This window comes from Polypterus senegalus, chromosome 10 (assembly GCF_016835505.1).
Source record: "Polypterus senegalus isolate Bchr_013 chromosome 10, ASM1683550v1, whole genome shotgun sequence".
Lineage (NCBI taxonomy): Eukaryota > Metazoa > Chordata > Cladistia > Polypteriformes > Polypteridae > Polypterus > Polypterus senegalus.
Window position 1 is genome coordinate 142,949,778 of NC_053163.1, and position 144,179 is coordinate 143,093,956.

General features: G+C 38.5%; 1 protein-coding gene across 2 annotated transcripts; it reads right to left on the bottom strand.

Annotated features, from left to right (window-relative positions):
* Window positions 1-32,799: 32,799 nt before the first annotated feature.
* On the bottom strand, window positions 32,800-109,759 carry LOC120537754 (nuclear factor interleukin-3-regulated protein-like). Of its 2 annotated transcripts, XM_039766923.1 has the most exons (4): window positions 109,642-109,759; window positions 105,832-105,895; window positions 97,010-97,087; window positions 32,800-34,563 (listed from the first exon to the last, which is right to left on the bottom strand). In XM_039766923.1, the coding sequence occupies exon 4, from the start codon at window positions 34,232-34,234 to the stop codon at window positions 33,320-33,322; it is 915 nt and encodes a 304-aa protein (XP_039622857.1). In that variant the 5' UTR covers window positions 34,235-34,563; window positions 97,010-97,087; window positions 105,832-105,895; window positions 109,642-109,759; the 3' UTR covers window positions 32,800-33,319. The 2 variants fall into 2 exon arrangements, with proteins under 2 accessions (XP_039622857.1, XP_039622858.1); XM_039766924.1 differs by lacking the exon at window positions 105,832-105,895.
* Between the last annotated feature and the right edge of the window lie 34,420 nt (window positions 109,760-144,179).

Consider the following 144,179-nt stretch of genomic DNA (forward strand, 5'->3'; position numbering starts at 1 on the left):
GGAGTGACGGATAATTGAGGTTTTACTGTATTTACAAAATATCCCCCCCCTCTGCTCCATTATTTAAAATTACAACCCCCCCCCCATTTCAGGGAAAATTGGCATCACAGGTGTTTGTGTTTCCTCAGGTGGGCTTCATTGCTTCATAAGATACCTCAACTTGCTTCTACGCTTTGGAATCTGTAATTGTTATTGTTCAACATGAGGACAAGAGCTGTGCTAATGAAAGTCAAAGAAGCCATTAGAGACATCAATAAAACTTTAGGATGACCAAAATCAACTGTCTGGAATATAATTAAGAAAAAAGAACACACAAAGAGACTGGTGGGCCAAGGAAGGCTTCCACTGCTTAGGAGAGAAGAATCCTCACTGTGTATGGTAAAGAAAAAGCCCCACACGCCTGTCCAATAGATCAGACACAGCATTTAGGAGGCAGAAATGAATTTGTCAGAGATGACTATCTGTAGAAGACTTTATGAACAGAAATACAGAGACCACACCACAAGATGCAAACCACTAGTTAGCCACAAAAGCTTGAAGACCAGATCACAGTTTGTGAAAATATATTTAAAAGAGCCTGCAGAATTCTGGGAAAAGGTCTTGTGGAAGACAAGACAAAGATGAACCTTATCAGAGTGTCGTCAACAGCAAAGTGTTGAGACATAAAAGAATTGCTGAAGATCCAAAGCAGACCACCTCATCTGTTACACACGGTGCTGGGGGTGTTATGGCTTGGGCATGTCTGGCTGCCACAGGTCCTGGCACACTTCTCTTCATTGATGATGGAACTACAGATGGCAGTGGCACAAGGGATCCTGAGATGTGTAGAAACATCTGAACTGCTCAAGTTCTAGTAAATGCCTCCAAATTCACGGGACAGCACTTCATCGTACAATAAGAGAATGATCCGAACATAATGCTAAGGCAACACAACAAAGCTAAAAAATGGAAAATTGTTGAATGGCCAAGCCAGTCACCCGATTTAAATCCAACTGAGCAGGCCTTGCATATGCTGAAGAGAAAGCCCCCCAAAATAAGCAGGTAGCTGCAGATGGCTGCATTAGGGGCTTTGCAGAGCATAAGCAGCACCTTCAAAGCAGTCACTGCATGCAAGTGATATACGACAAGGTACAAAATATGACAGCTTTAATAGACCTGCCATTGCTGTCTCCCAAATATAATGGTGCCCTGAAATGGGGGGACCATGTAAAGAAAGTGCTGTCATTTCAACATACTGTGACTGAAAGGCAGCGCAAATCCCCTTAAATGAAAGTCTGCAATGTGTACTGTAATCACAATGTCTGAATTGTTTGACTTGTAATTTTAAACTGTGGAGCAGAGGAGGAAATCAGGAAAAATGTGTCCTTATATATTTTACTTGAGGACAACCATTCTTGAGTGCCAGAATACGCACACACGGATTTCAAAAGGGGCAGGTGGCAGTTGTGTCAAGTATACTCAGGTACTTGTAGACATGCTGGTCCTAGTTTGCTGGCTTTTCTCTTTGCCCGTTTCTCTTTTTTATTGGCTGAAAAGTGTTATCTGAGCTGCCACTAAACCCATCATCAGATAAACCTTAAACCTTAATTGTATCTGTTTACAAAATGCAAGATTTGCAAAATGAAAGCATGATAAAAGATTGAAAGATTAAATAAAAGTCATTCCTCCAACAGTGATGAAGCATCAAATTTCATTTAAATGTCTGCATAATTGTAAGTTATAAAAAAAAAAGCTAAATTTGCAAAACGGAAGGATGTTAAATGATTAAATAAACGTAACTCATCAATGTCAAAAAGCACAGCCACTTCCTTCTGGTCTTTTGAGCAAATACCATGGGATCAAACAGAAAGCCAACACTCCTGCAGCTGCATTGAAACTGGCACATTTAACTTGGCAAAGTGTTAAACACCCACACCCAACTCCAGCAGTGCAACTTGAAGACGTGTTTTCATTTGGGTTTAAGTGGACTACAAAGGTGGACTTTCCTGTCTGCCAAAGGTGCATAAAGAAGTAGACTACATCTTCCAGAATTTGTTTTCAGCTTTGCAGGATGTTACATGTTAAATTAGACAATAGAATCAAGAGTGTTCAGAAGCCAAGTACTTGACTGAGGACATGAAAGGAACTATAACAGGTATCAGCTTAAACAAGAAAGGCTCTGGCCCAAACAGCATGAGTAGACATCTGCTTAACTCTTGTGTAGAGCAACCTTCTCCAATATTCCACTCCAGGGTCTCTAGACTTACAGCAGGTGCCCACACTCTATAAACGGGCAAATGTTAGTCCAGCAGCAAAAGCATTAAGTGACTTCAGATTGCTGACATTGGAACATTCAAAACAATCGAGCTGAGAACAGGCCATTCAGCTCAACAAAGCTCCCCAGTCCTATCCACTTATTTCTTCCAAAAAAACATAAACTCGAGTTTGAAAATCTCTAAAGTCCTACTGTCTACCACACTACTTGGTTGCTTATTCTAAGTGTCTATTGTTCGTTGTGTAAAGAAAAACTTCCTAATGTTTGTGCGAAATTTACCCTTAACAAGTTTCTAACTGCGTCCCCGTGTTCTTGATGAACTCATTTTGAAGTCACCATCTTGATCCACTGGACTAATTCCCTTCATAATTTTAAACACTTCAGTCAGGTCTCCTCTTAATCTCCTTTTTCTTAAACTGTAAAGACTCAGCTCTTTTAATCTTTCCTCATAACTCATCCCCTGTAGACCTGGACTCAGCCCTGTCGCTCTTCTCTGGACCTTTTCTTGTGCTGCTATGTCCTTTTTGTGGCCTGGAGACCAAAACTGTACACAGGACTCCAGAGGAGGCCTCACCAGTGTGGTATAAAGCTTGAGCAGAACCTCCTGTGACTTGTACTCCACACATCCAGGCACTATATAACCTAACATTCTGTTTGTCTTCTTAATGGTTTCTCCACACTGTCTGGAAGTCGATAGCTTAGAGTCCACTAAGACTCCTAAATCCTTCTCATAAGGTGTACTATCAATTTTCCAACCACTCACTGTGTATTCGAACCTCACATTTTTACTTCCTATGTGTAATACTTTACATTTACTGACATTACATTTTATCAGCCGCAAATCTGCCCAAGCCTGTATGCTATCCAAGTCCTTCTATAATTATGTAATGGATTCCAAACACCTTTAAATATTACCAAGTCCTTTAAGAACTGTATTCCATTTCGTATACAGAGTGAAGAGGGGAGAGTGGAGGATGCAATGGCAAAACTTCTCAGTTTACTATATTAGCACTTGGAAGGACCAGAAAACCATGCAAGATTGATTTCTCGTCAGCCCAACATTTTAGCTGACAAACTGATTGATAAGATTTGTTTGAACTCTTATTTGGTGGGGTGGATTCTGGACTTTGTAACTAGCAGAACACAAAGAATGAGCATTAATGGCTGTTTTTCTGACAGTCTTAACACATCCGCTGGATCACTTCATGGCTGCCATTTGCCTTCTGTTCTGTTTATGGTGCTCAAAAATGACTGCAGGAGTCTTCTGCAAGATAAGGATGATGACCATGGACCATGGGCTTATAAGTTTGTTCTGTGGTGTGATTGTTCTTTTTTACAGATAAATATCTCTTTTGGTGTGTGATGCCCTGTGCAATGGCATACTTGCAGTGGCTCAAACTCTTGGCATCTGAAGTCATAACTGAACGGATCAGAGAATTGAGACACAGACCATAAATAAAAGTGTAATTATTTAATTAAAAAGTGCAACCAATGAAAAATCAAAATGAAAAGTCAAGTGCAATGTCAAGAAATCAAAGTCCATTATCAATGACACACACTGAGAAATTGGTTGCATAGAAAAATATTTTCCCATAAAACCGAAAATCAAGAAATGAACAAAGCTCTTCAATAAAAATTATTCAACAAAAATAAAGAAATTGATAGTGCACCGGTATCTGTGCATTTACTGTAATTCATTTCTAGTGCTTTTAATCCCCTTCCACTGCACTTCCGTCTCTCATTAAGTAGCTCAGAAGGTTTCATCACAATTAGGCCGACATCCCGGTTAAACAAATACCTCCAGTTTTATATGGAAATGCAAATCTCTTTGTTGAATTTCCAGTGACGTGCTTCCCGTCTCCTCCAACGATGCTGGCTACGCAACGCATTTCCTCCACCAGGAACTCCACAGTCCAGTATGTTCACCCTTGTGTTTGCAACTGCTCATATGTGCATGAGCTTCTATCTCTCTTCTCACTCAGCTAAGTACTTTATAGTTTTTGTTTAGGCCTTTTTAACTCTAATATGAGTGGATTCCCTAAACTGCTCTTCTCACTTTGCAGTTGTAAGGTAAAGGATGAAATGGCAGTGGGTTTCTTATTTGGGATATGTGTGGCACTGTATGCCCACTGTATGCCCATGGCCCACAGAGTGCCACTCCTCCTGTATAGTGCCTTTACACACCATGTCATGAATGTGTGATTGGAGATCCTTTTCCGAGCTTGACTGAGGTAAGCGATAGCACTTCAGAACGAGAGGGGGCACTGCCTCTAACAGTATGTTGTGGCGTACAAAATCTGTAGATTTTGGTCTATATTTTCATTATATTTTGCTCAAGTCAACAGCAGATGAACTAAATTTAGGACACATCAAAGCATATGCACTTCCCGAATGCACCTAACTTTTAAAACAGCTGTTCCAACAAAGAAAGGAAGAAATGCTGGTGCCTGAGGCTGTCGATTAGTTTATAACCTCGGCATCTAGGGCAATAAGTTGCTAAATTGGTTTACAGCCTGGGAAAGGAAGACAAGCCAGTAGTACTAAGCAACATCAGAAAGTTTTATTGTTTGGGAAAATGGATGAGTGAATTCATCCATCATATTGACAGCCAGCCAATCGGAATATCTAATAATCACATCTTGCAAAACCCCCTGGCAGAATTTTATAATAAATATGCCTCATCTAAAGAGCGACATCAGAAGCAGATGAAGACGTCAGGAGAAGAGAACAGAGCGATGTCAGTGTGCAGCGGTTTCCATCTGATCGTCAGAAAAGCATCTAATGTACTGCTACGACCACTAGATCATGAGCCACCTGTAACATTAATCCTTGTCATCTTTTAACGTTTCATAATTTCTTTCTAAAGACTATATATAGCCAGACTTTGCTATCCACATTTTCTTTTATGCTTTTTCCTACTAGTATTATTATTTGCCATTACCTCTGTGCTGTGAGGTTTATCGAGCTGCGGACAAAGAACTCTGTTCAGTAATGAACAGTGCATTAAAGTAAAACATTCACTGGTTGATAAATGGCCTATAGCCAAGGATCTTGAGTTTTTGTATGTTTGAGTATGGTCTTGGAGACCAAAGGTAATATTTAGGTCTGAGATATACATAAGACATAACACATTATACAAGCCTATGATAAGTAAGTCTCTTGGAGTACTAGGGAAAGTGCATGTGTTATTCATACGGTAGTTGTGCGGGTTAAAGTGCTAGGGAACAATGTGCATGTGTATATGTCTTTCATACGGTACTTTTGTGGTTAGGATCTGTGTGTATGTGTACAGTGATCCCTCGCTATATCACGCTTCGACTTTCGCGGCTTCACTCTATCGCGATTTTTTCTCATACACACTTATGTCACTACGCATGCGCTTTCTGAGAACTTTTATCTAAGCCCCACGATGGCTCCTAAACGTGCTGCTTTTCTAAGCCTTCTGACAAAAAAACTAAGCGCCGGAGGAAGATGCTTACTACCCAGGAGAAGGTGAAACTCTTGGATATGATTAAAGATGGCAATACCCTACAAAAGCCTCCTCACGCTTATGAAAAGACAGAGCCAATAACTGCCTATCAAGATGTTCTTCAGCCGCACACCCACTGCCTACTCCTAGTACTCCTTCAGTGGTAGATGACAATGACGCACCAGGGGCCTCATGTATAAATGGTGCGTACGCACAGAAATGTTGCGTAAACTTTTCCACGTTCAAATCGCGATGTATAAAACCTACACTTGGCGTAAAGCCACACACTTTTCCACGGTACCTCATGCCTTGTCTTACGCAAGTTCTCCGCTCGGTTTTGCAGACTGGCGGCACCCAGCATCAAAGCAATGGTACTGTTCCTGTGTGGTTACTCATTATTTTCCTGACACGGCTTTATAAATACACTGAAACTAACCGCATATTGTTTATTAGTGTAATGCATCTGATTGTAATTAACTTGTAACAATATAATGGTCCAGGGAACAGCCATAGTATTCCAAATACCATAACTGCTTTAGCGTTGTTACTCTCACTTCTCCTTCTTCTTCTTTCAGCTCCTCCTTAGGAGTTGCCACAGCGGATCATCTTTTTCCATATTACTCTCACTGCACGACTCGGAGTATTTATATCACTGTATCTGAGTGTGAATCACAGCAGCAGCTGATCGGAAAGAGAATTATTGGTATACAGCTTCAAGAAAACGCTGTCTCAGCCACTGCAAAACGCTTTAAAGCCTTTCCTGTACAGACCTTGCGGTTCAGAAACGGTTTCATCCCAAGAACTTTAAATGCACTCAATTAATTTCTCCTTGTAGAACTGTTTGTACTTATAAGTACAATCACTCCACTGTAAACTTGCACTACAGTTATAATATCGCACAACCTGAGCCACTTTATAAAGCGTGTATTTACATATGATAACAATATCATTTTTAAGGTGAAATGCAGCAAAATATGTTTATTAAATTATACAGATAAAACTTTAACTTCATTTAAATAATCTATATTCTTCACTAGGAGTGTCGTTAAGGATAGAATATTTAAACATGTACTACGAAGATATTTCAATGTTCCTTAAACGTTTTGAAGAATTGGCTCTAAGCTTACAGATGGCTTAACTTCTATTACAGAGCTGATTGTGGTGATCGGTTACTTGGTGAAAGAAAAGCACTGATGCCAATATATATTGAATATAACACAGAGAGAGAAAATAACAACACAGCTAAATACGCAGCAACAAATTTCGGCAAAAGTTAAATGTTTGTGTCATGAGCACGAGGCGGCTATGCAGTGCTGCAACGGACAAGGCCATCCACCGTGCATAAGCTACTTTACTGACATTGGCGGGCGAAGGAGCCACTGATTCTTCCTCTGCCCAATGCCACCACAAGCCTAGAGCCGTCCCTGAGTACTGCTGCAATAAATTATTTCATCAAAGTGATACACATGTTTAATAACGTGCTTTATCTCTTATCATCATGAAAATGATATCACATATACATCTCAGTATTTTAGTTATTCAGAGAGCTGTAATATCATGAATATAATGGATTCTGTGTCCAGTTGGAGGAAGAGAGCCGGTTTAAGAAGCAAGTAGTGATTCACACTCATAGAGCACATAGAAGATCACATACAAAACAAAGCATTTAACATGCTACTTTAATTATGATGTGATTTGAGAAACTGGTTAATTAAACAATTATAACATGAAGTTTATGATGTTCTACTTTAATGACAAAATAAACTACATGATTAAAGTGGAAATTTCGAGATTGAAGTTGACATTTCGTGCTTTATCCCCACTGTGTGCCTTTTATTCTCTGTACCCTAATAAGCTTTCATATGACACTCAGACAGTGGGCTACAACTCGGCTTTTCATGGCGACTTTGATATGTGACTTCTTTTTTATTTTCGGCACTGTGCGATTTGTGAACATGACCTTTCAAGTTTCTCCAACACGCTATGTCACTCGATCAACTTCCTTTTGTTGATTATACCACGGCTTATTTGAACAAATAGTATGTTTTTCCTTTGCCTCCACTTGGTATTCGCTGAAATTCTTATATTTTCCCCCGTGCTTTTCCCATTGTCTTTTCACAGAAGGCTAAGTTTAAGGGCGATTTATATTCATTTGCATATTCAAAGAGGCATAATTCTGGGAGGAGTTGGGCCGTTACATAAAGCGCGTGCACGAGCATTAGTTTTCACGCTGATCGGGATTTATGTAGCGGAAGAACGTGAAAGTTGGAGTACGCACAGATTCCTGCATCTGGATTTTTCTGTGCGTAAGCACATTTTGGCTTTTGTGCTTACGCCATGTTATAGTGCGAGTTCTACGCACGGCGTTATACATGAGGCCCCTGCTGAAGATACTGCACCACCTGAAGACTCTCCTACTGAGGTCGTGCCTTCATAGGTTAGTTGTTGTGTGTAAGAACTGTGTGTGTGTAATTAAATGTACAGTACAATAGTCTACTATATAAAAGCGGTCGAGATTGTCCTTCTGTCCCGTGAGTGCAAAGCGTAGCGGTATTACGCTAATCACAGACTTACTACTAGAAGCGACGCGATGTGAGCAGAATTCTGGTGCTCCCATCTTCCCTTGCTTTTGTGCGTGATGCGCTGGAAAAATAGACAAAATTATGTCTCTGGAAATAATTAATGTTGATGGAGTACAAATGCCTCACCGTGTAGTAAATATCAGGGGAGATGGTGCTTGCTTATTCTCATCTATAGCTTATTTAGTACATGAAACTCCTTCTTTAGCGGTACAGATTCAGGCTGACATTGTACGACTTTGGACAGGCACTCGAGGGGATAAAAAAAAAACGTCGGTTTTCGGGAGATGTTATGAATGGGCACTTTGATGTTCTCATTCCCTACACTTACATGCCTGATGTACACATGGAGCGCATACAAATTGAGGATAAAAGTCGGTCGTGAGCCTAGTAATAATGATATTTGTAACATTTAATATGTCTTATTTACTCTTTTTTTGCCTAATATATTGGGTAATACAAGTGTAATGGTGACTAAAGGGTGTTATTTCATGTGTAGAGAGCTCTAATAATGTTAAAAAACATATTTAGAAGGTCGTAAACAGGTTTTCTATACTCTAACTGCGAAAATATTTGATTTATAAATAAAGAATCCTACTTCGCGAAAATTAATTTATCACGGTAGAGTCTGGAACGGATTAACCGTGATAAATGAGGGTTCACTGTATATCTATTTATCTGTGGGCTAATCTTACAGTGCAACAGTAGACCAACCTGGTAACAAGCTTGACGAGTACACTTACCCTTAAAGAAAATAGGTAAAGGGTAAGTAGAGGGAACTATCAAAATAATACACAGTATCTTCTCTTTCTCCCAAGATGCCCAATGAGTTCACCCAACCCCATCCATGGCACTATGAGCAGGCCACACTCCTTCTGTTCTGGATGCCATAAAAAGTTGGTGGCCCCAGAAAGTGGTGCTTTATTTGTGACCAGGACTCGAGATGGAACGATCCCCCAAGCAAAAATGAAATACAATACAGTATTGACAGAGAACTCTATAATGGCAGATTTTCTGGTCTGCAGCTTTTTTGTTGTGCCACTACACATTCTTTTTGCTTTTTCATTTGCTGAGATTAAATGAGGATTACTGGGTTGGTACCCCAAATATTCTCCTTGTTTTCCTATCTGATTCCCTACCTATCACCGGTCACAACCTGAACTGCCATTTTTTTTTATCAGAGCCTCATGGCTCTTCCTCATAAATAATACAATACAATTTATTTTTGTATAGCCCAAAAATCACACAAGGTGTGCAGCAAGGTCCTTTAACAGGCCCTTCCTTTTGACATCTCCCAAAAAACCCTTGTAGGGAAAAATGGAAGAAACCTTGGGAAAGGCATTTCAAAGAGAGACCCCTTTCTAGGTAGGTTGGGCATGCAGTGGGTGTCAAAAAAGGGGGTCAATACAACACAATACACACAACAGAACACAAGTAATCCTAGTACAATACAATAGTGCAATAATAATATTACAAGTACAGAGCAGAATTCAACAGTAGATAATATTATATAAAATGATTTGGATTTGCTCAGAGTCCTGGAGACCTCGACCATCAAGCAGCTTCCCCCTATTGGCCATTCCACAGCTGAAACAGTGCTGGGCCAGCCAATCTGATCCCTCTATCCAGTGATTCCTGAAATCCTCCATCAGAGATGACTTTACCTTAGGCAGGCAGAACAACTTGGCAGGTGGGCAGTGGCACCAAGTGCCTCATATGTAACTATTTAGAAAAGGAAAGGTAAAGCCATAAATAGTTATAAGTTTATAAACTAAGCTTGTGACATGGCCTGTCACAAGTATTTCCATTCTCTCCAACGTTAATAAAAGGGGAACATAGTGGAACACTACAAATATCTAGGGACAGGGTAACATCTAATCTTAACACAGAACAAATTTGGAAGAAGGGTCAGACATAGCTAATCTCTTTTAGGAAACTCAACTATTTTAAAGTGGACCAAATCATGATGACACTGTTTTACAAGTCCTTTAATGGATATGTTGTTACATTTGCTTTAATATGTTGGTTTTGCATCCTCAGCATCAGGAAGATAAACCATCTTAACAACACTCTAAAAAATTAGCAGCAAAGTTATCTGTTTGCAGCAGACCCCTGTCACTGAGCTGCATTACAAACAGGTTTGAAGGAAGAAGACGTCTGACTTAATTCTTCACACAGCAGCCATTGACATTTTTCCTAAATTTCTGATGTTGCCATCAGGCTGCAGATTTAGGTTTTGAGGATTAAGGGCAACAGATTTAAGAACTTTCTTATTCCCAGAGCTATAAGCATTTAGAATTGTGTTTCTGGTAGGGATGCTGTTGAATTCTGAATTATTATTATTATTGTGAGCTGATAAAAGTAGAAATCTCAAGTGTGTTTATGTATGAGAACACAGGTTATCAGTTGTTGTGTCTTGGCTTATTTTCTTGTATCTATGCACCAGTGTGTTATGGTTTGTACTTTTCTGCTGTAACCAAATTTTCCAGATTTACATTGAGATAATAAAGTGTACAAATCCTATCCCATCCTATCCTAAATATCTATCAGTCCAAACCAACTCAGCAGCCATACCAGATGCACTTCAGAAGAGGTCATCCAAGTGAAGCTAAGCATGTTTGGGCTGCTGGAAGAGGTGTTGGTGAGGTCAGTAGGGGGCACTTACCCTATGGTCTTTTTGTGATTCTCAATGCCCTAGTGCAGTGACAGGAACACTGTGCTGTCAAAATGAGACTGTACGTGAGATGAGACATGAAACCGAGGTCCTGACTCTGTGATTGTTAAAGATCTCTGGGCATCCTTTGTAAAGAGCAGAGTGTATCCCGATGTCTAGGCTAAAGTATCTACCATGGCCTGGTCATTTTGGCCCCTAATCATCCCCTGTCTCTGATTGGCTATCTATCTCTCACTACCTCACCATCTAACAGCTAATGTGTGGTGAGTGTACTGGCACAAAAATGGCTGCTGCTGCATCATCCTGGTTGATGTTCCACCTTAGTGTTGGTTGAAGTAGCTCCCCATTCACTGAAGTGCTTTGAGTAGTGAGAAAAGTGCTACATAAATGTAGTTAATTATTATTATTATTAATGGCTTTTGGTAAACTATGCTGCATTCAAAGTCTCTGTAGAAGTTATGCAACATGGATGATCAGAAGACTTTGTGTTTCAGATAAAATGGAGATTGCACAGTCAGCTAGACTTTTATTATCAGCAATATGTAATCCTGTGCTGTGGTATGCTGAGTGAATTCATGAGCAGTTTGTCTCCTCACGAATGCTGCCTCTGTTAAAGAATTCTGCAGTGCTTTGCAATGAACGACTGAGCTGATTACAAACAGTCATCACGCCATGTTGGATTGTCATTTAAGATAACAGGAACATTCAAATGTTGACACTTAAAATGTTGAATAGAAGGAAATTCTTGTTTCTGATTAACACAGAGCATGGCTTTTCACTCAGACAGGAACTGCCAGCTCACCAAATCTGAATATGGGGAATGGAAATGGAATCTGCCCTACGAGGGTAGATCAAAAAGTAAAGACAATTTGAAAAATACGTGGTAAACACAATGGAGAGAAACTGACACAATACAGCGTGTTCTCAAGGACTGATGGGTAGTTTGAACACACACAGCACAATGCTTAGCCATTAATCTAGTTGAAGTCAAGGTCAAATAAACATGGACACAACACTGCACCATTGTTGAACAACTGGCAGTGGTTTTCTTTGGGCAGAGGGAGTGAAACCTGCTGAAAGTCACAGAAGGATGTTGGCTTGTGAGGATCAGTAAGCTGTTTGGGTACCCATCCTTTGCAACTTTTATTGTACTTCAAGTCATTGTGCACTGTATCATGTGCAGATCCATGGTTGATATCCAAAAGTGGAGCGGACAGCATATTCTTGGTTCTCTGATGAAGGAAGTCACCATGTTGATGTGGGCATGTTTGCGTGATGCTGATAATGAGCCAAGCTGAACAGAAATGGGGTGCCGAATAGATGGGTGTGGTGGTATAAAAAGAGGGTCCATCTTTGCAGGCTGAGCTGGAGATATTGCTCCAGACTGCAATATCTGTGTGACATGTAAGGATGATACCATTTGGTCATTTGAAGGAATGACAGGTACAGCTAGGTATCGTCAGCATAGCACTTATAAGAGAAACCATGGAACAGGATGATAGGAGCCAGTGAGGAGGCTGTCATGCATGGGTGCCTGAGAATCTCCTTCCTGGCTTAGACAAGGTATGCAATACCTGCCAAAGTAACAATACCAGCTCTTTTCTCCTCTGTAGCTCAGAGATATCACCCAGTGAGGCCACCTCAGTCCACCCCCTGGTCATCTAAACCACACCTCTTCGGGTTGGGACAACATAAATTCGATGGCTCCTGGAAGATGTTGTCTCAGTCTGAGGACGGAGCTATCTGGTCATTTTAGACTAAAGAGAGATCTGTCATGCCTGATTTCAGTTGCACCACCCCACACTTATTTTTTTTTTCATTGTTTTGGCAGTAAAGGGGGTGGCCTGGTTAGCACCCTTGCTTTTCTGTGGTTTCTCCTGTCTTTCATTTGCATTTCACAAGGTGTATACAGAAAAGTGGAGAGGGCCCAGCACTGATCCTTGGGACACCCACCCCATGCATTTATGGTTCTGTTTAGCTGTTTGGTTTGCTTACTTTAGCATCCTGAACAGATTTGTTAAATGCCATTTCCTTAATCTACAGGACAGGGGCAGGCCCAATTATCTCAGTGGCGTAGCTTGAGTTCGTGCCGCTCAGGGAGGGGTGGAGCTTCAGTTTGCCACCCTCCAACATATCTGAATATCTTAAACTATTTAAATCGAAAATTAAAATGATGTATAAAGAAAAATCAAGATACATTTTGTATAGATTTATTCATATATAGAGAAACAGCAATAATTTTTCACATATAATTATTTATACGCATCACTGAGACAAGAATATAGTATAGGTGCACTGATAAGCCGTGTTCTGATTATTAGTTTAATATATAGTAACTACGCTGCGAAAACCAGAACCAGTGTAGTGTACAAGTTATAGGTAGGAATGTTTTCTGCGCAGAGCAAGAACGCATTCAGATTGATAACGAAACGAAATTATAAATTGTAAATTAGCTGTTTATCCTCCTAGAAATTATTATTGGTGTAATGTTAATGTTTATTTTTGTTATTGCCTCATAAATTTCAACTGCTGTGTCTGATGCCGTCACAGAAGGACAGTCTGAAAATTATTTTTGAAGCATTTCTGGATACAAATCACAGAATTTAACTTTTTTTCATTCATGAGTGATATTTTTACGAACCCTGCTGCTTACACTCGAATCATACTGAGCCTTTTGGCCAATAATGCCACCCCCAAAAATGTGCCATCTGGGTTGGACCGCCCCCTCCTAGCTAAGCCACTGAATTTTCTCACTCTTAAAGGTCCAAACCAAAAAAAAAAGAAAAGGCATGTTAAGTTGTCATAGATATCTGTTTATTATAATGAAGTTGTAGCTATTGTCACTTAGTTCTCCAGTGGTAGACAGTGTTGCCAGTCTAATTCCACGTGCCAACTTTATAACCCCCACAGTCTCCTGAGCCTCTCTTCTGGCATTGATTGTAGTATTGATGATATGTGCTACACTTTCATCTGAACATGATTACTTTGGGGCATTCTTTGTTACAGTGAATTAAAAATTAAATCAAAACAGTCTTGATCTGAGTAATCTTGGGGAGGAGTACAGAGAGCTGAAATGAGTGGAAAATGTCACCTTACAAGAGTCTTCAAAAGCAGAAGGTGCCAAGCAGGCCTGCCCCATATCTTTCTAGGGACTTGGCTTTGACTCATGCTGCTGTTAAACTTGACTCTGTGCTTTTTAATATCTCAGCTCAGAGCTGGTTTCACATTCAAAGTGACGCTGGCATTCCCAATACGTCATAACAAAGCAAGAGATGCTACTGGTGAGAGGTGGAGAATTGTTTTACACTTAAAATGAATCATCCCCTGCATGTCATGTAGAATTTCACAGAATGTGTCATGGTTTGAATGTTTGCTGCTTTCTTTTACTTTTTCACTTGGTGACAGTGACATAAAAGATTAATATTAAATGAAAAGGAAAACACTTCTTTGTTAGATTTCCTGTTTTCTTCACTAAGCACATTTTGATGTCTTCTTATTTTGTTTCTTTCACTTAATCCTTCACTTGAAATTGATATTTCCTATATTTTCATCACTTCCCTTCCCAGTGTTGCCAGGTCAGCGGTTTTCTCACCGAATCGGTCTGTTTTTGATTGTCATCTGTGGTGCGACATTTTTAAAAAGAATGCGTTTTTTGGGTTTATCTTTCAACCCCGTCTATCCCCTTTATATTATATTTTTTATCCATCTGAAACCCTTTCCACCACTATTTGCACTTGTATATGTTCTTTATCATTGTGAAATCTCCAAGGACCTGCCGCCACTTCATTGTGTGATGATACATACTCATTCTATCACTCTGGAATATGTCTGGGGGGACACAGCTGGGCTTTGATGGGGTGTACTTAATCCTCTCACTCTGACTGCCCCCTGCTTTCTGGTGTGTCAAATTGTCTACCTCAGGTATTGGGCAACTTTCTTGGGCTATTAAAGCTTCTTTGGAAGGCTTCAATTCCTTTTTGGGCCTGCAGGCCGGATGTGGGCCAGTGAAGTTGGGATTAAGTCCCATTGTGGTGAGACTTTTCCAGCCAAGGAGTCCTGGCCTGGCCAGTAAAATCTTCAAGGAGAGATTTTCATAGGCCTCTCATGCATTTTGCTGTGTTGGGACTCCACTATCTTTTGGAACTCTGTGTTCAAAAATATTCAACCAACTCCAAGAAATCAAAATTACCAGAAAATAGTGTTTAAGTTTGTGCATGAAATATATATATATATATATATATATATATATATATATATATATATATATATATTGTGACCAGGGTCACTGCTGATTAGCTGCCCATAATGGCAGCGACTGTCACTCGTGTACAGTTCAGTAGTTCTCCTGCTCCGTTTTTTTCTTCCTCATAGCTCCTCCTGCTGCACGCTCTTCTCTCTCAGCTGCAAGCTATCTCTCTGTTAAACAGTAAACCTATGGCAAAGAAACATAGCTGCCCTTCACAAACTCCCACTTAAACAGTATTTCAATGAGAAACAAATACACTCTTACACGTCCCCTTTGTGGGATCCGCTACAGGCTTGCAGGCTGATTGTGCAATGTGCTTCTCGCACGACGTTTAGAACAAAGCTCACTCTCCTGTCCTCTCTCCCTCAGACTGCATCTGCTCCAGTCTCTGCTTCTGAGCAGCTGAACCCGCTTGATGAAAAAGACGTTGTGCTCTTTTAATCTGGAAAGGGGAGCTGAACATTTGACAGTTGCAATCTGTATACTAACCTGCTGAAGATAATCCCCTTTTCAAATAAAGTCTTGTGTCTGTACCTGCCTGTTCAGCAATAAAGATTTTGTACCTAGGAAACCTGATCCCTTTTTACAGTTTCCTGTGCAGTTCAATGACCCAAGCTTGACAAGGGCAAAAGTAGGTTTACAGTTGCGAATACATGAAATACAGAATTTATTCTTGCATTATTATTTATTTATTATTATTGTACTATTTATTTGTCTTCTTCTTATTATTATTAAAGTGTGCTTGAGTAGAGCAATCATAACCTGCATGTCTTTTTTCCATACGAACAATTGTAAACCTAGTTTTGCCCATTCCTGTATATATATATATATATATATATTGTGACAGTGAGGCTCTTCTCCACCTCTCCAACCCTCAGGTACGACTCCAGACACTGGATAAAAGTCCAAGACTTTTTTATTAATTAACAATAATGTGCACAAAGCACCCTGCGCACTACTCATAGATTAAATAAACAACACAATAATATTCTCTCTCCTCCTCACCCAGACACTTTCGCCCCTCTGCCTCCCAGTTCAGCTCACTGTCCAGGTTTTCCCAGAGTCCTTTATTACACCCTGACCCGGAGGGGTTCCTGCCCAACCAGTCCACAGTTCCTCATTCCTTCCGGGTCAGGGTAAACAGTCTTTTTCTTCAACCCGGGAGCACGTCGTTTCTTCCTGTCACGTGACCGTGACGTACTCCTGAGTTATAGGGCACATATGAGCCCACGAGCCCCCCTACAGCAACTCCCAGCAGTCCCCAAGGTATCCAGCAGGGCTGTGTATAAACTCTACAAGGTCCATGATGCCCTGCTGGAACTCGGGGCACGATCCTGCTGTCTGGAGAGCTCCTCCTGGCGGCCTGGGGTTGAGGACCGGAGTAAGAAGCCGGCAGTCCCCCACAATCCCCTTAGCGACGACCTCTTGGGCGGAGCGTCCAGCCCGTGAGGGACGTCCTTCTCCAGGAGGACGTGTTAGCCGGACCCTAGCTGCATTGTCCCTGTCCCCCAGCGAACCTTGGGGGAACGGTGTATCTGCTGTCCTCCCGGAATCAATGGCGCCACTCGTGACCTGGCCGACGGCAGTTGTAACACCGGCGATGTCCTCCTGGTTGTTTCCCTCTGCGAGACCTGAAACACCTTGGGAATTCCGTCAGTGTCATCTCCGCCCCTTTCTCTGCCAAGGGGGGCATTATGGCCGCTTGGCTGCTCTCAGCCCTTCTCTCTGTTGTGTCGGGAGACCCACATTTTCTTTTGGGGATCTCCTGCTTAATCTGGGGCTTGTGCTCAGCCTGAGGCTCTCTATGGAAAGAAGAGAGCCTCTTTGCTGTTTGCACACCTGTTACCCTCCGCTTACCAGGAGGTGGCGTCATTAGCACCGCATCGCTCCGATGAACAGCACTGTTCAGCTGCACCGACACAATCGGCGCTTCCCCCTCCTGTACTTCCTCCTCCAGCACTTAAGACTGGTCAGGACCTGGAGATCTGCACTGCTCCAGAAAGCCACGTCACACGCATGCCCCGGGCTGTTTGCTCCGTTCCCCAACCATTCGGTCATCGTGCCACACTCCTCTGTCGGGCACATTGTGCTTTGACAACCACTAGATCGCACTGTGTCCCCTGCACTACCGCATCGATCACCTCTGGAGCTTCCCGGCCCAGCCGCTGCATGAAGTCCCTCAGACCATTCAACGGTGCTGCGGCCGTCGCTCCCAATTCCTCCACACATTTCCTCAGCTCCTGAAACACCTGAAAGAAACGGTGTAGGGGCACGAGGCATCCATCCACAAGGTTAGTTTTTACAGCCGGCGGTACTTGTGCTTCTGCCTTTCCCGTCAATGAGCGCATCCTTCCCTGGAACGTGCTCAGTTGGGGAGCGCAAAGGCTCTCGGGCCTTGTAGTCCTTCGAGGATCGGTTGGCCGACTGCCTCCCTCCCCTCCTACTGTGACGGCGGGCCATCCAGTCATCTCCCGCTCCTCGTGGGCTTTCGGATTCCTTGGCGCTACTTTGCTCACTTTCTTCTCCCCTTCCAGGAGACTCGGTCTCATTGGGGAACGAACGGGCTTGTCAGAGGACTCAGAGTGCCCTCCACCTACCCGGCATCCACCGCGGGTGACCAGGCTGTTGTCCTCATAAGGGGCCGTCACTAGCCATCTCCCATCCTGGCTTGCCTTCTGGGGGCCACGGGCATTTTGCCGGAACGTGAGGCAGGCATCCAAGACGCCGCTGAGATTCTGAATGCAGGCGTCTGCAAAACAGGACAGAAACAATCCCGAAATGTCGGCCGTTTTACCTGCACCTACCTCCGGACTAGGCGGCAGAATCTCTGGTCCATCTAGGGAGTCCGACGCTCTCGATAGCTGTCCGTGTTCCGACTGTTGCGCTGCTCAGGCTCGCTCGGCCCGAATAAGCGCTCGGTCTTCCTCACTCCCACTCAGGTATGTCCAGGACATCTTGGCGTTCGTCATGTCTTGCACCAAGCTTGGAATGACCTTTTTCTTCCTGGACTTCTTCCCCATCGTTCTCCGAGGCAGAATGCGGCTTGTAGATGCAGCGCTCTTCGTAGAGATGTTGTTGCAGCTCCGTGTAACGAGGCGTGACCCTCCTGGGTTGTCTGCCACACAAAATTTAATTTTAATGCGGGTTCCGACCCAAATAGACGGACTGGAATCCTGCCGACAGCGCCAGATGTGGAAATGGCCCGGACACAGACAGGCAGACATGTTGTTTTTTCACCACCACATGTTTATAATACACAATATTTACAATTCAAGTGCCACACACACCCCCAAGTCCCCAAAGTCCTGGCCAAACAACAACTTGCCTTTCTTCGGGCCACCTCCACTCGCTCTCTGCTTCGTTCTTCTTCCACCCAACTCCAGCCTCGAATGAAGGGAGACGGCCCCTTTTATATGGTCCCGGATGAGCTCCAGGTGTTTCCCGGCATTCCCCACTGGACACGCCGCAGTGTGGCGGAAATGCCGGCTGTTCTCCCGGAAGCTCTCCGGGTGTCCCTCTTCTTCCCCCCAGCACTTCCTGGTATGGCGGAAGTGCTGAGGTTCAGGTCCCCAAGGCATTAGGACGCTCCTTGGCGGTGACCACAGGTCCCTACAGGGTTGGGCTTCCAAGCCCTCTACCCGTGGCCCCCAAAACAACCAGGATGGCGGCTCCCACGTGATTCCAGTTGGGCGACGCCACTTCCGGTCCCTGAAGGCGACCTGGCCGGGTTGTTGCCCCTGGCATCCTTGACAATATATATATATATATACATTTTACGCATGACCTTTGGGGGTTAGAGTGTAGGGTCAGCCATTGCATAAATGGGAATAGGATCCCTTCTAGCATTTACATGATTTGAACCAGCATCCTTCCAGATACCAGCGTAGTTCCTTAGCTTCAGAGCCACCATATATCTCCTCTCTAACAGACTATATCATGGAGTGTTCTATGAGTCCTTTTTGTCCATTCTGTCATGGTCTGTGAAATTACTAGGTACCTTTATTCATATTTTCAGGGATTGCCATCAGTTTTTAATTTTCGGGGCAGCCATTTCAAGTTTTATGTACATGTACATGTATTTCTACTCTTAGGTTTTTCCTCTCTGAATCTTACCCTACACCAGAAAAGTCTCTTTTCACTTAGCACAATAACAAGTAAAATGACACTAATATTCCAGTCGGTGAGTACCAATGCTCTGTCCTTTATCCACTGGAAAGCTACCTTTCATAATTTGGCTTTTCTGTAACTTTGGGGTAAAGAATTAACAAGCCATCAAAAAATAACACTAACATTTGACAAGAACTAATATATCGATTACACATGCAGATAACTAGAAATCAATTCTTCCTATAGTTCACTATCCCTTAAAGGTGCGGATGGTGGGGGGTCTCTATTTCTTTCTTTCTCTCTGCTTTTTCCCTAACATACTGTATTAGAAACGTGTGACTGTTTTTTCCCTTCAGTGTGCTTGTTTTGTCTACACTTTCAGTATTTGAAATTTTTGTGAAAACATTGTACATTGTATTGAAGCAGGTCGTGTAGTACTGGGTTTGTTTATGCTTTCAAAATAAAAATTTGATCACAAAAAAATTGCTTTATTTTTTCTTGTTCATGTGTAGCATGACTTGGGGATACTAAGAAGACGGCACCTCTGACTACAAACTGCTGTTTTTATTTTCACTCCATACTCTGCACTTACTGCACTCTTTACTGTACCTTAAACTAGGGACAGTTTTCATTTCACTAAAACTTATAAATAAAATAAAATAAAACTTAAATATCAGCCCCCCATGCTTCTCAGACATTCACAATATTACATATCATCACTTTGATGGTTTTCACTCCTTAATGAGCCTATAACAATAAATGAGTATTTGCAGCTTATCTGTTATATTTTAAGGGTGGGAGGAACTGTGAACCTAATGTTTAAGCTTATGTGTTGGTTGGTTTGCAGACCCCAGAGAGCTGAAAAACAAACCTCAATCAAACCACAAAATCAACACAAAGATGCAGCAAAAGTGCATACAGCTACTGTCTACAAGCACAATTAAAGAGCTGGACCACAGATATTTTTCATTTTTTTCTTTTTTTGTGATCCCTCTCTTCTTGCAAAACAGAAAATAAATAGTTAAAACTATCTGAGGACCCTGGAAAGACTGCACGTTATAGGATCACATCCAATGAATATTTAGATAGGGTGGCAGAAGAAAGTTCCATCTGCAAGACTTTATGAGCAGAATTTGTATTTTCTCCAGCCTTACAATGATTTGTTTAAATTGCTGCTTCACTAAAATCATTCCCTCTGACCACATAATACACGTTACGGCCAAACATTTGTGCACACTTGACTATCATACCTACATGAGCTTGTTGGATATCCCATTCCAAAGCCAAGGACATTAATGTGGAGTTGGTCCCTCTGTAACAGCCTTCACTCTTTTTTCAATATGCTTTTGGAGTATGTCTGTGGGAATTTGTTGCCCACTCGATCAAAAAAGCATTTATGATTTTTGGTGAGAAGACCAGGCCTACAATTGATGTTCTAATTCATCCCAAAATGGATCAGTAGGGCTGAGGTCAGGGCTTTGTGTTGGCCCTTCAAGTCCCGCCATGTCTATATGGACTGACTTTTGTGCACAGGGGACACAGTCATATTGGAACAAATAAGGGTCTTCATGAACTGTGGCCAGAAAGTTGGAAGCACACAATTGTCTAAAAGGTCTTTGTATGTTGTAGCATTAAGAGGACATTTTACTGGAACCAAGGGAACTCATACAAACTCTAAAAAACAACTGATGCTTGGCACGGTACATAGTGATTTTAGGATTGCATTTACCTGCTCAGCCATGGACACCCAATTCATGAAACTCCCAATGCACAAGCTCTTGTGCTGATGTTTCTTCCAGAGGCATTTTGGAACTCTATATTGTGAATGATGCTACAGAGGATGGGCGATTTTTACACAACATGTGCTTCAGCACTCAACGGCACCACACTTAGAGTTTGCATAGTCTACCACTTGATGGCTGAGCTAATGTTTCTTCTCACCTCTTCCACTTCACAATAATGTCACTTACAGTTAACCAGATCAGAAATTTCATGTACTGACTTGTGGCAGAGATGGCTTCCTATGATACTAACATGTTTAAAGTCACTGGGCTCTTAAGTATGACCCAACGTTGCCAGATTGCATTGCTATGTGCTGGTTTGATGCACCTAGAGGGTTGTCCACAAACTTCTAGTCATATGTGTTGTCACACACGTGCACATGGGAGGCAGCTAAAGGGCTCGGGTAAGGACAGTTCTGAGACATACCAGGATGTGGCAGAGTGCACTGACTCTTTTTCTTCCTTGCCTGCAGGCCATTCCCGGGATTCCGCCTGGCTCTCCTGACGTCACTTCCAGGACCGAGCCAATCGAAGGAGACCTTGCCGGCTCCGGCCCCTGTGATGTCACGTCTGGGCTCGAACCAATGGCTGAAGTCCTCAATGAGCCCGACCCCTATGATCTCACTTCCTGTCTTCCCGTTTAAAAACCTCCTCCTTTTCCCTATGCCCTCAGTTCTGTATTGGACTCGGTTTTGTGCACAGCAGTGGTATCATTTGAAAAGAATAATTTGCAGCCAGGAAAACAAATTATACGGGTGGCTGCCCCAAACCTTGCTTTGTGTCATCGTGGCTTTTGTGACAGTGTATATTAACACCTACAGTGAGAGCATAACATGTATATAGTAAGTGAAAGGTTTTTGTGGAACTGGTGCAAAAATGGTATCTTAATAAAGCCTAAAGCAGCGTTTCTCAGTATTTGCGACCCGAGTTTTCATAAGTTTTAATCGCGCCCCCCTAACATTTTTTTGAAATGCAGATGCATATTTTATTATACCTACTTAACTTTTGTCGACATTTATCTAACTCTATATTTATTGTTCTACAGGTTGCAGCAGAAATAACTCCCACATTTCGAAAAATCACTGTGGGGTCCCCAAAGCAGGTAGAGGGGTGCGGTCCATTCTGTTAGGTACGGTACATAATAAAGTTTTCAGTCGTCACCATGACGTGGTCAGGTGAGCATCAAGGCTTTGTAGTGGAGGCTTTTTTCAAAAATGGCGAATCTGTAGCTGCGACGCAAAGGGTGTTTCGCACGCGGTACAGTTTACGTGCTAATGGAAGTGTTCCAGACTGGAAAACGATTTTGCTGTGGGTTCAAAGAGTAAGGGCAACAGGAGGTTTCCAAACATCGTCCTCGGTCCTTGGACCAACTAAAGGAGGCTATTCAAGAAGAAATTGAAGGAATTTCGCCTGACATGCTAGTGAGAGTGATGGAAAACTTCCAAGAACGGCTCCAAATGTGTATCAGCCGTCAAGGCCACCATTTGGACGATATAATCTTTAAAACTTAAAGTAAAAAAACTTTTTTATATTTACATTTGGGAAATAAAAACTTTTTGGTGATACCTCGTAACAATTTTTTTTCAATCCCCATTTGAGTATGTGGGAGTTATTTCTGCCGCACCCTGTAGTATCAGAATGTAGTTTAAGTTAATTTGATTTGGTTTCAACAGATGTTTTTTTCATATTTTTGATTATTGTTTTCTTTTTTTCACATCTTCGTGCCTCCCTTTTTGTTACTTTGTGCCCCCCACAGGTTGAGAACCACTGACACAAGACTCTGAGTATATTGTCGGTCAGAAATGTAGCGTACTCTGTGTACAAATATGAACTTAATTCAGTAACTTAGAGTTAACTCAATATTTACTTCCCCACTTCTGTTTGTGGGCAAAATATGTGTTACTTTTTTGGATTAAGAGACATAGATGAAATAAGCGGAAATATCAAATGCTGAACTCATCTTTGCAGAAACTGCTTTGAAATAGAGTGTTTCATGAATAAAAGTCAGACAGGATTGTCATATTCTTAATAAGAATCTTTATTCAGCATTTATACTCCAAAGCAGCAGTTAGCTAGCCTGTAGGTTTTCAAGGAGCTTTTAAAAAGCAAAATGCAGAAATTCAAGAGACGTTCTGCTTTTCAAGGTAAGATTTTCCCTCTCCAGGCACCAAATTTTATTCATTTCATGAAGTATGGCATCTGACAACCAAAGGAAACAGCAACCTATAAATCTGCGGTTGTATAATGTATTAGCAGCATTGTCACCTGCCTTCCTCTGTTTCATACCTCCCAAGCGTGTGGGTGGCTGTGTGTAGGTGTGAACATTTGCTCACTGGCACCTTTGATTAACATTTCGCCTTTACACAGACCTACATATTTATATATATATATATTTATGTATATATATATATATATACATAACATTTTATCTAGACATAGATACATAGGCCTATATTATTCAAATATCCATCCATCCATTATCCAACCCGCTATATCCTAACTTCAAGGTCATGGGGGTTTGCTGGAGCCAATCCCAGCCAACACAGGGCACAAGGCAGGAAACAAACCCCAGGCAGGGCACCAGCCCACCACAGTTATTCATACATTCATATACTAATAAACTGTACATATAGGGAAATATTTAAATATAAAAAGAGTGGGGCAATGATTAGTCTTGTTATATCACAGCAGGAGAGGCTGAGGTTTACATTCTAAATTAATTTAATATCTGTATGAAGTTTCCATATTCTGTCATCATGTGAATTTCCCCCTGCATTCCAAAGGTACACATATTAGGGTACCTTCCGATTTGCCATGGCAGGGTCCTATGTGGATGTTGTTTATTGACAGAAATACCCATCTCTAGCCCTTCTATGTTTATTCATACCAGCCCACTCACTATCAGGGTTGACTGCTATTGTGGTTATATCATTTCCCCTTTTATTTTACATCTGTAACACCAGATAATAAGAAAAGTGTACCAGGTCAAGCATGAGAGAAAGATGTACTTTGTTAATCATACATAGATTATGTTAACATTTCCAATTGTGCCCAAAATATGAGCAAAGTGAGTATTAGGAAAACAACAGAAACTGTATAATAATCAGTTCATCTTAGTGAGGCTGCCAGGTACCTCTCTGTATTAGTATGTTGACTGGTCTTTGGTCTGCTGTAGTCTGGCAAGGCCCTTGGAGGGAATGGTAGAGACACAACATGGCTGTCTGCACGAATGGAGCAGCACAGAGACGTTTTGCCTTTGTCTTAGCCCTTAAATTAAGACCAGTCCTGTTGTCCTTGACATACGTCTTAAACTAATTGGATTCTTTTCATGTGTTTCACCTTGGCCACCAGTCTTCATTTTATCCCTGGCCTTTCATTTCAACCCTCTGTATTCTCCCAGACTGTCTAGAGGTGCTTATGCTTCTAAAACTTGTCCTCCTTCTGGAGGTTCATAAATCCTAGCAGCCCAACTAAATTCACACGCCTGATATCACAGAGTTTGAAAGAAGAAGCTTTGGTTTATTACAAAACACTCTTGTGCAATCAATTACAACCAGATTGATGCAAAGCCTTCAACCCCTCAGTCCAGTTCCTGCCTGTTCGGACTTGGTATTTGAGCTAAGGACTTAACGCTTGCATGCAGAATTCTTATCTGATCTAATAAGTCATAAATGAGCCCATAGAACTTGCTTATGAAGATTATTGATTGATTTTAATCATCTACATAGCTCTGGCCTTATTGTTAACTATAAATATGTGTTAGGGGATGATAATTCTGCAGTGGCTTCACCCAGATAGATAGATAGATAGATAGATAGATAGATAGATAGATAGATAGATAGATAGATAGATAGATAGATAGATAGATAGATAGATAGATACTTTATTAATCCCAAGGGAAAATTCACATACTCCAGCAGCAGTATACTGATAAAGAACAATATTAAATTAAAAAGTGATAAAAATGCAGTGGATCAGGATGGTGACAGCAGTCTGTCACTGAAGCTGCTCCTCTGTCTGGAGATGATCCAGTTCAGTGGATGCAGTCAATTCTCCATGATTGTCAGGAGCCTGCTTAGCACCCGTCACTCTACCATGGATGTCAAACTGTCCAGCTCCGTGCCTACAATACAGCCTGCCTTCCTCATAAGTTTGTCCAGGCGTGAGGCGTCCCTGTTCTTTATGTTGCCTCCCCAGCATACCAATGCGTAGAAGAGGGCTCTCGCCACAACCGTCCGATAGAACATCTGCAGCATCTTATTGCAGATGTTGAAGGATGCCAACCTTCTAAGGAAGTATAGTCAGCTCTGCCCTTTCTTGGACAGAGCTTCAGTATTGGCAGTACAGTCCAATTTATCATCCAGCTGCACTCCCAGGTATTTATAGGTCTGCACTCTCTACACCCAGTTACCTCTGATGATCACGGGGTCCAGGAGGGGCCTGGGTCTCCTAAAATCCACCACCAGCTCCTTGGTTTTGCTGGTGTTCAGGTGTAGGTGGTTTGAGTCGCACCATTCACCTATAGATGTATACTATATTAGCACTATAGTAATGGACAACAGTCTAACTAAAAGGTATTGACAAAGTGGTATAAACACAAATAAATTAATTACTATTTCAAGATGCGCTAACAGTCCGATAAAGCTTAAATGAGCTTTACTAAATATTAGAATGTTAACCAGTAACATTAAAAATCTCGTCAGTGACAGGAACATAGACTTTCTAACAAAGTGAAATGTGGCTCAGAAATTACGGTGTTGCTGTGTTCATTGAAGCTATGCCTCTAAATTAATTCAGTTTTGGTACTTTTGTGTCTTTTGAGCATCTTGCCATAGTTATTCAAGAAGTGGTACAGTTTCTTGTATTGACCATTTATAGACCTCTAAAATATAATGTGTCCTTTTATTGAGGAATTTGCAGACTTAGTATCTATAATAATAACTAATTATGACAACTTCCAAGTTGTAGGTGATTTCAGTTTACATGCGGATACCTTAAAGCAAGAAAATTTATTAACTTACTGCTTAGGCAACACATCAGCCAGCCTACACAAAAGGGAGAGCTCAATCTGGATTTAGTTATTGCAAAAAGATTACAAGCTGATGTGCGGCAAGTTGTAGACATTAGTATAACTCACCATTTCTGCATTTTATTTGTTGTAGAAATAATGATAACTAGAACTAAAGCGTAGTATATTGTTATAAAAAAAGTTATTTTGATGCATCTGCAGTTCCTAGATTTGCTAATATTCTGAATAGTCAGTCTGAATTTAGTGCTGGTCGAAAATATGTACAACCAGCAATATAACCAGTCAGGTGGAAATTTTAATTCTGAGGTGAGAGCTTTAGCTGACATAATGGCACCTGAAAAATTAGCACAATATTACCGTGGAAATGTCAAAGACTCAGAGAGTTTGATCTTAAGAGAGAATGGCGTAAAGCTAGGCATAAATCTAACCTAACAATATGCTATGAAATATTAAAGACACATATAGCTAAGTACAACAAAGTAGTCACATCTTGAGAGGCAATTCAATATTTTAAAATTATAAATGATTGTGCAGGAAATCCTAGAGCTTCATTTACAACTAGCAAAGTACCCGCGCTTCGCAGCGGAGAAGTAGCGTGTTAAAGAAGTTATGAAAATGAAAAGGAAACATTTTAAAAATAACGTAACGTGATTTTTAATGTAATTGTTTTGTGACTGTTATGAGTGTTGCTGTTATCAAGGATTTGATTATCATTATTTCTTTCAATCAGGTTCGTATTTGGAGGATGTGTTGTGTTCAAATTATATTCCGTGTTTGTCAACCGTTGTAAAGATAACAGGTTTCATTCATCGAGGTGTTCACTACTCAAATCGCTACTCGTGAATCTAAGATGTTTAACAAGCATTCCTGGTATTAAGTTGTGGATTTGCCTGTGAATATTTAGCGGCAGCGTGTCTATGAACTTAATTTAAACTTAAGCTTTACGCCTTGCTTTCCTTTTGATTTGTCTACAAAGGCTTGTTCAGCTTCAGAGGGTTGTTAGTTTCCTACTGCATCAATAAACAGCTCGTCTTCCACTTTATCTGAGACATCACACACTGCATGCACGGGTTTACTTTTCCCAGTCCTGCAAACTTTAGCGAAGTGGCTCAATTTACCACATTTTTTACACTGGCTTCCTTTAGCTGGACATTGACTTTTTCCACCGTGTGCTTTGTTTCCGCAGTAGCTGCACTTATGAATATGCTTGTATGCGTCACTCGCTTCATATTCTTTTTCTGCCTTCTCAATTGTGTAATGCGTTTTTTGTTCAGCGATTTTTGGAGCTCTTGCTTGTTGTCTGCGTACTGCATTGACAGTCAGTTCACGTGAGCTGCTCGGAGTACATGCATCGAAGGTTCTCAGCTGTGCTTGTGCTATCTCGTGCGATGTCCACGGCTTTATTTGATGTTAGCTCAGATCCGACACTTAAAAGTTTCTCTCAAACTTTCGCTGAGTTTGTGCCAAACATTATTCTATACCTGACCATCTTCTCTTCGTTTGCATAAGCACAGTCCTTCACCAGCAATTTTAACTTCGTTACAAAGTGATCAAAAGTCTCGTTTATACCCTGCATCTTCTAATTAAACTTGTATCTCGCGAATATCGTATTCGTCTTAGGCATGACAAACGCCTCAAAACGGTCATAATGAGTTTTCAATACCTTGGCTTCCTCCTGGGTGAGAGTCCATGTGTTAAAAATGTTTCTTCCTTTTTCCCCAGTCTGCAGGAGCAGGTAGCTGCATTTCTCACTCTCGTCTTTGCCTTTTAGCGGGCCAGAAAACATCAGCTCCACGTGCTGTCAGAACTTTTTCCTTTTTCCCGGAAGGTTAAGAGAATCCCAGTCAATTTGTGGCGAGAGAACTCCAACAAAATCCATGACTGTCCTCTATTCTGATGCCATGTCTTGTTTTCACAAATTGTGAAAAATGAAATGATGGTGAGACTTTCTTTTAAAGTATGCAGGGAAACTTTATTTATCATAGCTCTTACATTCACGGCATCTGTGCTCTAAATTAACTTCCATAATAGCAACCTTGAGGTCCCTTTTTCTGGTGCCTTCCTGATGACATAGGTGCCTAAACCATGCCTGATAATAATACATTTCAATGACATATAAATATTACAGTGATTACCTCGATAGACATCGCACCACCCACATCGCTACTCATGAATCTAAGATGTTTAACAGGCATTCCCGGTATTAACTTTTTGATTTGCCTGTGAATATTTAGCGGCAGCGTGTCTATGAACTTAATTTAAACTTAAGCTTTACACCTTGCTTTCCTATTGTCTATTGGATTGCTGCTGATGGACGGCCTTATATGGGCAGGCACTCAATGACGTGGGAGGCGCGGGTATGGGGGACGCAATATAGGCAGGCAGCCAACTACGTGGGAGGTGTGGTGATGGGGGACGCAACTCCACCTCACATGGCGACCGAGCTGCAGGCTATTGCCGTATATATGTACGTAAGTAGGATTCAGTTATGACCGCTACGCGTAGAATTTCGAAATGAAACCTGCTTAACTTTTTGTAAGTAAGCTGTAAGGAATGAGCCTGCCAAATTTCAGCCTTCTACCTACACGGAAAGTTGGGAAATTAGTGATGAGTGAGTGAGTGAGTGAGTGAGTGAGTCAGTCAGTCAGTCAGTCAGTGAGGGCTTTGCCCTTTATTAGTATAGATTATTGATTGTTTCTGAACCCAGGAAAAAAGGGAAAAAGCAGAAGAAAAAAAGGAAACCCTGGAAACATTAACGTTAATAAATGAATCATGTCACTAATTTTCAGAGTAAACCAATTGAATAACTTCCAGAATGTGCTACACAGGTGACCAGATATTCTGTGAAATATTGGTTAAGTTATTATTACTTCCTTTCTGTAGCAAAGGACAAACTGTATGTTTGATTGGAAATTGCTCCAGTGTTGTGTACACTCTTCATTCAGACTTCAATATTGCACATGGATAACCACAAAGCAGCCTTTGGACTTGCAGCTATTGTACTGACAGGACAAAGCTAATGGTGGGTTCCAGACCACCTAAACTGAACCGTGGTCCACCCTAGATTATTGGGCATTCGCTTATTAGACATTGCTGTTATTATCGAGGAAGTCCTGAAAGCCCATATTTGATTTTTTTTTTAAATGTAGTTTAAGTTATTAATTTGTTTTACTGTCTTAAGTGTTCTCCCTCACTGACTCTGCTCAATCTGGTGGATTATTCATTTTAAATTAACACAGTGAGACTGCATAACTGATTCCCAAAGCTAATGTGAAGCAAAGCTTGTTTAGGAAATATTTAGCATGTAGTATATTGTATACTCTATATATATATAATATACTATATAGTAAAGAAAACACAAATTCCAACAAGAAAGCCCTAATGAGATGGTGGATAAAGATGAGTTCTCGTTATTTGCTCATAAACAACTAACAAATGGCAGATGAGAAATATCTGTTCTGGAAATCAGGTCCTTCTGTAGTGGAAGAGCATACTGCTGAAAACGTGAATATATTAAATTCCCAAAATTAACAATATTCAGAAAATTATACCATTTTTTCTATGCATACAAACTATAGATAGTTTCAATATAGGGCAGTTAGAGAGCTAAAACTGCCCAAAAATACACATTGGTGAGCAAGGTATGTTCACGAACTTGAACTATGAAACTCATAGTCTGCAACAGAGATCTTCATCATCTTAGTCTCCCTTCTGACTCCATGTAGATAGATAGATAGATAGATAGATAGATAGATAGATAGATAGATAGATAGATAGATAGATAGATAGATAGATAGATACTTTATTAATCCCAAGGGAAATTCATATCATATCATGTAATGATAGACCTAAACTTTGTCTTATCTTCAGTTATTCTAGCCAACAAAATCCCAGGACTAATAACTAAACACTTGACATGGTTATATCACAGGTGGTATAAAGAAGTCTGGTAATTAACATAGTTTCACCAATTTTGCAATTACACTTTTTTATTCTGTTTTCCTTTTCACTTTATGTTTTCACATTGGAAGCTTATAAATTGTATGATTCTATTGATTGTTCATGTTCTCCTCACTTTGTATAGGCAGTGCAAAAAAACCCCAAAACTTTCTTGTCTCACAGAACAAGCTTGACAAAACCATTCCCGGCTCAGATAACCGAAGAAGTCTTTAACAGTCCTTAGGCTTTCCATGTGGCTGACCTCCACCTGTCTCGCTGTGGCACCTCCAAGTTGCCCCTGTATCCGTATCTCTCTCTTTGGAGACACTTATGCCCCTTATTAGATGGCTTAGTCTTTTGAAACCATCAGGCCTTTTCTGAGGTTCAACTCACCAATTCTGCAACATCGTTCCTCTTAAAAAAGTTAGGGGGCACAACTTTCATGTGTGGCCTTTTACATAGTAAACAATTTTATTCTGAGATAATGATGTAATCCAACAGATAAAAGAAAACCAAAAAAAGTGATTAAACAATACAAAACAATTAGATAGTTTCTAAAGAGAAAAACAAGTCACTGTAATTTAAAAAAGACCTGTGACATTTATCCTAAAGATTAGATTCTCACATGTGGTGTTACAATTTGTACGCTTATACTTTATCATGTTTTCATAGTGGGAAGTTGGTGAAGTGATCTCACTTTATAATCGCATATCATCTACAAGGAGAGTGTCAAAATGTTTCCTCACTTTTTTTAACTCTATTTATTAAGCATTTGAACAACAAATTACGAGCACTTTTCTACATAGTCATATCAACTTTTTCATACCCAATTGCTACTCCTCCTCCTTTCACCATTTACAATAAAAGTATAAAAGTGCGAGAACTGTATGAACATCCTTTGTATTATTGTGTCCATTGTACAAAATGCATACATTATTTATTTGGATATTATGAACTATGTGCTTTACAGATATGCATGGTTTCTGAAACACATACTATAACTTTCTTTAATAAGTTTCCATGTTTGCTAGTGACATTTCTGTGTGACTTTGGCCTACTCAACACTGCTCAGACACAAGAACATTTTCACTGCCCATCTTTTCCCAAAATTGTCTGTCCCAGGTAATTATCTGGCATTGAGCGTTTAAAATTAACTGCTATGACGTGTAAAACAGCCAAAAAGAAGAAAACCAAAAGTTTTTTTCAAAGACTGAAGATAGGATCAAAAATAGCAGAAAGACTTTCGTATGAGTTGTGACTTGTTTTTCAAGCCAGAGGGTTTAACTATAATCGTAATTGGAAAAGAATATTCATTCACCAAAATTCTATTTTACCAGAGTCATAACTCTAAGATGAAAACCAAGTAAAGACAAAAGAGCTGCCAGTCATAAACAAAGCACAGTATCAAAGTCAAGTCCATCAAACCAACTCTCTGGTCAAATCCATATCTCAGACAAAGGGGCAGTTTTAATCCACTGTAATTTGTAAGCGAGTCTTTGTGATGCAAATCAGCAAACAGGCAAGACCACCTAGCAATCCATCACCCAACTGTAGCAGCTTCTGAAATGGTGAAAGGAAAAAAAGCTCTCAAATCAAAGAAATGAAATTCAAAGTCATATATATACAGTCTGTGGTGGGCTGACGCCCTGCCCAGGGTTTGTTTCCTGCCTTGCGCCCTGTGTTGGCTGGGATTGGCTCCAGCAGACCCCTGTGACCCTGTAGTTAGGATATAGCGAGTTGGATAATGGATGGATGGACATGGAGAGAAAATGCAAACTTCACACAGCCAGGGGCTTTCATGCCTAGAATGATTGAAATGGATTTGTGAGGAGGCAACTTTAACCACTGTGCCAGAGTACAGCCATATTAAACAACTTATTGGGAATTTGTATACAATATAATGTTAGACTCTCTAACAATTGTCATGAACAACAAAAAAAAACAGCTAAAATGACACTTTATACCCCTTCTCCTCAAAAACCATTTGAGTTTATAGTACTGATCATCCTTCTATATAAAAGCGGTCGGGATTGTCCTTCCGTCCCGTGAGTGCTACGCAGGCGCGGAGTTTCACACACGCCCGTCCATTTTGCAATGCACGATGGGATTTGTAGTTTCGTTTTTCCAGGTAACAGATGATTTTCTACTCCAGACTGTGCGAGATCTTCTTCTTCTTTCTTACTATATAAAAGCGGTCGGGATTGTCCTTCCGTCCCGTGAGTGGAAAGCGTAGCGGTATTCTGCTTATCACAGACTTACTACTTGAAGCAACATGATGTGAGCAGAGTTCTGGTGCTCCCATCGTTCCCTTGCTTTTGTGCGTGATTCACTGGAAAAATAGACAAAATGATGTCTCTGGAAATAATTAATGTTGATGGAGTATAAATGCCTCACCGCGTAGTAAATATCAGGGGGGTTCAAAAGGGCGACCTCAATATAGAAAAAAAGTTTAAATTTCATCACAAAATAACAGAAACTACGAGTATTAAAGTAATACCGCTCAAATGCAATATAACCAAATTAATGAGTTTGTATAAAATATCAAATTGATCTACATATTGAATTGCCTTAAGAAGTGCCAACTTAAAAGTCGGTCGCCTTAAAAGGCGGGTCAGCCTAGTTATGGAATATTCTCTGAATGTTAAAGGCAGGTTTTTTTATAACAAAATAGAAGGATTCAGTAGCTTTGTTATTTTGTTAAGTCAAAAGTACAAAATAAGATTAAGCGGAAAACAAAGAGACATTTAATGCAAAAAAGGGCTAAAAGACAAGAAAAGAGTTACGCTGAGGAATTTTTCAATTGTTCATACAAAAGAAAGTTCTCGAGAATGACATTATTGCTGTAAATAGTAAGTTGCTCTTTTTCTAGGCCAGATCTCATGCTGAAGGCTCTAAAATGATATCTCAATGATCAAAGTTTTAGTCACCTTTCTTCTTATCCACATCATGAACAGGCCACTTGAAGCAACTTTTGACTGTTGGGATTTGAAACCACGACAGCATGTTGAAAGTACACCGTGCAATTCAAGAGAGTTAAGACAGAGACGAGACAGTACCGCCATAATAAACTTAGCAGCATGGTGGCACAGAGTGACATTTACTGCATTTTCATGGCTCATGTTGCTAGCAAATGTATGATTTGTCATGATGTTGGTTAATATCTGGCCATGAATTGCATTATATAGTACGTCACAATTTTTATGCAGAGCAAAGTCACCATAAGCAATTCAGTCCCGGGAAATCAGTGAGAGGTGCAGTTTCTCTCTGTGCCTTCAGTGGACTGGTGACCCATTCTGTCCATTACCTCCCCATCTGAGTCAGACCTTCCACACAAAGGTCTGACCTTTAGCCTCAGTTTATGGGGCAGAGCAGCCTTGAGATCCAAGCCAGGAGAAATATTATCTCTCAAGACCGGAAGCAAGGGTGCTGCTGGGACTTGCTGCTCACACTCGTCATCCAAGGGCACCTTCCCGTGAGTTTGCCGTCCACTGAAACAAGACGGTAAGGAGGCAGGATATCGAGGATCATAGTACTGGAGCCAAGGACAGTTAGGAAACTTGCTTAGAAAGTTGCAGGTTGGCATGAAAGCTGATCTATTCATGGATGAAGACAGGGAGAGTGAGGAGGGGTGTGACATGGCAATGTATTTTGGCATTATACATGGAGTGCTGTTTCTCACTAAACAGGAAGGCGTACTTCCCATTGAAGGTGCCATGTACCAGTCATCCCTGCAGACAGAGCTAGCTTTTTTGTCCAGTAGGTACTGTGCATCCGTTTCAGACTGCATGCTGTTGTTGAGATGAAGCGACTGCATATGCTTTCCATAGTCAGCTGGGCTTATCACCCCAAAACGCAATTTGAGAGACAGCAGTTCAGATCGCAAGCACAGGTTCTCCTCATTGAGTGCATGTAACTTGGACTCCATCACAAAATCACTGACACGCCTCTTCTCCCTTGAGCGCTTTGCTGCCTCGTTGTTCTTGCGACGTTTCTCCCAGTAGAGAGCATCTTTCTTCTCATCTGGAATGAACTCACGCTTTCTTCGAGAGGCATGAGAGAAACAGGGCTGTATGTCAACATCCAGCTCTTCAATTCGGTTTCTCACATTAAGTGATCTGTTTCTGAGTTTGGTGTGCAACACAACAGATGCCTCCATCGCCCAAGCTGTTAAGGGTGGATCAAATAAACAAATATAGAAAAGTAATGAAAAGGAGTGTTGAGTAACCAGCAAATCAAGATTAAGTCAGAGTCCGAATAACATGCTACAGATGAGTCTTTGTGGAATTGGTCTTTCAGTAAACCAATAAAAGCATCGTAGAGGTGGGTGGGAGACAAGTCTTGCCTTGCTTACTCCTTCTCCTTGCTTTCTCCTTCAGGCTTTTTGGCTTCCTACCAACACCGAGTTCTTAAAGCAGGGTCATCCTGAATCCTTCTTTGAAGCTGCCTCTGAACAGCGGTCCCTGTTAGTGAGCAGCTTTGTATAGTCTAAAAGAAGAATGAAGGCATTTCATTAGAAATCAAATAAAAGTATTTAAATTACAAGGTAGAATATTCAACTGCAATGTCCAAGAAGAGTTCACTAACTGAGTTTGTTTCGCTGGCAAATCCACACCACCCCACCAATTTAGGTCCATTTCTACGGGAGGTGATCTGAAACTGTTTGGATCAGCTCCGAATCTCTTCTCCCTTGCCCATGACACTGGCAGAAAACAGAAGGCATTTTTTCCCTACCAACCAGACTGAATGCCCATGGTTTGAAGTCAATAGATTAGGAAACTGATAATCTTACTGTTCTTGGGAGTCTTCACTGCACTCTTTCTATGAGCCACTTCCTAAGCATTTGCATGTTTCCCTTTGACCTACACTGTTCTCTTTCCAAAGGTGGAAGCATGCTATTCAGCTTACTCTAAAGGATGTGAATTATACTGTTAGGGGTACATTTTAAAAGACATGCTTCTGTTCCAAGTATATTTTATAATAATGGTTTGATAAGCTTTGAAGGGATATTTGCTCATAATGCTGTCAAATGGAACTTCCTGCTATTATTAATATGGAGGATTGCTCATGCTAAAATAATTGAAATACATGTAAAAAGTAAAAAAATAAAGTAACCTCTTGGATGGATTGATTTTAACCTTTACTTACAGATTTATTTTTGTATTCATCCATTATATTTCACTTTGGCCTCTCCATTTCAGTTTGGGCATTTCCAATTTTATATAACACTAGGGTACCCCACAACTGCGCCCACGTAGTCAGGGCCGGATTTAGATGAAAAGAGGCCCTAGGCTATTCCACTTATGAGGCCCTTTCACCTCCCATTTTTAAGTTTGTTCAAATTGCTAACAATTTGAATGTAGGCCCCTCTTGATCTTTAGGCCCTAGGCTGAAGCCTAGATAGCCTATAGGAAAATCCGGCCCTGCACGTAGTACTGAAACAAGACAAACTTTAAAAATCTATTAAAAAAAATGTAATTCTGGCCAAGTGGAAGGAAGGTACGCTCCAACGTCAAAGTTGGCACTGTATCTTTTGATGTTCAGTTCTGACGTGAGAGTGTCCCCATTGTGGGGAGAAGAGCACATGACCGTGATATCTCTGCCAATCAGCAGCTACCCTCTAAAACACACGCAGCTCTGATCTCTCTCTCAAATCCGTCTAACATTACTCCTTAACAATCTGTAGGTGATAATGTCTGCTGAACAAACAGGTATCGTTAGCTAAGGCAAGGTACACTCCAACATGTGGCGAGAGGTAAACCGACTCGAACAGAGGCTGGCACGTGAGCGAGAAGGGCCCAGTTCCCCTCGGCTCGCAGCCTCTCTCTCAGATTAGCGTGAATATATTACTCCTACAAGCAAACTATGATACTTAGAATCAAACAGATTGTTCAAACAAATTATAGAAAAATCCAATCTAAATCCATTAAGCAGTTTTCTTGTGAAAAACATACAGACAGACAGACAGATGTTGGATTTTTATATATTTACTGTTAAAAAAATTAAAGGAACACTTTAATGTAATATTGAAAAGAAAAAACAAATAAATGTGTTTTCATTTTTCAGTGTATAAAGTGCACATTAAAAAAGGAATTACATAATAGTAAGTAAAGCATAACATTGTTAAACTTACATAATCCAATTCAGAATAACAGGGAGACCTCATGCAAATACAGTCATGCAAAAGTTTGGGAACCCCTCTTAATTCTTTGGATTTTTGTTTATCATTGGCTGAGCTTTTAAAGTAGTAATTTCATTTTAATATATGACATGCCTTATGGAAACAGTATTTCAGCAGTGACATTAAGTTTATTGGATTAACAGAAAATACTGTATGCAATATGCATCATAACAAAATTAGACAGGTGCATAAATGTGGGCACCCTAACAGAGATATGACATCAATACTTAGTTGAGCCTCCTTTTGTTAATCTAACAGCCTCTAGACGCTGTCCTCCTATAGCCTGTGATGAGTGGCTGGATTCTGGATGGAGGTATTTTTGACTGTTCTTCCATACAAAATCTCTCCTATTCAGTTAAATTTGATGGCTGCCAAGCATGGACAGCCTGCTTTAAATCATCCCATAGATTTTCGATGATATTCAAGTCAGGGGACTGTGATGGCCATTCCAGAACATTGTACTTCTCCCTCTGCATGAATGGCTTTGTAGATTTCGAACTGTGTTTTGGGTCATTGTCTTGTTGGAATATCCAACATCTGCATAACTTCAACTTTGTGACTGATACCTGAACATTATCCTGAAGAATTTGTTGATATTGGGTTGAATTAATCCGACCCTCGACTTTAACAAGGGCCCCAGTCCCTGAACTAGCCACACAGCCCAATAGCATGATGGAACCTCCACCAAATTTGACAGGAGGTAGCAGGTGTTTTTCCTAGAATGCAAAGTTCTTCTTCCGCCATTCAAAGCACTTTTTGTTATGACCATATAACCCAATTTTTGTCTCATCAGATCAAAGCACTTTGTTCCAAAATGAATCTGACTTGTCTAAATGAGCATTTGCATACAACAAGCGACTCTGTTTGTGGCGTGAGTGCAGAAAGGGCTTCTTTCTCATCACCCTGCCATACAGATGTTCTTTGTACAAATTGCGCTGAATTGTAGAATGATGTACAGATACACCATCTGCAGCGAGATGTTCTTGGAGGTCTTTGGAGGTGATCTGTGTGTTGTTTGTAACTATTCTCACAATCCTGTCATGTGCCACTCCTGCATTTTTCTTGGCCTGCCAGACCTGCTGGGTTTAACAGCAACTGTGCCTGTGGCCTTCCATTTCCTGATTCCATTCCTTCCAGTTGAAACTGACAGTTTAAACCTCTGAGATGGCTTTTTGTAGCCTTCACCTAAACCAGGAGACTCAACAATCTTTGTTTTCAGATCTTTTGAGAGTTGCTTTGAGGATCCCATGCTGTCTGTCACTTTTCAGAGGAGAGTCAAAGGGAAGCACAACTTGCAATTGACCACCTTAAATACCTTTTCTCATGATTGGACACACCTGTCTATGAAGTTCAAGGATTAACAAGCTCATCCAGCCAATTTGGTGTTGCAAGTAATCAGTATTGAGCAGTGACAGGCATTCAAATCAGCACAATGACAAGGGGACCCACATTTTTGCACAGCCAGTTTTCCACATTTCATTTAATTTCATACAACTAAATACTGCGTTACTAAAAATCTTATTTCAGAAAACAACCCTGTACTCCGATGTTACTAGGAAATGAAAGACACACCACTATTATCCTTTTTGTTGAAAGTAGAGTCAATTATTATGCAGGCTGAGAGGGGTTCCCAGACTTGTTCATGTAACTGTAAGAATTTCAATGAGACAATAATGACCCTATACATTTATTAACTTATAAGTGGAGGCAGAAGCAAGCCTCTCTGTGAATCGCCACCTTATTGTGGTAGAGGGGTTTGTGTGTCAATATGATACTAGGAACTAAATTGTTCAAGGCAATTGCTTCATATAGGGTCAACCAAGGAAAAGATGTCCTTATTGAGGAACCAGACTAAGCATGGTTCATATTGACCTCTATGAAAAGTCAAATCAAGGATTCAGTAACCTCACTCAGAATAGGGAAAATGGGGCCCTGTTCTGAAGTTAGGCCTGATGAGGGAGCTTGTCAACAAGTGCCTGGTTATCTGACCTTTAGTCAAGGGGCCCAACCAGGTGTAGTCTGAGGAGGCAACATAGGGCAGTCCTCCAGTGGGCCCACTGCCTGCAAAGGGAGTGAGTGATAAGGGTCTGGTAAATTATGGCTAAGGTGGCAGTCGAAGGCAAGTGCCTTGGCGGACTGATCCCCAGCTACAAAAACTGACTGTTTGGACATAGAATGTGACCTCTATGGCAGGGTAAGGAACACGAGATTGTGCTAGAGGTAGAGAGGTACCATTTAGATATAGTTAGGTTCACCTCAATGCACTACATGGGATCTAGAACTAACCTCCAAGGGAGGGAATAGGCTCTATTCCGCTCTGGAGTTGTCACAGGAGAGAGGTGTCAGGCGAGTGTGGATGCACTGATAGCCCTCCAGCTTGGTGCGTGTATACTGGAGTTTACCCCTGTGGACGTCTCTTCAGCACTGCATGGAGGTCAGGGACAATGCCTTTAGATAGGGAACCTGGGGTGGTAGTCCCTGTATTTTAGAAAGGGGAATGGAGGGTGAGTTGCAGCTTCAGGGTTTCACACTCCTCAGTCTCCCTATGAATGCCTATACCAGGGTTCTAGAAAGGAGGATGCACCTGATAGTTGAGCCTCAGATTCAGGAACAATGCAAATTTCATCCCGGGCCTGAGACACTGGATCAGCTTTTTATTCTCACAAAAATTATGGAGGGTTTGGGGGAGTATGCCCAACTAGTCGATATGTGCTTTGTGGACTTAGAAAAGGCATTTGACCACATCTCTCAGAAAAACTGTTGCTGTCTATTTAATTCCTGCGCAACTGTACTGCATTCACAATTGGAGAGTAAGCTTGGATCTCATTGCCATAAGTATGTCAGACTCGTTTTCAGTGGGTCAGAACTGCTCTCCATCATTCTTCTCCTCTGCAGCAAAAGGAGCCAGTTGATTTGGATGTCTCCTGGACGCCTTCCTTTTCGAGGTGTCACAAGTATATAGAACCTCTTTATCATAAAAGTGCTAAATGTCTGATGGCCAAATGAGATTAAAACCTTTTTAAGTGCCTGCTAAATATTACAGATCAATGTGGTAGATAAGAAAGTATCATGTTTGCCACTGATCAGAGCTGTAAAGTTGTAAAAAAAAAAGGGTCAAATATTCAGTTCAAAATATTAATTGATGATGCTTTGGACTTTATGTGTTGTCACAGGAGGCTGGGGGTCAGACTCAGCCAAGACGCCTGGAAGGACCAGGAGGTGGTCTTTACGTCCCCCAGGCCACGAGGGGGCAACTGCCCTGGATGTTGAGGGGACCACGGGGAAGGAGCAAGAAGGCTCAAGCCCAATGGAGCCCTTGACCACCGCTAGGGGGTGCCCCGAGCGCTGTGGAGCCTGGGAGATCGACACTTCTGCCACACCTGGGAAAATGGGGGAAGATCCCTCCAGCAACAGTGCTTCCGGGTGAAAGGGCAGCACTTCCGCCACACCAGGAAGTGCTGCTGGAAGAGTACCATCAGGCACCTGGAGCACATCCGGGTGGGAATAAAAGGGGCCGCCTCACTCCAATCAAGGAGCTAGAGATGGGAGTGGGAGCAGGACAAAGCCCCCGTGAGGAGAGGAAAGACAGCCCATGGATAGGAAGAGAAAGGTCTGTGGAGGGTAATTGGTGCTGGGGGCACAGTGTGTTGTGTGGGACTTATTTTGTATTTAATAAACTTGTGTTTGGACAAAGTGCTGGTGTTAGCCTGATGGTGTTCGGACCCAAACTCACAGTGTCAAAGTGTCTAAACTGATACAGGTGCAGCTCAGCGTATCTCACATTGGCTCATTCGCCTTGTGATCACCTTCTCTGATACACCATATAGATCTGCAATTTGTCGCACTTTTAAAAGCGTTATATTGACTCAGCTGGAATTTCAACGGGGCGGCGCGGTGGCGCAGTGGGTAACGCTGCTGCTGCCTCGCAGTTTGGAGACCCGGGTTTGCTTCCCGGGTCCTCCCTGCGTGGAGTTTGCATGTTCTCCCCATGTCTGCGTGGGTTTCCTCCGGGTGCTCCGGTTTCCTCCCACAGTCCAAAGACATGAAGGTTAGGTGCATTGGTGATTCTAAATTGTCCCTAGTGTGTGCCTGGTGTGTGTGTGTGTGTGTGTGCCCTGCCCGGGGTTTGTTTCCTGCCTTACGCCCTTCGTTTGCTGGGATTGACTCCAGCAGACCCCCATGACCCTGTAGTTAGGATATAGCGAGTTGGATAATGGATGGATGGAATTTCAACGTATAGACATCCAGTGCAGGTAATAAGTCCATAGCACCAATTCTTCAATGTTTTTACTTTCTCATATACGAAGTATAGGGAATGTGCTGTAATCGTCCAAAGATTCAATGTCGAGATTTTGATGAATCTCAGCATTTAGACCTCTGAATTTCTCGTAAAACAAGTATATGGAAAGTATTGGAATCCTCCAAAAATTCCATTTTGAGATTTTGATTCAACTCCCTGAGTCTGAAAATACCATTTTTTTGGAATTCTGTCTTTGTGTCTGTCTGTGTGTGTGTGTGTGTATATACAATAACTTGAGGATGCTTTCACTTAGGTCAACCAAATTTTGCATACAGTATTAGGTACAAAGCGTAGATTTCTTTCAACTTTTGGGCAATTTCCGTTACCCAGAAGTGATATTTTACCTTTTATTCATGCAGCTGCGCAGTCCGATTTATTCAAATTTACTTTTATAATAATTGTTCAATATATTATTAATTTGATTAGATTTATTTTTGATGGTTATTTAATTTACATAATATAAAAACATAATCATTGTCTTATGGTTTACTATTCAAATATCCATCTCCATATCTGAGTATACGAGAAAGTTGAGGGGAGACCACTCCCGATTTTTTTAAAATAGTTTCATCGATATTATAGTCTAAAAGGGCTTCCAACATTGGAATTTCTTCTGACATCAGGGTTGTCCTGCCTCTTGGAGTTCCATCCACAAAGCACAAGGAAAATAGGAGAACACAGTAGTACAATACATACATACCAAATAATAAACGTACCGATATTAACAAAAATACATAATGACAACAGACACATGAAAAATAATACATTAAAATTAACAAATAAGACACAAAAAGAAAAAAAAAACAACCCCAGTTGTAACATAACAGCCATAGAAGAATAATTTGATTGACTCCACTTACAATCTGGTTTTCATGGAGTGTGTCACAAATGGCTGCATGCTGAGTTGCACAGACCAAGTCACCCTGTGCTCAGAAAAGTTTATAGATTCTGCAGGGAATTAATTCATACATACTTCAGATTCAGTAAAGATATATAATCCCTCCTGTGTGGGTGGGTGGGTGCCTTTCCTGGTACTAACACGGCCCAAGAGGTATTCTTACTAAATGTCAAAACCACCACAACTAACTCAGTCCAAAGAGACATTAGCAAAGTCAAAGTCCTCCCATACTACTGTACTTCTTACTAAGGGTAGATATGGTCTGAACAGAAATGGTGAAATCATTGAGTATTGTGATTTTCCTAACATGCTCCTTCATTGGTCAAAGATATGGAGAGTGCCTTGCGTTTGGAATACTGTGTTGGTGGCTGCCTGTTAAAAATGGAGGCTCAAAGAGGTGTTCTGGTGACTGAGAGATCACGTTTATTAGCCTCACTGGGAAAGTTAATACTGGGGGACTGGAATGCATAATCTGCTTGATTGATGAACATCAGATCCAGCAGAAGCAATGCAGATTCCATTCTGTCAATGAATTTTGCAAATCTCTCTACATCTGCTTTATGGAAGTAGACCACTGGACTGCCATGACATACCATTTGGTTCAATGCACATTTTTAGAATGTGTATTGTGTTTGCATTTCTGGTATTATCTAGAGTCTGATGAAGTGTGGGAAACTGCCAATGTTGAAACTTCTGTTGAAGATATTAATTAATAGGTGACAGTCAAGGTATGGAGAGTGTCTGGATTGGGAATCTATGAGTTACATCTCTGCTTTTGTTTTGTGAATAATGTTGTGCTCCTGGCATCATCAGATTGTGATCTTCAAGGCACACGGGGGGTAATTTACAGCTGAGTATGAAGGCAGTAGGTATGAAACTAGAAAAAATAATTTTTGTAAAAATAAAAAAATTCCTCATCATTAACAATATTCAACATAAATAAAATGGTGTCATCCTTAAAGTTACAAATAGCAATCAGCTATCAGATTAAGCAAGAAACTGGAGAATACTCAAGAGTCTGCTTCACTTTTTATTAAATTAGGATGAGCTGAATTTAGAACCTCAGACACACTAACAAGAGTAGCTGATAAACTTCATAGGTGTAAAACACATTTATTTTTTTAAATAACATTTAGTAACTGACCAATACCAACGTACCTGTAGCCATTTATTAATAACAACTTTGAAAATTATGTTTCAGACTTGTGCTTTTATTTTTGCTTCTAGTTTAAATTAAACTGGATTAAGAATTTCACTGCACTAAAAAGAGAAGTCTATAAACCTGTTCTGTACATATAAAAAGCAGGTACTGTATAAGTAAGACCGACTTGCTCTGTATGGCCCAGTAATAGCAGCTATTCCAGAAGCTTTCAATCAGGTGTATGTTCCGCTACATGTACTGTATATGGTAAATATAAAACTATCCTTACAAAATATGCCTTTCTACATTATATTTTAGGGGCCCAGGCCCCTTATGGACCCCGTGATCATCAGAGGTGACTGTGCAGAGGGTGCAGACCTATAAATACCTGGAAGTGCAGCTGGATGATAAATTGGACTGGACTGCCAATACTGATGCTCTGTGTAAGAAAGGTCAGAGCCGACTATACTTCCTTAGAAGGCTGGTATCCTTCAACATCTGCAATAAGATACTGCAGATGTTCTATCAGATGGTTGTGGCGAGCGCCCTCTTCTACACGGTGGTGTGCTGGAGAGGCAGCATGAAGAAGAGGGACGCCTCACACCTGGACAAACTGGTGAGGAAGGCAGGCTCTATTGCAGGCACGGAGCTGGACAGTTTGACATCTGTGGCAGAGCAACGGGCGCTCAGCAGACTCCTGTCAGTCATGGAGTATCCACTGCATCCACTGAACAGGATCATCTCCAGACAGAGGAGCAGCTTCAGCAACAGACTGCTGTCACCGTCCTGCTCCACTGACAGACTGAGGAGACCCCACACTATGTGACTCTTCAATTCCACCCTGGGGAGTAAATGTTAACGTTATACAAAGTTATTGTCTGTTATACCTTCATTTTTAATTTAATATTGTTCTTTATCAGTATGCTGATGCTGGAGTATGTGAATTTCCCCTTGGGATTAATAAAGTATCTATCTATCTATCTATCTATCTATCTATCTATCTATCTATCTATCTATCTATCTATCTATCTATCTATCTATCTATCTATCTATCTATCTATCTATCTATTATACAATAGGTGATTACAGGTGTGATTGCAATAAATTGATAACCAAATGTGAGTACAACACTTGGAACCCTTAAGCCACGTGGGAGGTGTGTTGTGCTCCTTGCAATATTTTGGACTGATGTTATCCTTTAGCCTGTTTCACACATTTTCCTCTGTATTTCAATATATCACAAATGTTAACTGCTGCCAAAAGAAGAGTTTTGTCTGAAATGAGCATGGGGTATTGAGATTTTTTTCATTTCTGAAAAGGTACAGGTTGGTGTAATAACTCTTATATTTTGCTGCATTGAAAGGCTGTGTCTCGTCAGATATGGAAGGCAGCGTGTGTTCCAAGTATACTGTGCAGGCTGGGTTCAGAATGAGGGCCTGAAGCCATGGTAAGCAGGTAAAAGGCAAGAAGCCCACACTTCTAAAAGGTAAGATGATTAACTGATCGAATCAAAGGAGAAAGAGGCAGGCAGAAAAAGCAAGGGATCAAAACCAAAAAACAGACTAAGTCCATGAACAGTCAAAAAGACAAAACACCGTACACCAAAAATATGAAAACTGAACTAGAGGCTTTCGCAAGAACAGGATGAACTATGAAGACATCTAGACCACATGTTTGAATTTCAGTGCCCTTCCTAGTATGTAACTCAAACATAATTAATATTGTATAGCAAAAGATGATGAGATGGGAATGTCTAAGAAAAACAACAAAAAATAAAATAAAATAAAGCAGTGCCCAAGCTTAATCCTAACAAACAGATATGGCTTTAGAGTCTGATGAACTTGATACTGTTGTGACCATTAGGATTTTTCCTTACAAGTCCTGACAGCGTATTTTTAATAAAGATTAAAAAAAAAATCACTAGAAATGGGAGTCTATTCATTGCCAAAATCAAACAGTAAAGAGATTAGTCAAAAGGGTTAAGAGAGTTTGCTAAATCTGTAGTCAAGAAACAAAACTAAAATCAGAAACAGGATTTTCTCACTAGATGAGTACTCCAAAAAAAAAGTTTTCCATCAAGCTTTTGTTTTCATTTACTCATAAACAAAGTTCAAACTCAACTTCTGCTTCTTCTTATAGTTAATCATCATAAGATGCATTACCATCACCTAGCCAGCAGGAGTATGGAACAAAGATACAAGAAATCTACCTTAATTTTGTCAAAAAGAAAACATCTCAAATAATATCAAATGTCCCAGTGCATTTAAAAATTCAAATAAGCACCTAGAAATACTTTGATGGGAGTTATACAATGGAGGACTCCATCCATCTATTATTCAACCTGCTATTTCCTAACACAGGGTCACGGGGGTCTGCTACCTCCAATCCCAGTCTGTACAGGGCGCAAGGCAGGAAACAAACCCCGGGCAGGGCGCCAGGCCACCACAGGGCACACACACGCGGGACAATTTAGAATTGCCAATGCACCTAACCTGAATGTCTTTGGACTGTGGGAGGAAACCCATGCAGACACAGGGAGGACATGCAAACTCCATGCAGGGAGGACCTGGGAAGCGAACCCGGATCTCCTAACTGCGAGACAGCAGCACTACCCACTACCCACTGTGCCGCCCCTACAATGGAGGATGCCCCAGGGTATAATGGTTCTTGTCCCAAATTCTATCAATCAGATCTTTCCTTTGCACCTCATAAGCCATACATTCAAACAATATACAGAACTGTACACTGTACCATTTCTGTGTAATTTTTTACAGGTAGCTACATTGTGCTTAATAATCCTGAACAAAGAATTATTTCGGCCAGTGTTCTTGGGAAGTAAACGTGCATTTACTACTTCTTCCCCACTGTTATATCCATTTACCAACTGAGCTTCCACCATCTTGTAAATTTTATATAAAGACCTTCCTCTCTTTTTCCATCCTAACTTTGCTGTCACAGTAACTGATGCTTTTAATCATGGCTTTCACATGGGCTATGCACCTCTTTTATGCTGTTAATTCTTAATGTGTTTAGCTGGAAGGTCCACAGCCTCATTTCTTTCATTTTGTACATGGTCAGGGATGCATGAGAAATAATAAGAAATTCATAGAAATGCCTGGACCTTGCAGTCTCAAGAAAAGCTGTCTAGTTTCTAAGACAGCAACTAGCCTAATGTACATTGTTTTAATACCTTTCAAGGCAGAGAAGAAATACACATTCAGTGCTTACAGTTTCTAGAAACTTCTTCTTTTGGCTGCTCCTGTTAGGGATTGCCACAGTGGATCATCTTTTTCCATATCCTTCTGTCCTCTGCATTTTGTTCTGTCACACCCATCACCTGCATGTCTTCTCTCACCACATCCATAAACCTTCTCTTAGGCCTTCCTCTTGTCCTCTTGTCTGGCAGCTCTATCCTTAGCATCCTTCTCCCAATATGCCCAACATCTCTCCTCTGCACATGTCCAAACCAACACAATCTCTCCTCTCTGACTTTGACTCCAAACCTGAGCTGACCCTCTAATGTCCTCATTTCTAATCCTCATCACACTCAATGCAAATCTTGCTACCTCCAGCTCTGTCTCCTGTTTTTTGGTCAGTGCCTCCGTCTCCAAACTAATATAACATAGCTGGTCACATTACCGTCCTGTAGACCTTCCCTTTCACTCTTGCTGATACCCGTCTGTCACAAATCACTCCTGACACTCTTCTCCACACACTCCACCCTGCCTGCACTCTCTTTTTCACCTCACTTCCACAATCCCCATTACTCTGTACTGTTGATCCCAAGTATTTAAACTCATCCACCTTCACCAACTCTGCTCTCTTCATCCTCACCATTCCACTGACCTCCCTCTCATTTATACACATGTATTCTGTCTTGGTCCTGCTCACCTTCTTTCCTCTCTCCTCTAGAGCAGATCTCCACCTCTCCACGGTCTCCTCAACCTGCTCCCTACAGATCACAATGTCATCAGCTAACATCATACTCCACGGGGACTCCTGCCTAGCAACTCCAAAGCAATAATGATGTTTATCATCTCAGAAGTATAAAATGATAAATTAGCTGATAATTGTGTCTCGATATTGACCTGAATATACCCAGAAATGCTTCAATGACTAATCATGGGGTCTTTTCAGCAATGAGAACCATACAGTAGATATATTCTTCTTCTTCTTCCGGCTGCTCCTGTTAGGGATTGCCACAGTGGATCATCTTTTTCCATATCCTCCTGTCCTCTGCATTTTGTTCTGTCACACCCATCACCTGCATGTCCTCTCTCACCACATCCATAAACCTTCTCTTAGGCCTTCCTCTTGTCCTCTTGTCTGGCAGCTCTATCCTTAGCATCCTTCTCCTAATATGCCCAACATCTCTCCTCTGCACATGTCCAAACCAACACAATCTCTCCTCTCTGACTTTGACTCCAAACCTGAGCTGACCCTCTAATGTCCTCATTTCTAATCCTCATCACACTCAATGCAAATCTGGCTACCTCCAGCTCTGTCTCCTGTTTTTTGGTCAGTGCCTCCGTCTCCAACCCATATAACATAGCTGGTCTCACTACCGTCCTGTAGACCTTCCCTTTCACTCTTGCTGATACCCGTCTGTCACAAATCACTCCTGACACTCTTCTCCACCCATTCCACCCTGCCTGCACTCTCTTTTTCACCTCACTTCCACAATCCCCATTACTCTGTACTGTTGATCCCAAGTATTTAAACTCATCCACCTTCACCAACTCTGCTCTCTTCATCCTCACCATTCCACTGACCTCCCTCTCATTTATACACATGTATTCTGTCTTGGTCCTGCTCACCTTCATTCCTCTCCTCTCTAGAGCAGATCTCCACCTCTCCAGGGTCTCCTCAACCTGCTCCCTACAGATCACAATGTCATCAGCTAACATCATACTCCACGGGGACTCCTGCCTAGCAACTCCAAAGCAATAATGATGCTTATCATCTCAGAAGTATAAAATGATAAATTAGCTGATAATTGTGTCTCGATATTGACCTGAATATACCCAGAAATGCTTCAATGACTAATCATGGGGTCTTTTCAGCAATGAGAACCATACAGTAGATATATTCTTCTTCTTCTTCCGGCTGCTCCTGTTAGGGATTGCCACAGTGGATCATCTTTTTCCATATCCTCCTGTCCTCTGCATTTTGTTCTGTCACACCCATCACCTGCATGTCCTCTCTCACCACATCCATAAACCTTCTCTTAGGCCTTTAACTCTCTCCCCTTACTAGTCATACTGCCAACATTCAAAGTTCCTACCCTCAGTTCCACTGTCTTTACCACTGTCTCCCCCCTCTTCTTCTCCTTCTTTGGCATACAGTAGAGTTGCATGACCAATTGTTTCACTAATACACAATCATTCTCCAGCTTGATTTTTTCTTTAAGGCTTAAATTAACTATAACCAAAAGGACAAGCCATAGAGGAGTAGCAATTCCTGGTACACTGGGGCGATAAGGCAATAGTGTCCATTCATTACTCTTCCATTGCCTTTAAGATATCCACATTGATATAAAGCCACTTTTCTATGAAATATGAAAGCCTTACTATAACCATTCTCTCCATGATCTCACATACACATGAAGCCGTAAAAACAAGCTTATAATTGGGAAGATCAGAAAGAATCAAACCAGATTTCAAAAAAGGAATAAATAGCCACTAACTTCCAAACAGAAGAAGGAAGTCACCCTTCAACTCAATACATTAAAAAAAATTCCAAAATTAAAATATGTTTTCAATTCAATAAATATGAAAACATGCTATAAAAAATATAATCTTTCCCAAATGATGTTTGACGTGCATTGTTAAAAGCTCATTTCATTTCAAACAATGTTTTCTCAATAATGTCAGGTTTATTCTGTGATGTGTTCCTTTTTACTTAAATTGGCTAAAATATGTACGCTGACAGATGTTTTTTGCTAATAATTCTGTCTGTCTCTGCATCAATTATTTTTACATTCTCTGCATCATACATGACCAGTACAGCATTAAGCTTTCTAACCACACCTTCCTCCAATCTCTTCCAGTTACTCCATAATTCCCATCTTGGATATCTTCTCCAGTATTAACACAGCACAGTATATTCTACAAAACATTTTCTTAAAACTTCTCACATCCTTTCTTACTAATGCTTGACATCCTTTATATTGTACAAAAGATGAGTAGGAATAACACAGACTATTTTCCACTCCTTAACAGCCCTTTAAAATATCTATCTGTTCATTACAGAGAAGCTTTTCTTTTATTAGTTTTGGAATTTTTTGCCCTGATCTGAGAATAACATTTTTAAGTATTATTACTAATTACAGACCTCAAACTACTACAACTCAACATCCTCCACACCAAAGGATTACAATATTGAAATATATTCCATTTTGCTTTTTTAAATTTTCTGGTAGGGATATCAACACCTTTCCTGTGTTACACTTCAATTCCCATACGTGTAACAGAGAAATGATTCCCCTCCACTCTTGTGTTGTTGCACACTTCATATTCACATAATCTTAACATACCCCGAGATGCTAGTGGGATGTCTATAACAGACACCATGCTGTTATATAAATATATAAAACTACTGTAATTAATGCACCTTAAACATTCATTTTTGAACATCCTTCTCCCATAGTTAAAAATCACATTTGTACCAATACAATCCCACAATATGCTATGAGCTTTAAAATCTCCCCCAACAATGTTTACTGTGTACAAATTGCATTTAGTTTATTTAGTTAGTAAACTTTAATGCATTTCTTACATTTTGGACTATTACTTAACAAACTGCTAGGAGTCCATTGTAGAATTAGAAATACAACCCTACTTGCAAAGCACCCATCCTCGTAAATCATAACTTATAATATCTAGGGTAAAATCTTTTATATGTAGTTGTTTGTTTTATAACTTTTAATGTAACTTAATTGTTTTCTGTCCTAATTTTAGTTTGAGCTGAGCAATTAACCACATCTGTTTAAAGGAAACAGGTTTTATTTAATCTAGAATCAGCTAATCCTTTCTTAAATAATCATGTACTTTACATATTGACTTGGATCTATCAGGATGTTAGTCTACTCCATTGTACTTTCTGAAGAACAGAAGACATACCCATTTCCACACAAGCATGTTTTATGTACAGGAAATACTGAATAAGCAAAGTTACGTCCCCGTTCACGTTTACAACATTTTGGCCTAACGCCTTCTCCACAATTTTCACATTCACATTCTCCACCACATCTGCGACATTGCTTTTTACCATTGCACACACCTGCTGTGTGACCAAACTTCTGATATTTAAAACATTACAAAGGGTGTGGAAAAATAGACTTGAACTGTATGGCGTATAAAACCATAATTTTATCTGTCTATCTGTCTACTTATTTCTGTCAAATGTAATCTTCACTGTTAGGCTATCTGTTCTTACACCACTATGAAACCCTTTCATATGATCAGTATCTACAACTATTTGCTCACTAAATTATTTATTTCTTAAGGCATGGATTCATTTTGAGACACTCTCATAATTACTCCCCAAAGCCAATGTTGATCAGTATGCAGTATTCAGTACTACATTTCTGCCATAAACAGTTTTTAATACGAAAGCTTTTTCAGACTACTTATCTTTACGATACAGCGAGAGTGTCTCACCCTTCTAGCCCCCACAATATCTCCATATTTGTTTTCAAATCTTTAGTCAATCTAATCAAATTAACATTAGAAACATGTCACAATTAAATTCTATCTATGTTCTTCATCACTGAATGATAAACCCCTCAATTTGCCAGTTATGTTTCTCGATACCTGACACTCTCCTTCCTTCAAACAACTCTTATCACTAAATACCATCACCTACCATCGCCCTTCTCTTTATCACCTCTTCCCATTTTTACTCCAATCACAACTCAGTGCTGCTAAACCTCCAGCCCACCCAGTCTCCTGAACCACACCAGCAGTGCTCCTCTTTATCCATCTTACTTCAAGATGGGGCTTCTGCTGCTGAGTAGGCGGAGCTTCCCACATCTTAATTGGTCCAGGCATCGTTTATATCATGGCTTCCATGGTGTCATGAGTCACATGGTATATGTATTATGTGCCTAGCAACCATGTAGCATCACAGCAACCAGACAAACAAACCAAATAGTGGCACCAATGCACAAAATGACAGTGCCTATCAAAACACAAAACATGGCGCTGAAATTACATAAGCTGTGCACTATTTGAAGAATTCTGGCAGCTACAATGGGAAAACACATGCAAGAAGTGTTTCAGTTTTTTAAATAAATATTGTGCTATCCAATAAACTATGAAATGACTTGTGCAATAGACCTGATCTCTAAATGGAAACATGCTGCAAGAATTTGACAAATAAAAAAAACACGGTCATCCTAATGCATGTTTTATTTTTTAGTTCAATTTTTACAGATATTAATCTCCTTCCATTATAAAGGAATTATGATTTAAAGGTAGCAGAGCAGGACAGCATTGTGCTGCATTGTTAGCGCTGCTGCTTCTTCGCAGTACGGAGATCAGGGTTCGTGTCCTGCAGTCTGCATTTGTTTCTTCAGGTTTACTCCCACTGTCCACTTGTAGGTTAGTTGAACTGGTGAACCTAAATTGGCCTCAGTGTGTGTTTGTGTTTGCCCTGTGATGTATGGGCACCCGGTCCAGATTTTGTTTCTGTCTTGTAACCTATGTTAGCTGGTCTGGATTATGTGGTTATAAAATGACATGACAAGTAGCAAAAAAGGAATAAAATAGATCAGACTGACCATACAAAAACAATAGGGACCAGCTGAGGGGCCCTTATTGTAACAGCATACACATACAACAACAACAATAAATAATAAGCCAAAGAAAGAAAAGTAATAGTAAATAAAACAGGAATAACAATGAACAGATTTGATAAAAAGGTATCTTAAGAAAACAAGAAGAAATATACAGGGGAATGCCTGTGTCTTACATTAAAATCTCAATGACCTTCTATGGATTAGTAATTTATGTTGTTGACATCTCCTCACCTTTATCGTTTAACTGCTTCATAAATAGTTCATTTCAAATTAAAAACATAGCTGCTGGGTGGCGGCTACTTTAAAGCTTACATAGGAGTTTATTTTAACTGATTACTGATAATATTTAAACAAGCTCTCTTTACTCATTTGTGGCTTGCTTGTTGTGCTTCCTCTGGTTACTTCTTTTCTGATGTGTTTTTTTATTATTAGCCTCCACATGTACCCAACCTATGGCGCTCGTTTCATGTATTTTACCTTACCCTTGTTCCCATGACCTAACTCGCTAATTGCCGATTTTGGCTCTTTTTGACAACAGTTTGGTTTTCCTGCATGTTTCTAGATTCCCATCTCTGCCTTCTGCCATGAAGAAAGAACTTAGGTGACTAATGTCTGTTCTGTTGCCAGGTTATGTCCAGACCTTCACTGAGCATGTAGAACATGAAGACAAATACAAAGGACATCATTGAAGATTTGCTTAGGGTAGTTTTAAACCAGATATTCTTAAGACTGGTCTGAATCAACCATGCGATTGAATTACAGGCTTAGATACAATACATATGGTCACCTGCACTTCTGATGTATTTTAAAAGTCATTTTTCCCTTAACATCTGTAACCTGTTTTTCATATATTCAAATTGTTACTATAATTAAAGAATGGAGGCATGCATATCAGTTTGGATCTCTCAACCTTTCAAGGTCCTTGTTAGTAGACCATCTACAATCAACCGAAAATATGCTATTTTCTTAAAAACTGCCTGATAAACGGACCACAAAAAGAAAGTCAAGTGGAATCGGCCATCACCTAATAAAGTTATTAATATAAGAAGTCAAGCTGTACCCCGTGGTTGTGCCCACATAGTAAAGAAACAGGACAAACTTTAAAAATCAACAGACGTTGGCACTACATCTGATTGTGTTCACCCCTGACAGGATAGTGTTCCCCGTGTGGGGAGAAAATCACATGGCAGTGATATCTCTGGCCAAGTGAAAGGAAGGTACGCTCCAACGTCAAAGTTGGCACTGTATCTTTTCAGGTTCAGTTCTGAAGGGAGAGTGTCCCCCATGTGGGGAGAAAAGCACATGGCCGTGATATCTCTGGCAATCAGCAGATACCCTCTAAAACACATGAGGCTCTGACCTCTCTCTAAAAAAAGTCAAACGTTACTCCTTAAAAATCTAGATGATAATGTCTGTTGAACAAACAGGTATCTCTAGTTAAGTGGAGGCAAGGTGCATTCCAACACATGGTGAGACGTAGACCGACTCGAACAGAGGCTGGCAAGTGAATGAGGAAGGCCCCGTCCTCCTGCTCTCGGCCCACAGCCACTCTCTTGGATTTGTATAAATACATCAGTACCGCAAGAGAACTATGGTACTTAACACGATGAGAGAAGTCGCAGAATCAACAGGAAAGTTCAAGCAAATTATAGAAAACAACCCGATCTAAACTCGTTAAGTAATTCTCTCGTGAAAAGCGGACAGACATGCAGACAGAACGTGCTTGAACCACAAAATTTTTTAAACCGTTTCTGAGTGAGCACCTATGGGCCAAGGGTAATCTACATTCCAAATTTCAAGTCCCAAGTCCTCATGGTCTTGGAGATTTTGTGATGAGTGAGTCAGTGGTATTTGCCTTTTATTAGTATAGATATAGATAACTAATAAAACTTTACCAGTTTTCATGATGGCAAAGTCTCAGTGCTTAAAAATCACTTTACTCTTTTCATCAATGCCATATAAAAATACACTGTGATTTCATGTTCTCAGAAAAGGTGATTTGAGCTAATCCTATAATAAAAGAAAGACAGTCCCTCTAAATATGTGTGACTCCATACTGATACAAATTGTAGCAATACTTCAAAAGTCTCTTCATTGCACTCATAATCTAATACCTAATATGCATTGTCATTAATACAGTACAGTTATTCTAAATAACCCCACTGCTCTGTGTTTAATCAATACAGTTATTTACATTGACTATACAACTCACTACCCAATTACCACTAAGTTAAATTATGATTTCAGATTCCGCTCTGTCAGTACTTTGTCTCACCAATACCATATCTCTCTCCTACTAGCACAACTACTCCATGTCCTATTGCACTTATTCCACTGTCTCGTTCTGTTTCAGCTCTCTTAATACACTTCTCTAACAAGCATGAAACTCTTGATCCCCAGTAGAATATTCCAATAACTATCTAATCCCAACTCATTATCTATCCACTGCATCCACTGAACAGGATCATCTCCTGACAGAGGAGCAGCTTCAGCGACATACTGCTGTCACCATCCTGCTCCACTGACAGACTGAGGAGATCATTCCTCCCCCACACTATGCGACTCTTCAGTTCTACTGGGGTAGGTATACGTTAACATTATGCAAAGTTATTGTCTGTCTGTTATACCTGCATTTTTATCACGCTTTAATTTAATATTGTAAATTAATATTGTGAATTTCCCCTTGGGATTAATAAAGTATCTATCTATCTATCTATTATATAGTGCCTTTCACATCTATCTATCTATCTATCTATCTATCTATCTATCTATCTATCTATCTATCTATCTATCTATTATATAGTGCCTTTCACATCTATCTATCTATCTATCTATCTATCTATCTATCTATCTATCTATCTATCTATCTATCTATTATATATTGCCTTTCACATCTATCTATCTATCTATCTATCTATCTATCTATTATATAGTGCCTTTCACATCTATCTATCTATCTATCTATCTATCATATAGTGCCTTTCATATCTATCTATCTATCTATCTATTATATAGTGCCTTTCACATCTATCTATCTATCTATCTATCTATCTATCTATCTATCTATTATATATTGCCTTTCATATCTATCTTTCTATTATATAGTGCCTTTCACATCTATCTATCTATCTATCTATCTATCTATCTATCTATCTATTATATAGTGCCTTTCACATCTATCTATCTATCTATCTATCTATCTATCTATCTATCTATCTATCTATCTATCTATTATATAGTGCCTTTCACATCTATCTATCTATCTATCTATTTATCTATCTATCTATCTATCTATTATATAGTGCCTTTCATATCTATCTATCTATCTATCTATCTATCTATCTATCTATCTATCTATCTATCTATCTATCTATCTATCTATTATATAGTGCCTTTCACATCTATCTATCTATCTATCTATCTATCTATCTATCTATCTATCTATCTATCTATCTATCTATCTATCTATCTATCATATAGTGCCTTTCATATCTATCTATCTATCTATCTATCTAATCTATCTATCTATCTATCTATCTATCTATTATATAGTGCCTTTCACATCTATCTATCTATCTATCTATCTATCTATCTATTATATATTGCCTTTCATATCTATCTATCTATCTATCTATCTATCTATCTATCTATCTATCTATCTATCTATCTATCTATCTATCTATCTATCTATCTATCTATCATATAGTGCCTTTCATATCTATCTATCTATCTATCTATCTAGTCCACAAACCAATTCAAAAAGTTGATCTTTGAAATAGAATAATTTCTCCACAAGGCATATTTTTGTCCATTAGGGATGGCTTGCTTACCTGTAAAATTTAAACCTTATTGTGAGACATTTACAGTTCACTCCATTCTGAATATTGTATTCACATTGTTAATATGTATGTACAATTTTGTGGAGTTCCTAACTGGCTACCTAATTAGTAAATTATAAAACAATGAAACAGAGAACATTCTAATGCTAAGGTTGAGTTTCCAGAACATCCTAGTATTAAGCAGAAGTTTCCGTTTTAGCTCTTTTCTGATAATAGTCTCAGCGAAACCAAAGAAAAAATGATTTTGCAAAGCCTGTAGAGCCGCAGTTACCTGACATTCCTTGATGTGTTAAGGTAAGAAATTAATCTGAAAAGCTAAAGTTAGAGGATCTAGTAACAGAAAGAACAACATCCTTCTTTGATGTTCTTATGGAAAAAGGCAAAAAAAGGTCTCAGTTGTTTCTTAAGAAACCACCACAACAGTAGACAGATGAGCAAATCTTCAACAAATTTTGAGAACTATCAGCATGCATGATTGTAGCAAATGACACAGCTGTAAAAGAAATAAGTCTCATCGAAAAGTACTATGACACACTGGCAAAAGATGAGGAACAGAAACAATTTATTCTTCGACTGGTCACAAACCATCATAAGAATTTTCCAGCTTCATCAAAGATATGTGCTAATATTGTTAACCTACAAGTGTGGAACAGTCGTCTTCTGTTCATCTCAGATTAACATAAAAGCTAAAAAAAAATGTGCCCTGCCACACTGCAAAAATTGTCCAGGAATGGTTTGTGGAAAGTTCAATGTGTTGGTGTGGCCTCCAGATTGCTGGAAAAACAAGTCCAATCCATGGAGGTCCCACCTTGCAGCTTATAGGACTCAAATGATCTGCTGTGACCATCTTGGTAGCAGATACCACAGAACAACTTCAGAGGCCTTGTGGAGCCCATGCTTTGATGGGTCAGAGCTATTTTGGTGGCATGAGGGGAACCTATACCATATTAAGCAGGTGGTTTTAATGTATATTATATATTGTATATTCCTACTTATTCCATTTTTGCTGCTTTCCTTTCCTTTTACTTGTTCACAATCAACATTTTGTTCTCTGCCCTTCCATCAACACTGATAACATCCAAGACACTTCTTAAAAAAAACACACAGATGCGTAACAGCTCTTGAAAAATCCCCAATTGTGTTCTCAGTGATAGCAGCACACCTCCGCGTCTAGACAGGTTTGTCAGCACAGAATGAGCTACGGCTCGACATAAGCAGACTTTCCACTAAAAACAACAACAACAAAAAAAAAGCTTAAATTGAAAGCTTATTACACCACTGCCAAATTGCACAATGTTAACCTGATAATAGTAGTACATAGTTTCACAAAGCAATACGAAGCCTTAAATAAGTATCTAATAATAACAGCATAATCATTCAGTTATTCTGAGAAAGAATAATCTTGATAAAGGCTTAATGTCTGCAAATAGTGCCTTCTCTTAATTGCTGGCAGTCCAAATTTGCCTCAGTCAGTGCTGAGCTGGCCTGCAAAATCTTTGTGAGGTTAAACAGGAAGTGCCTTTTCTGTCCTGGAAATTACATTTCCTGTTATACCCAGGTTGACTGGACACAAAGTGAACATTTTGGTGTAATTCAACTTGGTGGTCTATTTTACCCCTCATTTTATTTAAACTACTCAGTCTAAGGTTTGATAGAAGAACGTGTGCTCTGCATCTTAAATCTTCACAGACAACTTATATCCACCCAGTACAAACACTGCACTAGATCAAAATGATCACATAACAGTTTTCTCAAGTAATATACAGTAGCTGAATGGATTTGACTAAATTCCCCTCATCACCACATAACGTTTTCTGCTCAAGACTAAAGCAGTTTACTTCCGTTATGCCTGTCAGAGTCAGCCATGTCCTTTAATCCTATAATGTACTTGGCTGCTCTTTATTGCACAGATTCCAGGGCTGCTATGACTTTTTGTAACATGGTATTCAGAAGCAGAACTCCAGATGCTGCCCTCCTAGCAGATCTGCCCATTTTCTGGTCTTTTTCACAATTCCCTTTGCTTCCTCCTCAGTATTTACTATTCCTCCAAATTTAGTGTATTGTGTCAATTTAGTTTGCCTATTCTTTAAGATTATATGTTATTATGATAAATTAGAAAGACTAAAGCAACAAAGGTAGACTTGTGATGGACTCGCATGAGGTGGAGAATTCTCTCATTTGTACACTTTTTTTGTGGCAGTTCTGAAATTCACTTTTGTTGGTTATCTTAGATGGGAATGGCTTCTAGCTTTAGAATGAATCTACATCAATGTCTTTTTGAAAGTCTAAGTTGCCTATTCTCATGCTGAAAATAAGGAAAAAAAATGTTACAGACATGACTTTCATCCGGTATAGGTATTAAATTTTAAGTGAATTCCTTTAGGGATGACGTTGCATTTTTTTTTTACAGAAAAAACTTGAAGATTAGAGAGGCTTTGGAAAAAAACTACAGTAAAAAGAGGCAATGTTTCAAGAAAGAAAGAAAGAAAAGAGAGGAAGGCATGGTGGGTTGTTAAAAGTTGAATCCAGTGGAGACAGTGAGAGATGTGTCAGCATCTTTCTAAAGAATAAGCAAAAGCAAAGGTTAATGCCATATTGGAAAAAAGATAAGAAGGCTAGAGGCATATTTCAGCTACAGTATGTGGCCTTCATCAATATGTGTTTCTAACTTTATTTCCTTATTTTCAGAGTGGGAATAACCTTTACATTTTCCTCAAACTGTATTTTCTTGGAATTTTTGCAGCGTGTTCTAGTATCTTCTTTAATGTGCTCTGCTTTTCGATTGGCCAACATTTGTTCCCGATTCTCCAGGTCATTGTATTGTATGCAAAGGTTTTGTCCAGGTAATAAATGGACGGATGTTAACAGTGGTTTCAGTCAGTCAGTCAATCTGTCAGTCAGTCATTTTCCAGCCCGCTATATCCTAACACAGGGTCACGGGGGTCTGCTGGAGCCAATCCCAGCCAGCACAGGGCACAAGGCAGGAACAAACCCCGGGCAGGGTGCCAGCCCACCGAAGGGCACACACACACACACTAGGTACAATTTAGGATTGGCAAAGCACCTAACCTGCATGTCTTTGGACTGTGGGAGGTGAACCCAGGTCTCCTTACAGCGAGGCAGCATCGCTACCACTACGCCACCGTGCTGCCCCTAACCCTAATATGTTTAGTGTGTATAGTACTTTGTTTCAATGGCAATATAAATTATTTGCTGCCAGAAAAAAAACATTTGAGTTCAGAATTTTTTTGTAGATTTTAAAGTTTTAAATACTGTCACTATAACCACTGTCTATAAAAGTAAAAAAGTTTATTTCAGCATTTGAAGAAAGGTACAACACAATGATCCAGCTGACATTAGTGGTTGAGTGCTCCATGTTTTGTAACAAGCCTTACTGTTCTATTTAACAATTGTCTGTCTTTTGTGAAAATTAAAAAGAACATAGACCAAAATCATTTTGTCCAGTGTAAATAACAAAATTGTCTCATGTCTAATATTGCAGAAACAAAGTAAAACTGTAATTTGTCAATGCTGTTAGCAATGTTAGCATTAGCTCCCCCTGTCATCCCCCTGATATATAATATAGTACCTGCCTAATAATGCAAAGAGCAGCGATGGTCTGGGATATAGTTTGCATATTTATAGCTAGAAATCCTCAAAGGAAGAATATGAATAAAGTATCTTAAAATAGTCTTTTATTCCTGAGTTTTTGACACCTATCAGGTATCATCCCCCGGAGGAAAATGATTAGATATCAAAGGAAATGTATAACAAATGTTGACGACATTTTCTGTTTTAATGATGGAGTCTCCATAGAGATACGATAAATTAAATGTTTATTTTTTATTGTGTCTTCTATTTTTCTATTCATTTTGTAAAGCACTTTGAGCTACATTTTTTTGTATGAAAATGTGCTATATAAATAAATGTTGATTGATTGATTGATTGATATGTGCAAATCAAGTCACCAGTGAAATAAAAAAATACAACAACAACAGAGAACATCACAAGACACAGAAAACAGCGCACACTTCAAGAAAACTTTTGCAGACATGAATGATCAATGTGGATGTGTGAGAACTACTTCTGACTAGGGCACGGATGCATCTTGCCTCACAGATGGCAGGAAAGAAACTACTTAAGAAATGACTGTGAATTTATAGTAAATGGACAGCAGCAACCCAACCTGAGTAAAAGATCTGAGTAAGACCTCCTTCAGGAGGAATTTAATGAGAACATTCACAGATGAATTATCCAGGTGTGAATTTAAATATTCACAGATCAGGTGGTCAATATGAAGAGAGCAGGGTGCTTTAAAGAATGGCACCAGACTGATTATGATTATGCAATTCGAGACTACTTGTCAACTTATGTGATTCATTTGGTCTGTGTGTCAGCATGTGTTATATAACTTTTCTTTCTCAGTATGTACTCATGAGCAACTAAAGACTTCTAGGAAACTATTACACCTCAGAGGTCACATTTATGATAACTCAGATACCCTACAATGCAGACTGCTCATGAGGCTGTAAGCAATGGACGAAGCTTTAAAGGTGTTACCTTGGGGGTTTCAGAAATCGTGGCTGTCTACACAGAAGAAGAAATCCAGAGTGTCTGCTTGCTTTATCTTGTTTCATTTCTTTCTTTTTGCATTTATGATGAGTACTTGTTATGACTGTATTTGTGAAAAACGTTGTGGTTTTCTTTTGTCCTTTTAATTCTTGGTAATTTTCTTTTCTTTTAAGTTATATAAAAACTAAAATGCAACAGTGGAGAAAAGAAACCAAGACCAGAAACTATAACATATGCTTACAAAGAACATCTATATAGTGTAGAACTAGGCACATGTCTGGCAGTCAAATTCAACTGATGATTTTGCTAACAAAATTATTAAAAAAATATTCATCTATTCATGTCAAGCATCCATCAACATAATGAAGGTCAATGCTTTTGGGTCAGTGGAGAATCCGAGAATGGGCAGCTATTAACAAAACAAACCCTCCAGAATGAGAGGTACTTATCTGTGATCGGGCCTTCTGACAGTCCACACTGTTTGAAAAACGGAGTTCAGGGCAGCAAGGACAGAGAAATTCAGGCTTTGTGACAAACCTCAAAGCTCTTCTTGAGACTCTGACTGCTCTCTGACCCATTGAGGTCAACAATCCCAGAAAAAAACAAGAAAATTACAGAGCAAGCAGAACAGAGAATGACAAACAGTTAGTTGGAAATTTTCTAAGCTTTATTAAAAAAGAACCCTCTACATTTTCTGAACATTTTGTTCTTCATAGTTCTATAGTTTGGTCCAGATCTAATTGGGCAATTTTCATTACACTATAAGTTATTAAGTGTATTACATAGAAAATCACCCGAAAAATCCCGGACCATCGAGAAGTGTGCGAACTGACGACATGAAGAATCGTCTTCGCGCTGAACTGGAATCGTACCCGTATAAATCAAAGTCATCCAGACGATCTGGATCTGCATAATTAGATCTGGACCACCCTGAGGAAACTGCAAAATATCCAAGTTAAATAACACAATTCCTGTGACAGTTATTGTTGGACATAAGTCAAACCATTTTTGAAGAATATGGAAATAAGTGCTGGATATGTTCACTTACAGTATTTCCATATTTCCTGCTCCACTTATTTACACTACGTCCAGGTCCAATGTGTGTCCAAGAAATGGACTAGGACATGCTGACAGCAACACAGATCAGCTGATCCTCTTCATTGCTCAAGTGCATAGACCGTGGAACTGGGAGGACCACCAGGGCCCAGGTCCAGGCTATTTTTAGCCAATAGTGACGAGCCAATGATTCCAGCAGAACTTACTCTGCAGGAAAATTTAGAATTTTGCTTTGCAAAAACAATCACTAAACTATGTAGTTTCTCGACCAGTTAAATTCACACAATTGATTCAGGAAGAAAGGTATTTAATGTACATACACTGCCTTTCCCCATTCCCCATGTATTCATCTCAATGGCAACTTTGTGGCAATACCGACATGGTTACTACAATTCCCATCAGGCATTGTGCTGGACAATTTGATCAGTACCCACAAAAATTTAAATAGCAGCATCGTCAAAAGCGGGATGTCATCGAAGATAATACCTTTTACATATTTTTTTTTTTTCCTCAACCACTTTCAAACAATTCAAACAACCACCTCTAACAATTTCATTGCATAGCCTCACATTACAGATTTCATTTTACAGTATATCTTTTTGTCTCATCCTGAATGGTGTTCAGCATGATTCAGGCTGCCATGATGCACTTGGTCAAGCGTATATTTCATACTGTGTATGCCACACATGATAATAAATCTCAAAAAAATGAATTATTCTCCATCTTTTTTAATCAATACACATACATTTTTGAAAAAGCCAACAGATACTGTCGTCCACCTGCAGGTTGCAATCAACAATCAGCATTATGTGCTTTTTGAAATAAGAAAAATACAAAAAAAAATAAAAAATACACACACAAATAAGTGGTGAACCTCGGCCATGACTCAACAGAATGAACCAGATTTCCCCCCAGTACATGGTGCCCACGTGTTCATAATTTATAATCACCTCGATCATTATGTTGGTGGACTTCACCCCTGTTAATTCCCTTTTATTTCGGGACAGTGGATCCACATGTTTTATTCCAACACACTGCATCAGCACACAACAACAAGAGATTACAGCATGCAATGAATGCATTCTTAATCTGGACGCTAACTAATAAACCTATACATTGTCCAAAGTTAGTTCTTGATTCGTGTTTGCTGCTGCAGGATAGACTCTGGTTACGTATCCAGAGCACTTAAACTCAGATCTGAAGGATGAGTAATTCAAGCTTAGAGGGGGAAGTTCATTAAGTTCAACGGTACTAAGCTGGAAAAGAACACAAATGGTTGCCTAGTATTTCTGTATCAGATTACCACAGTGGCACGATGGATGAATGATTGGAACAGTATTATACCACAATAAACATATTTACGAGCAACATGGATTTCTCCAAAAAACTGTGTGCCTAAACTATCCCATGTTAATGTTTACTACCTTTACACACCTAGTCTATGTGTGTGTGTGTCTAGCAACAGAATTCAAATAATTTCACACAATGTGAAGTTGAGGCAAGCAACTGATATTAACTTTTATCTTGCTAACCACAGCTTTCAAGTTGTAGTGCATGCATCTGAGATATTCTCTCTAAATTGCAAAGAGAGGGGTCATTAAAAACAGTATTTAAAAAATATTTATGCTGAACATAATCCTGCCCATTGACGAGAATCGGTTTATATCGGGGTGTTAAGTGTGTTCTTTAAAGCTATACTACGAGTGTATGCCAATTAACTAATATGACTCTCAGAGTACGTACAGAATATATAAAAAAGTTAAAAGAAACACAAGAAAGGAGGTAGTGAAAATATAAATTAAGCTCCGTACACATGCAACAGGCAAAATATGAATGTAGGAGTCACTATTACTGTCAGTATTAAGAAGCCCGCTACTCTAAAACTGTAAACCAAAGTCTCTTATTCTTCACCAAAGTTGTTTTTTTAGTCACTGCGTGTCTGTGTATTGTGGAGTACACAGGTTCTCTAAAACATCAAAAAGATTCTTTTACTTCATAAATAATGCCAGCCCCAAAAACCAAAAAAAAAACACCCACACACCTCTAATCAGGCAGAAGACAAAACACACAAAGATTACAGGAAAAAAAAACATTTAGCTTAGCTTTAATGCTGGTTTAACTTACAACAAATAGCAGTCAAGGCACCATATCAGCACCATTAAACAAGAGGAACAAGGACAAATGTTAATTCTGAGGTCGGGTTTTTTTCTCTTCAGCTGGGTTCAGGTGCCTTAGATTGGAGAAAGGGTCCAAGACAATCGTGAGATGTCAATTCATAATAGTAGATAGTAGCAACAGGGTATTGTGCTGTTAGCCACCATATTGTTTTATGTTACTTACAACGTTTTTCTTGTAACTAATAAAAATTCTGACAATGTGTGAATGTATTTCAGTTTTAATCCTGTTTACTAATTTCTCTCTGAATGTTTACATTTCAATAGGAACCCAGTCCTGAATTCTAAATAGCGTTCTGTACTTTCACTACAAGCTTAAAATGAGTTAGAACACTAGAACACTCCAGACGAGAACAGGCCATTCAGCCCAACAAAGTTCGCCAGTCCTATCCACTTATTTAGAGTTAGAACAATGCTTCCCAAACTCAGTCCTGGAGACCTACTGTGGCTGCAGGTTTTTGTTCCAACCAGATTCACAATCAGCGATAATAATCAATAAGTGATCTAAGTTAATTAGCTTTTCTTTTTTACTCTTCTCTTATTCTGCATTGAGAAAAACACAACAGTAATAAGACAGACATTTATAAATATTTTTTTTTTTTCTAAAGCTATAGATCATTGTCGGGCAACCGGTGCGGCGCGGAATTTTCTAGGGGCACTGCGAAAACTTTTGTAAAATATTTAAAATTGCTAGTGTTTTTGAACTTTTTGTTGATTAAAACGATAATGTTTAAAAAATATATTTTATGTTGGAGAAACAGATAACAGTTAATCAGATTGTTGAATAAACGAATGTATTTATTTTGAATGCAAGTTAAAATTTTCGCTGTTCACCATTCATCATAATATCAACACCATAAAACACATCTCGTGAGACTTAAAAAGTCTCGTTGTTAAAAGATCTCGCTCACTGTACGGCTAGAAGAAGGCGGAGCAAATACAGAACGAGAAAATACGAACGCTACATTTCGGCTCTTGCCGACGAGAGCGTATCATTGTAGCTGCAGCTCTCACCACTTAATCGTCTGAGTATTACTATGGAAAAATTAACCTTATGTTCGCTCTGACACCGCTGATCAACATGGTAAGCTTTGTAAACTCAGTGACCTTTTCCAGTTCTTTGTGGTGAAAAACATTTTGTTGTGACGCACGCATTCGATACTTCCTTGTAATTTAATTCTCAACGATTATCACTCGCTTTTTATTTACGGTAATTTTAATTAAACTTTATTTAGAAAAATTCATACATAATTTATTCTCGTCACGACTTTATTTATGGGCAGTCCCTCAGGTGCGGCGCGAAAGAAAATTTTTGGACTTAGTGCGCCGCAACTTGAAAAAGGTTGCCTTTCACTGCTATAAATGCTTAACTCTTTTTTGTTGTTTTCCTATTATTTTCCCCATTTCCTGTGTAGTTTGCTCCCTTCATTTAATCCTAATAGTGACAATTAACAACTGGCATAGCAGACACCCAGGATGATGAAAGCTGCAACGACTTCAGTGCCAGACCCACTAATTAGTAAATAATCAATTAAATAACCAGAACCCCTGGAAAAGCAGAATGAAAATTAGGTTGAAAATAATATTAATGACTTAAAAAAAACCCTACATATTCCCCCATATAACTGCTTGTTACATTTTAATAAAAATCTACCAAACTTAGTTTGTAATTTCTAGATTGACTCCAAAACACAGAAACCAATGAAAAGTGGAAGTTGGTTGGAACAAAAACCTGCAGCCACAGGAGGTCCCCAGGACCGAGTCTGGGAACCACTGAGTTAGAACAATCTAAAAGAATTGCGTTACAGATTTAAACAGGCCTTGTAGTTTAGGCAATGGTTCTTCAATACATGAATTCACTCCATGACCTTAGGTAGGTGCTTCACCCTCCAATTTAGGAAAATCAAACAAGCACAATACCCTGTTGCTACTATCTACTATTATGAATTGACATCTCACGATTGTCTTGGACCCTTTCTCCAATCTAAGGCACCTGAACCCAGTCTTTCATTGTAGTTTCACCCTTAATGCCATATCTGTTCTTCATTATGGCGTGGTGTAGTGGTTAAAGAACTTTAATGGGCAGGACTGCCAGTTCCTATTCCTGTCTCTGCATCACTGTGTGACCCTAAGCAAGCCTCTTATTATGTCTGTGTGTCAAGTGTAAGAGTATGTGAGAAGGTTTATTGTTTTTTTTTCTTTTTGTTGTTAATAGTGTTAATCTAATCTGCTTCTATTTAAGAGCATATCACATCATACAGATTTTCCAGCTATTTTCAATTCAGTAGTCTTTATTTATACAATCTCAGTGACTCGAAGGCAGTCGGTGGAGTGGTCCTGTGATACCAGTCATATAATGACACAAGCTCAGTGACTCTCTCCAACATTTCCACAACTTGCTCTGACAAAGTCAAAGAAGTTTAACTTTGTCTTTAGTTGTATTGATAGGCTCTATGTACATGAGAGCTAACAAACAATGCACACTTATCTGGAAGTACAATGTATATAATGCAGCAAAGAGAAATAAGGAACGCAGGTGTTTTGGACCTCACAAACAGAATAGAAACTTGTCTGTCTGATGTCTCATGTTTTGCGTACCATAACAGAATGGAAAACAAGAGAGAAAGGTCAGAGACTGCAGCTGTACTTGTCCTGGCCTTAATCACCTGTGGTGGGCCCCAGCTGGGAGGACTGGGGGAGCCAGCCAATCCAGAGTGTTACCTCCCCTGGAGTGCTAGAGGGCAGCCCCCTGGGTTGTAGCGGTGCCTAGGACTCCCGCAGGGCATCATGGGAGTTGGAGTTTCATGCAGCCCTGTTGGGATCCATGGGTGCCACCAGAGGGTGCTGTAGCTGCTTCTGAGCCCACACCCGGAAGTGCTGCTGGAAATAAGTCATCACGCACCTGGAGCACTTCCAGGTGCATCATAAAAGGGGCCAGCAGACATTACTCCGAGAGCCAGAGTTGGGAGACGAAGCTTGCTGTGGAGGAGAAGAGATAAGAAAGAGAAAGAAAAGTATTGTGTTGTGCTTGGGACTGTTAACATATGTTTCCTCAAATAAAGATATTTGATTTTTTGTGGAATATGAGTGAATTCATTTTTAAAATCTAAATTTTAAATTGAAACAAGGTAGGAGGAGAGGATTTTGGATGGAACTGCGACATCTTCACCTGTTGCACTGACTGATTGCATTCAGGAAATCAATCACAGATGGATGACAGATAATTTTTTACAACTCAATCCTGATGAAACAGAAATCTTATTAGTTGACACCAAATCTGTCCTCTCTACCCTTCGTGGGCTAAAAATTGACATTGATGGGATCCTGGTTCAACCCTCAGCATCAGTCTGTAATTTGGGTGTCATCTTTGATCACCTTCTTACTTTTCAATCACACATCAGCTCAATAGTACAGACAGCCTTTTTTCATCTTCGCAACATTGCTCATCTGCATTCATTCCTCAGTGTGAAAGATACTGAGACACTCATTCACACTTTCTTCACTAACCGTCTGGACTATTGCAATGCTTTGTTTTATGGCCTCCTGACTAAATATATCAACAGATTACAATATGTTCAGAATTCTGCTGCTCGTTTACTTACACACACTAAAAAATCTGCTCACATCACTCCTGTCCTCTATGAATTACATTGGTTACCGGTTTCTTCAAGAACCAAATTTAAAGCCCTTCATGGTTTAACCCCTCATTATCTGCCTGAGCTGCTGCTTCCTTACACTCCTACACGTGCATTACGATCATCGGACGCTAAGTTACTCACTGTACCTAAATACAGGTTAATAACTATGGGTGGCAGAGCTTTCAGAGTGATAGCCCCTAAACCTTGGAATTCTCTCCGTCTCAGCCTTCGCATGGAAAAGTCTATTATTAATTTCAAACATCTGTTAAAAACATATCTCTTCAATGAGTATTATTCTTCTTCATGTATGTAATTTCTACTGTATTGAATTGTAAAGTGTCCTTGAGTGTATGAAAGATGCTATATAAATAAAACTTATTATTATTATTATGAATGGCCAGAAATTGATTGGGGGACAGCAGTTTGGAGTTGACCCAGAGGTACATAATAATTCATTAAATACTTCTGGTTTAATATCATATATTGATTCACCTCACATGGGACAGGAACAGTGTAAATTTCCTATAGTGTTCACATTTTCAGGTTTAGCTCAAAATGCAATTTGGATCATACAAGAAGATTTTACAAATTGTCAATTAATTTTCCCACCCTTACAGGATTACAAACTTATCATAGCATTTAGAAGAAATTTAAATTTAAAGGACTTACTGGTACATGCTTCATGCACCAATAAGAAAAGGTAAATTAATAGAACAGCTTGGGTGGTATCATTTCAAAATAAAAAAAAAACATTCAAAATAAAATAACTCAAACAGAAATTCCCATTTTTCAAACATTTAAATTAACTTCAAAGAATTGTATTTAACTCTTTGAGGGCTGAATATTTTTTCCAAGCACACAAAGCAATGGTTTCGCACATAAAACATAAAACATCTATTGCTACGTGCTATGGCTGCTGTTGCTGCATATTCGGCATCTCTGGGGACAGTGGCTGCACAATGGCGCCTCACTGGCCAGCAGGAATGCACGGTGGACCGGCTGCCTGGCTGTCTGCAAACAGCAGTTGGGCAGCGGTGGCAATATGGTTTATACCTCTTGTCATCATAAGTGATGGTCCTCCCAGGCGAATGCTACTGTAGGCGTATCAGCTACATGAACGTGTTCAGCACCATAATCAGCTGGGAACTGATCAGCCGATGCTGGTACCTCATTTTCGCTTGTGATCTCCATCTCCAGATCATTTGCATCAAATTCCAAGGCCGACAAGTCAGAGTCCAATTCAGCTATAGTACGTAAAACATTCAAGGAGTGTTTTAATTTGCACATTCGCTTTAGTCTCTCACCAGATATTGATGCCATTTTAGAGGTTGTTTGCTCTTCGCTACTCATGTGTGCACAGGGAATCGAGGTTAAATCAACAAAGCTACTTAACTTTAACTAGCAAAGAGAGTCGAATGAAAATGTAAGGGCGAGTTTTGTCATAGTTTACAGCCGATTACCGTTCTCTACCCCTGAATTTCGACAAAAGTCGACATCAGCCCTGAAAGAGTTAAGCAATCCAGTGTGGGAAAATGTATGTGGGGGAAACTAAGAATTCAATTAGGGAGAGGTTTGTGCAGCATCTGAGATTGATACGAAACCAAAAAAAAACAGATGGTTCTTTACCAACATTTCTCACATGACAGGCATCAGCCAATCATGTTTGGGTTATACTTGTGAGGAATGGGGAAGGCGTTTCCTACAAAGTAAAAAGTAAAGAAAAACTCATATGTGCTTGAACTTGTGTCCTACGCCTGTCTGTGTCAGGGTGGGCCTTTACACTCTTCATAAAGAATTGGCCCCATCAGTCAGGGTGCTGTTTGCTATTATTGAATAGGGGCACGCATGATTGTGTTGGAAATCAGTAAATGTCATTTAAACCGACCAGGTCCAGCGACAAAATCAGCAATGCAGTTGGCAAATCTGAAACACCCCACGACTAGCTTTAAGTACTGCTGCTTACACTAGAAATGCCACATAATATTTCACTACTAAAACAATCGTGGCTTTGCCAAATGGTGTCTGATTTCTTTATTACATTTCACTCAGCTGGGCATATAAAATAATATATAAAGTAGAAACTACTTTTTAAGATGGTGCTTTACAAATGTTCTTTTTTTTTTAAATTTTAAAATTTTTCAATTTTGTACTGTTTCATTCTCCCTGGAGCGAGAACGACAGGGATGCTGTGATATGAGTGGCTTTCGAAAGTTACTTTCTAGCAGAAAACCACTTCTGTGTTTAAACTTAAAAAACAAAATTGCACTTTTCAGTGAGCCTGAAGCATGAAATATTATATTGAGTCAAAATAAGATTTTATGATTTATAAAATTGCATTACTTCCAGTACACATTTCACAGATTTCGTGGATAGCTGACAGACAGCATGATGGACGGAGTAAAATCATTTTTGCAGTCTGAGCATCTTGTGCCCCAAGGATGGGTTCAGTGTATTCATTTTTTGCTTTGCTGCATGTGTGTTCTCTCACTGCTTCTACACTTTATCAGTGCCAAGAAACCAACGTCATATGGGACTGACTTTTGGAACTAAAGAAGGGGGATTTGACCAAAGAATGAGGGGAAGAGGCAGATCTTCATTTCAAAAAGTCACTTCCACGCACGTGTTCTGCATATTGTGGGCAAATAACTGGATAACTGACATGTGCAATACGCATAACAGGTAACAAGATTTTTTTTTTCCCTTGACTTTTCTTATATGTAAACGTCTATGCATGGAAATGTGTGTGTCTGTCCGGCCTGGAAGTGAAAGGTGGAGTCGGGGTAAGGGCTCCACCTCTGAGGAAACAGAAAACTAAATGTCTACGCGTGGAAGTGTGTGTGTCTACAGCATGAAGCTCAGAGAGCCAGCAAGGTGACCCCAAGTTAACGAGTCGGAAGAAGAAAGCGACTTTGTTGCCAAAGTTTAACCGCCAAGAAAAGAGAGAAACTCTTACGCAAACGAGGCCAGCACATCGGCAAAACGAATCCTCTTGTGAGAGAGGTGCCCAGAGTAGTTCCTTTCAATTTCCTGACATCTTGACATTTCTGTATTTTTTCTGACGATTTTAATAGTTTCTAGGACCCTGGGATTTTTACAGCATGGACTTACACAGCTACTTTCTAATAATTTGCTACTGTAAAGGACTGGATACCCCTGACTTGTCATATACTTTGTTTAATCGTTGTTCTCTATGAAAACATGAAAATAAATTTTTCTTGGTCATCATTATAAAACACATATGATAAGTAATGTATACAGTATGAAAATATGATTTCTGGATAGCATTGTCCTTTAGGGTGTGCTGCAGGTCAGTACATGGATATATCAAAGGGGTGTAATGGCCAATATTTAAGAAGAAATTACTCATCTGCAAAAAATATTTTATGAACCCAAAAAGCAATACCTTAACCTCTACTAACTTTAACAAAAAGCAGCTGCTGAAATGATAGATTGAAGAACAATCTTTCAAAGAAGGCAGATAAATACGGTTCTTAGGCCCATCACATACAACAGATGTACTGTGTGGGAGAAGAATAAAGAATTAAGTAGTTTATGTTGATACAACATTTTAGACCAGGGATCCCCAACCCCGGTCCTGGAGGGCCCAAGGGGCTGCATAAATAAAATAAAATTAATTCAAGAGAAGCTGATTAGGAGCAAAAACAGGTCACTAATTAAGAAAAGTGTTAGAGTGAAAACCTGCAGCCACTGTGGTCCTCCAGGACTGGAGTTTGGGACCCCTGTTCTAGACAATGTGCAGAATGAATTAAAACAACAAATGAAACATAGTTATAAACTGTGAAAACTGATAATCAAGAGACACATGGAATAAACCTGGATTGCAGTTTTGAAAACATTTCACTAAAAGCTGTGCGGAGAAGCCACCTACTGTACATCACTAAAACTCAAAGGTATGGTCTGCTGTGACAGGCTAAGTGAGTTAATACTATTAGTCCTGAGTCGAGAGGGCTGTGAGATCTAGGATCTTCAAAATTCTCAAAGACATCTGTAAGGATGATTCAGTAAAATTTGTGCAGTTAAAATGGCGAATCACATTCTTCATTCTTGATACTTGAACACCCATGGAACTTATGGAAAAGCACATTTAAAGATGAAGCTGAGAAGAACTTTTTTACACAAAGACAAAGAAGGAATCTGAAACAAACTACACACAAATGGTAGTTGAAGCAGAAACCTTCAATACTTTTAAATAGTATCTGGATAGAGATACTAAGACTTAACAATTAGAAAACCAAATAAACTTGATGGACTGAATGGTATCCTTGCATTTTCCAAATTAATATTCTATGTTTCTTATTAGGTTAAATTATTTATTTATTATTTATTCATTTATAAAAGCACATTTAAAACAACAGAGGTTGCACCAAAGTGCTGTACAAGGAAGCATTAATCCATCCATTATCCAACCCGATATATATCCTAACTACAGGGTCACGGGGGTCTGCTGGAGCCAATCCCAGCCAAGACAGGGCACAAGGCAGGAAACAAACCCTGGGTAGGGTGCCAGCCCACCGCAGGGCACACACACACACACCAAACACTAGGGACAATTTAGGATCGCCAATGCACCTAACCTGCATGCCTTTGGACTGTGGGAGGAAACACACGCAGACACAGGGAGAACATGCAAACTCCATGCAGGGAGGACCCGGGAAGCAAACCTGGATCTCCTAACTGCGAGGCAGCAGCGCTACCCACTGCGCCACCGTGCCGCCCAGGAAGCATTAAGATAAACACAATACAAACAATCATACAAAAGCAGATTAATAAAATGACCAATTATAACTTCCACCACAATCCCATTATACACAGTGAAAGACAGAAGAAAACAAGTTGGTCTTAAGCTGACTTTTAAAAACCACGATCGAGGATGAAGACCTGATGTGAAAAGGCAAGTCATTCCAAAGCTGTGGAGCAACAACTGAGAAAGCTCGGTCTCCCCTCGACTTCAGCCGAGATCTTGGCACTACAAGGAGTAGTCGTCCAGATGACCCCAGTGCTCTCGGTGGCACATAGGCGTGAAGGAGGTCACAGGCGTATTTTGGAGTGAGACCATGCAAGGCGTTAAAAACAAACAACCAGATTTTAAAACCAATGCGACACCTCACCAGTAGCCGGTGGAGAGAGAGGCTAAAATGGGGGAGATGTGATCACTTTTTTCTCGTCCCAATCAAAAATCTAGCTGCAGTGGTCTGAAGCAGCTGAAGGCGCGACAGAGCAAATTTTATGTTTTTATATAAACATTCTGGAGTCTAAACACAACTGAGAATGGAAGATGCATACATTTTTTTTACCTTAAATATTAACTATACACATTTCCAGCTTTGTTTAGCATTGACTTTATTTTGCTGGGCTTAGCAGTTCATAGCTTTTGCACTTCTACTACTTCAAACTTAAGTTTCTTTTTACATCGTATTTTTCTAAAAGAGTGAGCTTTTATAACCCTTTCACCTCCGTTAATGTTGACCCATGCTCACCTCTCACTGGGGCCCTCACAAGTGCCAGTACTGACAATTTTGTATGTTAAGACCTTGAACTGACACCACTCTTGCTAATGTAGACAGTATCTTTGCAATTGATTTATCCTTTGCACATCTCATTCTGTGCATTCTGCTAGCTCCATATCAGAAATGTTATAAAATTAAGTCTGCTTCTTAGTATCTAGGATATTTAAAACCTAGCCCATTCATTTATCTTAGCTGTAATTTACTGTTTTGAAATGCCTCACTGTAAGACTATTCAATTTATTGGATTACTGTTCCACAGTTACTTAAAAACTCAGCAGCAAGGGACATCACTGGAAATACTGTACATATGACGATAACTAAGGTTATAAAGACAAAGTACTAAAGATCTGAGACCATTTTCAAATCACCCTTTTGATGCAGATATAAATCTATAAATTTCAAATGTCATATGAGGGACATTATGTGTTCTTCAGGTTTTTCTGCTTCAAACCTATTTGATGTTAATCTCACTATTTCAACCCCTTAGGCTGCCTTATCTACTATACCTCCTCCCCTTCATGTTCTGCTTGCACATTTGATAGGACACTTTAAAACACCAATTTAACTATTCTGATGAATATGTTTAGCAGACTTTGTACATGCCTTATGGTGTATACAGTAGATAGTTCCCTTGTATTTTTTTTACATTTTTATTTCTGTTATGGTCTGTACTCTTTTCTTTTCTTATCCTACCACCTGGTTTACACAATAAGTCTATAAAAGTCACAGGATATAACTTCCATCCATTATCCAACCCGCTATATCCAACGGGGGTCTACTGGAGCCAATCCAAGCCAACACAGGGCGCAAGGCAGGATGGGTATAACTTCCATCCATCCATTAACCAACCCGCTAAATCCGAACACAGGGTCACGGGGGTCTGCTGGAGCCAATCCCAGCCAACACAGGGAACAAGGCAGGAACCAATTCTGGGCAGGGTGCCAACCCACCACAGGACACACACAAACACACCCACACACCAAGCACACACTAGGGCCAATTTAGGATCGCCAATCCACCTAACCTGCATGTCTTTGGACTGTGGGAGGTGAACCCAGGTCTCCTTACAGCGAGGCAGCATCGCTACCACTACGCCACCGTGCTGCCCCTAACTGTGGTTTGATATGTGCAAATCAAGTCACTAGTGAAATAAAAAACATGCAAACTCCATGCAGGGAGGACCCGGGAAGTGAGCCCGGGTCTCCTAACTGCGAGGCAGCAGCGCTACCACTGCGCCACCGTGCCACCCTGGGTATAACTTAAACCACTTAAACAAGGAAAAAGTGCTTTTCATCCTCATGTCTCTGAAGATTCGATTGCTAACTACAAGGACATTTTTGCACAGTTAAAATCCACTTTCTTTTTGTGTATAGTTGCTGATTATCACAGAACCCCCAAAATAATATGTTCTACAATTAAGAAATTACTGTTGCCTTCTAGTAGCTTTCCACTGTTTGCGTCTACTGATTTATGTAATGTTTTTGTATATGTATCACCAATTTCAGTCTCCACATCCTCTGATTTCATTAGTAATTTTAAAAAGGTAAGTTTAGAGGGGGATATTAGATAGATAGATAGATAGATAGATAGATAGATAGATAGATAGATAGATAGATAGATAGATAGATAGATAGATAGATAGATAGATAGATAGATAGATAGATAGATAGATACTTTATTAATCCCCAAGGGGAAATTCACGTACTCCAGCAGCAGCAAACTGATAAAAACAATATTAATTAAAGAGCAATAAAAGTGCAGTACAAGTTAAAAAGTGAAAGGTGGAGAGTGCGAGGCAGGTATGACAGTCAATAATCTTGTGTAGTGTTAACGTTTACCCCCCGGGTGGAATTGAAGAGTCGCATAGTTTGAGGGAGAAACGATCTCCTCAGTCTGTCAGTGGAGCAGGACGGTGACAGCAGTTCGCTGAAGCTGCTCCTCTGTCTGGAGATGATCCTGTTCAGTGGATGCAGTGGATTCTCCATGATTGACAGGAGCCTGCTCAGTGCCCGTCGCTCTGCCACGGATGTCAAACTGTCCAGCTCTGTGCCTACAATAGAGCCTGCCTTCCTCACCAGTTTGTCCAGGCGTGAGGCGTCCTTCTTCTTTATGCTGCCTCACCAGCACACCACTGCGTAGAAGAGGGCGCTCGCCACAACCGTCTGATAGAACATTTGCAGCATCTTATTACAGATGTTGAAAGACGCCAACCTTCTAAGGTAGTATAGTCGTCTCTGTCCTCTCTTGCACAGAGCATCAGTATTGGCAGTCCAGTCCAATTTATCATCCAGCTGCACTTCCAGGTATTTATAGGTCTGCACCCTCTATAGCCATGGGGGACTTTAACTACTCAAATATTAACAGGACTAACCTTGCAAATAGCAGACTACAATAACAGGAGTTTTTAAATGTAATTAGTGACTGTTTTTTAACACAACATGCTAAAGCGCCAATGTTGGGGTAAGCCCGTCTTGATTTAGTATTTTGCAATAACAAGGATATAATTGAGGGTGCAGTGATGATTGAACAAGCACCATTAAGTGACTATAATAGAATACAATTCTTAGTGTTTTGGAAGAGTGTGGATAGAAACACTAAAACTGTTAAGTTTAACTTTGGAAGAGGAAATTTTGAACAGATGTGACAAAATCTAAAAGGGTTAATAGGCAAGTGTAGAAACAGTCAAGGAGCAGAGGAAGTGATTTATAAACCTTTTACGTATAATATAAAACAGGTAGGTTAAGTGCATTGGAGATTCTAAATTGTGCACTGGCACTGGCTGGCACTATGCCCGGGGTTTGTTTCCTGTTTTGCGCCCTGTGTTGTCTGGGATTGGCTCCAGCAGACCCCCGTGACCCTGTAGTTAGGATATAGCGGGTTGGATAATGGATAGATGGATAGAAAATTTGGAATTAGTAGTAAATTTTCAAAAAAATATTCAGTAGGTTAATAAAGAAGAAGTAGAAAAAGAAGCTGGAAAGGAAAAGAAAACCAACCGTATAAGGCGTACAAGTCCAATAATTCCAAAGTGAATCGTAAGGCATATGAGAGCATGAGGGCAACCATAAAGAACGATATTAGGGAAGCTAAAGGGCAGTTACAGAGGAACATAGCAGGTAAGATGAAAATGACCCAAGGTGATTATTTCATTATTTTAGTAGTAAAAGGTAAAAGGGACTACTAAGACAGTACTGAGGAATTTGGAAATTGTACTGTTGAGTTAAAGAGGCCGAAATCAAATAAATAACCAGAAGAGATAATAGTGTATTTACCCGTGTACCACGTGCAGATTTTTTTCCGAAAATTAGCATTAGAAAATCAGGTGCGCATCCAACACGAGGAAATGTGTGCGTCATACACGAGGAAACTTCTTCTGCTTGGGCTCGCCTACTTGCACTCTCTCTCGCTCGCTTGCTCGCTCCCTCGCGCTTGCTCGCATGCTCGTGCTCTCGCTCGACAGTGCTCGCTTTCTCTCTAAACGCTTCCTATATAATCACAACACGCGCCATACACGGGGCAAAACTTTTTTTGCGATTTTCTTTGTAAAAATTGTACGCGTCATACACGAGGAAACTTTTTCTGCTTGGGCTCGCTCGCGCACTCATGCTCTCTCTCTCACTCGCTTACTCGCGCTCTCTCTCACTCGTTTGCTTGCCCACTCGCGGTCTCTCTCGCTCGCCCACTCGCGTTCTCGCTCGACAGTGCTTGTTCTCTCTCTAAACGCTTCCTATATAATCACAACACGCGTTGTACACAGGGCAAAACGTTTTTCGCGATTTTGTTTGTAAAAATTAGGGTGAGCGTCTTACACGAGGGTGCGTGGTACATGAGTAAATACGGTATTTATCGTTGAGTGCTTACGGAGGGTTAGTGAGTACATATATAAACCCTCGATGCATATTTTTATGAAACCACTGTACACTGGGGAAATTCCTAAGGACAGGAAAATAGTAAATATTATCCTATTGTATAAAAAGCTCAATCTAAGTAACTATAGGCCATTAAGGTTAACGTGCATCACACAAACATTAATGAAAGGAATAAAAAAGAAAAAGATTGAGCAGCACATGGCAAGAACAGGAGTTGCACTGAATAGTCAGCAAGGGTTCAGGGAGGTCATGTTTTACTAACAGGCTGGAATTCTGTTAGGATGCAACAAAAGGATTCAATCAGAGGGGTGCATATGATATTATCCTGACTTTCAGAAAGCATTTGAGAGGTTGGGCATCAAACTAAAAGAAGTGGGAGTTCAGGGTGTAGAGTGTAGATGGGTGCATAATTGGCTACAACACAGGAAGTAGAGGGTGATGGTTCAAGAAACCTTAGCAGAAGCGGGTGAAGTTAAGAGTGGTGTCCACCAGGGTTCAGTGCAGTGCTTAATATAAATAAATGATTTGGGTAGGAATATAAATAAGAAGCTGGTTAAGTCTGCAGATGATACTAAGCTAAGAGGATGGGCAGATAACTTAGAATCCTTTAAATCATTACACATAGACTTAGACAGTGGACACCATATAGGCATATGAATAATTGTGGCACATGATATTTAATATAGGCGAATGTAAAGTTTTACACATAGGAAGTAAACATGTTACATTTGAACACAAAATGGGAGGTCTGAAAATTGAAAGTACTACTTATGAGAAAGATTTAGGAGTCGTATTGGACTTGTTAAAATCTACATCAAGACAGTGTACATAAGCCATTAAGAAGTTTAACAGATTGTTAGGTTATACAACGTTCCAATGTATGGAGCACAAGTCAAAAGACGTTAAGCTTAATCTTTATAACGCACTGGTGAGGCATCATCTGGAGTAAGGTGTGCAGTTTTGGTCTCCGGGCTACAAAAAAGAGATAGCACAGCTAGAAAAAATCAAGAGTAGAGTGACTAAGACTAATTCCAGGGCTACAGGAGATGTGTTTGAAGAAAGATTACACCAGCTGAGCCTTTTCAGTTGAAGCAAAAGGAGATTAAAAGGAGACAATGATTGAAAGGAATTACTACAGTAAATCAAGACTATTACTTTGAAATTAGTTGAACAAGAATATGTGGACACACATGGAACCTTGTTAAATGTAAATTTTGCAGAGACTGTTTTTCTTAAAACAGAGACCCACAGACACATAGAATAAGTTCCTAAGGAGTGTGGTGAGCAGTAGAACTTTAGGGACCTTCACAACTAGAATTGATGTTATTTTGGAAGAATTATATGGAAAGAACTGCTGAGTTTTGCTGGGTTGAATGGCCTGTTCTCATCTAAATTTTCTAAAGTTGTCTAGATTACTGCAATGCGCTTCTTTTAGGATTTAGCCAGGCCTCCATTGCTTGCCTACAGCTGGTGCAAAACGCTGCTGCTCGATTTTTAACTGACACAAGAAAGCATGAGCATGTTACCCCGATTTTGGCTTCCCTTCACGGGCTTCCAATTTGTTTTCAAATCCATTTTAAGATCCTTGTATTTGTTTTTAAATCTTTTAATGGTTGTGCCCCACTTTATTTTTTCGGAACTGCTGCACCCTTACGTACTGAGTGTCTCGCTCTCTCAGGTCAGCAGACCAAATGCTTTTACGTGTTCCCAAGGCACGATGCAAACTCTGAGGTGATCGAGCTTTTTCAGTTGCAGCCCCAAAACTCTGGAACGATTTGCCATTGCATGTTAGGCCGGCTCCTTCGCTAGCTGTCTTTAAATCCTATTTAAAAACACATTTTTACTCTCTGGCTTTTAACCCAGTATGATATGTTGGCTATCTGTATACTTTTTATTAAGAATCTCTTCAGTTCTTATGTGTTTATGTGTTTCTGTTTCATTTACCCTTTGGTTTTGCGTGTCCGATACGTTGGGGTTTCTTTTTTCTTATTGTACAACACTTTTGTCAGCCTTGATGTTGTTTTTAAAGTGCTTTATAAATACATAAATAATGGTATAATGGTTTATGCAACATTTCCTTCTTCACTGTCTTGGCCACAGAATACAGTCCAGTTTTTCCATTTGCATTTAATGTCTTTTGCATCCAATAAAGTTTTATATCTCTTAATTAAGCTCCCTTATGACTGATATTATAAATGAAACATTTTATTGCTTTTGTTCCAATTCAATTTAAACTAACAGTGACTGTTGCCATTGCCAAAAAGCTTGAACTCTCTTTAAAGATTTCAAAACTTAGAGGGTTATCTCCAATCTCCCTTTCTTGACAAGGTTCTACAGATTTGAGTCATATTCAGTATCACTTAGCTTTTAATGGACTGTATGAAGAGTTCCCATCTAGAGTTTATATTTCAGTTAAGGTTTTGAAGGACTTACTAGTAAATGCTGACTCTGGCCATTTAAATATTCCCATTCTTCATTGACATAGCAGGTCCCTTTGCACAAGTAAGAACAATACTGTATGTTATTAGATTGCATGGTGATCGACAGGCATCTTCCTCTTTTGTGCATGGCGCTCCTCATTATTGTGTATCATTTACCGTTTGCACCTCCACTGAGTAACATTATTCATATGAATCATTTTAACACAAATGTAGTTCCATACATTGCACTTTGTTAGTGAGATTTGTGTAAATTAAATCAAGACTAGCATAATAAAAAAAACATTTTTAAAGTTTCATGCTAAGAGAATTAGGTGCTTCTTACAGTCACCCCAGACCTTCTCCTCACAATCTCTTTCCTGGGTTTTGTCACATATCAATAAACAAAAGGGTGGAATCTGTGTACTATATATTACACATTTTCTTTTGACCTTTGACCATATACTGTATATAAAAGAGTAATTTCTTTTAAAAAATTATATTGAGGCTCGGCTCCATACCATCAAAGTGTGCTGCTGAGAGCCGTATCTGTGCCTTTGTCGGATTTTATTTGGGCTGTAATAAATATGTACAACTGTAAGTTGTTTTAAACTGCACTGCCACAGTTTCATACTTTAAGCAGGCCTTCACTAACCTGTTGCTGTTTTAATGTCTCCTTATAATGAGTTTGTTACATTTATGTGTTTGACTATATTTCATTTATAAGTGTATTTCTAGTCTTTGATTTTAACCGTGTATTGTTTTATTTTTCGGACTAAAACCTATGTTAGTACAAGACATGCAGAAAATGGGTCTAGAAAATAGAAGACTGGATAACCTCTTCTACGCGGTGGTGTGCTGGGGTGGCAGCATAAAGATGAAAGACGCCTCGCGCCTGGACAAACTTGTTAAGAAGGCAGGCTCCATTGTAGGATTAAAGTTGGACAGTTTAACATCTGTGGCAGAGCGACGGGCACTAAGCAAACTCCTGTCAATTATGAAGAATCCACTGCATCCACTTAACAGTGTGATCGCCAGACAGAGGAGTAGCTTCAGTGACAGACTTTTGTCACTGTCCTGCTCCACTGACAGACTGAGGAGATCGTTCCTCCCTCACACTATGCGACTCTTCAATTCCACCCGGGGGAGTAAATGCGAACATTAATTTTATTTAAATTTTTTTCATTTTTATTACTATTTAATTTAATATTGTTTCTTTGTATCAGTATACTGCTGCTGGATTATGTGAATTTCCCCTTGAGATTAATAAAGTATCTATCTATCTATCTATCTATCTATCTATCTATCTATCTATCTATCTATCTATCTATCTATCTATCTATCTATCTATCTATCTATCTATCTATCTATCTATCTATCTATTATATAGTGCCTTTCATATCTATCTATCTATCTATCTATCTATCTATCTATCTATCTATCTATCTATCTATCTATCTATCTAAATATTCAATTGTGTTTGACCATTCTGCTGCATTTCATTTTGGATTATGTTTTGGCTATACTGTAAAAATTACTGCACCAAATTAAGTCTTAGCAATGACCACCAAAACTGCCATCAAAGTCAATTTGTCAAGACTGCCCTACTTGAGTACTGAGTACAATGAAAACAGAGGTTTTGGCAGTTCAAGCCTTATGAACATTTATTTAGGTTTGTAAGGGGTTATGAAAGAACAAGTAACCAATCATATTTGTAATCATTTCCTAAAAAATGTCATTACTTTTAATATCTAAAATTGCTTTGCATGTCCAAATCATTTTAAAAGGCAGGAACAAGCCCTGGAGGTAAAGCTAATCCATCCCAGACCTTAGTTATGCACAGTTTGAACATTTTGGTAATAAACACTGTGATGGGCGGCCACGGCCACAACCTGGCTGGGATGCCAACAAAGAGGAAGGACCAGGGGAGAGGGCATTGGTGAGGCAATACCTCCCCTGGGACACTAGAAGGCAGCCCTCCCAGGTGGCTGTGGCACCACAGATTCTCGCAGGGCATGCTGAGAGATGGAGCTTGGTGCAGCCCTGTTGGATTTTGTGGGGGCCACAAGGGGGAGCTGCAGAGCCTTATAAAGGACCTCCAGCACACCTGAGAGTGATTCCAGGTAATACTGATGAGCCACCTGGAACACTCCTGGGACCAGAATAACATTCAATGGCCAGAGTCGGAAGGAAGAAGACACAGCCTGAGGAGGAAGTGGAGGCGGATGGACTGGCGGCTGAAAAGTGACTGGATTGTGTGCACAAAACTGTAAATAAACCCAGTGTTGTGTTGAACCTGTGTTCTGCCTGTTGTATGTGATTGTACGCGTCCAGGCTTCACAACACATACAGTATGCATGTCCTGGGGCTAATGGATAAAATCTACTCAATAAGAAAGAAAAAAACATACTACATACAAAAGGCACTCCAAAAGTGTAATGTAAGTGCTGTCTGTCACTTTCACAGGAATACCAAATAAGATTTAAAAAGTGAACGGTGATAGTAACTTAATTAAAAGATAGATAGATAGATAGATAGATAGATAGATAGATAGATAGATAGATAGATAGATAGATAGATAGATAGATAGATAGATAGATACTTTATTAATCCCGAGGGGAAATTCACATACTTCAGCAGCAGCATACTGATAAAAAACAATATTAACTTAAAGAATGATAAAAGAGTATCTATATATACATTCTACAATATAAATACTACAAATATGTATGTAGTTAAATATATGTAAATATATATCATTCAGACCCCTTCAATTTCTGCATACTTTATTGTGTTGCAGGTTTAATTTTAAATTGATTAATGTGCCACTTTTCCCATCAGTCTGCACTGAATAAACTACTTTCTAAATACTGTACACTATATACTAAACATCTGATTTTTGTGAAAAGAATTGAAGGGAATGAGGATTCACTTATAGCGGCCTAAAAAGCACTGGAACATTTGTCTCAGATGCCTTACGCACTTGCACAATGCACCACACTTCCGGTCCTGATGCAAGCACCAGTATGATGTTTCAGGATCAGATATTCTACTTCATAGACTAGAAGGAAATGAATCAATCACTTTACCAGAACTACTAAAGAATTCTCTAGTATCTACTGTGGACCACCGGGGTGCGTACAGCCGTCCTAACCTGACACAGACAGGCAGAGACACGAGTATTGCACAGCACGTGGGGAGCGCCATTTCACTTCTCCCCAGAGCACAGTACACAACAGCAGCACCAAATGCACAGTCCAGCACAAAAACCTTTCCCTCTTCTTCCTCCACTCCTCCTCCAGCAACCTTCGTCCTCTTCCACCCGACTCTGGCTCTCTGAATGGAGTGAGGTGGCTCGTTTTTAGCTGATCCTGGGAGTTTTCCAGGTGGTTCATTCATCAGACCTGGAATCACTCCCAGGTGTGGTCAAAGCCCAGAGTAGGGCTCTACAGCTCCCCCTGGCAGCCCCCAAGGAACCCAACAAGACTGAACCAAACTGCAACTCCCCGTATGCCATGCGAGAATCCATGGTGCCACAACCGCCCAGGAAGGCTGCCCTCTAACGTGCCTTGCAGATGCCCTCTCTCCCGGTCCTTCCATCCAGCTGGTGTCCCAGCCAGGTAATGGCCATGGCCACAATACGTAAGAAAAACAAAGCATACCTAACAATAAAGAGACTCTGGAATACAAATCCCGACCGAAAATGACTTCGCTCTACAGATGCATAATTAAATGAATAAACCGTGAATCTATAAAGCATAAAAGCACTACAGCACAGACAGAAAATAAGCTTAATTTAGCAAGAATTGCATCCTCCCCAGTAGACAGTTTTTTTAGACCACAAAATAATTGCATTCTTCCTTCTCATTCAGAATGAACCGCCAGTCTCGTAGAGAATGTGTACCTAGGCTGAACTTGTTAAGAGCAGGCCATCCATTCATTACTGAACTAACAGTGTTTATAAAAGACACGCATTCCACATACACTGACTGTTGCTCATGTTTTGTTAAGCTATTTAAGATCTTATTGCATTTAAAAAAGGATACACTGCTCCACATCCATTCATCCATTACCCAACCCGCTATATCCTAACTACAGGGTCACTGGGGTCTGCTGGAGCCAATCCCAGCCAACACAGGGTGCAAGGCAGAAAATAAACCCCAGGCAGGGCGCCAGCCCACCGCATCAAATGCTACATTGAAAAACAAATTTCTGTAGATATATCAAAGATAATAAAAACTGAAAAAAACCCACAAGAAAAAGAAAAAAAATGATTTACCCCTCTCCACTAATGTCTTCATTCAACGTGTTTCATCGCTCTTCTTTAAAAAGTACTCAAGCTCTGCTAAAGTGGATAGAAAGAACTGGTAAACAGCAGTCACCAACTTCTGCCACATATTCCTAAAGTCTGACTTTGACCAGATCACTCTGAAAGACTAACATTTTCTGTTTAATCTACTTTACTTGGGTTTGGCTGCATACTCAAGGCCACTGTTTCTTTATAAATCATATCTTGCTCAAATCATCATGTCTCCCACTGACTCATTCAGGAGAACTTTCAGGATTTCTCTGTTCTTTGCTACATTTTGTTTTCAATTTGCACTAGACGTCTGGTCTCTGACACAAGGAAACATTAGCAAGTAATGATGGTATTTCCATCATATTTCACGATATAGGACACAATTCTCAGAATAATATGCAACTTAACCTTCAAGACACATACAGCACTTAATTTTGAGACAACAAATTAAATTTTATCTGACCATTTTGTCTTGTCTTTTTCTACTTGGGCCCTAAATCTCTCGGTCTTCTAGAAATCTATTGTCAGAATTGCAAAATAATATTCTGTTTGTTCTTTTTTGACAATTTAAGTGATATCATATTGACAACAGGGCGGCACGGTGGCACAGTGGGTAGCGCTGCTGCCTCGCAGTTAGGAGACCCAGGTTTGCTTCCCGGGTCCTCCCTGCGTGGAGTTTGCATGTTCTCCCCGTGTCTGCGTGGGTTTCCTCCGGGCGCTCCGGTTTCCTCCCACAATCCAAAGACAAGCAGGTTAGGTGGATTGGCGATTCTAAATTGGCCCCAGTGTGTGCTTGGTGTTTGTGTGTGTGTGTGTGTGGGTTGGCACCCTGCCCAGGATTGGTTCCTGCCTTGTGCCCTGTGTTGGCTGGGATTGGCTCCAGCAGACCCCCGTGACCCTGTATTCGGATTCAGCGGGTTAGAAGATGGATGGATGGATATTGACAACATTTTGTGTGTTTGTTTGTTTTTTTTTTTGGCTCCAGCATTTTGTGTTTTTGCACCTCCAATGTGTGTTTCTGGTTTAGCAGGGTTAAATCTATTTTATTTGCATTGGCACATCACCTTTCTCAAGTTAACATTACAGTACCATATCATAATATATACTCAGATTTCTATATTTGTATTATTGTGTAAGCTTTTATTAATGTGTATAATATTCTTTTGAGGCTTGTTGTGCATTTTGAATTGAACTTACAAGATTATATTTTATTACTATGCTACTTTTCATCATTTATGCAACACTCCTGGTAGAGATTATATGAATGTGCTCCTGTCCTCGTGACATCATGGGATGTTGTATATAAATGTTGGTGATGTTCGTATTTTCTAATTATCTCTCAAGGGATGCAAAAGCTCCTTTTCTTCAGTGTTAATACGCCTTTTTTCAAGTAGGCCATTACATTAGATTTTGTTGTGCTGGTTCTGACCTCTTTTTATTAAGTTTGACTTCAACTTTTTTCATCCTGTTGTTTGGTCAGCTTTGGTCAGACTTTGTGGTATGTTGACCTTTGCTAGCATTTGACTACAGTTTTTCACTTTAAAACCATCTCCTGGTTCTCTCCCCAGTCACATTATTTCTTGAAACCCTGCGTGTCATAACCTATATACACAGTTTCGCCAATCTCTGTCGTAGCAAACTATAATTTCTTATAATATGGACTTGCTACTGGGATCTTGATGGCCTTCCTCGATCAGTGTCACCCTGGTATGTTACGTGCCATATTTTCTCTAATTATGTAAAACAGGCTTTTTTTGCACTGTAGAAACTTTTCAAACTTTCAGAAACTTTAGCCAGTCGCTAACTGAGCTACCTGCCATTGCCTAGGTGGGAAGATAAGAAAGACGAAAAGGTAAAATGTAAATACAAATTATATATCACCAAATTTTATAACCCATAAATTTGCTGCAGAACATAAATGCTGTTAATATTGGACAACTTTTTTGTGCACAATATTTGTATTATCTTTGTTCAAAGAAAGCCAAATTGCAAACTAACTCATTCACAATATTGTCTCCAACAGGAGCAGCTTGGAGCCCTGACAAATACAGTGAACAAAATGCCTAACAAAAGAAATAAAAAGAAATGGGTTGTCCGTGTACTTTTTGGTATTTGAAATTTCATTTTAGAAGCAAAAATAAAAAAACGATAATCAAAGGAATTTTCAGATTTAGATTTTTTCATTAAAGAATAAAATGAGGGAAAATAAGGTATTTTTTAATTCTTTGGTAACAAATAGCACATACTTTTCTGGATTTATTTGTGATTCAAATAATGAAAGTGTAATACCTCAAAAACAACAAAACAGACGCATTTTCATTCTCTGAAACTGGAAGTATTTCTTCTTCTACACGATTTTTGACAACACATGCAAACAGTCCTCCTCATAACATGTTGATCGACATTGCACTGGCAGTCGCATTTTTTAGGTAAAAATACAAGCTTTGCAAACGTTGCTTTATTGATGTAGTAGTTCTTTTATGAACGTTATTGTTGTTACTTACTGCGAAACAGTATGGTGATTTACAGATATAATTTTCGATGACAGGCCTTGTTTTGCTCTCTCTAAAATCACGTCCGAGTACTGTTCCAACGTCATGATGATGGTCCAGTCTACACACCAGTGACCAGTGTTTGCTGCAAGTGGTGCATCACCTGACCAGGTTATTGACCTACGAAAACTTCCGATCCAGACAAAATAAATAAAGGCCGTTTTCTCGTTCTCGTTTCTTGTATTTTTCTTTTCTGATGTGCAAAAGAACAAAAGGAAAAAGGTAATTGTTTTGCATTTTTCGTTTTTCCCTTTTAAGTTGAAAATCGAAAAAGTATCTCTTTTTCTTTTTTAAATGGTATTTTCTGAAATGAAATTTCAAATACCAAAAAGTATAGGATGGTCCAGATCTAATTATGCAATTTTCATTACGCTATAACTTATTACGCTTATTACATGGAAAATCACCCAAAAAATCCTGGAGTATCGAGAAGTGTGCGAACTGACGACATGAAGAATCGTCTTCGCATCAAACTGGAAGAATTGCCCCCGCATAAATCAAAGTCATCCAGACGATCTTGATCTGCATAATTAGATCTGGACCATGGGAATGAAATCAGTTTCTTTGTTGAAAGGCAAGTATGCTAAGCATCTCTCCACCATCAGCACTCTGTCAATGGATCACAGAGTAGTAACTCATACCATTATTTTAAAACTGTCTCTCTCTCTGCCAGGTATTATTTGCATACTTAACTACACAAATTAAAGTAAGAAAAACATCCTGTGCTTAGACTAAAAATGATCAATGCTCACAATTTGATAGGAGATTAGAGTTGGGTGTTGGGTTACAACCATTTGCTCTGACCCCAAGCCACTCCTGTTGGTGCCGCAAAGCCGAAAGTTACACGTCACAAACCTGACTTGAGGTGAGAAGTGTGTGTGTGTGTGTGCCAAATTTCAGATCTTTGGATTTAAACACAAAGCTGTGCATAAAGAACAAGCAAAAAGACTTTTTGCAGGACTTTCCAAAGTTAATTTTTACTTATCTGAGCTCAAGGAAAATAGCTTTATTGCACATAGGTAAACGTTATCACACTTTCAGTTGTCTATAATTTGTTTCTGGCAGCACACAGTTTTTATTTGCTCTTGTAGATAATATCTGCCTCACCATTTATGACATTTTATCTTCTAGGGCTTCTGCTTTTCAGTAACTTCCTCTTGGATGTAATGAACTTTGACTTTTTGTTCAGCTCTTGCATATATATAAAGGTTGTATCTAGTGGGCAAGAGGCTGTCAGAAGCAAAGGCCCAAACAGGAAGGCACAGGGTATGGTGAAGTCCTGTAGGCCAGGGGTTCTCAAACTCGGTCCTGGGGGACTCCTGTGGCTGCAGATTTTTGTTCCAACCAGCCTCTGTTTTTAATTGGACTCCTGGGCTAATTAAGTGAGCTGTTGTTTTCCAGATTCCCTGTTTTGGGAACAATATACAAATTAGAAAACTAAGTTTGGTTAAACAAAAAAAAAAAAGTATTAAAATGTACTAAGAAGTTATATGTATTTTTTTCTTTTTAACAGTATTTTCATCTTGATTGTCATTCTACTTTTCTAGGTGTTCTAATTGTTTAAGTAATCTGTTACTACTTTGTGGGGCTGACGCTAAAGCAGTTGCAGCCTTTCATGATTGAGTGTTGTTTGCTTGGGTTTCTGCTCTGCTTGGTTTTAATTGTCATTATTAAGATTCAATGAAGGGAGCAAACTGCACAGAGAAAGGGTGAAATATAATAAAAAGAGAGTTAAGCATTTAAATCCATAGCAAAAAAGAAATATTTCTAAGTTTCTTATAAATGTAAAAATCATGCTGCTGTGCTTTTCTGAATGTTGAATAAAAGGTACATAATAGCAGCTAATAAATGAGATCAGTGCTATCAGGTGTTGTCACTGATTAGGAATCTGGTTGGAACAAAAACCTGCAGCCACAGGCGTCCCCCAGGACCGTGTTTGAGAACCCCTGCTGTAGGAGACCTCCAGAGGAGACAGTGAATTACATTATTAGTAGAAAAGTTTCTACTCATGTCAATGTGAAAACACATTGCCAAATGGAAAGCAGCACACTCTATATTTCCAATCTGGGCAAAAAGGCTGTGGTACCATTATGGCACAGCATGGAAAGAAACAAATAAGGCAATCCTGACCAAACCTGTATATCTGAGCAGTCAGTGGGGCAAGAGAGAGTTGGAAAGAAAACCACAAAACCTCTTGGAAAAACAAGCCGAAGAATCTGCCCAAAAACTGCAGAATCCTGTGAGAAAAGAGGATGCTGACAATGTGCCTCCAAGACCCAGATGTTTAAAGGCAAGTCAAGGCTCAGAGATACTGGAATCCCTAGGACAAACAGAGGAAGCTCTGGCCTGGTGTCCTTGTAGTAAAAATCGAGTCAGCTACTTAAAAAGGACCTTGTTGGAATCCGGAATAAAGAGCTGAGGTGGAAGGTCTGCTGGCAGAAAAAGTTGAGGGAGATGGACCCCAGGGCAGAGAAAACATAAAGCAATATTTCTGGGTTTTTTTTTTTCTTCCAAATTTAAAAAGGAATCTGTTCAAATAACACATTAGTTTATGTTATCTATCTACTTTAAATAAGCTAACTAAATGAGGCATCATTTGAGTAACAGGCTATTTATAAAGGTTAAAACTTATTTAATGCAGTTTTAACTATTTTAATAATAAATATGTATTAACTCTACTCTACATTTTACTCTAATTTTTAATTGGTGAATAGACATCATACTACAGTAGTTTAATACAACAGATATATCAACACTATTTGAAAGAGCTCTAGAGAATAAAATTATGCTGATGCCATACGTCTGTATCATGAAAAAGTAATGAAATTCATTCGACACAGGGATTGTGCGTTTTTATAAGTAGGCTTAACAAAACAAAAATATAAATTGTTAAGTAAATAATTTCAGAAAGGTATTAATACAAAACAATCAATTAACTAAAAACGCAAGCCCACTTTTGGAATGCAACCTTGACTCCCCTGGAGGTAGGTCAGGTCAGGTTGGGGAGCATGCACTGGTATAACATGTTGCCACACACACCAAAGAACATAATAGCTCGGGATCCTGGTTAACAGAAATGACCCTGTATCTGCTGCAGTCTGGTGTTACATGGGTGTCCCCTTGGCTTAGTCTAACTCTTTGGGTCCTCAACAACTGAGGATCCAGTGAGTCTGATCAAACTCTGGGAATTGCGCCACATGGCCGTAGTGCCATAACATTTATAACTAACTGGTGAGGCCTCATCTGGAGTCCTGTGTGCAGTTTTGGTCTCCAGGCTACAAAAAAGACATAGCAGCACAAGAAAATGTCCAGAGAAGAGCAACTAGCCTGAGTTCAGGGCTACAGAGGATGAGTTATGAGGAAAGATTAAAAGAGCTGAGCCTTTACAGTTTAAGCCAAAGAAGATTAAGAGGTGACATGATTGAAGTGTTTATAATTATGAAGGGAATTAGTCCAGTGGAGCGAGACTGCAATTTTAAAATGAGTTCATCAAGAACACGGGGACACAGTTGGAAACTTGTTAAGGGTAAATTTCACACCAACATTAGAAAGTTTTTCTTTACACAAATGATAGACACTTGGAATAAGCTACCAAGTAGTGTGGTAGACAGTAAGACGTTAGGGACTTTCAAAACTCGACTTGATGTTTTTTTGGAAGAAATAAGTGGATAGGACTGGCGAGCTTTGTTGGGCTGAATGGCCTGTTCTCGTCTAGAGTGTTCTAATGTTCTAATGAGAGTGGGCAATACAAGGGACTGGTCTCCTTCTGCAACCCACACAAATGTACTTAAATAGGCTCTGAGCCTCAACAACTATGAGCTGAGTTGTGCAGGTTTGAGAATGTTATGTTGGTATGTTGTGTACTTTGGAAATTGCTTTAAAAGGTTCCAAGAAAAAGAGGAGACAGAGAGCTGATTAGCTAATTCCCCTTCCTCCATGACTACATAAAAGAGTGAAATGAACCTGCAGATGTCTACCATCAGAAACTCAGCCAAGTGAAAAAATTAGGATAACTTTACTGTGATTCATCATTAGATAAAAAATGAATAAAATTAGGCAAAGTTACATCTCTGCATTTACAACTTATATTACATAATTCTCTAGTATAAAAACAGTAATAGGCAAAAAATATTACACTATTCGGAAAAAATGAGAGGATATATGTACTATATTCCAGGATGTGCAAGAGGTACTGGGCATATACCTGAAAAACTCAAAGGAGTAAAATGTCTTAAAAACCTCAGAGATAAAACTGTTACCAGATACTGCCTTTTTAATAGATAGATAGATAGATAGATAGATAGATAGATAGATAGATAGATAGATAGATAGTATTTTTAGACAGTTCCTGAATTCTGTGTTTAATATTTAAATTGTTACTCAGGTAAACTACAAAATACAATAGGTTATTCAAATACTCACACCTATCTTTGTTAGTCCCAAAGATTTAAGATTATTGTTTCGAAAAGTCAAGCAAAATGACACCTTTTATTGGCTAACTAAAAAGATTACAATATGCAAACTTTTGAGGTAACTCAGGCCCCTTCTTCAGGCGAGATTTAATTACGTGTGAGGTGATTACATCTCGCCTGAAGAAGGGGCCTGAGTTATCTTGAAAGCCTGCATATTGTAATCTTTCTAGTTAGCCAATAAAAGGTGTCATTTTGCTTGACTTTTCACTACATTAATAATGGCTAACACGGTACAACACCTTAGAAATACAGATTATTGGTTTGAAATATACAAATAAAAGAATACATCTACATGCTAAATTTAAACCAGCAAAAATAATCCAATTCTGTTTTCACCCTGGTATTGTTTAGTGAGAGGCTTAAACTCTCTTCAAAGCTGCCTCCTCAGTTAAACTCAGTGCTCCTGGGATAGGATTTGTCCCTTTGTGATAGTTATGAGGGATGAATGGGTAAATACTTTAAACTATTCATTGAGCATCTTAAATGATATACTTAATTGTTGTAAATTAAAATCTTCAGTTTAAAATGGCTTAAAACTCTGCCATGTGTCATAAAATCTTTTGGTATTTTTATTTATATATAATAATGGTAGCCGATTTGAAAGCAGACAAAATATCATTAATGTGGAACTGGAATTCTGCATACACTTGGCAATGTGCCACTGTATAAGGATTGATTTTTAACGGATAATTAGAAAGCATTACATTTCCTATTTAATGAGTATATTGTCAGGTGGCAAAAGGCTACGTTTGTGTGTAAATAGGAGATTGAATTTTTTTAAACTTACTAAAAAAGAACAAACCACAAAAAACAGGAAGTGGTGAAATGAGTAATATATTTAACTAAAGGGTATCTCAACAGCTTTAATTTTTCAATAACTAAAAAAATGCCCTCATATATGACTGCAGGTGTACCAAAGAAAGGGTATTTAAATATCGTTGTTTTGTTTATGTATGTATGATTATGTAAATATCCTGCAGATGTTTTGTTTAGTCTTAAAGGTGTCAGTGTATGCCTGTTTAGGTATGAGAATGTCCCTCATGTCTTATGTATGTGTACTTTAGTTTGGTTTTACATTTTTTGGTAGTCTATCTCATATGTATATTTGATTGAGATTTGTTGCATCATGTTCACATACATACGTATGTTATGTTTGCCTAGAAAAAAGAAGAAAAACTAATTAATGGAGATAAACAGGAGAAGAAACATCAAAAATACCAGAAAACGTTCAATACAGAGAATCAATTCTATCTTTTATTAAACCTAAATACTAAAAAAAGAAATAAAATTCAAATCGGGAACTGACATACACAGTATGTCTATGTGACCTACAGGCACTTCTTTGGCTCTTCCAAGTTTCTGTCTGTTTTTAAGAGAGGGTTACTGAAAATCTTGTTCAGTCATTTTAAATAGTGTTCAGTCACTGAACTATTAATACCAGTGAATAACACACCTTAATGCCACAGTCAAGAGAATTTCATCCATGGAAGACGTTTGTCAAATATGACATCAATAACATCGATAACAGATGAAAATGTTGCCACCGTGGAATAAATAACAGAGAAAAAATCCAAATGTAACAGCATGTGAGATAGCAAATAACAGGGGTTAGTTATTGGTTACTGGAATCCATTGTTCATTAATAATTAAACATGAATTTGGTCTATGCAGGTTAGGTGTCCAATACTATAAGTAGAATCATGAATTCATGAATTCGAAATAGGGAAAATTTTATACCAAAATACAACAAAATGCTATAATAAAAATTTTAGAACCACTTTCACAGAAGCTTTTTTGATTGGGAGTCTCATCACATACTAAATCATATTATAGAAAAATAGAAAAACATGGCACGCGTTACTGTCCAAAGCCTTAAGATGTACATTTTCACTTCAGAATATATGCTTTTCTATTCTTAACACAAACTGTTATTTGCAGTTAATCAGTTCTTTCCAAACATCCAGCATGATAAAGTGAGGTTTCACTGTTGTCACCATTAGCCGACTACTTCATTTGCTTTTACTTAGCCATTTGTTGTTAATCAGTGTACTCTGGTTCTTGCCTGCTGCCTCCAGTAATTGTATACTTGTCAATGACCTGACATTGTGCCCATCAGCAAGTTTGTGTGTGCATTCTGTCAGCAGCGATTGAGGTATAAAACAGGATTGCTGTAGGTAAACTTGTCTGCTGTTATACGGCATCATTTAAGAAATAATTTACTCTTAACAATACACACACTCTGAAATAAAACAAATACTTTGTGTACAGAAACACATACATATATAGTGAAATATGTCTATAGAATTCCGATATTTTATCTCTTCTACTGTATACACATATATTTAGTAGTGAACTTTAATTAATATAAGTATAACAGCCATGGAAATTAGGCAGAGTGACGCTCCGATGCTGCTTAATTGTCCTCCCTGAGATGTCAGAGGTAAGACATGGAATCAGAGCCAACATTTCTGCTATTCACCTTAAAAAGATTTATTTTTTTTAATTAATCCACAGTAAAATCTATGACACAAATTTTACATGAGAAAGAACAAAGAAACTGAAAAATACTCTCGCTTATATTGAGATAGCAAAGTCATTTTTTTCTTTCATCTTAACAACCTTTTTGTTCAAATGTTAGCAAAATTAATAAATCTTAGATGAATTAACCCTGAAAGAAGAGAACAATGTAGAGATAAGATAACCATCACTAGAGAAAGTCCTGTACGTTTTTTTTTTTTGAAGTGCATTGTCTATAGTAAGATAGGCCTCTGATGTAGTCAGCAGGTCAATCAGTCTGTTAGTCCGCATATCTGGTCATTGTCTCTATTCAGACCATCCATTTTGTAGAGTATTGAATTTTAAGCATTTTATTAGTTCATTTTTACTAGATTTATTTATTTTTTTTTAATCTTTTTTAGGTGTGTTTGCATGTAATGAGAAAAGCACCTACTGCTGCAATCAAGTCTGTCTGTATGTCTGTCCACATGAAACAACTCCGCTCCAAGTGGGTATAATTTGTTTAAATTGGGCACTCTTATACTTCAAGGAAATCTGCCATGAAAGTTACATTTTTTTTTACAATATCTCAAATAGATCAAACTGTACAGATTATTGAAATTTCAAAAGTTCCCCTTGAAAAGCATTGCTATATTTTCAGACTTTTCATTATTAAAACTGAGATGCATTCTGAACAAAGTCAATTGAGGATTAGTTTACTGTTTCAAATTTTACCTTGCAGGAGGTCACTTTAAAATGACTATTCTGCAGATTTTTTTAATCTTTTATCAACAGAGTTATGCAGTGACCTGTGCTTGCATGAACCTCTGTCCCAGTAGCTCAATTGTCCTGCTCCTTGAAATCTCAGCAGGTAAGTTTTAAGATGTTCATGGCTGTAAAAGTAAAAATGTGAGCAACCCAACTTCGTCAGAAGTGCATGAAAGAGGGCATGGGCTCTCTAGTCGTAACTTGGTGACACATTATGTGTATTGTGAATAAGTGTGTACTCAGGATTCTGTTACACTAAAATCAATCTGATGACTACGTTATCTACAGATCATAATGATTTACTATTTTAATCAGCAAAGCACCACAGTGATCTGCTATCTATCATACTGAAGCCAAAAGCTATACCTTGGAGCTTCAAAACAGATCTTAAATCCCCATTGGGTACCTCTTGCAGAAATGTTATATTTAAAAACTTCAATAAACCATTTAATATTGTTTCTTTGTATCAGTATACTGCTGCTGGATTATGTGAATTTCCCCTTGGGATTAATAAAGTATCTATCTATCTATCTATCTATCTATCTATCTATCTATCTATCTATCTATCTATCTATCTATCTATCTATCTATCTATCTATCTATCTATCTATCTATCTATCTAAACCATGTTCCCTTTAAACCAACATCTACCAATAGCACATCGATACATCACTTGAGTCATGTTGCCCATGAAAGCCTTCATGAGTCTATTTGGGCTCTGTTTGCAACCACATGATATTGTATAATGCTGTCAAAAACGTGAATTTTATGTACCCTACTATTAAATATACTTACATGCTATTATCACTGTTGATATTGAAAAAAGTCAGTGGGTAACTCATGTTATATATTATCTAAAATTGGAAAAAATTCTCACATAGAGGATCTGTACAAAACGTTTTCAGAACTTGGCAGGATCTAATCCATAACATTTTAGAATAAGCATTTAAATTGAGGAAGCGGATTCTCTCCCCTCTTTTTTTATTCTACTTATTTTAAATCATTAATTTATTTGCATATTTTTACTATTATTAAATTTTACTCTGCTGACCTAGCTCTCTTTCTCATGGGTGGGGGTTGATTTGTTTCAAACCTAGCTTTGTTAAACTTGACTTGCTTGTTTGGAATGTTAATTCAGTGGTTCTCAAACTGTGGGGGGCACTGAAGCTGTACAAGGGGGGCGTCAAATAAATGAACAAGACATCAGATTTATTTTTTATATTTTTATTTCAAATTTAAATTTGCATATAATCAAAACAAATGCATTATAACTAAAATTAAAATAAAACATTTCTAAGGCATAGATCTAATGACTAACTGACGAGCAGAACCGCTGCTGCTGCTTTTATAGTCGCGCATTTTCAATCCAGAAAGTTCGAGATGTATCGGTATCTGTTGCGAGCATTCGGGTAACAGTAGATCAGGTGATAATGCGATGCAACTGCACCACATTGGCAGCATAGCCAATATTGCCAAATTGAGTTAAATAATTTATTCCGTATTGGGTTATTTTCATGATAAAACTAACAGCGGTATAATATTTGTCGGACGAAAACACTTTGTCTCGCGCAGATTGACTTCATCGGTGTGCTCGTTTACGAGATCTTTAAAAATTAAAACATATTAACACATTTAATCGTTTCTTTACATAAAAAAATAATTAAACAAGAATAAATAATTTATTCTTTGTTTTTGGGATTAGAATTACTACAAAAAATCACACAAGGCATTTTAACAGTTATTAAAGCACTTAAAAAAACAATTGCAAATATTTCATCGAAAGTTAGCTGAACACATGCAAATCTTATGGAAGTAAAAATGATAGGATACCACGACACATACGAGTATCATACCTTTGTTAGTTGTATCACAGGTTATTCTCATCTATCTTATATTATGCAGGGGGCGCAGAATTATTCCAGGTAGAAAAGGGGGTGGGGGGGGGGCGAGCGAAATACGAAAGTTTGAGAACTGCTGTGTTGATTGATTTTAATAAGATTAATAAAATGTTTAAAAAAAAAAGAAAAAATCGATCACTGATACAAAATATATATAAACAAACAAAATGTAACTCACTAATTGATGAAGTTACTGGAAAATTAGAAATGCACCACTGAAACAAAGTATTACAAATTGTACATTCTGTGGCCGACGGCTGGGGGTGGTACCCAGCCGGGATGCCCAGGAGGACCGGAAGAAGGCTTGCGCCTCCTCCAGACCACGAGGGGGGTGACCGCCCTGGTTGTGTTGGGGGCAACGGGTAGAGGGCTTGGAAGTCCAACCCTGTAGGGACCCATGGTCACCACCAGGGGGCGCCCCAATGCCTTGGGAGCCCTGGACCTCAACACTTCTGCCACACCAGGAAGTGCTGGGGAAGAGAGCAGGGACACCCGAGTGCTTCCGGTACAGCCGGCACTTCCGCCACACTGGGGCGTGTCGGCGGGAGAGTGCCGGGAAGCACCTGGAGCACATCCGGGTGTGGATAAAAGGGGCCACCTCCCTTCATTCAAGGCTGGAGTCGGGTGAGGAGAGGACAAAGCAGGAGAAGCGAGAGTGGAGGCGGCCCGAAGAAAGGCAGAGTGTGTGAGAGGCCTGGACTTTGGGGACTTGTGGGGTTTTGTGTGCATTGGACTACTTTGTATATATTGTAAATAAACATGTGGTGGTGGATTTACAACATGTCTGCCTGACTGTGTCTGGGGCTCGTTCCACAATTCATAAACATAAGATATTAACAAGGCATCGAGCGAATCAATAGTAAGAGTCTGCTGCTGTTAGGGTTTAAGTCTTTAACGCCAGGAACTTATGATGCAGAAGCCCAGCCACTGAAGTTTCCCATTGGCAATTCTAGTAGCTCTTTAGCCTTTCTTTTGTTTGATTTGATTTCCTGCCCTTCCAGAACCTGACAGTACCATCCATTGTATTACTACTACCTGAGACTTCGGGAGGACACCATTTAAAAGTGGTAATTTTATGTTTAGTAAATCCTCTCCCAGAGTTAATTGCTGTGTAATTCTGTGTGTATTAATACAAATTTGATCACAGAAAACAAAAATCAAACTTCCAGCCACAGTATTCTAGATGTTTTAAGTTGTATTTGGGTTAATGAGATCATCCATCCAGAATTTATTCTTCCAAAATTCAATATCATTATCCATGTAGTCTTCGGAAAAAAAATAGATTATTAGCCAGGTCCTCTCTTGAAGACCCTTGAAGATGCCCATGAGACTTCGGCAATTTTGTATGAGCTTGCTTGCATCTTTCCGTAATGACAGTTTTTTTTACATTTTTTGCTATTCATTTAAAAGTAGCTTAATTCATTCTGAAATGCTTGGTCTTGATTTTTCAAAATGCTTTAGACTAATAAACACTTACAGTTCTCTTCCTCTGGTTGTCTGTGGTCTTTACAGACTGTAGTAGAGTGTATTATGCTAGGTTTCCTGCATTTATATTACATATTGCATTTTGTGGAATGGCAAACCCTATTCTGGCAGAACTGGGTGCACAGCAGGTGTCCACCCTGAATGGAGTATCATTCCAATGCAGGGTGAACTTGTGCAGACCCCCACAATCTCTCTGGGACTAATTTAGTGTCATCACCAAACCTAATACACATGTTTTTTGTCTTAGGATTGTTCCTGGTAACCAAGAAGAAATTCCACACAGTAAAATGTCCAGACATTAGCCAGATGTGGGATTCAAACTCAAGACGCATGACAAAGCAATACCATCAATTGTGCTACCATACTGTTCAAAATATTATGTGACCAGAAATATAAGAAAAGAGATCATTTATTGAGCTCACAGAGTCCTCAATGCTTGCTACAATAAGAATTAATTTAAGTAGTTAAACTGTAAGCGGCCACTTTAAAAATTAACAGCAACATGTTTGTAAAAGTCTGTATAGTTTGATTTTAGATTAATCATATTTACCTGTACTTCTTCAACCAACATATTTCATCACCATATACAGAGTTGTCTTTTCAATCTAGTCAGCAAAATCATTTCAACCTAAATAAAACAAAAGAGGGATAAAACAAAACTACTTCTTTATGAATGTAGGTAGTAAAAGGATAAGAACAATCAAAGCTTGTGTGGGTAGGCCAATGTTATGTTTTTTTTTTATCAACGGTGTTCTTGTTTACTGAAAATACAAGTAATATTTTTAATTACTCAAAAACTATAAGGTAGCAAAGCATTTTAAATGTTACACTCCTGAAAATTCAAAAACTTGTTTAAAACATTGTGATCTTCATTAAATAATTTAAAAGAATTTAAGCACTTTTTTTAAGTGTTTAAATAAGTCTTTAAAGTCCATCTTTTATAAAAGGAAACATAACCTGAAATGAGTGTAACTCACAGTCTTAATATGTGAAAATGAAAGTTAAGGTTAGATTTATTAAACTATATTTTAAACTTTTCATTTATTAAAAAAGGACCAATACACTTGTTAATAGCAGTCATGGCATACAAACTCCGTAACAGTCAGTCACTCATTTTCCAGCCCTAACTACAGGGTCACGGGGGTCTGCTGGAGCCAAACCCAGCCAACACAGGGTGCAAGGCAGGAAACAGACCCTGGGCAGGGCACCTGCCCACTACAGGGCACACACAGTCTTTAATGTAGAAGGATTAAATCAACATTATTAATATTCTACATATATTTAATTGAGTTTATTTTTGTTATGTATTTGCCTCACGTTATTTTCATACTAGTGCCCACCATGGCTCAGAGGCTGCCATTGCTGGATCTTTAAGTCCCTTGCCTGGTCACTGTCTCTGTGGGCATCTGCATATTTCCAGGGTGCACCATAATCGTCCTGCATCACGAACTTAAATGAACATGTACCTTTAAACATTTAAATTATTGGCAGGAAACAAAAAAGTAAGGACTTCATAAATAAAGTAGGCCATTTGGCTTTACAAATAAGGCCACAAGTAAAGAATGTCAACATCATTTTAGATTCAAAGCAAAGCTTCAAATCACACATTAACCATACTTGGACTGGATTCTTTCACTTAAGAAACACTGCATGAGTTAGATCTTTTATATCATTTTAAGATGCTGAATAATTAATGTATGTGTCTGCCTTTAGCTGTCTGGATTATTACAATGCACTCCTATCAGATTTACCAAAATAGATAAATGTGCACTGCAATTAATCCAAAGCAAAGCAGCAAGAATTTTAATTGAAAAGAGAAAATCTAAGCATATCTCACCAGGCTTGACATCATTGAACTGGCTGCCATTGTTCTTTAGGATTAATTTAATATACTAAATATAAGTAACTGTATACTGTATGAGGCTCTAATTATTCTAGATCCTTCTTTTATTTTAGACTGATTCCCTCTCTACATTCCTAATTGTCATCTTGGATCCTCTAACATCAATTTGGTCAATATTCCGATAATAAAGAACTGGTGGGGCAGCTTTCTATTTCTATACATCAAAAATGTGAAATACTTCACCATTAGAGATAAGCAGGCCAGTAGAGCTGAACACTTCAAAAAACTGCTAAAAACCCTTTAATCTGGCTTGCATGACCATTTAGGAAATTACTAATATCACTAGCATTCCTTGTTTCTTTTCATTAAATGTAATTCTACTTGCTGTTTAGTAGGCCGGGTCCTCCCTGCGTGGAGTTTGCATGTTCTCCTCGTGTCTGCGTGGGCTTCCTCCGGGTGCTCCGGTTTCCTCCCACAGTCCAAAGACATGCTGGTTAGGTGGATTGGCAATTCTAAATTGGCCCTAGTGTGTGCTTGGTGTGTGGATGTGTTTGTGTGTGTCCTGCGGTGGGTTGGCACCCTGCCCAGGATTGGTTCCTGCCTTGTGCCCTGTGTTGGCTGGGATTGGCTCCAGCAGAACCCCGTGACTCTGTGTTCGGATTCAGCGTGTTGGAAAATGGATGGATGGATGGATGTTTAGTAGGCTGGTCAATACTCATCACTTTTGTGTGATTCTGTGCCAGGTGCTCCCTGACTTAATAATGCTGCACCCACCAGAGACGCTGGGAAGATGAAGAGAGCTCCACAAGGGTTTCCTGTTATTGTCACCCATTCATGAATTGTAGAATACCAGTGAGGGCTGGGTGGTCTTTGGCCTTGGAACCCTTGCAGATTTAGTTTTTTTTTCTCCAGCATTGTGCCTCTGAATCTTTTTCAGATTTTCTCTGCCCTTTCCAGTCATCTGAGCATACTTATCTATGTTAGATAAATGCAAACTAATTTATTCTTATCTAATATTTTTGGTACGTCATTTATTCTTTACTAGCCATGTGCGCCCAACTACGTTGCGTGTGTTAAAGTTGTCTGTGAAGGGCTCCCTGTTTAAAGGCGGCTGCCAGTCATGAACTGGGCCCTTCGTCGCACAGCATTATGATTTTTTATAAGGGAAACAAAATTACAAAAGAAAACCCTTGGATATTGATTTGATAGGAACGGCCTACTCGGAATCACTGTCCGAATTGTAATTATGTGGTGGTGTAGGAGCATTTCTGCTTCTGTCCATTCACATTCCGTCTCATTTTCACTACGCTATCGTTTCCTCTCACGATGTCTTCTCAACCTTTCTCCAATCTCGCAGGTTGCTTTGTGGCAATCCAAAGAGTAAGACAATATACACGGAGCAATGGTTATAAAAGTGGGACACATAGGTGTCCAGGCTCTTTAAAGCATAAATAGGGATCACTTCACTGACATGTGAGCAAGCCACGGTACAACTGTGAGAGGCGCAGCACTCGCCAGCTACAACGTAACAATAATAATCATTTCCGTTACGTGCTGTTACGTTGTCATTCATTTTACCCACTGTCTTTCTTTCATCCATATGTTACGTAGACACGTACCTTTAATCTTCGGCAATCTCATTCTCTAACCAGGCCTCAGGAGCTAACCAGCGTAACACTGTCCACCACCCCTTTCGTTATTCCGGCACATTGTTGACATCCGTGAGTAACAACAACAACTAACTAAACTGGAAGGTGGTCTACGCATGCTTGGAATTCGCGGACAAACAAAGATCAAGATCTAAATGAAGATCTCTTTAGTTAATTTAAAGCACAACAATTTGTTTAGTTTGAATGTCTGTGTTTTGAGGTGTGACTGGAGTACTACAGTCTTCAGTAGTATAAGCCTGTCTCTCTACTGCCATCTAGTGCTTCTTTCTCTAATTCTTTCGCGGACAAACAAAGATCAAGATCCAAATGAAGATTATATATAGAAATTCTTTTTATTTATTTCTAGTTTAATTTCTTTTTCATCTTTTTAATCACTTTGAACTGCATCATTGTATAAAAATATGCTATAGAAATTAATGTTGTTTAAGTATAAATCACATTTCTGAATGACGTCTATATAAATGAGAGTATCCTGCAATAGACTGGCAACTCATCAAGGGTTGGTTTCTGTAGGCACAGACATCCACAGAGCATATTTCTACAATGGTGATGTTCTTCATGCTTTAACGCAGGCCTTACTATCTTTCTTTTAATTAGGGTTATTTTTAAATATATTTGCACCATCTGTATTAAAGTACCTAATAGACTAAAGTGCTTTCAACCTATGTTAACTCAAAACTGTTTTGTCATTATTTCATATGTAGACAGGTTGTTCCTTTGAAAATAGTATACATAATTGTATTCAAATATTGATAAACAATTCTGTTCAGCCACCAACTAATTAAGCAATTAAATTTTTCTATGTACACGTAACAATACACCTCAACTTAAATGCAAAAAAATATATTATATCCTTTGAAAATACTCTTTTAATATTCAGTGTTGTAAATCATTTAATCCAAAGAGCTATTGGTGTGTCCTATTAGATAATTTGCTGCATTAAGATCTTATGACCAATGCATTACCTATGCAAGCACTTATTCTTAAAATTATTTATTTCATTTTTAAACAGATTAGGGCAGAGCAGCGGTCATAGATGCTACCACACAGTTGGAATCAATCTTTCCATGACACAGATTAACTACAAATGGAAAGATTACAGATCAGTTGCAGTCTAAAATGTACAAACCATTTAATCAAATTCAGCCCACATTCTGAACAATCTGAGATGATTTCAAGACCCTCGGACAAATACTAAATGAAGTAAAAGTGTATTCAGATGTTTCAAATCAATTTCACAGCATCATAAAGTGGAATAGTTTTTCATTTTTCTCTATAATTATTTCACATATTTCTAGAAATGTTTCTACAGGTTAGGGGTTTGTGTACACATGGAATTCTTTTTTGGGACTGTTTTTCTTACCTTGGTTCATTTTCAATATGTTAAAATATTCTGAGCCTTGGAGTGCCTCCGTTTTGTTTATCTTATGGGCACTGACATTACGATCTCCTTTACTTGAAGTTGTTATACACATTGAGAATAGGTAGTCACAACCCATGATGTTTTGGGTGCAATAGTATAACGGTCAGCGTCAGCCATCTCCCATTGTCCAAGTTTGTAGTATCCTTGCGAGTGGCTTTGAGAGTTTTCTTTTTTTGGTAACCGATTCTGGTGTATTATTTTTGACTCTGATTTTGTTTAATGAACTGGTTTAGGAACACTATCATTCCGACTTCATGGTACTTGACCCTAGCCTATCTCTAAATGTTGTTGAAGCATTTTCAGTCTCCATGTCAACTCTCACAACTTCTAGTTGTTTGTCTTGCCAGAGAGTAAATACAGTACATGAGTCATCTGTAAGAAGAAGTGAGTTCATAAATTTGGTCTACACAGGAGGTCAGGGAGAAAGGTCAGGAAAAGTGTGTCATATGCCAATAAACAAGAAAGCAAATGTGCAATTTGTTTAATTCAAATCATTTGGCTGCGGAACAAAGTGGGGCAGACAAAAACGTCATATCAGCTGTAAGGTTTTGGTAGCTTGCCAGCGATGAGCCAGTAATACAAAGAGTAAAGCCAAGAAGAATATAGTGCATTGCTATGAGACGAATGTTAGAATCTCTGTTAAGTGTGACTAAAGTCAATACGTAATACGTGGGCAATATGAGGAGACAGGTATGTTCAAGAAGTGAACAAAACATTTGAGACTAAATCTGTAAACAGTTTCCTATGTTCTTGATTTTAGAAGCAACCAAAGTATAAAGCAGCTTTACTAAAAATAAATTCGTTACAAGTGCTTGTTTCACAACAAAATCGACATGGATTTTAAAAGACACAAAATGAAGTGTCATGCTTTCACTGAATTTCTAACTCTAGAGAACTATATACCTTTGCAGATTCACTCTCATATAGGCAACATGTACCATGACCAGTGCCTTAAAGAGGACACAGGCAACATACTGTAAGTGCTGCAGAGCTCCAAAAGGGCAGAAGGTCTCCTGTAGATGACTCAATGTCCATCTGGGCTTCTACAGGGATGACAGAAGAAAACATTTCCACTGTGGAGTGAATTGCATTGAAGAAGAGAGGAGGTGGTGAGTGAGACAGCAGATGCTATAGGGATCCGATGAATTAGTTCTTCATAAACCCATGCGCAGTGATCCCAAGAATACTGTTCCTGAAATGAAGTATTACGCTGTGCTATTTTCCAAGAAGTATCTTGAGCAAATGAATACGGACTACGAGAAATTTAAGAACTGCTTCATAACTGGGGTTAAAACTTGGATACATCACTACGGCAAGGAAATTCAAGGTCCAAGTCAGTGCTGGCCACATTATTTGAACACATTTTTTTATGATGCTCTGTAAAAAATTAACTTGAAGAGAATAATTCATCTACAGAAGAATGGCAGAAGCAAGATAAAACATTTTTTGTATGGTGCAGAACAAGTGAATCATAGAGATTGCAGTATGTTAAAAACAGAGGCTATTTGGTCTTACTAGTGTTTCTTTTACTAGGTCAGGCTCAAAACATTTCCTCACTCCCTCATATATTACAACTTTAATACTCATAATGTATTGTTTAATGCAAGAACATTGCAAAATAAATCAAATTTTGTTTTAAAAGACATGCAATACATTTAATTAAATTACAGTATACGCCACAAACCTACAAAATGTCTTGACACACTTTATTCATTGCTTTTCAATCTGAACATAAAACTTATAAATGATCGTTTTTCTCAATTTGACCATAAAATTATTATTACTTTTTCCTTTCTTAGGAGAGCTACTGCTATATAATTGTCTAGATAACTTAAAATATTCCCACTGTTTTTTTTAAGCTAAATTTAATTAAAAACTGTAGACTTTGACATCTGAATGAAAAGTCTGTTTGTATGATGGAAGTCTGTTGTCTTTTCCATTTGTCACAGTAACCTTTCCAGTTATCCCAGTACAGTGCACATGCTCTACAATTTATTTATTTATTGATCCCAATGGTGTTTTTTGTTTATTACACTACTGACACTAGTCTGTGGGTGACATGCAAGCAAGAGGGGTACACATGACAATATTTTCTTGAAACTCTAAGATTTTTTTTTCCTAGGTTAGTTTAGATTGGTACAAAAGCTTTATTTATGATTTATATAGGATACGTGTATCACAGAAGATTCTTTCAAAATGTAAAAGTAAAGAAACAAAATTTAGAACATTAACATTAGTGTCTCCTTTATGAGAAAGTAACTATTTTACTTTCACATAAAGTCTGACAGATTCTAAATAAATATTTGAAGAAAGCAATTAGAATCCAGAAGGTTTCATATATTTGTTATTTTCACTGCCAAAGCCTTTAAAGGAAGTAATATTTGTATTATTCAAAAAATGCATATTTTCAGATATGCCCATCTAAACATAAACGCAGCATGCCATATAAAACTACTTGTGTCTATAACCATTCGTTTTTTGCAATTTGCGTGTCTATATAACTTCAGTTATTTTTGAATATGCCAACATTTCACTGCACTGCCCACAACCTTTTATAAATATATTTAAAAGATTTGGTCCTGGTGTCAGAGATATCACAGACACTTAGACAGACTGTTCTATTTATAGTGATACGCAATGTTGCTGACATCCGTATAGTCTTCCTAAAATCTGACCTTTTGATTATTTTAACTGATTAATAATTCACTAATGAATTATTCTAAAAGTCTTGACTATAGTGTGATGCGCCTTTGCAAATTTGTTTAGAGTACATTTTAAAATTGCACACCAAAACACTAAGTTTACATCAGTTTCTTCCAAGAGCTGTGTGTGCATGAAGTAAAGTTATTTGCACTTCAGTTCTGCCTTCAGGTCTTTCCACACCAGCTCATTTTTAAATATGATCCAATGTCTGTGTTCACAAATATTAAATTATAGTGTGACTGTCTATGTTTGGCACCTGTAGTGTGAGGCACTTAAACAACATTCATTATTTTGCAACTGCTAGTAGTATGCACTTTTACAAAAGAAGTGTTTCCTGTGTTAGGATATAGCGGGCTGGAAAATGACTGACTGACTGTTACGGAGTTTGTATGCCATGACTGCTGTTAACAAGTGCATTGGTCCTTTTGAAAAGTTTAAAATATAGTTTAATAAATCGAACCTTAACTTTCATTTTTACATATTTAAGACTGTGAGTTACACTCATTTCAGATGATGTTTCCCTGTTATAAAAGTATTCATTTTTATGTAATAAAACAATGGATCATTTAAAACTATGAACAGTAAGCAAATAAAATCACACTGGTCTTACACAAGAACACCTCCAGTAAGTATGAAAAAATTCAGAAAAGTTTTAACCAGTATTGCCAATATAACTGTAAAACAAAGCCTATCCACACTGAATACAATCATTCACACACATAAAAAAGCTTTTTGTATTTTCAGGAATAAAATATTTTTGAACAATGTATAAACAAATGTATTTAAATACATTTAAGTTTTAACTGGTTTTGACAATATTTGTCCTGTTAAATTGTCCTCAATTGATTGCAGTCTCTGAATATTATTTAAATTATAACAACGTTCATAAATCATAGAATTGATATTCTTTAATATTATCACACAAACCTAACTAAACAATGCAGCCCACGCTGTATTGTGCCTTGGTTTTGAACATCTATGATTGTATTTGATCTTACCCTATGCTTTAAGATAAATTAGTAGAACATTGAGGGTTCACAAAGTTTAAAGATTGATTGAAAATATTTAATCACGTTGTTTAAATCTTAAACCTTGTTAAGAAGACTGGTGCCAATATCAGTTATTTTAAAAAATTCACAGTGATTGATAGATAGATAGATAGATAGATAGATAGATAGATAGATAGATAGATAGATAGATAGATAGATAAACTATATAATAGATAGATAGATAGATAGATAGATAGATAGATAGATAGATAGATAGATAGATAGATAGATAGATAGATAAAAGGTATTATATAATAAGATAGATAGATAGATAGATAGATAGATAGATAGATAGATAGATAGATAGATAGATAGATAGATAGATAAAATAAACTATATAATATATATAGATAGATAGATAGATAAAAGGTATTATATAATAAGATAGATAGATAGATAGATAGATAGATAGATAGATAGATAGATAGATAGATAGATAGATAGATGAATGCAAACACAATGAGTCCCTACATACACTAAAACATTATTACTGTGCTATTTCACTGATGCTGTGTAAAAGATTTACTTATACATATATAATAGTTTATTACACACAAGTACATAATTTACATTCCAACACTTTTAATATAAATATATCTGACTCATCTGAAAGCTTGATAAATGTGTACAAGCATGAAATTTGTATATCAACATTCACTAAACAAATTATATTTTCTTACTCACTTTTTTACTGTATCATTGTGAAGAAAATATCTACTTCTCAGATATTTTTGCTACACTGTTGTTTCTGTTAAATAAGAAAAGTATCAATAAAACACACAGCATTACTTTAGACGGTTTTTGAAATGATAATACTTATCCAATTGCCATTTAAAAACTTGTATTTAGCCTTGCTAGACTGCTGGCCAAAACACTGTTAATTTTCAAGACAAGATAACTTTTCATATGACACCATAAACTTTTAAGTAGAGTACATCATAATCTTTCATTTCTTAAACGTGAAAACAGAGCCGGTCTGCTAGGAGGATATCATTGCATGTTGTACTTTTTATTCTCTGTACATAGCTTTATAAATATAAAATATGACATGTTTGGAGAATGTATACAACATTTATATTTTATGATAAATAGGAAAACCTAACCAGCCAAAACTTTCATAATCATGAACACTTGAGAAAACTTCAAAGGACTTCTTAAAAACTCAGAAGCAGAACTTTAACACTTATTAATGTCTTGTTTATAAAAACTGAGGGACCTCACAAAAGTAACATAATCTCTCAACAAGCCTGAAGGATCACCTCTATGAATCCACTATTTCAGCAACTGAAGGGAAAACAGCTTTACTCTGATTACACATTGTTAATTTGACATGAGAAATCTTATTTTCGTTAACTGAGCTTCTGAAGTAAAATAGCACAGTGTTATTTTCTTCAAATATATATCATTCAATTTCACTAAAATGGTCAGGTCAAGTTTACTGTATGTTAAATTAAGAAAAAAAAAAAACTTCATTCAGGAGATAACTGAAACTCATTCTGTGTTAATGAGACAGCTTCTGGTTAATTTGTGATGAGGTGGGATGATGAATTGTGAGAAATGTAATGGTTCTGCCAGGATTAGGTATGTAAGCTTTTGACTCAGCCATTAGAAAATGTATTGTTTTCAACATGACTGTGTTTGTTATTAAAAAAATAGAATATTTGTCCTGGAAAGTATGGAAAAAGGAACAGTACAGTGAAGGATTTATCTTGCCATACAGCAAGGTTCTATGCCATTACCTTTATTTTTGTCCTGTTTTATCTGTTTAGAAGTACAGAACACTTAAAAAAAAAGCATCAGTGGTCTCCCCTCGACTTTCTCGTATACTCAGATATGGGGATGGATATTTGAGGAGTAAACAACAATGATTATATTTTTATATTATGTACATTAAAGAACCATCTACAACAAATCAAATCAAATTAATAATATATTGACCAATTATACAATTGTTATAAAAGTAAAGTTGAATAAATTGGACTCTGCAGCTGCAAGAATAAAAGGTAACGTACCACTTCCAGTTAACTGAAATAGCCCAAAAGTTGATAGAAATCTACATTTTGTACCTAATACTTGTAAGCAAAATTTGTTTGACCTTAATGAAGGCAAACTCCGGTTATCATGTTTACACACACACACACAGAAACACAGACATAATTCAAAAAATGATATTTTTTTAGACTAAAACGTATATGAGAAAGTCAGGGAGGCCTAAAATGTCGAGATTCATCAAAATCTCGACATCGAATCTTTGAACAATTACAATACGTTCCCTTTACTTTGTATACGAGAAAGTAAAAACAACATTATTTTTGTTTGTGATGCTGATGTAACATTCTTACTTCCTTTCCTCTATCCATTTTCCCATTTGTTCTCCTAGCAGCAATTAGTCCAAAACAGGATGGCAGCTAATTACAGAGCACATTCATTCATGATAAACTTTTTTAATGCTGCCAATCAAAATCCAGTTGAAGTCTGATACAAAACCTGAGTCCACAGAGAAGAAAATGTTACATCTACAAAGATAGCACCCCACCCAAAGGTAACATCTCTCTGAGGTAGCAGGCAAAATAAGATCGATAATCTATTACATATACTGCAACTCCTGCATAGCCAGATGATGATCTCCTGCACATAAGTTCAAGAAGATCACAAATTATAATTTTTTTTTTAATTAATTTTATTGCAATCCATACATATTAATCAAGTTTTTACAAAAGAAAAATTGAGTTAAGGACAAATCGATCCCCACCCCTGAGAGAGAGAGCAAGGCAAACGGCATGAAATTTAAGGCTTGTAAACATACCTACATTAATAAAATCTCTGTGCTTTATGAGCTAATTTTAAAATATTTCTGATTAGATCCTGCCATGTTTTGAAAAAAGTCTGTACGAATCCTCTAACTGAGTATTTGGTTTTTTCCAATTTCAAATAATATAACACATCAGTTTCCCACTGACTTAAAAGAGGAGAGTTTGGGTTCTTCCAGTTTATCAGAATGAGTCTGCGTGCCAACAGTGTAGTGAATGCAATCACAATTTGTTTGTCCTTCTCCACTTTAAACCCATCTGGACACAGCTGTTAATGGGTTAGGAGGGATTGTGGGACCAAGGCTGTCTGAGAGGTAAATACATTTTTTTTTCCCACAAATTAATGTATAACTGAACTGTTTTTCCCTCATTCAGTGCTCCCGTGAAATGTTACCCTCATTGGGCTCTCAGGACAAACCCAGGGCAAAATTCCATCAGCTTCAATAACTAATCAGCCTTCTTAATACTTGAGTGTATCATCTTTGTTGCGGACGTAGTCTGTTGGAGCCTCTCAACACATGAACACAGATTAATTATGAATTAAAATGCCAAGCAGTTATTACTTTTATGGACAATCAAACACAAGATGTGCACTAAGATGTACACATTTACGTTATCTACTATTATTATTTTAAATGTACATGTATTCACCTGATTCTATTATATAATTTATGCTTATTTCATTGAAATGAAAGAAAGTAACATTCAAAATATTGAAATTAACAATGTAGTTATGCACTAGAAGCACATTGGGCAGGACAATTTGTGTCGAATGCCTGTGGGGAGAGCACAGCGGTTTGAACTGCCCACGGACACCTCTGAAGTTCTGGAATCAAATATCATCTGGGACTTTCACAGCTGGTTTGTAATGAAACCCTTCAGTTTGCAAATGGTATGCAAAATAATGTAAGTACAAAGATATGAAATTAAATAAACTCGGAAACTGCGGTGGGCTGGCGTCCTGCCCGGGGTTTGTTTCCTGCCTTACGCCCTGTGTTAGCTGGGATTGGCTCCAGCAGACCCCGTGACCCTGCAGTTAGGATATAGCGGGTTGGATAAACTAGGAAAAGAAAACAGAATTCATTTACCAGAGCACTGGTAAATGTAGAAAACATGAAGTTGTAGGACACTAAAACAGAGAGCATGGAGACACATTAAATGAAAATGTTTTTGAGGAATATGCAAATTCAGCATACCTTCAGCTCACATCGAAGTCTTATGACAGAAGGAATCTCTCAAACCAGTACAGATTCTCTAACTATAAGAGGATATTACCATTACAAAGCACACACTAATTTGCACTGATTCATCAACTAATTCTTAGCAAAGCAAATACACAATAACATGAATTGCTCTATGTACCATACATAAATAAAGTGGTACATTTACATTTGTTCCTAAGTAGCTTACTTGCTTCACTTTTTCCTTATTTAGACTTAAGATAGTATAACATATATAAGGACTAGACACATCCGAGACTGCCATGCCCTTCAAACTAATGCGGCTTTTACATGGGCAGGTTAAGTGCAAAGAAATTTTCATCTAAGAAAGACTTTAGATGAAAAGTGGCTTGTGGTATTGCAGTCTTGAGAAAAGCGATCCTCTTCATTCTCAACTGTGAAGCAAAAGTGAAAAAAAATAAAATAAAAAAAACAAGAGCAAAAGAGTTGAAAATCTGGCTTACCTGAGGCTTCATCATATGCTGTTCTCATGGAGGAGTGGTGAAGAGAATCTGGCTTTAGGAAGCTATCAGCAATCACTATATGGTAGAATGAGCAAAAGTACCTGTGTGTGGGTCTAGATGTCGATGAAGTATGTTTTTTTTTTTTAATTTTGTCACTGACACATACTCATTTTGCAGGATGGTGGAGGCAGCACAGGACGTAACAAACTAAAAAAGTGAACCACAAAGAGTTGCTGGGTTTGTTGGGGGAGGAGATAAGGCACAGTATCCTAAGAACAGAACTTTTAGCGGCAAACTATGCACACTTTCAAAACCTGGAGATCTGGTTGGTTTCCCACAAAATTGTCTTTCAAAAAAAAAAAAAAAAGCAACTTCAAAGCTAAATCAAAAATATCAACATTTTTCAAAAATTTGAAATACCAAGGATAATTAACAATTGACTGAGGATGTCTTTTTGCTGAAAAAAATATTTATGCTTTCTGTTAATGGCTAAAAAAAAAATGAGACGTACATCTTAGGAAATTTTGAACAACAAAATACAAGATGATATCTTCAGCTGAATCACCTGGCTGTAGCTTCCTTCTCTCTTGTAAGTAGTTGATTGATTCAAATATAAAATTGGCAGTTCTCAAATGCTGAAGTACTCCATAGCCCTCTGCCAGAGCGAAGAGGTGGTTAGGGGGCCTCTACAGAGATTTGTGACTAAAAGTGTCTGTGGTTAAACGATGGATGGAGTCTGCTAGGGAGAAACACATATTTTAAGGAGTACTTCTTTGATCAGTAACAATCGGGGCATGCGCAAATCCAAACGTAACACAAAAATGACAAACAGGAATCCAGAAATGTCTACAATGAACCTATAAAAACACAATGTATGTTAATGAGAGTTGTTTAAATTTAGAAATCTCATAATAGATTATTGACTACTTGCAAACTAAGAGTAATCAGATATCTGCCATCTTAGTGGTTTACATTTTTTTGGCCAAATGAACTAAATAATATATTACATCACATCAATGGATGGCATATATTAAAAAAGGCAATTCCAATGGTTAAATGTACTCTACATTAATAGATTGGGCAGTGAGGACAGTTTCAATGTTTCTTCAATACATCTACAGTAATTATGTGGGAGTAGTTGTCTCTACAATTATATTTTTAAGGCAACATTGATATGATAATAGGAATTACTAATGGGTTATGGCATTTAACATGTATTTTCCCTGCTCTGCACCTCTTTGCAAACTGCTCTCCTGCTTTTACTTGTATTTATTAAAGGGGGGCTACTTAAATAGATGCATTTCCAACCAGCAAGCAATTAGCAACAAAACAAATTCAAGTTGGTAGCTCACTTACATTGATAAAAAAAATAGCCAAAAGACTCCAAGATTTCACTTAACATCTCAATATTGAAGGAGGTGAACGTAAGGGTAGGATCAAAAAAAAAAAAAACATGCAGTTTTCTACTGTTATGCTAAAAAAATACCCATAATCAAATTTATAACAGAACAAAAATCACAGTGTGCTTTAAAAGCAAACAAGAATGCAATTCAAAGTAACCACATATAAAAATAAAATCACCATTATAAAGAATCTGAAACACTGAGAACAGAATGTGCAAAAACAAATTGGCTCCCTATTACCAAAGTTATGAAACACTTTATATTTTTCTGCTCAGTTTGTATACTGAATATACAATAAGGGAAACTGGATGAACTGAGGATACCCACCAACACTACGTTGTCAGTTGAAAATGAAAAGTATCAAAAATTGTACCAACAAAGGAAAAGAGTGAAAATATGGATATAGGATTAAATATTGCAAAAACCAATATCATGTGGCTTTGGGCAAGAGGGGGCTTTAGACTTGACTAAGAAGATATTGAAGTTGCAGATAGTTTTGGTCCCATGGCATCAATCATTAACAACAAAGAATGCAGCAGTTAAGGAATTCATTTACAGAACAGCAAAGAACTATAAGCACAAAGATTACCCTGCATGTAACGGTCATCTATGTTAGGTTAATTAAATAAGAAAGCTGGACAGTCAAAAACAAGACAAGAAAAGCTTGATGCTTTTGTAGTCTTTAACTGGTACCTTAACTGGTTAAGTTTAAGAGTTGAATTTTCCTCCATTCATCCATTATGTAGGTCTTCACTGCTGTAATTTGCACTTCATAATGGGCCACACATTCTCACTCACAGCCAGCCACCAGTAATCCAGGCAGAGTGTGGTTTGCTGTTGTCCTGCTGGAAAACCCAAGGACTTCCCTGTAAAAGACAGTGTAGGGTGGCACCATATAATGCTCCAACAATTGCATATTTTTCTGCATTAATGGTGACCTTACAAAAGTGCAACCTACCATTTCCATACACACTGACTCACCCCCACACCATGACCAACGCTGGCTTTGGATCTGATGTGATAACAGCTTGTATTTTTTTCCCTTTGGCCCAGAGAACATGACTTTTGTTTTTTTTTGTTTTTTTTTTCCAAAATACTGTTTGAAAAACTGATTCAGCAAACCACAAAGTAAAATTTCAATGTGCCAGTTTCCATGTTAAATGAAACCAAGCTCAGAGAAGTTGGTAGCCTTTCTAGGCTGTATTAATGCATGCCTTCTGCTTTATATGGTAAAGACTTAACTTGCATCTGTAGATGCAGCAGCAAATGGTGTTGACTGACAAAGGTTTACTGGAAATATTCACCCGTTAAAAATCACCTGCTTCACTGTGGCACCTCTGCACGATAACCACCTTTTTCAACCCTTTCAAATGTATGCAACTTTTAATGTTTGGGAAACATACAGGATTAAATCACATAGAGATATGTACATAAAATAACGTGTTTGCATCCTACAAACAATTACGCTCCAAGTTTAACTTTCCCCCAACACATTTCTTTCACTACCTCCAGATTAGAAACTTTGCTAAACAAAATCTGCCCAATTTTCCTCACCTCCCACCTACTTCTGTTCCAGAAGAAATATTGGTCAGTCTTGAGGGCTCAGACAGCATTTCTGTAATATATAAAAACATTTTACAGTCCCTTCATTTCAAAGATCCCAGAGTACAGTGGGAAAAGGATCTCTTATTCAATATCTCAGAAAAGGAGTGGAAGGCAGCCATGCACAGAAATCACTTGAGCTCCATATGCGCCAAAAATTCAACTTAACATCTTTCATAGGGCACATCTGTCTCATTTAAAATTGTCCAAAATGTTTCCAGGGCAAGATCCAACCTGCAAACGTTGCAATCGAGCTCCAGCCTCATCGGGCCACATGTTTTGGGCCTGCAGCAAATTAACATCATGTTGGACCAAAATCCTTAAACACCCCTCAGAGAGCCTCAGTGTCACAATCCCTCCTAATCCACTAACAGCTGTGTTTGGTGGGGTCACAGAGGGGCTTAAAGTGGAGAAGGACACACAAACTGTAATTGCCTTTACTTCACTATTGGCACATAGACTTATCTTGGAAGAATTCCAGACAACGTCGTTTAACTCAGTGGGTAACTGATGTTATGTACTATTTGAAAGTGGAAAAAATCAAATTAGAGGATCTGTTCAATACTTGTTTTAAAACCTGGCAGGATCTAATCTATAACATTTTAGAATAAGTTTTACTTTGGCTGTTGGCTTTGCTCTCTTTCTCATGTCTGGGGGGTAAATTTGAACTTAGTTTTGTCAAGTTTGACTTGCTTGTATGGAACGTTACTTACTTTTAATAAATTCAATAAAATGTTCAAACAGAATTCACCTGTTTCAGATCACCTTGTTGGTTCAGCTTGTCGCATGATTTCTTTTCTCGTTCTATGACAAAGCCCAAGATGTGAGTGTCCTTTTTTGTAACTTTTCTTTTAAAAACTGACGTGAGACCTTCAAAAATTCTATATTACCACCTTCTTGGTCCTCTCAAAGAAATTGCGCCAATCTCATGAAGTCTCACAATTGCACTTTCTGTCTGGACACAGGGTGTTAAATGTCCTTGTTATCTGATAGAATTACATTAAGCTTTTTTCTATTTAAACTAAATTGTTAATACGAGACTTGCAGCATCTCGTACAGACAGCATGGCGACTCTTTCAGGAGCGCTTTCTGCATTACTCACAAGCTTGATAATAACAATAAAGGTTGACTACATTTATATGATTCTAAATGGTTTGAATTTCATTAAATGAGCAAATTGCACTGACATTCTTCAGCAATTCTATAAATGTTTGCATCCACTATGTCAGCGTTTCTCAACCTTTAAGTATTTAGAGTTTTCATAACAGTTTTAATCACTCCCCCCCTAACACTTTTTTTAAAAATGTAAATGCATGTTTTATTATACCTACTTAACTTTTATCGACATTTATCTAACTCAATAGTTATTGTTCTAGTATCAGAATGTAGTTTAAGATAATTTGTTTTGGTTTCAACAGATTTTTTTTTTCATATTTTTGATTCTTGTTTTCTTTTTTCACATCTTTGTGCCCCCCTTTTTGTTACTTCGCGCCTCCCTTTTGGGGGGCCCGCCCCACAGGTTGAGAACCACTGCACTATGTTTAAGTAAAGGCATGTGCGAGCACTACGTCAAAGAAGAAATTTCATGTGTTTCGTATTTTTTTTTTAATTGAGCATTATAATTTTCACAGTACCAAGTCACGTTCCTGATGACTATGAAACAGATTTTAAGATTCTTAAATTATTTACACTTACACTACTGCCTGTTTTAATACCTATATTGATTTGATCACTGTTTTAATGTATAAAACTAACACTTCATTAAACAGTCAATAACATCTCCATTATGGTTTGATAAAAATTCCTCCTAATTTCTGTCTTTCCTCTCACATGTCCAAACTATTCCGGCCTGCTTTTAACTCACCAGTCAACTCGTCATACTTATTCTAACCCTTTATCTTTAGTGTTAACTTGATATCAGTGAAACTGCACACAACCACTCCAGCAAACTCAAATGAATCCAACTGAATTTGCACTAATGCACTAAAAACAGTATAGGTAAATGAAAAGAGGAAATGATATGCTACTAAAATAGAAAACATCATATTTAAAATTAAAAAAAAACACCACACAACTGATATAAAGAAATGTAAAATTTTGTCAGATCACCGTTTGTGTAATGCTAATTAGTAGTTACATTGTTAACAATTACAATCTTAGTTATTAACTTTAACTTCAACTGACCGCTTAGTTACACTTTTGATTCTTTACAATCAGCGAATCATGTTACAGGCAAACACAATTAATTCCAGAGGTGGTGTGCAAACATTTGACAATGAATTGTTTATGTGGAATTCCCCGCTAAATCAGCACCAGGTATCTTTGACATACACTTTTGACCTTAAGATATTCTAATCAGTGTCTGCACACCGTCCTTCTCTTCAGTGCACCTGATATAAATTTATGTACAATATCTTTGCTGGAAAAAGTTCTTAACAACATCTTTTCCACACAGACTACACATTGATTCTGCAACTTCGGCTGTATCAGTTTCTTGATGACTTTTATTGCATTGTTTTCTAACGCATTTATGCCTTTTTCATTTCCGCGCCTTTTTTTTTCTATTCTGCTTTGTGTTTCCCCATCAATATACTGTAAGTTCTTCATCATACTAGATCCAATCGTCTCAACTCAGGAACTTTTTCGATCACAACCTACTATCACAAGCAGCAACTGCCACAAAGCAAAACTCTTATTTACCTGCAATATTGATACCCATTGTATTTTCTTCATGTATCAATGCGGGCACTAACTTACTAATGTCCATGTCACTTTAGTACATTCTGCAGCAACATGTTTGTCAGATTGTGTGATTTGCAAGTCTAATTATGTTTAGCATACATACATTTTTAGCCGAAGCAAGGACAGTTCTTCCAGGCTCGGACCTTGAGTGATTAGAACAAATGCACTGTTAAAAGGTAATAAAAAATGTGCTCTATTGGGGTGTTGACTTTGGGTTTTAGAGGGCCTAATCTATACATAGTGTAACAGGTGTATAAAATAAAAAGTTTAGTTGTTTGGAGCTTCACCAAATCCTAATAGCATTCATTGTGTTGTATGTTTTCCTGTTGTGGTCCTGTTATATTTCCCTACTCTGTTTGTTGTGTTATGTGATGTCATCAGTGTGATCCTCTCCCAGTATTCGTTGTGTTACTGTAAGAGGAGGTAAGCACGCTGTTATTCTCTGTATGGTAAAATTAAATTATTTTAAGTTGTTTGAGTTAATTTTGTTTTGTATATGATAGTAATTGTAATATGATTTTTGTTGTATACTGTTGTTGTTTTAAAATGTTTTGAATGCTTTTCTATTAATTTTGGTTATGTGTTAATGTGAGCGTTCAACAGCCTTTCCACGTGGTTTTCTTTTGTTAATAGAAGGAATCACAGAGCTTGAATTGTCACTTTTTATGTTCTCTGTTTAATATGTCAGGTATGTTATTTTTTTTATTTGTCTATTGAGCTATGCATGGTTATGTACGTCGTTGCAATTTAGATTGGCGCAGTATTCGTTGTGTTACTGTGAGAGGAGGAGGAATCACAGAGCTTGAATTATCACTTTTTATGATCTCTGTTTAATATTTCAGACCATTAATAAAAAGAGAGAAAACATCAAGAACTAAAGGGTGTTTGCAGAATTCTTTCGTGGTGGTTGGTATGGCACATTGCAAATAAATCACAGCGCAGAAGCTTTGAGGGTTAACCGAATCCAAAGGCCAGGACGCAGCAGTACGGCGTGTGCGGTGGAGACCGGTTACAATAGCATATACAAACAGCTCAGTTAGGTGAATGAGCCAATGGTGTTCTGGATAACGAACTATCTGTGAAACAGACCACAGTTTGTGAGACTCAAGGACTTTGTTTCTGAAATGGATGTAAGCAACACTGGAGCACCACAAGGAACAGTCCGATCTCCTGTCTCTTCACTCTGTACACCTCAAGTCACGTCAGGTCAAGTTGGGGAGCATGCATTGGTACAGTGCATTGCCACCCCCACTACACGACGAAACACATCGGGATCCTGGTTTGCAACCCCCTAGGGAGACATGAGGTCCAGTCCCGCCCTCCGGAAATGACCCTCTATCTGCCGCAGCCAGGTGTTACATGGGCAACCCCTTGACCTGGTCCAGCCACTCAGGTCTCCAACAATGAGGATCTTATGAGCTGGATCACCTTCGGGGAAACGCACCACATGGCCATAGTGCCGTAACTGACGCTCCCTAACAATGCAGGTAATGTGCCTCATTCGGGACACCATGAGCAACCACTCATTTGACACAAAGTCAAATCAACGGTACCCAAGAATTTTCCGGAGAGACACAGTACTAAAGGAGTCCAGTCTTCGTCTCAGGTCACTGGATAGCGTCCATGTCTCGCAAGCATATAGCAAGACAGGAAGCATCAGGACCTTTAGTTCAGTTTAATTTCAGTTCAAAGCTGAAAGTCCACCTCAGACTATAAAAATAACACCAAGTCATGTTACTAGCAGAAATTCTCATATGATTCTTCACTTACGGAGTGATTTGAAAAAGTAGTTAAGACAGAGGATAGGAATCAGGTGGAAAAGTTTGTTTCTTGGTGCAAAGAGAATTGTCTGCATCTTAATATCAGCAAAACCAAGGAACTTATTATTAGCTTTTGCCATTCCAATGAACCTCTATTTCTAGTGATTATTCAAGGAGTGGATGTATTGCTGGTCCACTCATACATGTACTTGGGGTCCACATTAATAACAGGTTGGACTGGTCTCAAAACACAAGGAACTATATAAGAAAGGGGAGCAGGTTCTTTTTCCTTAGGAGACTGTTTTAATTTAATGGGGGGACTGACATACTTCGCATCTTCTATAACTCTCTGGCCACTGTGATTTTCTACTCTATGGTGAGCTGACCTGGAAACATCACTTCAAGAGAGGCCCAATAAATCTACAAGCTAGTTAAAATGGCAGACTCAGTAATAGGATACACTCTGGCCTCCCTGAATCTTGTAGAAAAGGAGAAAAATTAAAACAAAAATGAGTGCCATTATGAAAAATGCTGCACATCCTCTCTCTGACTCATCAACACTGATGACTTTCAGCCAAAAAATTATTCAGCAGAAGTGCCTCAAGAAACACGACTGGGGCTCCTTTACACCAACATAAATACTTTTGCATACTTGTGCCACTGGGACTGTGACAGCCAAGGCAGAACTTTCTGAATTTTCTTGCTGTATAGTCATGCTGGTGTATTTTCAGACCAAAGTGTGCATGTATATTTATTTACTTACTTTTCTACCTATTTATGTATTTTTTATGTTCCTCTATAAATCCAAAATGTCCCCCTAGGGACAAATAAAGCTCTATCTATCTATCTATCTATCTATCTATCTATCTATCTATCTATCTATCTATCTATCTATCTATCTATCTATCTATCTATCTATCTATCTATCTATCTATCTATCTATCATTAGATATTAAAACAAAATCTCTCACAATTGCAGTATTAATTTACATAGCAGCTGGGCCAAACTCATTGTTTATTAATTGATTTGGAAGTCTTTTATCTTACTTAACCATAATTTATGATCACATCATGTTGATGGGAGATTTTAATATTTCCATACCTGTAAATAGCTTTCTGAAGGCTAAAGGTGGGGGTCTTTATGACTTGTTAAGATGCTTCAAATAGCTTTCTGAAGGCTAAAGGTGGGGGTCTTTATGACTTGTTAAGATGCTTCAAAGCTAGAGGCCAAGTTGGCAAAAAATATGACGTTGACTCTGTACCAAGAGCCATGCCTCCACACTCCTACTGAAAGATGGAACCACAGTTGTGAATGATCTCCATTGAAGAACTGAATGACAATTCCACTGATCCAAAGGCTTCTCTTTGGCTGTATTTTAAGGCAAGTTAAATAAGGTATACCCTTTCTTGTGTACCATATGTGACTAGTCTCAATATTTCCACCATGATTATAGAAGGGGTATATATACAGGTTCAAACTAGCAGCTGTACATTTAAAAAGAAAACATTCCCAAGGAGCATGCACCCCCTGCTGGATATGTCATATCAGTTTAGTTCAAGTTTATTGTTATACGTCTATACCACAGTAAAACTGTTACTTGCATGTCTTTCACCTGTAACCAGTGGCAGTAGTATAAGAACTTAAGAAATGTTATAAATGAGAAGAGACCATTCAGTTCATCAAGCCTGTTTGTTTAGCTAACAGCTAAGCTATCCCAAAGTCTCATCCATATTCTTCTTAAAGCTTGAGAAGGTTTCTGCTTCAATCAAATGTCTTCGTAGTTTGTTCCAGCGTCCCACAACTCTCTGCGTAGAGAAGTGCTTCCTGGCTTCTGTTTTAAATGCACTTCCTCTTACTTTAAACTGATGTCCTCGAGTATGTGATTCACCCCTAAAATGAAAGAATGTTGCTGGATTTACTTTTATCAATGCCTTTGAGGATTTTGAATACCTGGATTACGTCTTCACGCAGTGTCCTCTTCTCGAGACTAAACAGGATTAATTTTCTGAGTCTGTCACAGTATGACATGTCCTTAAGTCCCATGATGCGCTTGGTTGCTCTTCTCTGCACAGCTTCAAGTGCTGCTATGTCTTTCTTGAAGCGTGTGGACCAGAACTGCACACAACACTCCAGATGTGGTCTTATAAGTGTATCATATAGTTTGAGCATAACGTCCCTTGACTTAAATTGAATAGTTTATATTATATAACCTAACATTTTATTTACCTTTTTAATTGCTTCTGTGCGTTGCTTAGCTGAAGAAAATGTTGCATCAACATAAAACCCTAAATCCTTTTCAGAGGTTGCTTTCTGTATGACAGTGTCTCCCATCTTGTATTTATAATTTATGTTCTTTTTTCCTACATTTTCCAGGTGTTGGCCCAGTTCTGAAGCTTGTCCAGGACTTTTTGAATTATTTTTCCTGCCTCCTCAGTGTCTGCTATCCTTCCAATTTAAGTGGCATCTGTGAATTTCACAAGTTTACGAACATGATACAGTGATCAGAACATTGGTGATATGTGTATATACAACAGCAGTTCTCAAATTTGGGGTCAACAGCTTGAGAAAATGATGTCACCAAATGACGCGATGCCTGTGATACCAGATTGTGTAGGAGTGCTCTCAGTGGCATCTCTTCTGAGTCTTTGAATGTGACCTATGACAAATATAAAGTACATTTGAGAGATTTACTTATTTTAGAATGTAAAGAGACTTCAAAAGAACAACAAAATGAATGTTGGACTGAGATGATGCCTGCCTCATTTATGCTTTCCTTCAGAACGCTATACTTAATAAATCACAGAATGCGGCTTACTTTAGTATTCCCATCTGTTTATTTTAGAATTTCTACTCATCTTTCAATATGAATTCGGCACTTCGAAGTTAGTGAATATGTCATTTTGTGACGTGTTTTTGCTGTACACACTGTCAGGTGATCTTGATTTGACATTATTCACGTTTAAAGTGTTGTTTCTGCACTCTGTGCTTTATTGTCACAATGTACTCCAGGGTTTCTTTGTGTTCTTTTGAATTGCAATGAGTTGGATCCTATAGATTAAGAAAACAGTAATTTTGTGCTGTGATGTGGGTTCTTCAGTTTAAAACTGTAATGTTAAAAAGCTTCAAACTCTTTTCTCTTACAATTATCACTGCATGCTATTCTACACGCAGGTTAGGGTATTGCATTGTCAAAATTCATGGTTGGTTTGTATCATTCTAGAATCTAATAAATTACTTTTGGAAGCCTGTAGTAGAAAATAAGTAGATGAAGTTCATTAATTTAATTTTTTTTGTTTTAAATCTGTGCTGGGTTGGCGCCCTGCCCGGGGTTTGTTTCCTGCCTTGCACCCTGTGTTGGCTGGAATTGGCTCTAGCAGACCCCCGTGACCCTATAGTTAGGATATAGCGGGTTGGATAATGGATGGATGGATGGATTTTTTAAAATGAATTGCCATTTCCCTGTTGATTTTGAATGTGAATTCACACTCTAACAATTTGAGAATCACGGATGTCAAAGAAACCCCCATGCGACTGTCAGCATGAGTTTGTGCTGAAGCCTCAAGACCACTGGGTAAACCTGTCCCTGACCCTATTAGTGCAGGTACTAATGGTCCTGTAGTGTTGTTGTAATGTCGAAACGGAGAAAAGTGACAGAGCAGAATAACTGAGGCATTTAACTGAGACAGTGTATGCCATACATAATATATCTTGAAGAGAAGGAAGCGGTGTGTTTGAAATATTTTTAGGCTACATCACCTGTCATCAAAACACTTTGTTCAGATGCACAAAAGTGTAATGCGGCTTTGTTACCTTTTCCCGCAATTGTTTTACAATAAAATATTGCATTACCATTTCTTTCTTAGACTTTACACCACACTGCATTTTACTGTTTATTTGATTACTTAGCCAATTTAGCCAACTTCTTAATTGAATTGTAAAAAATAAAATTACCATCATACTTTCAACCAATAAGTCACTGCACCTGCTTGCATTTTGAACCTGTAAAGACTTTTGGAAAGGTTCTGATTTTAGAAAGGTGCTACGTCAAATAGACATATTTTTGATGTCTCACTTTCTTCGGTAGCGCTGCCTATTACTGTATAAGTGGGCCTCTGTTTTATGTTGCTGGCTTTGCTTTCACTGCACTTCTGCATGTTGCATCTCTGGCTGCTTTTCTTCATTATAACCCCAGAGCTCAGAGCCCAAATACATACAGCCCGTGCGTCCTGTCCTGCACTTTATAATTGAGCGACTTCTTTATCTCTGGATCTGATATTTCTGTTTCATTGAACTTTTGTGCTTTCACTTCTAGTTCCTTTATTCCACCTCTAAATGTGGTCTTACCTCGTAATTATGTATGTTTGCTGATACTGTTTAATACCTGAGTAGATCACACTCTTTTCTGGATACTGTTAATTAATTTTTTCCAATCAATCAGAGTGTTCCTTTACCCCTCAGTCAGGTTACACTGATCTAATAACCATTCAACTCTGACTTATCAGGCACTTCCAGTATTTTAACCCCTCTGCAATCATTTCTTGTCTGTTGTGAAATTACACTCATTTTTATAACCCCGTGACATGATCACGTTTGTTCTCTTCATTGCGTAAATGCTCCGTGTACATATTTCAGGTAGTCTTAGTCAGATTATTTTAAATCACTATTTTTTTTTTCCTTTACTATCTGGTTTACAACAATGGATGTGCTCCTATTTTTCACCAATTCTGTCGATCACTTTAAAACTCCTACCTTATACCTTTTTCTTCTTTTAATATGTTTCATTTTATTTTATTTTCGAAAACCGTAGTAATACAGTGGCATGCTACGTAATCAAACATATAATAATAACATAACTGATACAACCATTTACTTTGAAATGATTAGAGAGGAGAAAAACAACAAAAAAAAAAAAAAAATAAAGGAAAACAAGACTCAACACCCACTCAAAAGAAAGAGAAAAAGAACAGAGACGTGAGCAAAAAAATAAAAGCTTTTTGAATATGAGTCAATGACAGGCCACAGCATGCTTATTTTAAAATAACATGAATAAATTCTTGCCTTGTTTTAAAAATGCTTTGGTAATATCCACTAAGAAATCAATTTTTTTAATATCAGATAATATGGAACATCACTTACCCACTGAGTTACAGAAGGTGGGTTGGATTGTTTTAGTTAAATATTTCTGCATGCTATTAGCGTGGTATAAGATATTATTATTAAATTATTCCTTACGCACCACAATGCCATCTGGGAGTGCACCAAGTAGCAGATCAGGAGTGATTGTAACACCAAGACTGTTGAAGACGTATGTTAAGAGTTTTGTACAAAATGTTGCTAATTTACTGCATTCCCAAAACCAATGGCCTAATGATGCCGGAGTTAAATGGCAATGCTTGCAGGCTGAGTCTTGCCCTGGGTTCATTTTGGACAATTTTAAATGAATAAATGTGACTGATGACAGACCTTTAGTTAAATTATGAAATGCTTGGCACATATAGAACTAGAGTGTATTCTGTGTATGACCGAGTTCCACTCCTTTTCTCGGATGCTTATTTAAAGATCCCTATCCCACCATTCCCTATGATCTTGACGTTTTTTTTCATATATTGCTGAAATACTCTCGGAGTCTTCATCAAGACTAACCAGTATGACCTTTGGAATTGATTTGGGTGTGAAATGAGGAAAGTTCAGTGGGTTTCTTTATACAATATTTCTAATTTGCATATAGGAAAAAGTGTATAGCTGGAAAATTAAATATTGTGTGTAATTGTTCATGTGATGCTGTCTAAATAAAAATGTCTAAGTGTCTTAATCCCTACGTCATGCTTTTCTAGCATTTTGCTTTCTTTTCTTTCAAACTGTCTTAGTGTCTTCTGTCTTTGGTCTTGCAACTCATCTAAGCTGCTTTTTTTCTTCCTTCAGTACCTCTGATTCATTATGTTTCAAATTTGTACTGGAAGTGTCTTCACATTTTTGTTCATATATTTCTTACTAACCAGGAGCTGATTATTTACTTTAGACTCAAATATGACTAACGTCTTTCCTTCCATGGGCTCTAGAATCACCATCACACCTGAAACCAAAGCCAACACACCTATTAAGTCCAGCTAGGTCACCATCTCGCATGCTAGCACCTGACATATTGCCAAGAAGAACAAGACCTGCAGGCATTGTGATTAGAACACTGGACGTTAAAAACACAAGATCACTGGGGACTCAGTCTGAGACCCTGAGCAAGTCATTTAATCTCCCTGTTCTCCACTTAAAAACAATTTTATGGTCAATCAAACATACAACAACACAAGGAAAATTAAGCTTTGTGTTTTTTATGTGAGGGGTATACACTAAGACGCTTTTCATTAGTCATTTATTTCCATTTTTAAAACTACACCCTGTTCACTCATCCTCTTCAACGCCTACATGAATTTGTCTACTACATCAGCCACACTTACAGCTTTTTACTTTTTCCACTTTTCTGCCTCACAAGCGTATTTTCCTTCTCTTCATCGCCACCGCACTCCACAGTTTTGCAATATTCCTATTGTTTCCTCACCATTCCAACATCCTTACACTCTCTGCTAACACCTCTTCCCAGTCTCTCTCCTTCAAACCAGTCTCCCCAAGTGAAGCTTTTCTAGGTTAGTTAAAAAGTGGCTTCTTAACTTTGCTATTTGTCAAGTGCAGCAGCACGTAGTATTCACAAGAAACTTCCATCCATCCATTTTCTAACCCGCTGAATCCAAATACAGGGTCACGGGGGTCTGCTGGAGCCAATCCCAGCCAACACAGGGCACAAGGCGGGAACCAATCCTGGGCAGGGTGCCAACCCACCGCAGGACACACACAAACACACCCACACACTAAGCACGCGCTAGGGCCAATTTAGAATCACCAATCCACCTAACCTGCATGTCTTTGGATTGTGGGAGGAAACCGGAGCGCCGGAGGAAACCCACGCAGACACGGGGAGAACATGCAAACTCCACGCAGGGAGGACCCAGGAAGCGAACCCGGGTCTCCTAACTGCGAGGCAGCAGCGCTACCACTGCGCCACCGTGCCGCCCCTCACAAGAAACTTTATACTCTGTTTACACATAACTTTGTAAAACGTGCCATCCGTGCCAAATGGTCTTTTTAAGTTTTTATGTCAAGGTATGATTGAATGGCAATTTAAAGAATTTTAAAAACTAGTTTACTTACATCCTTAAAAAAAAAACTGACAATTTTTTTCATAATAATTAGATATTTTCTAAGCAGAATGAATTACTGACAAAATATATGATCAGAAAAGGGTCTGTAAAGAATGTTTGGGGAATAGTGTATATTTAATACAACTCTACAAAATGGTCAAGGCAAAAAATGAAATAACATAAAACTTTAATTTAAAACGTTTTGTGAATGTCAGCCAATACTTTAACAGTTTATTTCCAGTTATTCAATAATTTATCCTTTTTTGATGAATTAAAAAAAGAATCTGGCTATACTGCACAAAAAATAAATACACATTTTAAAAATTTTATCTTTGGGTTTTAAATGCACTTTAACCTAAACATAATCTAGCTTTGTGAGAAAAGGCAGACTATACTATGCTTCACTTTAAAGGCAACAGTGTGTGAAGTACGGTCATCAGAGAGACAATAATAATTAGGATGCTTATCTAGATATAAAATCAACAACGTCATGTCTTCTTAAAAACACCATGATACATATGAACCTATCAACTGACCACATACAAAAGTGGTGGGGGGAAAGCTGCATTTCTTTAAACTGATGTTAGCATATATCTGATGTTTTATTCAAGAATAAAGTATGCTGTTTTTCACAGTTAAAGGAAATGCTACTTACAAAGTGAAAGGAGGGCATAAGGACAGAATGATCTACTAAACTATTTTTCACTGGTCCTAGAAGTTAAGTCTACTGTTTTCAAACAATTAAGAACAGAAAAAAAACAAAAAATGTGTTAAAGCAGCAGAAGTTTACATATAGGACAAAGAACTAGATATTTGCTAAAGATGAGGCTCAAAGGTGCCACAAATGATAAACCAAAGCCTTTAAGTTGATCAGATAAACTGTTCTTTCATTTCTAAAGCATATCTCAGACGTAGAAAAGGAAGAATTGTGCAAAATTGTAATCCAGTATAAAACTTTTAAAAAGTTCTTATGCATCTGGTAGCATTATAAATAGCAACGCATTAGAGTGTCAGAAATGAAAACTTTAGTCATTCCTTAAACTTTAACAATAAACATTCATCTGCACATTCTGAAAGCTGTGAAACGGGACCACCTACTCTTTACTCCTACTGTTATTTTATTTTACTTTAATATACGGACCTTGACAATATTTTGGCTCAGGACACTGTGCAGACTGTCAACATACAAAATGCAAATTAACTTAAACTCCACAAATATGTTTAAAGGGCAAGTTTGAAAAAGTCAGTTAACACAGAAATGGTAGTAAATTAACTTAAAAGGTGAGGAGGTGTGAGATAGAAAAGAACGAAACAAACTAGAGAGTAAACAACATCACCATCACACAAAATCAACTCAGAGTACGAATGCTATTTTTAGTTAAAATTTTGGTAAATGTTCATTATAATCAGCTTTATGTTTGATGTAAGGATCATATATTTATAGTATATAAGGCAGAATGAATTAGCACTGCTGAGTTACAGTACCCTGGTTAATGTCATTATGGACTTGGCATGTGTCTGCATGAATTGTTCTACAGGTAAAGCAGTTTTCCTCCAAAATCCTAAAGAAATGCAAGTTAGGCCATTTATCAGCTCTAAATTGGTCATTTTGGGGTTTGGACATGAATGGCTTCTGTGAAGGAATTGCGCCCAAACCAGTGCTGCTTTCTGCTTTGCACCCAGTGCTGCTGGAACAGGAAGCCCACAGCCAGACCGAATCAGCTCAAGTCACACACACACACATATATATATATATATATATATATATATATATATATATATATATATATATATATATATATATATATATATATATATATATATATATATATATATATATATATATATATATATATATATATATATATATATATATATATATATATATATATATATATATATATATATATATATATATATATATGGAAGAGAAGGTCTTTGATACGGTTTGCATATTCACAGCTGGAGATTCACAAAGGGAGAAAATGAATCACATATCATAAAGCAGCTTTCAGCCCCTGCCAGGGGCCTTCATCTGAGGATAATACATGTTCATAATAATTACAACTTTACAACCAATACCCCTCCTGATCACACTGACTTAGCCCACCCCCCCGTAATTTTGTCTATCTATTGCCTTTGATTCTTATAAGTATAAGCATTATCCACTGATGAAGGTCCCTGGCAGGGTCTGAAAGCTCAGGAATAAAAACTACTTTATGATACATGATTCATTTTCTCCCTTTGTGGATCTCCAGCTGCAAAAAATATATATATATACTATATACTATATATATATATATATATATATATATATATATATATATATATATATATATATATATATATATATATATATAAATATTTAAACACTAACCCACTTTTCTTCTTTCCTTAAACTCAAAATCTACACATTTAGTGAGAAACTAAGCAGGGCTTCTTTTACTGAAACTAGATATTTGTTAATTGTTAAATGAAATTGAATCCTCATGACTGCAACTAACTTTTCAGATGAGAAGTAGCACTGTTATCTATAATATGTTTTTAAGCACAGTAGAAGTAGTTTAATTTTTTAAAACAATATCTAAAGTAAAGCATATTAAATGATTAGGCCATTTTTTGAGTGGTCAGGGACACAAATAGACAAAAGTCCTGTCAAGGATACATCTGGAAGACGCAGGCTCAGAAAACAGATGGGGCAAGTATGTCACATGGAAATTGAAGTTGAGTCTGTGTGTTTTCTTTAAAAGAACGTACCGAAACGTACTAACTTATGTTAGGTAGATTGCCCAGAGGGGACTGGGTGGTCTCGTGGTCTGGAACCCCTACAGATTTTATTTTTTTCTCCAGCCTTTGGAGTTTTTTTTTTTTTTCTGTCCATCGGACCTTACTCTTATTCTATGTTAATTAATGTTGACTTATGTTTTATTTTTTATTGTGTCTTCTATTTTTCTATTCATTTTGTAAAGCACTTTGAGCTGCATTTTTTTGTATGAATATGTGCTATATAAATAAATGTTGATTGATTGATTTATTGAAAGCATTATTTATACTATGAGTTTACTAAAAACTCCACAGCAAGAATTCTTGATTATGCTCAGTTAGAGATGTTGGCCTAATTGTGTGAAAAATTTTTAAAATATAAAAGACCATTCATGTTTTAAGTTTTGAAATAATTTCAGCTATTTTGATTAGCTTTATGTGTATACTAAAGGAAACATCCAGCAAACTACGTGCAACCAAAGACTTTGCAAGAACCTTTCCAGTGTGGGGAAAATCCTCAAACCTACTGGATAATTTCAAGAGAGTTAAGGTCAAATACATAGATATATTGTCGCTGGAGATCAACTATGGGTTGGTTTAAGATGGAAAACAGGAAGAACTTAAACAAAAGCTCCATGTGGTTTAGGATAAATGACTGCTTAACAATCCAGACAAAAAACATGGACTGGAGTGTCTCCTTGTGCTTTTAAACATGTCCCATGACAAGATTCTCAATAATTCTTTCATTACATTTACATAAAGCATAATTTAGCATTTTCATTTATATTAATAAAATTTATATTTAAGAAAAAAAAATACAGTTATTCCTCTACTTTAGATGTTAGATGTTTGCAGCATATTTGAATTAAGAACTGCACAGAGCGCGTGCACTGAGGGTGTTGCATTTAGGTGCCCTGCAATGGACTCGTGTTCAGCTGTGCTTGGTTAGGCTCTGACTCCCCTTGGCACTGAGCCGTATAAGTCGATTAGCAAATGACTGGATTTTCATAATGAGTTTGGCACATTACTGTTGTGTTTAGTGGTACTGCCTCACCCCTCCAGTGTCTTGTGTTCAAATCCCAGTAGTTTGCACTTTCTTCTCTTGTATGCAGTACTTTTTCCTGTGGATACTCAGGTCTTCTTCCCAAATTCCAAAGTAAGAAAAGTTAAAAACTTGACATCATCCCTGTGTTGTGAGAGTTTCCTGCCTAGGGTTAGCTGACATGACCCCCATGCTGTCTGTATATGACACAACCCTGAATTTGATTACACTTGTTCAGCAATAATAGATGAATGGATTGATGAGTATTCTTAAAAAGAAAACCAAAGATTTTCACCACTTCTGATTTTATTTTTATGTTAACTTTCTTATAAAAGAAATACAACTTTGTATATTGTTAGCAATTCATTAACATAGTCAAACTGCTAAATTGTACAGTAGGTAACAGTCCACCTTTACAACACAGATTATCCCAAGCTTGCACAACTTCTTTCAGTTCTTCCTCTCCAACTCCTAATGCTGAGCGTCTAACCGAGTCTACAGTTGCATGAATGACTGGTGGCTGTAAATTGTTTTATCATGAATGTGAATAATGGATGGAATCAGGAGAGTCCCGTAAGAATTGTGTTGTTACTGCTGGAAACACTGGGACAATAAATTTATGCACATTTTTTTTTTATCTTTTATTCTATCATCGGCAAAAATAAATGCCATTATACATTTACTGTGCTGAAAACTGGGCATTCTTTAACTGGATTGACCATCATTGTAAAATGTTTACTTAATTATATTTTTTCAAGTAAGGGACATATTTTACTGTTAAGGAGACAAGAAAATGTACATTTGTATCCAACAATATTATTATAATTATTTTCTTTAACACTGACAAACTGGACAGTGTACATTGACTGATATTAGGTAACAACCTCAGTTGCTTAACATCAGTTAAATCCTTCAAAGAATGCGAACGGCGCTGTTCCAAACTGCTTGTCTGCTGCATAGCCAAGTGCTCCCTCTGGTGGACAAACTGTCCCTCTGCAGTGTAATACATAGTGCAGGCAAAAAATGAAGTTGATTTTCATTGATCCTAGTTTAGCTGCGCATCAAAATCATCCAGCTGTTCATTTTGTGTATCATTTCATTCATGTATTTGCTAAGTCGATGCTTTATAACAGGAGACGTTTCTTAAGAGTGCACTGTAATTAACTTACAAGAACCTGTCTGCTTGAGCTAAGTCATTTAATTTAAATCAAGGTTTCTCTTAAAATCAAAGATAATCACGTTGTATACCAGGGGTGCCCAACTCCAGTCCTGCAGGGCCGCAGTGGCTGCAGGTTTTCATCCTAACCCTTTTCTTAATTAGTGATCTGTTTTTGCTGCTAATGAACTTCCTTTGAATTAATTTTAATTGACTTGGTTTTTAAGAACTGTTTCCCTGAATTTCTTCATCGTTCCTTTGAATTGCTTAATTTCTTTCCTTAAATGGCACCCAGACAGAAATGAAATGTAAAGCGAGTGAGCCAGAAGAAGACCAACTAAGTCAGGGCCTCAAACTCCAACCAGTTGCTTAATCAGGCGCTGATTCTTGTCGTTAATTAAACCCGTTCTTTAATTCCATGGCTTGTTTCTGCTCTCATTGTGCAATAGCAGACATTTCTGAAATTGTGGATTTTCTCATTTCTAAGAGCAGATCAGCATTCCTGAGATCTTCACCTTTCTTTATTTTCAGATATTGTGTGATGGTCACAGTGTGCTGGTCCTGTTTTGAATCTCATTATTGTTTGGCTGCTAATTAAGGAAAAAGAAACAATTGAGGGGTCTGAGTCTTCAAGAGCAAGTCAAAGAAAATTAATTCAAAAGATGTTAATTAGCAGCAAAGACAGGTCACTAATTAACAAAAGGGTTAGAATGAAAACCTGAAGCCACTGCAGCCCTCCAGGACTGGGGTTGGGGACTCCTGCTGTATACTGTCAGCCATGACATGCCTAATGATTTTTCCTAATTACAAAGACCTGCAATGTAAACTACCAGCCAAAAGTCTGGACATACTGTACATAGAACGGTCATGTTTTTTTCAATCAAGATGCAACTAAATTGATTTTAAAATAAATCCAATATATATCTAGTGTTTCTAATGGCCATTACTGCTTGAAACTACTGATTTTTAATTCATTATTCACATATGACTGCAAGGCCCCATTTTTATCAATAATTCCTTCAGTGCCCTAATGGCCAACTCCCTTGGATTATTCCTAATTGCCAATGCTTAAGTGATAATTGGTTATTATAGAATCCTTACAATTGCATTAGCAACACTGAAACCTGATATTCTGTTCACTTGAGTTGCAAGGTACTGGAATTTCTAAAGTTCAGTTTGGGTTCAAAAATGGCCAAAAAGAATCGGCTTTCTTAAGAAACATGTCAGTCTATTATTTTTTGAAGAAGGAAGGTTATTACATGTGACAGGTTGCCTGTCTCGAGATAAGAGGGCAAACTGTATGTAACCAGGAAAGAAAAGAAAGGGGAAGGCCCAGATTCACAACTACATAAGTACATCATGGTGTGTAGCCTGAGAAACAAATGCTTTACAGGCCCTCGGTTGGCTTCTTCCTTAAATACACGGCACACCCCGGTGTCATCAACAACAGTAAAAAGGACAACGGTGGAATGCTGGCCTTAGAGGCTGAGATTCAAAGAAAAAGTCATATCTGAAACTAACAAATAAAAAGAAAGATTAAAATGGGTAAAAGAATACACACTGAACAGAAGGTGACTAGAAGAGCATACTATGGTCAGCATCCTAAAATAACATGGACTCAGTTCATGAACCTCTTCTAAAAGAATCCGAATCGTTCCATGTGTTAAATTCCACTAATTTCACACCGGATTTGATTTGACGAGGTGGTAATTGTCCAAACCGGATGTGCTCATGGCGGAAATGAACAAATAAATAAGTGTATTGTATGGGAGTCAGAGTTAGATAAGCCCCATCAGTTTCAGTATTAAAATTAAGTTTGAACTATTTTGGCATAGCATATGCTCTTCTTGCAAGCTGCCGCTGAGGTTGTATCACACAGTTGCAGCTCTTTACACCTTATGTGTGACCTCTGACCTTTCCTAAAATTACCTGCATAAAATAACTTAAGGATGGTATGGTGGCGCAGTGGGTAGCATTGCTGCCTCGCAGTAAGGAGACCTGGAGTTTGCTTCCCGGGTCCTCCCTGCGTGGAGTTTGCATGTTGTCAGAGTGGGTTTCCTCCCACAGTCCAAAGACATGCTTGTTAGGTGCATTGGCGATCCTCAATTGTCCCTTGTATGTGCTTGGTTGTGTGGGTGTGTGTGTGTTTGTGTGTCCTGTGGTGGGCTGGCACCCTGCCCGGGATTTGTTCCTGCCTTGTGCCCTGTGTTGACTGGGATTGGCTCTCTGTGACCCTGTGTTAGGATATAGCGGGTTGGATAATGGATAGATGGAAGATAACTTAATGGTAAACATGCAGTCTGGATTTGAGAAAAATTGCACTTATTTATAAAGAGTAGTGGCCCCAGTCCTCGTGAGATGACAACCTGGGAGGACAACTTATGAAAGGCATCTGTTATGTATGAGGATATTTTTAATTACTTCATCCATATAAGTGAATAGCAAGATGATGAGAAACTGCAAGACCATCAAAGCTTACCAGTATCTCCAGATTAGTAAAGTGGTCATATTCTCCTAAATCCAGTTAACAGCGTGGCATTTTTGTTTTTGAAAGCAGATGCATGAGGCAAAGACCATAGTCTTGAATTGAGGGTGTAGAGGTGATTGAACCACTAGGGTCAAGTGACCAGAATGTAATACAATTCTCAGTATTTTGTAAGAGTACAGATGCAAAGACTAAAATTGTTAAGTTGAACTTTAGTAGGGCTAATTTTGAGCAGATGCGACAAAGTCTAAGTAGGATAGACTGGGATAAGCTTTTAAATGTGGACATAGTCGAGGAGCAGTGGAACAGGTTTAAAAATGTTTTACATGTAATGCAGGACAGATACAGACCTAAATTTGGAAGTAATAGGAAACTAAAAAAATCTCCACGATGGATTAATAAAGATTTAAAAAAGAAGTTGCAAAGGAAAAAACTGCTGTATAAGGCATATAAGACTAATGACTGCAAAGAGAACCGTAGCGCGTATGAGAACATGAGGGCAACCATTAAGAAGGATATCAGAGAGGCTAAAAGACAGTTGGAGAGGAATATAGCAGATAAGGCGAAAGAAGACCCCAAGAGATTCTTTCAGTATTTTAGTAGTAAAAGAACAGTTAAGGAGGAGGTCCAGTTCATCAGGAATAGTAAAGAGGAATTAAAAGATACAGACAATGAAATAGCAGATGCCCTAAACTTACATTTTTCTGAGGTGTTTACAAGTGAGCAAGTGGATAACCTGCCAGAGGTAAACACAACTACTAAGGAGGTACTGAGGGATTTGGAAATTGTAGAGGGAGAAGTGCTGCTCAGATTAAATAAGATAAAATCAAACAAATCACCAGGCCCAGATAATATTTATCCTCGTGTTCTTAAGGAGGCTAGTGAGTACATATATAAACCCTTGACACATATTTTTAGGAAGTCACTGTGCACTGGAGAGATTCCAAAGGACTGGAAAATGGCAAATATCATCCCATTATATAAAAAGGGTGACAGGGCAGATCCAAGCAACTATAGGCCAGTAAGCTTAACAAGCATCACAGGAAAATTAATGGAAGGAATTAAGGATAAGATTGAGCAACACATGACAAGGACAGGAGTTATTCTGAACAGTCAGCATGGGTTCAGAAAGGGAGGTCGTGTTTTACTAACATGTTGGAATTCTATGAGGAGGCAACAAAAGGATACGATCAAAGTGGAGCTTATGATATTATTTATCTGGACTTTCAGAAAGCATTTGATAAGGTGCCACATGAGAGGTTGGGCATCAAGTTAAAAGAAGTGGGAATTCAGGGTGATGTTTTTAGATGGGTGCAGAATTGGCTCAGACACAGGAAGCAGAGGGTGATGGTGCGAGGAACCTCATCAGAACTGGCCGATGTTAAGAGTGGTGTTCCACAGGGGTCAGTGCTAGGGCGCTGCTATTTTTAATATATATAAATGATTTAGATAGGAATATAAGTAACAAGCTGGTTAAGTTTGCAGATGATACCAAGATAGGTGGATTAGCAGATAATTTGGAATCCGTTATATCATTACAGAAGGACTTGGATAGCATACAGGCTTGGGCAGATTTGTGGCAGATGAAATTTAATGTCAGTAAATGTAAAGTATTACACATAGGAAGTAAAAATATTAGGTTTGAATACACAATGGGCGGTCGGAAAATCGAGAGTACACCTTATGAGAAGGATTTAGGAGTCATAGTGGACTCCAAGCTATCAACTTCCAAACAGTGTTCAGAAGCCATTAGGAAGGCTAACAGAATGTCAGGTTATATAGCACGATCTGTGGAGTACAAGTCCAAGGAGGTCATGCTCAACCTTTATAATGCACTGGTGAGGCCTCATCTTGAGTACTGTGTGCAGTTTTGGTCTCCAGGCTACAAAAAGGACATAGCAGCACTAGAAAAGGTCCAGAGAAGAGCTACTAGGCTGATTCCAGGTCTACAGGGGTTGAATTATGAGGAAAGATTAAAAGAGCTGAGCCTTTACAGTTTAAGCAAAAGAAGATTAAGAGGTGACATGATTGAAGTGTTTAAAATTATGAAGGGAATTAGTACAGTGGATCGAGACTTGTATTTTAAAATGAGCTCATCAAAAACATGGGGACACAGTTGGAAACTTGTTAAGGGTAAATTTCGCACAAACATTAGGAAGTTTTTCTTTACACAAAGAACGATAGACACTTGGAATAAGCTACCAAGTAGTGTGGTAGACAGTAAGACGTTAGGGACTTTCAAAACTCGACTTGATGTTTTCTTGGAGGAAGCAAGTGGATAGGACTGGCGAGCTTTGTTGGACTGAATGGCCTGTTCTCGTCTAGATTGTTCTAATTCTAATTCTAATTCTTAGGTGCTTATTTAGTCATAAGGTGCTATGGAAATGTCAGGGAATTTCAGGTAAAGGAAGATTATGGGCCAATGCCACAGCACTTTATGAAAGGTAAGGCTATTTTTTCATAATTATAATATTACATCACATCTCAGAAAGCATTTGTATTTACTGTTATATTTAGTGCAGCCTTGAACGGGCCTTTTTTGCTCAAATTTGATCTTACAAGAGGCCACAATAAACTACTTTGTGATAGGCGGACCTGCTAATGGGCAATACACATATACTTAAAACAAGTGGTGAGGCGGCCTTCTGCTCTTATGTACCTAAAATCTGGAATAGCCTGCCAATAGGAATTTGGCAGGCTAATACAGTGGAGCACTTTAAAACACTGCTGATAACACATTACTTTAACATGGCTTTCTCATAACTTCATCCATCCATCCATTTTCCAACCCGTTGAATCCGAACACAGGGTCACGGGGGTCTGCTGGAGCCAATCCCAGCCAACACAGGGTGCAAGGCAGGAACCAATCCCGGGCAGGACACACATACCCACACCCACAAACTAGGAACAATTTAGAATCACCAGTCCACCTAAACTGCATGTCTTTGGACTGTGGGAGGAAACCCACATAGACATGGGGTGAACATGCAAACTCCATGCAGGGAGGACCCGGGAAGAGAACCCGGATCTCCTAACTGCGAGGCAGCAGCGCCACCATGCCGCCTCGCACAAGAAACAATGTAAAGATAATTTTTCACAGTATGTATTACCACTGCGCCACCATTCTGCCCCTTCACATAGCTTCATCTTAGTTCAATCCTGATGTTCTGTATATTCAATTAATTATCATTATTATTCATGGTGGCTCCAAAATCCGTACTAACCCCTACTTTCTCTTCTGTTGTGAATTTCCCCTTGGGATTAATAAAGTATCTATCTATCTATCTATCTATCTATCTATCTATCTATCTATCTATCTATCTATCTATCTATCTATCTATCTATCTATCTATCTATCTTTTTCTGGTTTTCTGTGGTGGCAACCAGCGCCCCCACCACCTAATCAAAGCACTGTGATGTCCCTACACTCATTGATTAAAGGCCAGAAGTCCACATGACCATCATCATCAAGTCCTTCCATGAGAACCCTGAATACCATGAGGACTGATGGAGGTCATTTATGTCAGTTAGAATGCCTAGAGAGGGCTGGGTGGTCTCATGACCTGGAACCCCTGCAGATTTTATTTGTTTTTTTCTCCAGATGTCTAGAGTCTTTTTTGTTGTTTCTGTCCTCCCTGGCCATTGGGCCTTACTTTTATTCTATGTTAATCAGTGTTCTCTAATTTTAATTATTTATTTTGTCTTTTTTCTCTTTCTTCATCATGTAAAGCACTTTGAGCTACATCGTATGTATGAAAATGTGCTATAGAAATAAATATTGTTGTTGTTATTGTGCTCTGGACAAGAATATAATTCACACTGACTCCCTGAATCAATGCTTGTTGGAGTCTGGTCTATGTTGTTTTAGATTTAATCATTGAGATCCGTTCTGGTATTGTCATCAGTCAGTCATTTTCCAACCCGCTATATCCTAACTACAGGGTCACAGGGGTCTCCTAGAGCCAATCGCATCCAACAAACCCCGGGCAGGGCGCCAGCCCACTGCAGAACACACACATGGGACAATTTTAGGATCACCACTGCACCTAACCTGCATATCTTTGGACTTTCGAAGGAAACCCACGCAGACACGGGGAGAACATGCAAACTCCACGCAGGGAGGACCTGAGAAGTGAACCCAGGTCTCCTTACTGCGAGGCAGCAGCGCTAACCACTGTACCACCCTGTTCTGGCATTGTTTTTTAAGAAATGCATGAATGCAGATTTAAGTATTGCATAAATTGTGAGCCTCCCAGCTATTAATTCACCTAGAAAATGTGTTGGCTCTGAATTGCCCAAAACTGGTGTAACAACGCATTCAATTTAGAATTGCATGGCTCCCAGCTGTGAAAGGACAACTCCCTAATGACAGGTAATAAAACTTAAAAATCATGCCAAGCACCACACTGCATGATTCAATTCTGGCACTCTGCCATCTCTCAGCTTTTTTTTTCTTTCCCAAAATGTAGGAAGCGTATTTGCAGTTTCTTATCTGGCATCATCAGCTAGAGATATGGCTGCTGTCCACATTCTGCTCAGTGTAACACCTTGTGCTTGAATCACACAGACACACACATTAGTCACTAATGAAGAGAGTTGTGCTGAACATTGAAGCCTGCACCATACACTCTGGCTGGGAAAGCTCAAGTGGAAAGTATGTACACATTTTTCAAAAAAATGGTGGCACTCAATATGTTGCCAGGAATTACGTGCATACCCTGTTTTACTGCTTTTTAACTGATCATAGTAATTGTTATTGATTTGCCATTACTGGTGACATATTACAAATTTATGAGATCAGGAAAGTAAGAATTTCACTGTGCTCTGTTAACTTGACGATAATAATCCCGATAATCGAAGTCCTTTATATTTTCTTTTTCTCTCTCAGTTTGTGGTGAAGCTTGATTTGCACTTCAAGTGAATGTAATGTATCATCACATATGATGTGCACATTTGGAGTTGTTTCGGAAAGTTACAATTTGGCCTTAAAACCATCCTGTATCTGTGTGTATTTTTGTACACTTTGTACGTACATTTACTAATTTAAAAAGAAAGTACTCCACGTGAAAAGTTTGGTTCTTTATTAACATACAGTATGTGGACATTTCTTCAAGATTTGATCTCCATTTAAATTGTATCTATAGATAAAGGTGATATAATATAGGGTGGTCCAGATCTAATTATGCAATTTTCATTACGCTATAACTTATTAAATTTATCACATAGAAAATCACCCGAAAAATCAACGACCATCGAGAAGTGTGCGAACTGACGACATGAAGAATCATCTTTGTGCCGAACTGGAATCGTCCTCGCATAAATCAAAGTCATCCAGATGATTTGGATCTGCGTAATTAGATCTGGACCACCTTGTATGACAAACATCATGCCACATTTACTAACTCAACTAACACATTTACTCATTTATAATGTATATAAATACAAATTTCACACATGAAAAATAGTGAGAAGTCAAGCACAATGACCTCTTTTATTGGTTAACTAAAAAGATTACAATATGCAAGCTTTTGAGGCAACTCAGGCCCCGCCTTCAGGTGAGATTACTTTGTCATTTTTTGGAGAGATCGCCCACCTCTATTTTGACTAATCAAGTTTTCAAATTTATGTAGGATTCATTAACCCTTTGGCGACCTACTTGGAAAGCGGTTGCAAGCTACCGGTAACTCGTGAGCGACGTGTTGGAGACCCCTGCTTTAGGATGAATAAAAGGATGATTGTAGAAAGTGTCCTGCTCCTTCAATTAGTTCATTTTTCATTCAGGTTTATTTCAGTGCTGAAATACAGTACATCACTCTTTTCTTTCTGGATTCCCCACGCATGAATTACGTAGATGCAACTTGTTTCTACTGCTTTTCTTTGTAGCTCCTTGCATTTAATTGGTAAGACTGTGAAGTCCATGCTTTCCTTCAGATCATATCTCATCCATATGTTTGCAGTATTTGTTCAGCTGTATGCTTTTTGGCTGAGAAGAGTTGAAGGAGAGGTGTTTCTCCTTTTGTATTTGTGTCTACTTTGACAGCATAACCTAAAACCCTAGCTTTAAAATTCAATTTCTGTGAGGAAGCACAGTCTCATACTTTAATTAAGAAGCAAGAAATGACCCATCCATTCACTGCTGAACCTGCTTTTATCTGTTTCAGGGCCATAGGGTGCAGCCTATCCTGGCACTACCGAGAGCAAGACAAGGACCAACCCTGCGCATGGCTTCAGTCTACTGGTACCAGAAAATATATTTTCTCTATATTATCAGCTAGAAATTGTATTTACCAAAAAGTGTTTTTAGGAAGGGCGGCACGGTGGCTCAGTGGGTAGTGCTGCTGCCTCGCAGTAAGGAGACCTGGGGTCGCTTCCTGGGTCCTCTCTGCATGGAATTTGCATGTTCTCCCCGTGTCTGCATGGGTTTCCTCCTGGTGCTCCGGTTTCCTCCCACACTCCAAAGACATGCAGGTTAGGTGAATTGGCGATCCTAAATTGCCCCGTGTGAGTGTGCGTGCCATGCAGTGGGCTGGTGCCCTGCCCGGGGTTTGTCTCCTGCCTTGTGCCTGGTGCTGGCTGGGATTGGCTCCAGCAGACCCCCCTGACCCTGTAGTTAGGATATAGCGGGTTGGATAATGGATGGATGAGGCAAATTAAGTTGCTAATTCCTTTTGTCTTGACAGTTTCATATTTTTTGTTACAGCAGCTTTGGATACTTTAGTCAAATTGTGGCAGACTGCCTACTAAGGTTTTTGGCCTGATGTTTTCTTTCAGTGCTGGTCTTGTGTAATGCCTAATTAGTTTGCACACTCACAATGTTTTGGTACAAGTTGTTGCATTTATTTAACATGTCTGTCTTGTCATTTTCGGAACCCAGTTATTTTGATACAGGGCCACAAGGAGTTGGAGTCTATCCCTGTAATGCCGCTGAACCAGTCCTTCACATAATACACAGATTCAAATGCTCACACTCATTAATACTCGAGTGATTAATAAAAGCGAGGAAAAAAAAAAACTGGAATACCCAGAGAAAATGGTATAGCCCTGGGGAAAACGTGTAAATTATATACAGAGAATAACTGGGCTGGGGTCCGTACCCAGGACTGCATTGCTGCAATTCAAAAGTGCTGTCAGTTTTGTCACTCTTAATTCACACCATTTACTAATAGCTGGTTTGTTGTCATCCTTGCTTTTCGGTGTCTATTATGTATAGTACCATATAAATAGAACTTATGGGTAATTTTATAGGAACCTAATCAAGGACTTTGTTAAATGGTGCGACTCAAACCACTTACACCTGAACACAAGCAAAACCAGGGAACTGGTGGTGGATTTTAGGAGGCCCAGGCCCCTCCTGGACCCCATGATCATCAGAGGTGACTGTGCAGAGGGTACAGACCTATAAATACCTGGGAATGCAGCTGGATGATAAATTGGACTGGACTGACAATACTGATGCTCTGTGTAAGAAAGGTCAGAGCCGACTATACTTCCTTAGAAGACTGGTGTCCTTCAACATCTGCAATAAGATACTGCAGATGTTCTATCAGACGGTTGTGGCGAGTGCCCTCTTCTACACGGTGGTGTGCTGGGGAGGCAGCATAAAGAAGAGGGATGCCTCACACCTGGATAAACTGGTGAGGAAGGCAGGCTCTATTGTAGACATGGAGCTGGACAGGTTGACATCCATGGTGGAGCGACGGGTGCTGAGCAGACTCCTGTCAATCATGGAGAATCCACTGCATCCACTGAACAGGATCATCTCCAGACAGAGGAGCAGCTTCAGAGACAGACTGCTGTCACCGTCCTGCTCCACTGACAGACTGAGAACCCACACTATGCGACTCTTCAATTCCACCCGAGGGGGGTAAACGTTAACATTATACAAAGTTATTGTCTGTTTTACCTGCATTTTTATCACTCTTTAATTTAATATTGTTTTTTATCAGTATGCTGCTGCTGCTGGAGTATGTGAATTTCCCCTTGGGTTTAATAAAGTATCCTATCTATCTATCTATCTATCTATCTATCTATCTATCTATCTATCTATCTATCTATCTATCTATCTATCTATCTATCTATCTATCTATCTATCTATCTATCTATCTATCATATAGTGCCTTTCATATCTATCTATCTATCTATCTATCTATCTATCTATCTATCTATCTATCTATCTATCTATCTATCTATCTATCTATCTATCTATCTATCTATCTATCTATCTATCTATCTATCTATCTATAGCTCTATTCTAGCCAGCTTTGATAGTTCATGAGCAGCATTCTCATTCTGTCTTTATTACATCGTCGTACAGACGTCATTTTTTTTTTCCAACCTGTATTTTAGGGTGGTTCATCACGTCTATTTAGCTAAGAGTGATTCCTTTTATTGGCTAACTAAAAAGATTACACTTTGCAAGCTCTCAGGCAAGATATGAAGAAGAGGCCTGAGTTGCTTTGAATGCTTGCTTATTGACACCAAAAAAAGGTGTCATTTTGCTTGACTCCTCACTACATTCATAATGGCTAACACAGTACAACATCCTAGTACTACACACATGGAAAATGTAAACCTACCCCTCCATTTATTACTACCTTAAATTAAAATCAAGGGCACCGCATCAAGTGTAAATAATTAGAACATCATCACAGAGGATCTTGGAGGAATCTGTCTTACTTAATTTAGTTTGGTTTGTTCTTGCTGTTGAAGTGTGCGTTATCATCATGCCGAGACTGAAAGGGCTCTCTGAGGCCTTCAGAGGGAAGGTTACAAATACCTATGAATCTGGGAAAAGATTTAAAAACATCATTCTAACAATTGGAAATCAACCATTCCACAGTCTGGAAGATCATCTACAAATGGAGAAGATTTCAAACAGCTACCAACCTGTCCAAGTCAGGCCATTACAGCAACTTTAGGTTGAAAGCAGAACTACAGGTAACTCTTGGTATGTTGATGTCAATGTGCACAAGTCTACAATAGAAATAGGCTGCACAAATTAGTACTATATGGGAGGTGTGCCTGGAGGAAACCTTTGCTGTCCAGGAAGAATATGGGGGCAAGAATAAAGATTGCCCAAGAACACCTCAGCAAAGAGCAAACCTCTGGAACAATGTTCTCTGGACAGACAAGGCAAAGATAAGAGTTATTTGTTAGACAGGTATGGTGAAAACCAAAGACACCATTTGACCTAAAGAACTTGATGCCACATCAGTAAAGCATGGTGGTGTGATTGTTATGGATTGGTGCTGCTTTGCTGCATCAGGGACTGGGCAGCTTACCATCCTAGAATCCATTATGAATTATTCATTGCGCCAGAGGGGGTTTAAGGATCATATGAGACCATCTGTCAGAAGACTGATGCTCAATCCAAAGTGAACCTTGCAACATGACAATGCCCCTAAATATACCAGTACAAATTGAGGGTTCTGGAACGGCCAAGTCATAGCCTGGATCTGAATCCCATTGAGATGATGTGGAGGGATTTGAAACAGGCTGTGTATGCAAGACCCCCCTTAAACACTGAATGGCTGAAAGAAGTCTGCATGGAGGAGTGGGAGAAACATTTTTCCGTTTGATGCCAATGCATACTTGAGGTTGTTCTGTCACAGGGGGAAGTGTCAGCTATTACAGCCAAGGGTGGACTTTTTCTTTCCATAGATGGAAATGTCATATCAGCTAATGTTTCTTTGAATATATTTTTGCAGTCAGACTTTCATTTTTTGTTTCAATTACATCAAATCAAATCTATAGGGATTGTTTAAAGGAAGGTTAAATCTTGATATGTCCACATATGTTATAAAAAAAGAAAAATCATGGGCTGTACTTACTTTGTCACATGATTGTATTTCTTAGTGCTCCTCTTCTGATGTTCTGTAATTCTTTTTCATTTTAAATGTATAATGTATTTCACTTTCTAGCTTGGCTAATTAAGGGAAATACACCTAATAAGAATTACAGCATTATATTTTACAAGCCTCTTTATACAGTACGTATATTACTTATTGCTTTTGTACTTATCTGTAATTAACTGCATTAGCTTAGAATTTGTTTAATTTGCCTCATATTTGTAATTATTTTATCTTTTACTTCTTGACTATTTCCAAAAACCTACTTTTAGATTATCTGTAAATTGCTTGCGCTTTTTCTTAAACACTGTCACACACACACACACGTGCATAGGAGGCAGCTAAAGGGCTCAAAAGATGGTAATCTCTCACCGGACCAGGGGGTGGCAGTGTGCACTAACTCTTTCTCTCTTTCTCCTGCAGACCACCCAAGGGAAATCCTGCATGGGCCTGTCAACAACATTTCTGGTTCTGGGCCTGATGACATCACTTACACTTCCAGGTCTGATGACGTCACTTCCTCCTTCCTACTATAAAAAAACGCCATCTTGATAACAGTGAATCAGTTCTGTTTTGGACTCAAGTCTGCATAGACATAGTTTTCTTTTTGTCAAATCTGCTCATCTATTTTATCAACAACATAAATACAATGATAATTTAAAACGGCATTGGTTCTAATGAGGACTGTGTTTTAAAAGGTATTCACATTCTCTTATGGTAGCACATAAGAACAGGGGGCTACCTAGGTGCATGTACTATTGGTTACTAATATGTAACAAGACCTCCACAAAGGATTTATTTGTGTTAGACGTTTAAGAAAGTACATTTTAAGCAACCCATCTTGAAAAAAATCGGTAAAACGGTTTTGTGATTAACAATTTAGTACAAATAGATATATCATTTAGTTAAAAAATTTATAATAGTCACTGATTGCCTAAGACTTTGGTTTTATAAAAATCATAATTATAATTTAATTTAGTGGCTGTTAAAAAAAATACTATGCCTCTCTTCAGGTGATTCAATATTTAATATTGGTTGAGGTAGTAATAAATGGATGGGTAGGTTTACATTGTTATTGTTAAGATTTAATTTAATATTGTTTTTTGTATCAGTATACTGCTGCTGGATTATGTGAATTTCCCCTTGGGATTAATAAAGTATCTATCTATCTATCTATCTATCTATCTATCTATCTATCTATCTATCTATCTATCTATCTATCTATCTATCTATCTATCTATCTATTATATAGTGCCTTTCATATCTATCTATCTATCTATCTATCTATCTATCTATCTATCTATCTATCTATCTATCTATCTATCTATCTATCTATCTATCTATCTATCTATCTATCTATCTATCTAGGTGTGCCATGTGGGTTAACTACCTAAAAGGTGGGAATGGTTTGACCGGGTGACAGGCACAGCTTGAAAGGAACCAAGCCATATTACCCCGTGAGGTTGATGCTGGCTCTTTGAACATAAAATGTAAGTTCTTAGGCAGGAAAGAAACTGAATTTGCGTAGGAGGTTGAAAAGAATAACTAGATATTGTCAGACTCACCCCTATGCACAACAATTCCTCTATAAATGAACCTATTTTGGAGTTTACACGCAAGAAAGGGCGTCAGGCAGGCGAAAGGATTCTCATAAGCCTCAGGCTGGGCTATAGTTGAAGTTTATATCTGTTAGGTAGATGGTTGATGTAATACCAGTTCTTGTTGCAGACAGAAAACATTGTTGTCTGCATTTAAATGAGTCACATTTAGGAAGATTATTGTCTTTTTGAAGAACTACTGGAAGATTTCATTGCTCCACATGGAGAATGAATGACAGAGATCCCCGGAAGGAGACAATGGTGAAAACTGACATCCTGATGTGAATCTCACTGATAAATTGATTTCTGTGTTAGTAGTACAGTGTTCATAACAATAACATCATCTTAGGATACAAGGTTACTATTAAGGGTAGTGGGTTCTAGTGTAACACCTTCTTACTTGAATCTGTATATTCATGACATTTACCTGTAAGTAAGCATCAATACTAAGCCATCAAATGATTGCTAACTGATAAAATGAAGCAGCTGCAGAAGACTCAAATGGGTAACAAAGGTGAGCCTGGAATGCATAGAAAATGTCTATGAATTCAAACTCACTTCTGGGACAGTTTTTCCTACATCTTTGTAAAGGCCTGAGATGAACAAACAATCTAAATTGATCCTGTTCAAGATTTAACTAGTGGAGGAAGCAACAAAGAAGGCTACGACCAAAAGGTGGCTGGTGCGTGTCATGACCACTCTAGATTAACTGTACATACTGCATCTCTGTTGTTCGTCATTAGCACTAAAACATAAGTTATATGAGAGTTATAATTTGTTACTAACCCTCACCTGTTCTGTTTCTCTTCTCGGTAATCAAATGTGGCACTTGGTGCCACTGCCCACTTGCCAAGATGTTTTGCCTGTTTAAGGTAAAGTCATCTCTGATGGAGGATCACAGGAATCATCGCGTAGTGGGGTCCTTTCATCGGATTGGCTGGTCCAACG

What these genes read in the sequence shown, in the direction of transcription:
- LOC120537754 (XM_039766924.1), bottom strand. Translation starts at nt 34,234, where the DNA reads ATGGAGGCATCTGTTGTGTTGCACACCAAACTCAGAAACAGATCACTT.